This window comes from Mixophyes fleayi, chromosome 4 (genome assembly GCF_038048845.1).
Source record: "Mixophyes fleayi isolate aMixFle1 chromosome 4, aMixFle1.hap1, whole genome shotgun sequence".
Classification (NCBI taxonomy): domain Eukaryota; kingdom Metazoa; phylum Chordata; class Amphibia; order Anura; family Limnodynastidae; genus Mixophyes; species Mixophyes fleayi.
The window spans coordinates 328839543-328960250 of NC_134405.1; the positions used below are offsets into that span (position 1 = coordinate 328839543).

The following is a 120708-nucleotide window of genomic DNA, read 5'->3' on the forward strand; positions in this document are numbered from 1 at the left end:
TCCACTGATGATGATGACTGCTGCATTCCTGCACTAGATCCCTCTACATTCTGAAAATAGAGCTGCATAAATGTACAGATACATATTTATATCAGGCCCTAAGTATCCAACCAACACTTTGCCGAGTATCGGTTGTGGTAAATGGCTGCTCTCCACTGTGGATAGGTGAGCGTGTGTGGTGTAGAACGGACAACGTGCTTCATGTGAAACGCTATCTACTATACTTCTTATAAAGTTGCCTGAAGCAAGGTAACGCCGTCGGATTTTATGTTATATTCATGTTCTTTAATACAATAAAATGCAGAGTTCAATTATATTTACTTTATTACATTTACAAAAATATGACATTCAAAATATTTTTTTTTGGACTCATAAGCTACTTGTGTATTTTTTAGGCAAAAGTCCATTCACAAGGGGTAAATCGACCCCACAATGGAAGCATATATTCCGATATTAAAATACAAGTAGCTTCAGCGTCATTGATCGCTATAGTCACTGCATCTATTGGCTGATGCGATGACAACTGTGATCAATGATCCCGAGGCCACTTGTTCTTTAATATGTTGCCGGTCAATGGGCTGATGTAAAAATTAGCCTGGTGCTGCATACCATTTATTAAATACATGACATGATATTATCTCTGAATGACCATGTGGCGGCTGTCAGATATTACTGAAAACTCAGAGGAGTTAAAATAAACCACAAAAAAAAATGAAATTTTTCTCCAACAAAGGTAAAAAACAAAACAATCCAACAACCGTTAATCATAAAATAGTATCTGTTAGTGAAATTAGTGCATGGACTGATGATCACTCACTACAAATGTTTTTTTTTTTAAGACACATCATATTTGTAGATAGCTAATGAAAAATGTCATCAACTTGTTTTTTTTAATATCACGGAGCCAACAGTGTAGCAAGCCATATAATCCAACGAAGCGTTAGCTTCTATAACTAATTGCACCACACTAATCTAAGATAATATTTGATTGGCTGAAATGGATTGCATCAGCTTGCACAGCATAATAAATATGTCTTAATGGATTTATATAATGCATGGTTGATCTCAATATATGTTCCCATGTAGATAACAGTTTGGTGCTTTTATATGATTACAGCACTATGACTTCAAACATCCGTATAATCTACAGTAAGAAGTGCATTATTCTATATAGTAAACCCATTATCTCCCTTCTCTGTCTAAAGCAGGGAGGTTTCATATTTCATTGCAAAGGGCAAAACATATTTTATAAATACATGTCCATGGACCATATCCTATTAAAATAATGATGGTATACAATCAGGCCTCTATAGATAAACTGAGGGCCAGAAGAAACCCTTTGATGGCCATATCCAGCCCATGGGCCGACAGTAGGGCAACCCTGGACGGATATTTCGATCTTACCATTGAGAAAATTAGGCTTTAGTAAATTTGACAGATCAAAGTGATAGGACTGGTGACGATGCAAGATTTTGGTATATCGCATTACTTAAAACCAGAATTCTGAAACAAAAATGTGGACATTGACGATGTTTCGGTGAGACACCACTCCGCCCAGCACGTAGTTCATCTCCAGCTTCAGGATGGTGTAGGACGGGCCCACAATAGGCTTCATTTGTCGGACAACACCTGAGTAGAGAGGAACAGCCGTTATTGAGATAAAAAATGTTTAACTACCCAAGGGGTTCCAAAGTAAGGTAGTAACTACCGTTCCATAACAGACCAATTTTTAACCAGACAATCCCAATTTTGTCCAATAGATTGTAAGCCTGCGAGCAGGGCCTTCTCAGCTCTTTGTCTGTTTTACCCAGTTTGTTTATTAGTTTATTATGTTTGTCCCCAATTGTAAAGCGCTACGGAATATGTTAGCGCTATATAAATAAATGATGATGATGAACCAATAGGTAAAGACAGTTTTGATAAAGTGGTATTATTTTGATAGTAAGGTGAATCCACACCTACTTTTGAGAATTTGCATACAGTTTGTGAGTTGATGATGCTGAGTTGGGGTTACAAGTGGTGTTTTTTTATATAGAGTATAGGCATCTAACAACATATAAAAAAGTATTTTACTTTATTTCATCTATATATTTTTATACTACTCCTGCTTTTCTGGAAAACCCTGTATAAGGGTCAGTGGGTAGTCGGAACAATGCTCTACAAATCTCTAGATAGGCTTGTCAACTAACAGTATGCAAGTCACTAATACATGAAGCTAAGAGGACTAAGGAATTCTGACGTTCTGGACTACACAAGTTGATATAATGTAAGGAAACAAACCTACATGCACTAATGGTCACAATTTTCCAATAAATAACCTCACACTTTTACGATTCATTTGGAATCTTTATAAGGGTTTATTTATAATTATTCATAGGTCTTAAAGATGATTGGCAAGGTGTGTTACAACTTATTGCTCCACAACAGGTAGAATGCCAGAGGTTGTTTCAGACTGAGCTATACGATTACAGAGTCCTTCCATCAGTGATCACGCAACCACAGAATACAGCTTTCACTTTAATCACATTGGCACTTCCCAGTCTGCTAATTCACAGTGTCAGCCGTCCGTGCATATTTACATGCTGCTAATAATGCGTGGGTATTTTTCTTGTATATATAACACAACTTAAAGAAAACCTCAATGAATTTTAAGGTTTAGGCCAAACCCCATGCAGACATCCCTAAGTTCATAGGCAACACATTCAACGTGCAGGAGTTTGTTTTAAAGAAAAAAAAAAGTAGCTTAAATCTGAGTGAGGTTTGGGTCCATTACAAGCATTACGATCTGAATAAGGAGTAGCGCTAACCTCAGAGGGCGTATACGAATCTTTGGGGTTTTGGCATGTGTAAAATGGCTGCAGAATTCGCCTGCTTTTGGCCCTCAGGCAAACCCAAAGTTCTTTAAACTGACAAAAACGCAGCTATCTGGAATCATTCAATCTTAAATAGGTTTAACAATGTCTGGCATTAATGCTTTTGGAATCAAACATCTGGCTCCCCTTCCAAAGGAGTCTCAGCTCTGTGGAAAAGCCTCCTTTGCAGCTTTCCAGGCACTGTTTGATTAACGTCTATTTACCTTACAGGTCGCTAATAAGCTGCAATTAGATATAGGAGAGTCCACTAGGCAGAGTCCAGGCTGGTTTCACTATTTAGCTATGTCCTGCTGTCATTTATGGAAAACATTCCTATAAAATCACACATCTCTACTTCTTATATCTGCCCCCCAGGAGATGTGGAGGACAGGTACAAAAATAAGTAACTTGATGATGTTATTCGTGTGATCAAGTGGGCGGGACAAGGCGTTTGATAACATGATTAGTGTTATATGCCACGTATCCGCCCTTCCGTGAGCTTAGCTTGCTCCAACAGGCCTTCCAGTAATCTGTAAGTCTCCTGAACATTCCTGGAGAGTAGGTGAGGATACTGGGGTAATGTTTAGTCTTGTTCGCTCTATCAAGCGAATGGTTTGCCTGTAGGTCAGCCTTTTGTGAAGCCCCTGGCCTTCCTGGTATCTTGACATGGGTTAAATAAATCTCTCTCGCACTAGGCAAATAATGGGTGAAAGACACACCGTTTTATTATATATAAAAACACAAAATAATAGTGAATATGCAACAATACCAGAGGGTTCACCACACTGCAAATTACACACTCCTATATCCAACCAGCATCCTTGTCTCAGTCACTCTGATGTACAATCCTGGCTGCTGAGCCACACTCCTCACTCCTCTACCCACATAGCAGTGATTGAGCTAAATGTCCGTCTGCTTTTTGCAGGTCCATATAGAAAGCATAGCCCGGGGAGATACTGATGTCTACACAGGCATGATTCTAGACCAGTTTGACAGGAGCAGGGCCGGTGCTAGGGTCCACGGCGCCCTAGACATTTTTAAAAAAGCGGCGCCCCCCCGCAAAAATTGCCGCCCGCCCCCCGCAAAAATCGCCGCCCTCCTCTCCTTACCTTATCTCACCACCGCCACCTCTCTGCTCCGTCTCCTCCCCTCCACTCACTGACACTAGTAAGTGGAGGGGAGGAGACGGAGCAGAGAGGCGGCGGTGGTGACAAAATAGCCTCTTCCCCCCCTCCCCGTCCATCTGAATGCTGTGCGGCGGCCGTGACAGGTATGGTCAGCGGTCGCTGCACAGTTTTAAAGTATTTTAGAATACTGTGGCGCCCTCCAGAGCCCGGCGCCCTAGGCAAGTGCCTAACCTTGCCTAATGGGAGCGCCGGGCCTGGACAGGAGTAGTCAGCACTCCACTGCACCTTTTAAAACACCTCTCTCCAGCTGTTGTGTGTCTTCAGATAGATATTCCCTTAGCCCACACCCCCACCTGGGATAGGGGTTCTACTTACCAGGGGCTGCCCATGTACCTCCCCCAGTCCTCACCTCACTAGCAGGCACCCTTTGGTGTGGCTTTAGCACGTCTGCTATAGCAGGATTCCACTCAGTTGGACGCCTGTTTCTGGCATATAGATGCACGGCTAGGAGGCATATTACACAACTAACAGTATACAAACAAATGGCATATGTACACAATAGTAGCAGTGTGTGTAACCCCATGTGGTAACATTAAGAACTGTACAATGGACCTAACATAAATACACACAATACACACATGGCTAACCCAAAACAATCCAAGCAATGTAAACCACAGTTTGGACAATAAGGGGGGTCCAGCAAGATAAATCCCTAGTTTCAATGCCGTGACACCCCCATTGCAACACAGCAACTTGTATTGACATAATAGTTTGAAATCTTTCCCATTGCTAAAGTGCATTGTGGGTGAGGCGGTTTTCTCTTCCACTCCTCACTTCCTAATCATATAGGGTGGAGCTGTAGATATGGCTGAGAGCTTTCACAGTTTTGGAATTACATGAAGGGATGGTCTACCGTCAGGTGACTTTAATTTATGGCTTGTTCAAGGCCTTCTGCAATTTTTACTAAATGCACTGCTCTGTCTTTCGGGCATATTTGATATCCAGGTATTATGTCATCAGAGAAAGTTGTTTATTCTCCTTCCCCCTGTATACAGCAAAAATGCTGTGCTCCCAGCATTGTGTAGAAAGAAGCTTTTTGTTGTATGCCTTTAAAAAAACAAAACACTTCATATAAATAGATGACTTAAAAACATAGAAGGAAGTTTGAAAGAAGACACAATGGATTTGGTGTCAGGAGGGTGTGCGCTTACAAGTCTATAAATTAAATTCAACTGAAGGTGGATACAGCTTTTAGTTAAAATTATTATTGCAGGTTGCATCAAGACCCAGCATTGCTGTTTACAAATGCCGCCAAGAGGTTTTATTTTGTGACTAAGGTAAATTCCAGTTGCTGTCTTTGTGAGAGATTATAGGCAGCACAGTGGCTAAGTGGTTAGCACTTCTGCCTCACAGCACTGGGTTCATAAGTTCGATCCCCGATTATGGCTTTATCTGTGTGGAGTTTCTATGTTCTCCCCGTGTTTGTGTGGGTTTCTTCCGAGTGCTCCGGTTTCCTCCCACACTCCAAAAACATACTGGTAAGTTAATTGGCTGCTGTCAAATTGCCCTTAGTCTCTCCCGGTCTGTGTGTGTGTGTGTATGTGTGTATGTGTGAGCTCCAATATGACAGGGACTGATGTGAATGAGTTCTCTGTACAGTGCTGCGGAATTAGTGGCGCTATATAAATAAATAGATGATGATGATGATGAGAGATTGTCCAGATGTTTCAAAGAAGGGTGTCATTCAATGCCATAGAGGTCAGCATCTGATTGGTTGTGACAACCAGATTCCACAGCATACAACACTGAACATCCCCCACTCTTAGACTGATTACCAACCGGCGCTGTGTTAAACAGCAACGACACCACATTTCACATGCGTCTGACATGTGGTGGTAAACAAGGGATTGCATGTGCCGTCTGTCCTCTATTGACCCCAAGCATGCAAGTAAATAGAGTAGGCAGCACCAGAAAAACTCAAACACCTGCAACAGTAAGGGCAAATTCTAGTGGGTATAGGGTCATTGGAAAAAGCATGCACTTTGATTTCCAATGTGAGACAAGAGCGTAACTACCTGTGACCCTATAGCATTATATTTTTTGGGGGAGGAGGGTCTGGCATTGTGTATTTACGCACATTTCCGAAGGTCTCAGCTCTTCTGAGCATTCGCTGGGGTGGACTTATGCGTGGTGGAGCTCCATTTGGCTCTATGCTCATGTGCCCACCCCCGTCTATGCTCGGAAGAAGAGAACATGGGCCTTAGAACAGATCAACAAGCACCGTCGGCCCACCTTCACCGCCAGTCTTCATAATAGCCGCAGAGGCCGCCACGGTGGTAATTACAACTCTGCTGAGGGACAATTAATTGAAAAATGGTGCACAAGTAACTAGAACAATCAGACGTTTGCTTTCATTTTGTAAACAGTATAGGAACTGATAACAGAATCTGATTGGTTGCTGTGGTTTACGCTAATATTTTGCATAACTACCCGCCCACCAGTTTTCATGTATGACCCCTCCACCTATTTTTATATGCAATTTTTAAATATAATATTCACTTATAGGAAAGTAGATATATTTATTTAATTAATAGTAGTTAACTAGAAATACTTAAGAAGGAACATAATGATAAAAACAATGGGGATTATATTATAATTATATTGCACTTTGCTCCTAAACTTGACTGCATAGTCATCTTTAAGGGAAAACCAACTCCATACTGCAAAGTAAAATAATAATACTTCACAAATAAAACCAACAGCTAAAGCCTAAAGGTAAGCTATCAGCAACAACTGTTAGATCCATTCAAGAACTCTTAAATGCATGCCGCTTTTTATGGTACGATTATTTGAAGCACCATATGACATGAACTAGCTGCACTGCAGCAGAGGATTATGGGGGAAAGTACTGAAATGAAGCTATGAGAGTGCATGCTTGATGCCACCATTCATGGTGGTGATAATCTGAGATGTTTAGTAACATTCAGCTGTCAGCGCTTGTTACACTTGAAAGGCAGAAAGGTTGCCTTTGCTGAGAAGAAAGCCCATTTGTTCATCCTCTGTGTAGCCAAAACATTCACTTTACCCAGCGGAAACCATTAGGTCAGCTGCAGCCATTTGTATTTCTACCATCAGGCCTCTGTGAAGACAGATACGTCCCCTTGTGTGGGCTTCTCTGGGGGTAATAACAGTTACTGCGGGAGAATGGTGGAGGGCAAAGGTCTAGGAGCATATTAAGAAGGTTTTTACTAGCTGTCATAATATATGAGATAATGTACTGTAAATTATAAGTATATTAGAAGACACCAAGGAATTCCACAACCATATAAAGGCACGGGACCACAGGCCCAATGATTTTATACAGGTCGCAGAAAGTGATTTCTAAAATTGGTAGTACATTGGTAATAATCTACAGTTGTAATACACACATTTTCCTAATCACATCAGAACACATCAGTTCTAAGGGGTATATTTACTAAACTTCGGGTTTGAAAAGTGAAGATGTTGCCTATAGCAACCAATCAGATTCTAGTTATTTATTTAGTACATTATACAAAATGACAGCTAGAATCTGATTGGTTGCTATAGCCAACATCTCCACCTATTCAAACATGCAGTTTAGTAAATATACCCCTAAGAATTTAAAAAGTGACAGGTGATTCTTGATGTCACACGGGTGCCTTTGTACGTTTTCTTATTGCATTGCATGGTTCTGCATAACAAAACTGAGTCTTTAACTGGTAACACCTCCAAAAAATAGATGTTTCCATTGAGATTCGTGCAGCTCAGTATACCCCTGTATTTGTGAGGGGTATACCCCTGTAACCACGAGTGCGTTGTTTACCTAAAATGCATCCAGCTCTACTTGAGGTCCCGGGTGTTACTTATTGGCGTGCTATAACACTAGAGCTGCCAGTCTCCATAGCTGGTAATTGTTATTCCTTTTCCAAAATCCATCCTGCCTTCTTCTCTTTATTCCGAGTTCTAATGAGCCCTCCAATGACTTTCCTCCCAGTTGGTTCCATCTTTGCCTTATCATCATGATCATCATTATCATCACCATTTATTTATATACAGTAGCACCACCAAGTATGCAGCGCTGTACAGAGAGACTCTTTGTCACTCACATCAGTCCCTGCCACAGTGGAGCTTACAGTCTAAATTCCCTAAGACATACACATACAGACTAAGGTTAATTTTGTCAGCAGCCGATTAACCTACCAGTATGTTTTTGGAGTGTGGGAGGAAACCGGAGCACCCGGAGGAAACCCACTCAAACACTGGAGAACATACAAACTGCACACAGATAAGGCTGTGGTTGGGAATCAAACTCATGACCTCAGTGTTGTGAGGCAGAAGTGCTAACCACTGAGCCACCCTTCACCAAAATGGTAATATTCTGTGTGGCCGAAATGCTTTTCCATAAATTAAATGATTTCTATAAAGAGGCAATCGATGAGAAAGACTGCAGTATTTTAGAAGAAATGTGGAACAATGTATTCAATTGAGAGGAAAGGTATTAAAAGAGAAGAAGGTTGGATGTTTACACAGTGCACCTCCTAAACTTTTCTTCCCTCTGCACATCAAGGTACAATACTACTTTGTAGGAGGCTGCTTGTTAGGAAGAGAAGGGTGTACATGAGGTACGCTGGACAGCCCATCAAGAAGCACTGAAGTAATACCAAGTTGTTTTGTAATGTTCCTCAGGTGTGCTCCATAATTGCTCTATAATATATATCTCCTGCTCTAGGAGAAGTCTACTAATCACATTGCTCAGCCAGGACATCAGTTCAAGGACATTTGAAGTATGTTATCATATTGACAAAGGGGACCCAACCATAGCAGATTGGGGTCATGTCCAGACATACCAGGGGTTCACTACAATAATGACAGGACAGTAAGTGTAAAAACAGAACTTACCAACTATCATTCCATCCACATAACGTTTCTGGATGTCAAAGGATTCTCTCAGATTTCCCTCAGTTATATGAAATATAATGTCAGGTTGAGGGCCTGGTGAATATGCCGGAGTTATCGCACGGAGGAAGATAATTTCTGCGTGGAAAAAAACACCAAATAATGCATCTTATAGGTTGATTATGTTAATATTTTGTCAAGTATCTGCTTGCACAAATTCTTATGGTGGCACTTAGTAGGAATAGTGATGGGAGAGTGGGTTTGGGGGCACATGCATTCTGTGTAACAATTGTGAATGTTACAGTCATGAATAATGAGTCAGTGTCATGGAAAATGAGTGATGTAATATTGGGGAGCTGAGAGAGGTACTGGGGGGGACGGGACGTCAGGGCAGGAGAGACAAGATCAAACTATTACAAGTGATCTAATAATGTAGAACCAGGGAATGGCATGATAGGTTGTTGATTACTGTAGTTCGGGAATCCTACATTGATGATCCCCATAGAAAAATTTGGAAGGGCGCCGGAGATGCGATATGTCTTTCCGCACCTCCAGCTTTGCTCTGGTGAGCATGAGCGAGGGCCTTCTCTTGTGCAATTATGCCCCCTTTGGTCTTCACTGCGCATGCTCAGAGATACTAGCGGGTGCAGGCACTAAGAACTACCACTGTTGAAGAGTGTGTGGTGACTATGGACCTCTTAAGCGCTACAAACCTTGCATGGTGGTAGTTCCCGAATATACATCTGCCTATTACTTTGATCCTCTCACCACAACATCTTATCAGTCTTGGTTGTTTTATTTTATCAAAACCTTATTCTTGTTGTAGAAAATATCTATAAGTGTACAGAGGTATGCAATATATTTATGTGCCTGTGTCCAGCTTTACATGCAAAGATATTTTCTTTTCACCACTATTAGTACACAATATTTTTAGTGACAATTTATAATAGGAGAAACAAGAGCATTGCCCACCCTCTGGATTTTTACATTATTTGTTAGCTGGCATAGGGCGAGGGGCCTATTCTGACTGTCCGGATACACATGACAATGAGAGAATGTTGGGAGATCTTATGTTCCATGTTCTCCCCTAGTAACAATGAACCCCCTTCCTTTCTCACCCATACAATATGTGGCATAGGGAGGGGGGATTTGGTGCATAATGTGTGACAAAGGGAGCATAATGTTACCCAAAACCAGGAGAAAAATGGAACAAAATGTCCCTGTTTGCTCATTTATGACATGTTTGTTTTTGGGCGACTTCATTGTAATATTTGTACCTACAATTTCTGTAGTGCGTGCTTTGGTGACTCCTGTCCATTATACTGGAACCCCAGCTATTGAGAGACTGTTTAGGCAATCCCACTGCTGGCACCATGTAAAAATTCACAGACCGTAGTTTGTCTCTCTCAATTGAACATCTTTTAACCTATCTTCATTAAAACAGAGCTTTCTTGTCAGATATCCATAATGTAGCAATTCCTGGCCTAAAATTGTATTAAACCAATCTAAGTGGTATATCGCCAAGGCAGCTAAGTGTTACTCCACCACTGCACTGATACCTGACACTAATTAGCAGCTGCACAATATGAATTGATACATTTGACTTCAAACTATGATTTATCTACTATATAAATGCCTAGTGGCGTGTGTGAAAAAAAAAAACCAAGCTGCAGCGCCACCTGCTGGGCAGAGTTATACACTGACCTACCGGTATATATTTCTTGAAGGAGAAGTGACAGTTGGGAGTGGTTGGTGGTTGCCGGGGGTGACAGTGGGGAGTTTTTAACACCTTAAGTACCTTGATGAAGGATGTGGCGATGAAGATGAAGGATGAGGTGATGGAGAAAAATGATGAGGTGGTGACATGTGGACAAAACCACGTTAAAAAAGGGCGCTTGCGTCGGAAAGTAACGCTCTTCCCCTGAGGAGGTCTGGGATAGGCCCAAATGCATGACAAGAACCTTTTTAACACCTTAAGTAGCTTGATTTGACTAGAATGCATGAGTATCATGCACGGGTTAACTTGTATATATATATATATATATATATATATATATATATATATATATATATATATATATATATATATATAATTAACACACGTATGGGGGTAGGGGGGAATTCAATTGTCCGTGGAGTGCCTCCGCAGTGGTTGCAGGGGCCCTCTACAGCAATGTAACATTGCAGATTTATCTTTGAACCTCTATAGAGAAATCCACAATGTTGGGGTACCATAATGCCTGGAAAAGAAAACAGCCGTGATGTTCGGTGGAACATTGTGGCTAATTGGATTCCCCCATAGAATCAATCTTTATTTTACTGTATTCACAAAGCATACCTTCTGGCCGATTGAATTCCCGGAAGGTGGGCAGAGAGATGACTGTGTTTGATATTGTGTGGACAGGATCGCTCATGCAGTTTAAGTCGTTTGGCCGGCAGGACTTGATGCAGCGACTGGTGTCCGATCTTTCATATCTAAACATTGGACGGCAGAACAACAACAACAACGTCTTATAGGGATATATTATACAGAAACAGGACGTATTTTCCATCAGTATAAACTCTGCTATGCTCATCTTGTTGGATAAGGAATTAGATGTAAAAAGTCTAGTATTTTCAGTGCCACCCGGGCACTCTTCCACTGCAGTCTGTTCTATCAGAATTTTTATTAATAGTAACAATGCAAATATCATATGTATGTGCAGAATGACTTGTGTACATATGTTTTACCAAATAGGGAATATTTTCCAACTTCCTGATGAAGCTGAAGTCACACTCACTTTTCTACATGCCCTCTGTTTTATAAATGTAGAGAATGCTTCCAATAGGGATGTGTGGGGAGGCAATTCCCCCAAAAAAACTCCCAGTAAGAAAGACAATATGGAAAAATGTCCAAGGCGCAATATAAGAAAGACTAGTGTGTATGGTAAGTGGTAGGTATGTTTTAAACACTCTATACAGTGAATGTTAATTTAACATTTCTTTATGTGTTTTCCCTGTCTATATATGAAGTAATACATGTCTTCTGCTTACTCCTTCTTGGATTGGTTGGGAGGGCGATAGCATAGTTAATATTTTGCAAAACGTGTAAACCCCCCTCCCCCCCAAAAACCCCTCCCTTCAACTGGCACCATCACTATTTGTACACCAAGCATATGGTACAGCCGCAAATGTCCATCATATTATACAGCCCCAAGTCTAGTATAGAAATAATAAGGTTACAGATATAATACAGTAATAATACAGTGTATTATTAAAATAAAATAGTAGTTAAACAGTGTAATACACAGATATTAATAAAACAGTGTAATACAGTAAAAAATGCAGTCACACGCCCAGTATATTATACAGTATACAGGGCATTCTCAAATGACAACATATAATCCAGACCCATAGCTAGCAAATAAATCAACCAAATGCATTGTACATAGTACAGATCCTTTACTTGCTTCTCTGTCAGTGAAATACAATATATTGCTGGAGTTCAATGAATGAGAAGCCTCTGGAGTGTTATTATCCTATGACATTGCAGGATGCTTGCAGGTCTTAAGATGATTGGTTCCTTAGCTGTTAGTAGGTCTGTGTCCTATTTATGTAATGACGTATTACTATGTACTCCCCCATTGGTGACACGTGGGTGTGGTGCACTCCTTGGTGATGCATTTTTACACTGCAATTTAGAGTTCAGCTAGAACACACCCCCTCACAACTCTAAATTTGTTGCTCATTTTAAATCTGCTTTGCTTCTAACGCTACATTAGGACCTTTGCTGTTAGTAAACCTGCATCAGCATAGACATCCTGTCTGTGTTCACCCACAGGAGCCTGAGGTGGGAGAGGCTCCGCTACAGGTGGTTCGTTGGCTCTAGGGTACCACAAAGGTCAGTATGATGGAGACATGCACCTCCACTGCCATCCTCCAGGCAAACAGAGGGTTCCATTTACACCAGCACAAGGGGCTGGACCCCTGAGGCTTGGAAACCACGTAAATTAAGAGGAGACGCATCTTTTAGGCCTAAATACCGTTCTATGTTCACTGTGTATGTGACACTGCAATGTCCTGATTGGCTGGCTGCTTTCCACATAGGAAACCTTTCCCAGTAGGTAGAATGGGTGCTACAATATGGAATATCTGGTGACTTTCTTTTTCTTTCACCTGTTTCGTCTTTTGGAAGCAGCAACCACGTGGTAATAAAGCTACATTAATGCCCTTCTGTCTTTTATTACTGAGAAATACATTCTGCAAATATTGCCACTGGGTGACAGTGTTCTACTGGCACTTATAGATGAACCATTAAACTGACTCCAACCAGAGCATTCCTAGAAAGGATATAGTCAGAGAACATTGCTGGCTACCTCCACTTCCCATCAGTGACAACCATCTTCCCTCTCTGGTCTAGCTGAGCTCTGACCATCCATAACCTACCTCTTAGAGCTTCATCATGAGTGAAGTTCCAACACTTAGGCTAACAGCCTGAGCACTTTTGGTTTGTGCTCCTGGGCACTGAAGGTATCCGTCCTCCCAGGGCTTTGGTTACACCTTCCCTACGTTATTAAACCAAGAGCTGTGGTTGAGCAGTCATCAAAGCGCCATAAGGTGGACTGACGGCATCTGGCTAAGCATTAGGAGTTGGAATGTCAATGGCTAGCACTTGCAGTTTGTCTCCTGGCACAGGGGATTAGAGGTGGCAACATGCTGTGACGTTTTGCCACTTCTCCAAAAATGCCAACTGAGAGACTCACCTTAACTTTTGGCAGGCATGGATATGGCTCCCACTTTTATTAAATATTCAAAGATCGGAAATCCCCTCCTTCTTTTGCTGCAGTGAATGTATGACTGGTATTCTAAACAACTTGGCAAATCATTCCGCAAGACCTGGGAACCCTGGTTCCCATTCACTTGCCTTTGACCCTTTAAATTTAAATCACCACTCAGGAACTCAACAATTCATTATCCCCCCCAACTTTCCTTTAAACAAACAAAAAACCCTGGTTAATCCTTTTGTGAATTTTGTGTTTTCTTTTTTTTGTTACTGTATTTACCAGTTATGCTTGACTGTTTATGTGTATTTTATTTGTTCCAAGATTGTTTGACCAGCAGAGAAATAAGCTTTTCTACTAAAAGAATACAATGAGGATATATTATCAATGCAATAGAAATATAAGCTGTGTGTCAGTGAGAATTATTTAATAATAAAGACGTGAGTAGCTTTCATTAGTTTAGTCTAAGTAACACTACATTGAACAAAGCTAATATTGGTTTGGTGTGCTGTTTGTACCATGTATATATTTACTTGACCACTGGGGGCACTGTTCCATTGGAATCTGAGACTGTTATTTCATTTGATGTCAGCAGAAAAATCAATATGGCAGCTTATTTTTCTATTATTAAATGTAAATATGTAAAGAAATTAGGTTATATATTGGAATTTTCTTACCATGTGCAAAAGAAAAAAGTGAAAAAACATGCATGCCAATGTCAGAGATCCTTGTGGCTCTCCAGATGTATTTGAACTACATGTCCCAGCATACTCTCTAAGCGTCTCAATATAACACAAGTCAGAGGTAGGCAACAAGTCATTCACTAGCTGTAGGGGAACTACAAAATCCCAAAATGTACTGCCACCAAGAACAACTGGAGAGTCAGAGGTTGTTGTGATAGGAATTATATCATTAACATAAAATGTACAATTAAATCGAGATTAAACGTATTTATGCAACCTGATAAAAGTGATAATCTGTAACACAAGAGACTTTAATATATTTCTTGTCTACTGTGTATGTATCATGCTTTACCTAATAATTGCAGCTTTATTTATAATGAGGACATATATATATATATAAACACACACACACTGCTTTTATGAAACATTGTATGTATGAATTCATATATTGTCGCTGTCTGTATTGCATCTGTATGGATGAATTCACGTATTGTTCAGACTTGGTGACTCTAGAGCAGTGATGGGCAAACTTTTTCAGGAGCGGGCCAAATAAAAAAGAAAAACTTTAGGCGGGCCAATATAATTTATTAAAAAACTCAAATATCGAAATATATAATACAAATTTTTATAAAACTAATGGGATGAATGAAGCTGTAACTGCATTTCTGTAAGTTCCTCGTCTCTATTTTTTTAATTTAAATATAAAAACAAATAATTATATTTTAATAATTTTATGCATTTTTTAATGAATTTTTTTTAAATATTGGCGGGCCGGATAGAACCTCTAAGCGGGCCGGATCTGGCCCGCGGGCCATAGTTTGCCCATCACTACTCTAGAGTGACAAGATAAGTAGATGTTTGGTCATTCCTAGACATATGGTACATATACTAGATTAAAATAATATAAAACCACTTAAAAATAAACTGAAATAGGCTATGTATTGTTGTTTGCCCTAAAGTTAAATAATCAATATATAGCATTATAATGTAAGCCTTAGATGTAGTGGCTCAGGTCACAGCTTCTTCTACTTAGAGTACTACTGCCATCTACTGTCTAAAGTTAGTATTGTATCTGAAGTAATGTATATGAAACTTGGAAAGTTATATAAAAACTGCATATTTGGAAATTCATTAGAACATCTCTGGTGGACAAACAGACATCGTGTCCCAGTCTGCTCAAGTTGAGGATTACATTGAAAGTAAGACATATTCTAATTGTGGCTAGAATTGGAACTGGGATTCTTATGCTGTACCATGACGTTTGTGTGAAAATACAATAAACAGAAATTAAGTAAATCATTTTCCTATACATTTTTGTGCCAGTTTTTCATTCTTTATTTGTGCTTGTGTTTCATGATTGTAAACTTGATAACTTGTTACTGTTGCCTAACTTTAATTTAGACCAGATATTTCCTACTATATGAATAGCAATACTTTGACTAGAAATTACTAAGGAACAGTACCTGGTGGTATAGGCTGTTTGGTTGTCCAGTGCTATTAACATTTCTGAATATATAATATCCTGTATATCTAAATTACTTTATGGTGTACCAGCACCTGACATAACTCGCCTGTCACATGCAGACTTTGAAAACTTCTGTGACTCTACCAATGTCTTTCCCAGTAAGACTCTTTAGTAACTGATCAGTAACTCCAAACACTTTTCACACCTAGGATGCATATAGATGTAAAGTTAGTGATGAATCACAGCAGCCTATGAGCAATTAGGTGTTATCTGACTAGTGCAAGTTAAACAATGATATATTGTGTCTGATTGGACACTATGATTTATTGCACATAGATGCAGGGCCATCTTAACAACATTATGGACCCACGGGCAAAGCAGTGCACCGGGGCCCCTAGATATAGATATAGATATATAGATGTAAACAGATACAGATACAGATACAGATATAGATATATAGAGATAGAGATAGATAGATGTACTTGCTCAGTGACCCTTGTAGGTTTTTTTTTGCAGGTTTTTTTCTTTTGCAGGATTATTTATTCTCATTAAGAGCCGTGCCTATGGGGCCTCCGGGCAGCTGCCCATCATGCCCAATGGAAAAGATGGCCCTGCATAGATGCAATGTAAAGAGTCCTAGAGGCATTCAGTAATGTTGCTGCAAGATCCTTTGAGGCAAGTTGGTTGTTATAAAAAAAAATAAAAAATGAAAATGATTTTGATCAAAATGCTTCGAGTTCTACCCTCTCAGTCAGACAGAATGGCCAAGTGCCCCTCCGGACTTCCAATGCATCTACAACAATGCCATCCATTTCGCCATTGGTTATACGCTGTCAGGGGCAAACGCAGGATTTGCAGAGGGATTTTCCACACCACGCCACAAGTGGGCGTGACCAGCATGCATGTGGTCGTTTCTATAATTTTAGAGAGTGCTTGGCTGCTCTCCAACTCGCCCTATCCCCATAATATACATGGGCAATGCTGCGTGCTCTACTGTTAGGTGCACGCAGCTCTCTCTTTTCGAGCAGAGCCGTGTGAAGCGGGGGCAGGGTCCAGCCACCTCAATTATACAGTGCCCCAGGCTTGGAGGGAGGTTTCCAGGCACTAGAGAACCCCCCCCCCCCCCTCAGGTTACCTATGGCTGTATGCCCTTTTGTTTGGCAGATGTTACTGATAGATGTTGCCCTGAGAGTCATATCACTTTACAGGTGGCATTCCTCTAACAGAATGGGTATGTGAGCATTCTCCCTGATTGCAGGAGGCAGGAAAAGTGATTGGAGACAAATTCATGTCCTTTTTGTCACTTGTGTTGCGTTACGTACTGGTTTGTTGAAGCCAAAGTATTTCCCTGTTAATAGCGTAGATAGCGTTTCACACAGCGTAATCCTCCGTCTTGATATTTTGGTGATTCCTTTCTCTCTACACAGCTATGTAGGCGGCATATATATATATATATATATATTTATATCATGATTGACCAGGGCCCAACCGGAATCAGCCCCCATCCCTCCCTGAAACGCCCACTTCAGGCAAGTGCGCCCTGGCACATCCCGTGTTGTAATGTGCCCCCAGCATTCCCATCCTTTTTAATGTTTAGTTTAAACAGAGCTAAATTTTGATACTTGTGTCCTTTTTATTTACATCTTCAATAAGTAAATTGGCAGCTGCCTTATTTTGCCTGTGTTCTTTTTAATCATAAAGCCCCACACAGGCTCCTGGAAATAACACGCAATTTAAATGTAAGTAAAATAATTAAAGTCAAATACTGAAAATGAATTAAGCCTACTTCATGTTCACCACTATCATTTCCTATTAATAGTAATTCATGTTAGTAATTAAAGCCAAATAATTACAAGGCAATAATCGTATCATTCTTACATGGGACCAACTCCTGCAACGTCTCTGTCACAGGTAGTGTCTCTGTGGCATCTGACACACGTCAATAATGGAAACTGAGTTTTTGTGACATGACCATACTTGTCTACTCTCCCAGAATGCCCCGACAGGCTCAAGAACCTCAGGGAGGACTCACGGAGTATAAGGTCACCCTCCCGGATTCTCAAACTACTTTCTTTGGAAGTGGGTGGGTTCTTGATGACCTGATTTGGTGCAAATCATGTCCTCATTACCCTGCTCCCCTCTGCACTATGACGTATATCTTGTGGGTCGGGGAGGGAGGTGGGGGAGTGATGACACAAATCGCATTGTCGTGGTCCCCCGCATTTGTCTTTTGGAGGGTAGGTCCAAAAGGCTTTGTACATCACAGGCCCTACCCTCTGTGTATGAATAAGCCAATCGAAATTGCCAAGAGCAACTAGTAATATTCACAAATACATATGTGACAGCTTTAGGACCTTGATAGACCACAAAGTTCTTTTTTACACAGCTATTGTTGGACCTAACACTAAACCACTAAGACGTAAACACAGAAGAGCATAGGTCAATGCTTTCATTCAGTTGGCTAACACAAGTATGTATAGTTCCAAATACAATAGATTGCATTGTGATATAGGTACTTTCATCTACACACACACACATTTGTGATAACATGATTTTTCAGTTGAGTTAGACATGTTGTGGCCCTAACCAAAATATATGTGGGCAGCATGGTGGCTAAGTGGTTAGCACTTCTGCCTTACAGCACTGGGGAGTTCAATTCCTGACCATTACCTTATCTGTGTGGAGTTTGTAAACTTTGTATGTTCTCCCCTTGTTTGCTCCGGTTTCCTCCCACACTCCAAAAACATACTGGTAAGTTAGTTGGCTGCTATCAAATTGACCTTAGTCTGTCTGTGTGTGTGTGTGTTAGGGAATTTAGACTCTAAGCCCCAATGGAGCAGTGAATTTATAGGCTCCATTCTCATGGATATTGAGTCAGCTCACAAAATGGCTGCTCTCACTGCGCCCGTTCACACTGTGCATCCCTTCACACTGTGCGTCCCTTCATAACCATCAACATAATTAAATTTCCAGATATCCACCAACAGCGATATAATAACGCAGGGGGTGGAGCTGAACATTGGACCATGACGACAGTTGCTAAGGGACATTATAGCATTCAGCTAAAAGCCAAATAAATAGCCAGCTGGGTGAACATCCTCTTTAATTTTCATTTAACTATTGTTCAGAGCAGTGAAATAATGTACAATGTCACATAACATATAATATAATCATAGTGTTTAACTTGCTCTACATTCCATTGTAGTAATACATTCATCAGTTCTCCAACACAGCTGTCTGTGCCAGCATCTTCATGGGGCCATATTCAGGAGGCGTAGTACTATGTCACAGTATACAGCGGTACGCTGTAAATTAAGATTTATTTATGGCAAACGTACCTTTTACAATAGACAACGCAGAGGCATACAGGACAACTGCAACTATCAATTCTATCAAAATATAACGTTTCATCAAAGCATTTTACATAATGCACTTTACCACATATTCATTTCGATGAGGAAGAAAATAATTTTTTGTTTGTGCAATGAGCTTTGTTTACCCTTATAAATGGAAATACAGTAAAACAATAAATGGGTATTTAATTGTACTTTGCAAATATGCAGCTTCTCATAGATGCACTATTTGTAAATGTTATTTGTGTGCAGGTCACAGAGGCACCATTTTAGTGATCACCTCAGGCAGCACAATTTTGGAAATGAAGCTGAGAAGAGACCATTTTGAAAATTCTCAGACCTCAGTATATAAAGTTTCCACTTCTTAAATGTTGTTTAAAGAAGTAAAGTATCAATCTTTCTGTCAGGAAACAGATTTCATGTAATAGAATAAACATTTCATGTGAACTATTGTTCTGTTCATATGTTGCGCTGGATTCAATAAACCAGTTTAGCCAGACAAAATGGCTGCTGCTCAAAGGCTTGATTCGTGGTTGATATCCGCTATGCACATGAAGGGTTACAGTAGCGCTGAATATTACTAGTTAATTCACTTTGTCATTATTATCATAATATTTTTATGTATTTCTCCATTAAACAAAGTGCATGCAAGTGAACGGATTAAGATAACATTGAAAGCTACCCTTCCTGAATACCCAAAGCCACACAAAGAGCAGCATGCAACAAGGTAAACTTTATTCAATCTAAAAAACCCCACAAAAGAACAACAGTAATTGAAGATGAGCCCCAGAGCGCACATTGGATCAAAGCTCTGCTGTGACAAAGACGTGTAGTTTGGCTATAAACGTGTTCAAGGTCCCGTGTCGAATGAGATTCATCTGGATAGTAAGGAGGAAGTCCTGGGGTTCTGTGATTTGATGCTGGATGGCCACAAGGCCACTGTGAGAGTTCACGTTTTTGGTGACGAAATAACCTTTCTCGTTTCCGCTGGTGATGGACAGCTGAATATTATCGCCAGGAAGGGCATGGGACGGGCCCATGCGAAAAATGTCGGTGGGGACTGGGACGTTGGTAGGGAAAGATAGGTGGTGATAGGTTATTCTCAGGGGCTGGCTCTGGCACTCATTGTCAAAACAAGGCAAGCGCTCACAGCGGCTGCAAGAAAAGTGAGAGACAAGTCAACAGAAGAATTAGTGCGCGTGAAGCAAGCGTGCCAGCAGAGCAGGAGAGACTACAGGCCAAGGGTGCAGAGCACCAGCTTTCAAGGGCTATTACAGGAAAACTCCAGGCAATAGATTAATGTTTACCTGTGAATCCATCTACTCCCAACTAGTAGAACTGCAGAGTCCCACGTTTAATAAGACCTGGTGGCAGTGAATATCTCACCAGCCATCCTGTGCTTCTACTACATGGGCCGAATTATGTGTTTTCAGGAGTTCTCATCTAAACAGCACCTGTCACATACAGATTGCAGAAACAGCCATTTAGCGTCCTAAACAATGTTCATAAGACTGTAGCTTATCAATTCTCAAGGAACCAGTAACGTTTTGTAGGCTGAGGTAATATTTGCCAAGTGCCTGGACAATGTTACAGGCTACTAATGAATTGGCAAGCTGCAATCTAATGACTAGAGGTTCGGTCTACAGAATGGCTTCCTCCGCTCTGTGTAGGCAACAAGTGCTCTTTCCATCAGGTTTCTAGGGATATTTTTGCAGGAACACCAGACTAAAACATTGGTAGCTAGTAGTCCTTGAAAACCGGGATTGAAACACTTTGATATATATTTACAGGTGCAGCAACACACAAACTACAAAGCACATGGCCAACAAACAAAACATGTCAGTGCCAAAACCTAGTACAGAGATTAGCAGCCGTCTCTTTTCCCTGTGACCGCAACCATCCAGGACTGACAGAGAAAGGCTGAGGATTATAATAATTACACCAGTTCACTAACACCTGAAGTGCAATTTGTTAACTATATTACTATTAAGGGAAACCTGTGATTAAAGTTACCAGTAACAAATAAGGTGGAGGCAGCCATTGTATGGGCTGGACCAATAGTCAATCTCACTACTTCCTAGTCAACTGGTGGCTGTATGCTCAAGAACTTTGGTCCAGCTGACAAAATGGCTGCCTCCTCTGAGTGGAGACAACAGGTCCATATTAAATATGATTTCTAATTATTTTGTGACCCACACTCTATAAATTAACTTTGTAATTAATTTTATTATTAATTAAGTACATAGCTTTGATTATATTTTTGTATCCTAGTGAATTCACCAGCTGCCTTCTCGGGAATATTAGTATAACCCCAAAAATCGCTGTCTCCACAAACGGTTCATAAATGTGACTAGATCTTAACAAATCGATTTCATACATTATCATAAATGTTGGTTCAACTTTCAAAATGGCTGCCACCCTGCGCAGTGTTTTTGAGAAAACCTAAGCAAACAAAAAAAAGTGTACAAAAATCTCAAGTGACAGATAGACAAATGAGGGTTGTTTAACACATTTTTAAAGTGTAACACAGACTTAAGGGGCCTGATTCATTAAGGAAAGTAAGGCAAAAAAAAGGAGTAAGTTTTCTCCTGGACAAACCATATTACAACACAAGGGGTGCAAATTAGTTTATTATTTTGCACATAACTTAAATACTGGTTGATTATTCATCTAGCACACAAATACTTAATAGCTTTATGCTTGCACTGAAATTTAAAGTTGATCTAGGACATGCCCTACCCCAGCTATAAATCTGCCATCACATTTTAAGTTTACCTCCCCTCCAATGCAACATGGTTTTGTCCAGGTGCAAAGTTACTCCTTTTTTTTGGCTTTCCTTTCCTTAATGAATCAGGCCCAAGGTAAGACAAATGGAGGAGATAGGGGGTGGAGTATGAGAGACAAAAATGGATAACTTTTTTACATGATGCAAAACATATTTAAATAAATAAGCCAGTTTTGTGATTATGTATGCACCCTCCCTGAGTTAGTCATAACTGAAGTGTCACCAAACCACAGCCACCACAAGTGGAGCGGAATCACGAGAGTCAATCACCCAGGTTTCCATGGCAACCTTTTGTCTGGGAGTATCCTTCACTAAAGTGTGGAATCTCTGTCTCTACTGTGATTAGATTAAGTGAATCCTTAATCTAGGATCAGAAGAGTAAATACTCCACAGCCTAGAAGCAGGGTTTAGGTTCCATTGTGATGTAGGCCCTGGGTTTTTTATGTTGTATTTATTTTAATAACAAATGTTATTTACTGACATGTGGACGGCATGTATTAAATATTATCATTGATTTAATTCCCATTTAAACAATAAATATACCCTCCTTACTATAATTTTATTTCTGTAAATTTAACAGCATACTTACCAACCTTTGGTAAATCAATCCCGGGAGATCCCAGACAGGGGGGCGTGGTTGGAGGGAGGGAGGGGCAGAGTGCGGTAATTCTCATCATTTTGGACCGCCCCCGTGACTAAATGCCGTTTTTGTTGTGGGGCGGAGCCAAAATGACGCAATTCCCCGCAAATTGCGTCATTTTGAGGAGCAAGATGCCATATGCGGGATATTTGTCTGCTCTACCGGGAGCCCGGGAGACCTACCCGAATCTTGGGAGTCTCCCGGACATTCCCGGGAGAGTTGGCAAGTATGCTTAACAGTTAAACGGAGAATCTGATTTCTTAGCATATTTTCTTTTATAAAGTTTAGTGAAAAATTGCACACTGCTTTCTGATCTGTTACAGAGAAATATCAGCTGTGAGCTCCAATGGAACATCCCGGTTACAGCACTTTTTTTGGGCTGCACCCACTCTGTGGAATTCCCTCCCTCGCACAGTGAGACTTTCCGCTGGTCTTCATACCTTCAAGCACTCTCTGGAAATCCCAACTCTTCAGGCAACCTTATAATATTTATCAACCACCCTCCTAACCTCTCTAAGCCACCCTATTACCACCCTTTACACCAGGGTTTCCTAAACCCAGTCCTCAGGGCTCCCCAACAGTGCAGGTTTTCTGGATCACATGTGACATAATTAGTACCACCTGTGGATCTGTTACAATGTGTCAGTCAGTAATGAGTACACCTGTGCTCCAGCAGGGAGAAATGGAAAATCTGCACTGTTGGGGAGCCCTGAGGACTGGGTTTGGGAAACCCTGCTTTACACCGTTCACACAAGACAAAACCCCTTTGACCAGGATCGCTGTGTGACTGGATCATATGGCCCACTAAGCCTGTTTGACTTTTGCATTCTAGTTGGACCAATGTGCAGTATGATGTAGCACGTGCCCTTGTTTATCAAACTCCCACTGTCCTGTAGATTGTGAGCTTGCAAGCAGGGCTCTCTTAGCTCTATGTCTGTATTACCCAGTATTGGCTTATTACTGTGTTTGTTCAAAATTGTAAAGCGCTACGGAATATACTGGTTGCTATATAAATAAATGATGATGATGATTGGACGTCTTTGTCTGGCAGTTTTCCATCATTTAGTATAATAAATAATCAGGCCCTCTTTGACAATCTGTGGATCTCCAGCTGAAGTGGAGCAACAAGTCTCAATCCGGTACTTTATCATCATCATCATCACCATCTATTTATATAGCGCCACTGATTCCGCAGCGCTGTACAGAGAACTCATTCACAACAGTCCCTGCCCCATTGGAGCTTACAGTCTAAATTTCCTAACACACACACAGACAGAGAGACTAGGGTCAATTTTGTTAGCAGCCAGTTAACCTACCAATATGTTTTTGGAGTGTGGGAGGAAACCGGAGCACGCGGAGGAAACCCAGGCAAACACGGGAAGAACATACAAACTCTACACAGATAAGGCCACGGTCGGGAATTGAACTCATGACCTCAGTGCTGTGAGGCAGAAATGCTAACCACTGAGCCACCGTGCGACCCTACTTGGTAATTATTGTTTGATAATGCTGACACATCTAGATAAAGTCCATGTTTCTGCCATTCTAAGCAAAGTTTATTAATTAGGAATTAAATAAAAGTACTTCCATTACTAGGCATTGTTTTACACAACGGTTACTGCAAAAAGAATCCCCACTTCTTGGAAACAATCTGTAAAGTGACTTTTTATGCTCAAGGAGACCCTCTTGTTAAACATGGCCACTGCCACCAAAATTAAAATTTATATCTCATAGTTATAAAAAAAAGATAGTAATTATGATAAATAATGCGAACACAAGGTAGTAAAAGGCGAGAGGGGAGGGCCAATTGTGGCACTGAGTCCCGCCCACCTCTACAGGCACACTGTGTTTACAGAAGTGGGTGGGGCTTGGTGACGCAATTTACATTATGTACCTAATCACTTTGCGCTGGTAAATGGTCTTTCTGGAGTCCAGGATGTGTCTCCCTAACTGGGGAGTCCTGTAGGCATTTTATCTATGATATACTTCCAGGAAAACTGAATGTCTTATTTCATGTCATATTACTATCCATTTACTTATTAGCTGCTAATAACTCATGCATACTTCCCCAACATTTAAGGGGGGGACAAAACTGGGAGATAGTTTGCCTTCCACCTTTTCTGCCAAGGCCTCATTCCAGGGGGTAAATGTATCAAGCTGTGAGTTTCCCGTGTGTTTGAAAAGTGGAGATGTTGCCTATAGCAACCAATCAGATTCTAGTTATGATTTTGTAGAATGTACTAAATAAATGACAACTAGAATCTGATTGGCTGCTATAGACAACATCTCCAGTTTTCAAACCCGCCGGAATATCGCAGCTTGATACATATACTCCCCGGTCTTCCCAACCATACCATAATCTTACCAACGCCATACCCACAAATTGGTAGGCCTTTGGAAACTGGGACCGCCCCACAAAAACCAATTGGGTGGTAAGCTCAAGGTTCTCCAAGCTTACGTGGCACACTGAAGAATCACCCTGGCATTTGGGGATCTTAGGTTGGGCATGAGTAACACGTTACAATCAATGCTCTCAGCTAGGTCCCTCATTCACAAGTCATGTTCTTGTTTAGACATGAATATCACAGACACAGGGCAAGTAGGCTCAAAACCAGGTACGGCTCTTTAGAAGGTTTTTTGTAGCCCTTAGATTACTATCAAAAATATAAAGAGCAATACTATTCCTGGAATAACACATCGTTATAAAATAATCGCAAAGTGACTTAAATAGCTGTGCACGACAATGACAAGTGATATCCCATGAATTGTAATAGTGTATCGCACTCTCCATAATTTTACTATCTATTAAGGCAACATTACTGGGCAACTAATGGAACTAAGGGTAAAACAAATGCGCTTAAATAGATTAGGATAACACGCAGCCGTCAGTAAGGGAGTGTTACCCCAAAAACACTGAAACACAAGAATAGTACAAATAAAATAAATATAACAAAAATTAGAAGTAAATTCCTAATGGAGCCTCGATCATAAACAAGATATCAAGGTGTTTTTAGACAAAAGAAAATGGTTAATAAACCCTAAAAACAATGTATTATTCAACCTTGCAGGTTATTTAGGTCCAAAAATAATAACACTTGTAAAAACGGCAGAGATCATAATCTTTAAAACAGTCACAAACAAAGACTCCGTAAAATCCTAAAGTTCTGAGACACAGTGTTAATATCTGAAATGAACTATAACTCCCAGGATGGTTATCAGTACTGTGATACTAAGATAGTGCCCACCAGTCTCACAGTCTCCGGGCTTACCAGGATCCATCCCAGGCATTAAAACAACAGGTTTTCATTAGTCACATAAGCCAGATCTTTATGTGTAGAGTGATGTAATGCTCTCGTTAATGTGACCCAGCAACTTGGTGATAACTATTATTGTACTTTATTTATAACTTGTCTACATATTACGCAGCGTTGTACATTGAGGGGATCATGATACCATTAACTGAGAGACTAGTTACATAAAACAGAAGGTGAAGATTGTTACACAAGGTAGTGGGTCAACAATTGAAGCTGGTGGTGAAGTAATTGTTGTGGTGGCTACAGAAGCACCACCAGACACCAACATCAAAGCCATTGTTGTGTAGCCGCAGGTGGTGCGGCACGGCCAGAATGAGGAGAGACAGAGGAAGGTGGAGAGACAGAAGATAAATCGGTCACTGCAGAAATATCAACACAGTCATCTTCTGACAGCCATGACCGTCCTTCAGCAATGTTCTCAACTGGACCTCCTTCATCTTCTGACAGCCATGACCGTCCTTCAGCAATGTCCTCAACTGGACTTCCTTAATCTTCTGGCAGCCATGACCGTCCTTCACGAATGTTCTCAACGTGACTTCCTTCCTCTTCTGACAGCCATGACCGTCCTTCAGCAATGTTCTCAACTGGATCTCCTTCATCTTCTGACAGCCATGACCGTCCTTCGGCAATGTTCTCAACTGGATCTCCTTCATCTTCTGACAGCCATGACCGTCCTTCAGCAATGTCCTCAACTGGACTTCCTTAATCTTCTGGCAGCCATGACCGTCCTTCACGAATGTTCTCAACGTGACTTCCTTCATCTTCTGACAGCCATGACCGTCCTTCAGCAATGTTCTCAACTTGATCTCCTTCATCTTCTGACAGCCATGACCGTCCTTCAGCAATGTCCTCAACTGGATCTCCTTCATCTTCTGACAGCCATGACCGTCCTTCACCAATGTTCTCAACTGGACCTCCTTCATCTTCTGACAGCCATGACCGTCCTTCAGCAATGTTCTCAACTGGACCTCCTTCATCTTCTGACAGCCATGACCGTCCTTCAGCAATGTCCTCAACTGGATCTCCTTCATCTTCTGACAGCCATGACCGTCCTTCAGCAATGTCCTCAACTGGACTTCCTTAATCTTCTGGCAGCCATGACCGTCCTTCACGAATGTTCTCAACGTGACTTCCTTCATCTTCTGACAGCCATGACCGTCCTTCAGCAATGTTCTCAACTGGATCTCCTTCATCTTCTGACAGCCATGACCGTCCTTCAGCAATGTCCTCAACTGGATCTCCTTCATCTTCTGACAGCCATGACCGTCCTTCAGCAATGTCCTCAACTGGACTTCCTTAATCTTCTGGCAGCCATGACCGTCCTTCACCAATGTTCTCAACTGGATCTCCTTCATCTTCTGACAGCCATGACCGTCCTTCACCAATGTTCTCAACTGGACCTCCTTCATCTTCTGACAGCCATGACTGTCCTTCAGCAATGTTCTCAACTGGACCTCCTTCATCTTCTGACAGCCATGACCATCCTTCAGCAATGTCCTCAACTGGATCTCCTTCATCTTCTGACAGCCATGACCGTCCTTCAGCAATGTCCTCAACTGGACTTCCTTAATCTTCTGGCAGCCATGACCGTCCTTCACGAATGTTCTCAACGTGACTTCCTTCATCTTCTGACAGCCATGACCGTCCTTCAGCAATGTTCTCAACTGGATCTCCTTCATCTTCTGACAGCCATGACCGTCCTTCAGCAATGTCCTCAACTGGACTTCCTTAATCTTCTGGCAGCCATGACCGTCCTTCATGAATGTTCTCAACGTGACTTCCTTCATCTTCTGACAGCCATGACCGTCCTTCAGCAATGTTCTCAACTGGATCTCCTTCATCTTCTGACAGCCATGACCGTCCTTCAGCAATGTCCTCAACTGGATCTCCTTCATCTTCTGACAGCCATGACCATCCTTCAGCAATGTCCTCAACTGGACTTCCTTAATCTTCTGGCAGCCATGACCATCCTTCACCAATGTTCTCAACGTGACTTCCTTCATCTTCTGACAGCCATGACCGTCCTTCAGCAATGTTCTCAACTGGATCTCCTTCATCTTCTGACAGCCATGACCGTCCTTCAGCAATGTTCTCAACTGGATCTCCTTCATCTTCTGACAGCCATGACCGTCCTTCAGGAATGTCCTCAACTGGATCTCCTTCATCTTCTGACAGCCATGACCGTCCTTCACGAATGTCATCAACTGGACTTCCTTAATCTTCTGGCAGCCATGACTGTCCTTCACGAATGTTCTAAACTGGACTTACTTCATCTTCTGGCAGCCATGACTGTCCTTCACGAATGTTCTAAACTGGACTTACTTCATCTTCTGACAGCCATGATCGTCCTTCAGCAATGTCCTCAACTGGACGTCCTTCATCTTCTGGCAGCCATGACCGTTCTTCACCAATGTTCTCAACTGGACCTTCATCTTCTGCTTCTGGAGAAGGCTTTCACTTTTGTGCACCAGAGAGCACTCCTGTGGTCATCTGTCAGCTCGGAGTAGCAGTGTGCTGGGAACTCTTCTTATGTATCATGCTTGCTTGTAGTAATCAGTGTCCAAACAGTGTATAGTGTAGCTCCAGACTATGGTACCTGTGCAGGAAGTGGATGGGAAGCCTGGAAAGGTGTCCAATGTATGGACATTGCATCTCTTCATTCCCCCTTCATACTATTTGTTTCTCTGTACTCTTAGACTACTAGTCTGAGCTGCAATGTAGACTGTTTGGACAACCAAGTCCCTGGTTCACACTAACGAGGACATTACACCCTGGCGAGTCCTACATACAAGGATCTGACTGAGCTATTTCCAACCTGTGGTTTTAATAGCCGGGTTTCATCCTGGTGAGACTATTTTATTACTATAATACCTATAGTTATCCTAGGAATTATATTTCTACAAAGTATTAACACCGTGTTTTACAACTTGTTACATTGTAGCCACTTTAACCACTGGAGTGCAAGTGTGAGACACGATGTGAGGAATAGAGGCACAGTAAGGGAGTCAGAGGAGGGAGAAGACCCCCCCCTATAGAGGACAGAGTAGAAACCTCAGGCTTCGGTCACGAGGTTGAGGGAAGGTTGGGGTTGTGAAACACGCCACACCCATCCATCATGTATAATAATATTATAAAATTAGCACCAAAAAGGGACGGTAGTAGGTGCTGGGCACATATTATATGTGCAATGTGTGTCCTCTAACCTATCCAGACTTATACAGCTAGGGACAAATAAGAAATGGTGATTGTAGCCCGTTTTTGAGAGTCACTTTGCAAATAAAGGTCAGCAGTAAAAATGGACGCTTCATGCAGATCAAAAAGAAAAGGTAACACATTAAAATAATAAATAAAAGTAATCATTAAATGCAAATAAGGTGGATCAGAATTCACTTACGTTTCAGCTGCTTTGCGATAATTTTTGGGGCATTCGAATGAAAGGCATTTGAACCCTCCCTGGATGTTGAAGCAGGTCTCGGAGCCGCTACAGTTGTGTGTCCCCGTGACACATTCATCCACATCTGTGAAACAGACCAAACGTTACACGGCGGATCCTGCTCAGTGCAAGAAGATAATGGAAGTGTTTATTCGTTCTATATCACATCCAGGATACAGCATGATGCCCATCCTCTACATCTGTACATACAGTAGTCTTATGATTCATATGTTCAGGACTGTTTCCTGGGGGGCATGAGATAAAATATGGCATAGTGCGCTGCTCTCGCTCGTGGTGTACCCACCATTTCCTCAACATAGCAGAGACCTGGTATTTACTGTGACTGGGGTGAAGGATCAAGTGCAGCAACTATTTAGTCAGGAGACATCTGAACTGTGCCGTGGCTGTACTTATTACCACCAGCAATGTACTTGTGTGGGGTAAGGTAGAGTGTTACAAGAACCCTCTTCAAATCTGGAACCAAACTTTCAGTAGCATTTTTCCTATAATACACCCCCTACTCTAAAAAGGAGGATTTTTTTCTATCTAAGTGGTGCATTTTAATAACACAAATATTATTGGATACAAGTGGGTAAGGTGGAGGATATTATAAACTAACATATATATTATATAATATAGTTTTAATAAAAAACTAGACTGTGGTGAATTTCATCACCTCCTAGTAATATTACAGTAGTATTTCTTATTTTATTTATGTAGCAAATGATATGCCAAAATAAATACTGTATATAATTCTCAATGTCAGAGGATTTAGAGCTACAGCCAGCATGGATCACCAAAAACTGGTAGTTATATAGAAGGTTTTGGGAACATAATTAAGCTCTTTTGAACTTGGAATAACTTTGGGATTTATGACAGTGCAAAGTTTCAGAAAGCAGACTTTGCCCAATTTTTTTACTTTTCCCATAAAATTTAGCTAATGGAGTTACATAAATAAATACATGTATATAAAACTTGTACATAAAGGCTTTCTATACATCCGGTGACATTGCTACAAACACCCACTAAACAGTCAATTGGAATTACCACCATTTTCGTGCGGTCTTTCCAGATAGAACATAGGCAAACCGAGGGGGGTTTCTAGTGCCTGGAAACCCTACTCCAAGTCTGGGGCACTCTATAATTGAGGTGTCTGGACCCTGCCCCCGCTTCACACGGCTCTAAAGAGAGAGCTGCGTGCACCTAACAGTAGTGCATGCAGCATTGTCCATGTATATTATGGGGATAGGGGCACTGTCTAAAATTATAGCCACGCCCCCACGCATGCTGGTCACTCCCACTGGCATTGTGGTGTGGAATCCCCCTCTGCAAATCCTGCGTTTGTCCCTGGAGGACCTTCCATATTGTCAGGCGCCGTCCCCGCTGACGGGGACGGACGCCCGACTTCCGTCGAGCGGGTTGTTGCTTAGCAACAGACCCGCTCCGGCTTCCTGTCCCGGCCTGTCGGGCGCATGCGCCCTGCTCTTGTCCCGTTACGCTACTTTACCACCAGCGTGCCGCCCCCTGAGCCCTCCTATCAGCTGCAGCCTCTGCCTCTATTTAAACCTGTCTCTGGCGCCATTAGGGTGCCAGAGTAACAGGTTTCATTCCCTGAGTTCCTGGTTTTCCTTACTCCAGTTTACTATTGTGCTCCCAGCGTTCCCGCTTCCTCGGTGTGACCCGGCTTGTCGACCATCCCTCGTTCTGTGTGACCCATATTGCTCCGATAGGTACACTATGGGCCTGATTCATAAAGGAAAGCAAAAGAAAATGAGTAATTTTGCACCTTGGCAAGACCATGTCGATTTATAATCGGGGTAGGGCATGTCCTAGATCAACTATAAATTTCAGTATAAAAATAAAGCTATCAAGGATTTGTGTGCTACATGAAAAAACAGCCAGTATTTTCCTTATGTGCAAAATAATAAACTAATTTGCACCCCTTGCATTGTAACATGCATTGTTTTGACAAGGTTCAAAGTTACTCATTTTTTTGCTTTACTTTCCTTAATGAATCAGGCTCTATGTCTACAAATCAAAACATCGACATACAGCCATGTCGACTGGTACAAAATGTTGACAACAAATATGTTGACCTCTACACTACTAAATGTCGACATTCTGCCTTATTTCAGTCAACATTATTGTGTAGGCATTTTAAATGTCGACAATGTCATTGTAGGCCTTTTGAATATGTCCCGTCAGAACGATGGATGGTCCAACCACAGGCCCGTTGGGTAACGTGATTTCTCCTGTCTGACCGTAGAACCTCATATTTATATTATTGTGACTCCTTTATCCTTTTGGAAGAGGAGGCTGCCAGTGCTATAACAAAAAACAGCATTTACCTTGACAATTTCGGCCATTGGGGGCCAAGGTGTATCCGGTGAGGGGACAAGTGCACCGGAAGCTGCCGGGAACATTGTTGCACCGATAAGAACAAATGTGGCCACCGGTTGGCAAAGCGCATTCGTCGATGTCTATAATGACCAAGGAACAATGTATCAATACAAACTACACAATGACTGTCAGTGATTTGTGGTGAACAGATGCCTGTTACATGGAGCGTTATAATAAGAATTATTATATTTTTCGATTTAAATCCACTTTAAAAAAAAGAGACATATCTACAGCACTTTTGGCAAAGACATTCATAGGCTATTATATGAAGGATAAAATACACCCCTATTGTAAAGTATAAGGTTAACTGAGGCGTTTCCTGACCATATAAAGTTTAGGGCTGCAGGTTACGTTCTTTTATACAGGTCATAGTAGCAAAAGGTGACTTCTAATCTCCTTAATAATTTACATTACAGGTCTATTATACCTTATAATACACTACTTTCCCTAATCAACAATAGTGTGATAGCATCAGAATTCATTGTTTATACAGATAGTATTTACAGGGATTTATTTTATATATATATATTATCATCATGTATTATATAGGATAATCCTGGCTTTAACAAACTATAGATATAAACTTGTGAGCCGGACCCTCTTTTCTCAGTCTGTCTGCTAGATACCAGATTTGTTTTATTACGGTGTTTGTTCACAACTGTAAAGCGTTACAGGGCATGCTGGCGCCTTCTAAATACAAGTTTATTAAAATATATTAATAAATGAAGAATCCTGGAAGGCCAGCAGTTGCCTTCCTTATGGACGGAAAGCTTGATATTGGGAATTATAGTTTGGCAATAACCGGCGTGCTGGTTTTGCCTATTCATGTGATGTCATGTGCTAATAGTAACGAACAGAGTCCCGGTCTGGCAATTGTAAACTCTCTGGGCAAGGCTTTCATTTAGCACTATACTTCATACGTCCTTGTGCAGTTTATTAGTGCTGTAAACTGTGTGGATGGTACTAACCAGACTGCAGTTACCAGACCCAGACACTTCTCAGTCTACTGCAGAGTATTTTACCTTCGCAAGTGATTCCATCCACGTCACTCAGCTGGTAGCCACGGCGGCAGTAACACTGGTACGAGCCATAGACGTTGGCGCACTCCTGGCTGCAGGGATTGCTGTTGCATTCATCCACATCTAAACAGTAACCATCCACACGTTGCTGTTATTAATATTATCATGTTGTATCATATACAGATTAAGAGAATTATTTATAACATGAAGCAACATGCAGAAATATGCATTTTTTGTTTAGAATTTCATTGGACTTTAAACATTACAAAACACATAAACATGGATAATTAAAGATCACCGTCACCTAAGTAGACATCAGGATGTAGATGGAATGTAAACCAGGGCTGTTAGTATTCAGAAATATATATAAATATAGTATTAAAACTAGAAATGAATAAATTTGAGGTATGTTGGTGTTCGCAGTGGGATGTATCGGATACAGGTAATTTTCTTGGAGAACTCAGACATTTTACCTTCGCAGGTTCTGCCGTCCAAGGCCAACTTGAAGCCAGTGGTACAACTGCAGTAGAAGGAGCCGGCGGTATTTTCACACTTGTGGGCACAGACACGTCCTGAGTATCCTCGGCACTCATTAATGTCTGAAATAATAAAGATTTAAGAAATGTGATACACAGAACAGCGACGAACAGCTGAAAGTGAACAGGATTTACAGTGACCAGCCCCCCACCATATACAGCTAGCTGAGCGCAGATTAATCTATAAAAGTGCATTGATCATATTGTGGTCAGTAGTCCTCATCGCCAATACAGCATATCAGTATATCCTGATAATGGCACCCTACTTTGATTAAAAAAAAAAGACATGACTCCAATAAAGGAGATGATCGGCCAGAATACATCTTTAAATTACCTATAAGCTCACTCTCTCAAATCCAGAGGTTTAGAGGGTAGACGGTGGGGCTCACGTGTCCAGACTGTTTAAAATGTTTTTGGCAACAGCAATTTGACACAGGGGATTGATTAATCATTATGGCATGTATGTTTCCTGTTCCGGTATTGGTTCATGCACGGGTGCAGCGGCTTGAATGCTGTGGAGTTTGGAAGCAGTGTACCTGCATCCAGGAGAGAGGTTCTGAGATAGACAGATAAGAACCTGAGTAGTTACAGAGATCGAGCTGGAGATCCTGAATGGTCGGAGGAGGACGCCGCTCACCTGAGCGGCATGTGAGTCCGGTGTTTAGATGGTGAGTGCTCGCTCAGAAAGGCATCCTGGGTGATGTCATTACTGTATCCTAAGTGCGGTGGAGAACGAGTAAAGGAAAGTCAGGAAGAGTGAGCGTGCAAGCGCACTAATGTGACCCCTGCAGAGAGCAAGGAAGAGTCCAGCGCACCACAGTGTGTCAGCTCCTAAATCGAGTGAAGCACTACAACATGATCACACTATTACTCATACCTTGTATTGTGACCCAACCTAATATTTATTTAAAAATGTATTCAACTTTAATGTGTTTTAATGTGCACGTGCTGCGTATACAAACTGGTGCCTGTACTATATATAGTGCTGTAAGGATGAGGCAGCGCCTGGTCACATGGTCTCTACATGGATTGTAGCGGAGACGATGGCAGAAGGTATCCATTATTTGTTGTCCTCTTATCAGTAAAAGTATTTTTTTCACACCCGCAGTCTGCAGTACGATTTTCTCAGGTCGTGTAAATAAATATATCACAGCAAGTGGATCAAACTCACCAACGCACGTTCTGCTCAGCGGGTCGAAGTGATAACCAGCCCGGCACTCGCACCGATACGAGCCGGCTACGTTCAGACACATGTGACCGTCTCCGCAGGGGTTCTGGATGCTAGAACATTCGTTTAGATCTACAAAGTGAAAGAGAGATTTGTTTTTTTTTGGGTGTGTTTTATATTCATTTCCCCTTTCGACTTAAAATCAGTGAACGAAGTGGACATTTAGATGTGGCGGTACGGAAAATGTAAGTGCATTCTGATAGGTTTACCATGAAGGCAGTAGAAGTGGCGGTATGGCTTACCACCGTATACCAGCCCACTTCCACCACTACTTAAAATTACATTATTATTACGTTGTATATTCATAAACGGGGTGTGTAGTCTGGAGGGAGCTGTTTACATAAGTTACTGTCCGTTACAAAAAATCAGGTACGTCCTATTATCCTGAAAATCCAATAAATCATATTAATTTTAGCATTACTCTAGATCGCCTACCTTCACACTTTGTACCGTCAGCACTCAGGTGGTAGCCGCGGCCACAATTCACAACGTGCCGCTGACAAGTGTAGGAGCCTTCGGTGTTAATACAGGTCTGGCCCTGAGGACACGGAGCACTGACACTGAGACATTCATTGATATCTGAGAACAAAAGAGATCAGATCCCTACAGTAAATATTTTACAGGGAATTAACGTAAAATAGGAGTAATCATTACTTATGTTTTTTCTGGTTTAAATCACTTTCACTGTTAGCAAGTATTACAATGCCAAACTTAATAAAAACAAACAAACAAACAAAAAAAATAACTGTCTTCCTTCGGAACTCAGCGACTCTCGACTTTTTCAAATGGTCACAGTAATCTTTGTCGTTTTTTCCATTCAAATCAGAACTGTATAGCGGGTACGATCGAGCGCTACTGAGAATGAAGGGGGAGGGGCTGTCACCCCTGCGCCTGCCTGCAGCCTTAACTCTCGTACTCGCTTATACTCAAGCAACGGCCAAGGATGATTCACTGTCTTCGCTCTTTACCACAGGAATAGATCAAGAGTAAAACCATACTACATTTAACTCTCATGTTTTATTTTTATTTTGGAGAACAACTAGTCTCTTATATTATACAATTAATTTCCGTTAATACCTCGAACTGTCACAATTTCCCCATAACTGTTGGGAGGAATGTAGTAACCAATCGGTGGACTTGTAAGACCTCTTGATCAAAACTGGCGTCTGATCTTACCGATGCAATTGCCCAGAGCATCTTGTATGAACCCGCTGCTACACTGTAATTTAGGGCGGCAGCGGAAGGAGCCGGGGGTGTTCTGGCAGTTGAAGGTGGGGAGGCAGTTGTGAGTTCCTGTCGAGCACTCGTCAATATCTGTGGATCACAAAACATCACTAAATCACCACCTGGACACAACCAGATTGTCACCAGTATTTATATTACAAACACTGAAAAATAATTTACTTAAAATAACGTTTTTTTATCTCACACCGACCAGCATTTATCTTTGTTATGCATTTTAATTCACTTGGTATTTTCACTTTCACTTTACATACTCATTTGATGATAATACTTTAAAACTGAATGTAATATACATGATAGGTGTGAGCGGTGTGTCAGACTTCATCCACTAGGGGGCAGTGGAATACACACCTCTATCCCCGCTCAGGGGCAAACGGGGGATTTGTAGAGAGGGGTTTCCATGCTACGTCGCCAGTGGGCGTGATCAGCATGCATGGGGGCATGGCTATAATTTTTAGACAGTGCTTTGCTCTCTCCAACTCTTCCCATCCACTTCATATACACAGGCAATTTTTATCCCCATCATATGATAGTTTCGTTAGTGTCCTTCTGGCGTTCCGGATAGTACAAGAGTTCTCCGTACCTTTACAGCTGTTATCATCGGTGAGTTCGTAGCCGGTGCCGCAGTTGATCTCCCTCTGGCAGCGGAAGGATCCCAACTGATTGATACAGATCTGCCCCACTTTACAGTTGTGTGTTCCCGAGATACATTCATTTATATCTGGATAAAGACCAAGAAGCTTCTTATCATGGAGGAAAAACGGCTTTTAAAGTACTTTTCTCTTAAAAATTCTCAGCAGCCAATCAGAATCGATTTGCACGGCAGGGTGGTCTGACATTACTGGGACACACTGAAATTAGTAGTGTCTAAGTGACGATATTAGTCCTAGATCCTAGAGGTGAATGTTACACACCTCTGCTAGTTAAAGAGAAACAATTATTACATTGACAATACATCAGCTGAACACCTTGAATTTTCTGCCCTCCATTGTCTGTCCCGTCTCCCTGAGCTGGGTACCTACATCCGATCCTCTCCACCAAAATCTCTTCCTAGAGGGTCTGTGTTTATATCTTTTCAGATATGAAAGTGTTTTAAACCATGCAGCTAATCGTATATTGTATTCTCAATGTTGTGGTAGTTGCCCTTTCAAACATTACACAATAAAATAAAACATATGCAACAATTGATGATGCAATGAGATGATTTGCAAATTGTTTCTATTAACCTTTATTCTACACCCTAGTAGAACAAATAAGCACGTATTTAAGCTGCATCTAACCTATTTACTTGTTAGCTAAAGATTTCATCCTCTCTGTATAAAATAAGTTTAAAAAACGTAGTAGTGCGGGCTTTTCACATCGTCCTTCCTTCCCTATTCGCTACACTACAATCTGACGTGCAAACAGGATTACTGTCATTTGTTATTTTGTTGAAACAATGTTGTTGCTCTCTGCAGAACAGTTACCCTTTGTGCTGTGGAGATACTGATAAGTTTAAATGTTGTTTCTTAATAACAAAACGTCCTATAAATAAATAACTGTTTGCAAATAATCATACTTATATGGTTTATATGTTATATTATTGTATGTATTGTTTTCGTTTCCTGTGTCCCGGCTTAGACTGTTCATTGTAACTTCGCACCATGTACAGCGCATGGCTTAGTTTATAAGACCCCAATATTTGGTAATGGAATCTCGCCAATGTGTCCCGCAATATTCAGCCAGTTACCTTCACAGGTGAACCCATCGGGCTGCAGCTGGTAGCCGGCGTAGCAGGAGCAGACCACGCTGCTTCCGGTATCTCTGCATTGCTGAGTGCAGGGGCCGCCGCCTGCCAAGGGAAGAGCATAATACATCAGATTTTGTTATGGTATTTCACTCTTATAGTCAACATTTTGATACTGTAACTTTATTAGTGCTACACTGATACGTTTAACCATTCCACATGATACTTATTCCACATCCATCAGCCTATCATTGCCATATATTGCAAAGTGTCCTGTACCCTGAATCATCATCATCATCACCATTTATTTATATAGCGCCACTGATTCTGCAGCGCTGTACAGAGAACTCGCTCACATCAGTCCCTGCCCCATTGGGGCTTACAGTCTTAATTCCTTACCATACATACACACATAGACAGACAGACTAGGATCAATTTGTTAGCAGCCAATTAATCTACCTGTTTTAATCCACCTACTGCTCCTACTGCAACCAGTTGAAAGTTTTTAAGCTGTCCCAGGTATAGCTGGTGTAAATAGACTAAACCAGTGGTTCTCAAACTTTTGCAGTTCACGGCACCCTTAGAGTCTCCAAATTTTTTCAAGGCACCCCTCCAAAATAATTACTGAGCAGTCCTGTTTTAGAAGTAGTTGGGTCAAAAAATTGTAATAAGTATTTAGGTCACGACAAAAATACGTATTTAGTTGTATGCAAAAATGCCCCTCTGCATCCAGAGACACTGCCCCCTCTGCATCCAGACACTCTGCCCCCTCTGTATGCAGGCACTCTGCCCCCTCTGTATGCAGGCACTCTGCCCCCTCTGCATGCAGGCACTCTGCCCCCTCTGCATGCAGGCACTCTGCCCCCTCTGTCACGCTGTCCCCTCCTCTGCCCTCTGTCACGCTGTCCCCCCTCCTCTGCCCTCTCTCACGCTGCCCCCTCTGCCCTCTGTCACGCTGTCCTCCTCCTCTGCCCTCTGTCACGCTGTCCCCTCCTCTGCCACGCTGTCCCCCTCCTCTACCCCCAAGCACGCTGCCCCATCTGCAGCCCTCTGTCACGCTGCCCCATCTGCAGCCCTCTGTCACGCTGCCCCCCTCTGCTGCCCGCTGTCACGCTCCGCTGTCACACTGTCCCCCTCCGCTGTCACACTGTCCCCCTCCGCTGTCACACTGTCCCCCTCTGCTGCCCACTGTCGCCACACTTTCCCCCTCCGCTGCCCGCTGTTCTTCTCCGCTGTCACACTGTCCCCCTCTGCTGCCTGCTGTCCCCCTCCGCTGTCACACTGTCCCCCTGTGCTGCCACACTGTCCCCCTCCGCTGCCACACTGTCCCCCTCCGCTGCCACACTGCCCCCCTCCGCTGCCACACTGTCCCCCTCCGCTGCCACACTGTCCCCCTCCGCTGCCACACTGCCCCCCTCCGCTGCCACACTGTCCCCGTCCGCTGCCACCTGTCCCCCTCCGCTGTCCACACTGTCCCCCTCCGCTGCCACCTGTCCCCCTCCGCTGCCACCTGTCCCCCTCCGCTGCCACACTGTCCCCCTCCGCTGTAACCCTGTCACCCTCCGCTGTAACCCTGTCCCCCTCCGCTGTCCACACTGCCCCCCTCCGCTGCCACACTGTCCTCCTCCGCTGCCACACTGTCCCCCTCCGCTGTAACCCTGTCACCCTCCGCTGTAACCCTGTCCCCCTCTGCTGCCACACTGTCCCCCTCCGCTGCCACACTGTCCCCCTCCGCTGTCCACACTGTCCCCCTCCGCTGTAACACTGTCCCCCTCCGCTGTCCACACTGTCCCCCTCCGCTGCCACCTGTCCCCCTCCGCTGTCCACACTGCCCCCCTCCGCTGCCACACTGTCCCCCTCCGCTGCCACCTGTCCCCCTCCGCTGCCACCTGTCCCCCTCCGCTGCCACACTGTCCCCCTCCGCTGTAACCCTGTCACCCTCCGCTGTAACCCTGTCCCCCTCTGCTGCCACACTGTCCCCCTCCGCTGCCACACTGTCCCCCTCCGCTGTCCACACTGTCCCCCTCCGCTGTAACCCTGTCCCCCTCCGCTGTCCACACTGTCCCCCTCCGCTGCCACCTGTCCCCCTCCGCTGTCCACACTGTCCCCCTCCGCTGCCACCTGTCCCCCTCCGCTGCCACCTGTCCCCCTCCGCTGCCACACTGTCCCCCTCCGCTGTAACCCTGTCACCCTCCGCTGTAACCCTGTCCCCCTCCGCTGTCCACACTGCCCCCCTCCGCTGCCACACTGTCCCCCTCCGCTGCCACACTGTCCCCCTCCGCTGTAACCCTGTCACCCTCCGCTGTAACCCTGTCCCCCTCCGCTGTCCACACTGTCCCCCTCCGCTGCCACACTGTCCCCCTCCGCTGTAACCCTGTCACCCTCCGCTGCCACACTGTCCCCCTCTGCTGCCACACTGTCCCCCTCCGCTGCCACACTGTCCCCCTCCGCTGTCCACACTGTCCCCCTCCGCTGTAACCCTGTCCCCCTCCGCTGTCCACACTGTCCCCCTCCGCTGCCACCTGTCCCCCTCCGCTGCCACACTGTCCCCCTCCGCTGCCACACTGTCCCCCTCCGCTGTAACCCTGTCACCCTCCGCTGCCACACTGTCCCCCTCTGCTGCCACACTGTCCCCCTCCGCTGCCACACTGTCCCCCTCCGCTGTCCACACTGTCCCCCTCCGCTGTAACCCTGTCCCCCTCCGCTGTCCACACTGTCCCCCTCCGCTGCCACCTGTCCCCCTCCGCTGCCACACTGTCCCCCTCCGCTGCCACACTGCCCCCCTCCGCTGCCACACTGCCCCCCTCCGCTGCCACACTGTCCCCCTCCGCTGCCACCGCTCACCCTCCGCTGTAACCCTGTCCCCCTCCGCTGTCCACACTGTCCCCCTCCGCTGCCACCTGTCCCCCTCCGCTGCCACACTGTCCCCCTCCGCTGCCACCTGTCCCCCTCCGCTGCCACACTGTCCCCCTCCGCTGCCACACTGCCCCCCTCCGCTGCCACACTGTCCCCCTCCGCTGCCACACTGTCCCCCTCCGCTGCCACACTGTCCCCCTCCGCTGTCCACACTGTCCCCCTCCGCTGCCACCATCCTTTTCACTCTGCCCCACGCCAGACATAAAAAAAAGAGAAGACAGAAACTTACCAATCAGCGCGGCGCCGGGACCCAGCAGCCTCCTCTCTCCCGCAGCTGTCACTGAATATAGACGTCAGTGACAGCTGCTGCGTGAGAGAGGAGGCTGCTGGGTCCCGGCGCCGCGCTGATTGGTAAGTTTCTGTCTTCTCTTTTTTTTTATGTCTGGCTCGCGGCACCCCAGTGACAGCGCCGCGGCACCCCTGGGAGCCGCGGCGCACAGTTTGGGAACCGCCGGACTAAACCATATATATGATGTTACTCAGAGCACTGACCAATCACAGAAGTCAGTGTTGCTTAGTTCCCAAGGACACCAGAGCCATGCTAACAATGGGCCTTATGGAACTGTAGTTACAGGACTTTGTAGATAGATGGCGCTCTAGAGCCCGAATAGCAGCATAACTGTACTGAATTTACAATTATAACCAATTGCACATTTTATTAAATCACTCTAAAAAAAATACAAATATTTAAAGTTATCTTTGCGGTGGATATCTTTTTCCATTCAGATCTGAAACGAGCTATCTGAAAAGTGCTTAAAAGTTGGAGAGTTAAAATCACTAAAATTAACAGGGAACAAAGTGATCACTCCCTTAAATCGTGAGGTTACAAGTCACCAAAATATCTAGTGAAAAGGTTAAAGTGGAACTAAACATTACACATGAGATAAGGCACTCCCTACTGTAAATGATATGGATGTTAGAAGTCGCAGAGGGTTCTGTAACAAGATAAAGCACTCAGGCTAGATATAATGCTTTTATACAGATCACAGAAATCTAAGGTGACTTCCAATATCCTAATAACTTCCAGTAAGTGGCTGCGTTATGACTTATAATACACAAGTTGTCCTAATGAATTCTGAAGTGATCACATTGGAGCTCATTGATTACGAGTAATGTCAGTAGAATGCACTGGTTATATACATATTATTTACAGGAGTGTATGATTTTAGAAGGAAAAAGCCTGAATATTATATAAGAGTTCAGCACAGGACTTTTCCTACACCGGTTGGTACAACGTCATTGAGTCTTCCTCACTTACCTCTGCATCGGTCATTCAGGTAGAGGTGTTCATTATCAGAGTGGGGGATCGAAGGGTTGTTAGCTGCAGGGAAATAAAAGCACAACTTAAAAACAGTTTATTATTATTATTATTATAGATATGAAGGCGCCACAGTGCTCCACAGCGCTGTACAGTAGGGAAAACAGTACAAATATAAAACAGGACATACGTAAAACAGAACATATGTAAAACAGGACCAGACAAGGGAGACAAAATAAATGCAGTCATGAATACAAAGGGTATGGAGGACCCTGCTCATTAGAGAGCTTACATTCTAGGTGGGAGAGGGCACAGCTGAAACAAGCGGAGCGAGTGTGGCTCAGAGTGGATATTGGGATAGTTGTGAGGGTGCATTAGTGTGAATAGTGTTATCGAGGATAAGGTCACCTCTAATAAAGAGATGGGTTTTCAAAGAGCATCTAAAGATTTGAAGGCTGTGGGAAAGTCTGATTGAGCGTGGTAGGGAATTCCATAAGTGGGGAGCAGCACAGGAGAAGTCTTGTAGGCGGGAGTGAGAGGTGGTTACCAGAGACGAGACAAGGCGCAGGTCAGAGGTAGATCTAAGAGGGCGGGAGGAAGAGTATTTTGATATGAGATTTGAGATGTATAAAGGGGTGGTGTTGTTGAGGGCTTTGTAGGTAAGGGTGAGTAATTTGAATTTGATTCTGGAGGACACAGTTTAATTACTTCTGTCACCAACGTTGATGTGTACTGAGAAAACACTTGCTGAGCATTACATAATCTTCCCCATAAGCTTAACCGTAATGATTGGGTTCTAGAATCCTTCAAACCTGTATTGTCAGAAGGATATTACGTGTTTATTGATGAACACTATGCACGAACGTCCCACATTTCATTCAGCGTATTAGAGACCCACACACTTGCTTACAGTTGTACCATTTCTCTAAAAGGAGAATTAAAGAGAACAACTGCAAAGTCCGTTAGTGTCATTACTGATAGGAAGTCAGCTGTGCGTTGGAAAATATCTTCCCTCACAATCGCAACTTTACCTTATATATCTTCACTTGTGAAAAGCTCCTGAAACATTTACATGTATATTTGTGAAAGTTATTAGTAGCGCTTTTATATAAGCCAACTTCTATTTTAGGTTTAGCGAACCTTTATAATCTAATTTAGTAAAGAGTATTCATTATCAAAATCAAAAAAGTGGTGGCTAATAGTCACATACATTTTGTTTGCACCAAAATCGGCTAATAAAACACTCTGCATCCGAAGCAGTTGTTCACACATCAGTGTTATGAATAAATTCTAATAATTCCAACTCCAGCCACCAGAGGTCAACGCTGCTTATCTATGTTAACTACCCCAAATTAGGTGGGACAGTCTCGATTTTCAGCTCACCATGGACCTGCCACTGGTGCACGCTGCTAATTCAAAGGTTTTTTTGGGGGGGTGGGCTTAAGGTCAGCCTAGCAGGATGTAGCTTTGCCCACACTTTTTGCGTCCCGCCACTCACACTGTACAAACTACCCTTCAGAACAAGGTCAGGAGGTATAAAGTTGGTGTGACAGATTAGTGATTTTTTTTTGCATTTAAAAGCACTGGTATAAACTGCAACTGTGAATGAGGGCATGAGGTGGTCCAAGGCAAAATGGCAGCTCAGTTATCATTTTTGACGTCACCTCTCCCTGAACATCAATTATGAACAGCAGTTCTATGGAAGGAAGAGGGTGAGGTGGTGTTAATGTGGGGGTTTTTTTTTTGCATCTCTCTTAAAATGCCACCCAAGGCAAGGTATACACCTAACCTCACTGTTGGCATGACCCTGACCTGGCCATGTCGAAAATTAGTGGGTGTGGCTATCAACACATGCCCATACTGGTCTGTTGGTGGGAAGGCAACTTTATTGAGGTATTTTAAAAGGGATGACAAACTGAAGGCAAATCCCTTACACTACAGTAATCACCAGTCACTGGGACACAGTAATATATATCAAGGATGTGCGGGCTGTGGTGTGGGTGGAAGGCAGATAGTAAGATGAAGGTAGCATTAGACTGCTGCCAGAAATGCTTCTAACCCTAGTACTGCTTGCACTTTACACCATGTATTGTACCTTCGTCGTGGTTGGGGCTATCAGACCCCTCCTGTCCTTTCACACAGCAGGCTCTGAAGACAAGACTGCACTGGTAACCCAGAAACATACTCTGCTCGCAGCTCTGACCCTGGGCCTGGGCTGTCCGTCCCAGCAGGCAGCAGTTGCAGCATCGCTGTGCAAAGAGATGATGACAAGATTCATAAGCTCTGAAAAATAACGTATGTACAATACATTCTTATACAATATATTCTTATCTGGGGACATGCCCAATTGTTTCATGTTTCTGATACAGTTATGTAACAGCATTTGTAAAATATTTACTTTTAGAGTTTATTTTGTTTCTATGTATTTCCTTCCTTTTATTTACATACAAAACCTCATAATAAATAGAAGTATAGTATTTATAAATAGATTATAATTTTACTTCTGTACATTAATATGAATGATTTATTCCAATGAATTTGGAACCGTCATATTGATACAACTGATTGAATAACTGTTTGTTATTGTCACTGGTTCTCAGCAAAGCTAAAATGAGATAACGTCCATATACTGTATAGATCAGTGCAAAGAGAGCGACTGTTTTCTTGTTAATTAACTTTCTGTGAAACAATATTTATTTCAGCTTTTAGAATTTTAAACATCAGCTGTTTGTAAACTTGGACAAATGTAAAATTACTGGGAAGAGTTGTTCAGCCAAATTGGGACTATGGACTGTTACTTGGTAAATCCACTAGGGGGCACTAAAAACCTAACAATAATAATATTGTCTGTTTCATGAAATAGCGGAATGTTATCTAGTGCATTCTGTATAATAGGTTGTATACACCCATACCCAGGGTGCTCAGTCTGACCCCTGTTTGGGCCGGCCGCCCACAAACCCCCCCACCCCCGATGCGGCCGCGTCATCGCGTGTCATGTGATGCGGCCGCCTGTGCGCCCCCAGGGCTGAGATTTGCCAGCCCGCGCCTGCCCATACCTACATATTCATAGAACTACTGAGAAGCAGAAATCTATACTGGTGCCTTGGCAACCAAACTTTGGTTCTTGCAATTCACCGCCTCAATACCGTTAAAACTTTCGAAAGAAAATGTGACTTTCTGTGTCCCACTTGTTTGCTCTATTTCTAAAGCAGAAAACAAGCAAGATGGCATTGTAGATGTTTGCACTGGCTGATGGGAGGAGTTGGGAGACGTTTGCACAGTGGTCGATGGGAGGAATTGGGAGACGTTTGCACAGTGGTCGATGGGAGAAGTTGGGAGACGTTTGCACAGTGGTCGATGGGAGGAGTTGGGAGACGTTTGCACAGTGGTCAATGGGAGGAGTTGGGAGACGTTTGCACAGTGGTCGATGGGAGAAGTTGGGAGATGTTTGCACAGTGGTCGATGGGAAGAGTTGGGAGACGTTTGCACAGTGGTCGATGGGAGGAGTTGGGAGACCTTTGCACAGTGGTCGATGGGAAGAGTTGGGAGATGATTGCATAGTGGATGATGGCAGGATTACGGAGACGTTTGCACTGGGCGATGGGAGGAATTGGGAGACGTTTGCACTGGACGATGGGAGGAGTTGGGAGACGTTTGCACTGGACAATGGGAGGAGTTGGGAGACGTTTGCACTGGACGATAGGAGGAGTTGGGAGACAATTGCACTGGACAATGGGAGGAGTTGGGAGACGTTTGCACTGGACTATGGGAGGAGTTGGGAGACGTTTGCACTGGACTATGGGAGGAGTTGGGAGACGTTTGCACTGGACGATGGGAGGAGTTGGGAGACGTTTGCAATGGACGATGGGAGGAGTTGGGAGACGTTTGCACTGGACGATGGGAGAAGTTGGAAGACGTTTGCACTGGACGATGGCAGGATTACGGAGACGTTTGCACTGGACGATGGGAGGAGTTGGGAGACGTTTGCACTGGACGATGGGAGGAGTTGGGAGACGTTTGCACTGGACGATGGGAGGAGTTGGGAGACGTTTGCACTGGACGATGGGAGGAGTTGGGAGACGTTTGCACTGGACGATGGGAGGAGTTGGGAGACGTTTGCACTGGACGATGGGAGGAGTTGGGAGACGTTTGCACTGGACGATGGGAGGAGTTGGGAGACGTTTGCACTGGTGCATCCCCTAAATAAGGGATCTGACTTTTATAATTTATTGCAGAACTGCAGCTTAAAAAGTCCTCATGTGGGAGTGAAATAAATGTAATTTAAGCCACGCACCAATGCAGTAATCACTTAACCTATGGAAAGTAGAGATGTCACTATGTTGTTTAACAGCTCTACCTCAAAAGAGGTTCCTCAGCACCTGAGGGTGTCATGTTCTTACTTTCATCTAAACAACACTGTGGGTGGGTGGTGATCTCTTCTCCACAAACAGAAACAGGGGGGTATAATTACAATCGCAAGCAAAATAATATACTCTTGCTAGAGTAAACAAGACCTGTTAGGTGGTACTTAAGGAGGGCTAGTGCTTCCATTACGCAAACCTAGGTGGTCTCCTATGGTGACATGGTCTGGAAGGGAGGGGGGAGGTGGAATAATTGAACATTTCTTCCCAGACCACTATTAATGCTCCCAGCCAGGCATTAACCTACACAACTAGACTGTCATTGTGCAGATGTCCTGCCCCAAGAGACAGAATGGGAAATGTCATCTGTTAGAGGCTCATTCGTCTTCACATGCTCCACGTCTCCACCCCCAAAACGAAAGATAATTTTAAACCTTAAAGGGATAAAATAAAGAAACAGAAATATCAGCTGAAATTTAGCTCAATTTTGGAGTCCGTTGGGTCTATTTATGAGACTTTTCAGGTGTTTAAATATTTAATATTGTGGATTTTATGGAATTAATCTAACTTCCTTTTAATATTGTGGGGTTTTTTTTGTTTTGTGTTTTTATACTCTTTTGGTATAATGATGGGGACTTAGTAATCGGTGTCCATTATACCGGAACCACCGGGGTCCCAATTTTGTAGCTTATGAATACTTTTTAAATATAATCATTTCTACTTTTCAATTTAGTTATTTTTTAACGGTAAACATTTTGGAATATTAATTTTATCATGGTATGATAAAATAGCACCATTTTCCTAAAACTGCATGAAAAGATATAAGAAAGACAAAGAAAGGTACTACAAGATTGATAAACAAAAATATATAAATCATTCATAAAACTCAGTTGAAACCGGTACCTTTTTTTAAACAATAACCAAAGTAATATGTAACCACCACATTTTAGAAATAAGACTAATTTAATATCCTTTTGATGAAACGTTTCGATGACTGAATTTTACCCCAGGTATAGCTTGCTCCCACTGAACTTGCAAAAAAACATAGGTTGATTTAATAAACTAAAAAACTTCAGGACATTACTACAGGTTAGTGATTTATTGCACTTTTATGAAGAACAGGTGTGTTTAATTTATTCAAAATCTATAAAATGTATAAGTGATAGCCATAGGCTCAATAAACTACTGAGGAAACACACAGAACCTTTATTAAACAAAATGAGAAAACATAATTCCACTGCACTCATGACATGATTACTTAGCCAGCAGCTAGAGTATAGATATTAAATGGAGACACCATTTACCTATCTTGGTGAGGTGAAAGAGAGGTTCCTTAACAATGTGAGTGAGCCACTGAATTATGCAGTGATAATAACTAATCAGTACATTGGATAGTGTGTAGGGCTAAAACATTCCGTAGCCAGTCAGATCCTTGGACTATTCACAGGACTAGATCAACCTGTACCCAATCAGACCTTTAGAACATTCACAGGGCTAGACCGTCCTTCAGCCAATCAGATCATTGTAACATTCACAGGACTAGATCAACATGTAGCCAATCAGATCCTTGGACTATTCACAGGACTAGATCAACCTGCACCCAATCAGACCATTAGAACATTCACAGGGCTAGACCGTCCTTCAGCCAATCAGATCATTGTAACATTCACAGGACTAGATCAACATGTAGCCAATCAGATCCTTGGAATATTCACAGGACTAGATCAACCTGTACCCAATCAGACCGTTAGAACATTCACAGGGCTAGACCATCCTTCAGCCAATCAGATCATTGTAACATTCACAGGACTAGATCAACATGTAGCCAATCAGATCCTTGGACTATTCACAGGACTAGATCAACCTGCACCCAATCAGACCATTAGAACATTCACAGGGCTAGACCGTCCTTCAGCCAATCAGATCATTGTAACATTCACAGGACTAGATCAACATGTAGCCAATCAGATCCTTGGAATATTCACAGGACTAGATCAACCTGTACCCAATCAGACCGTTAGAACATTCACAAGGCTAGACCGTCCTTCAGCCAATCAGATCATTGTAACATTCACAGGACTAGATCAACATGTAGCCAATCAGATCCTTGGAATATTCACAGGACTAGATCAACCTGTACCCAATCAGACCGTTAGAACATTCACAGGGCTAGACCATCCTGCAGCCAATCAGACCATTGTAACATTCACAGGACTGGATCAACATGTAGCCAGATCATTAGAATATTCACAGAGCTATACAAAAATATATCCAGTCAGAGCATGAGAACATTTACAACGCAGAAATTGACATATCTAACTGCCAACTGCAAAAGAAACAGTAACAAGATATATGTGCGAAATGCACCTATATAAGAAAAGAAGTTTCATCCCACGTTTTAATTGCACTGTTAACAAACAAGTGGTAGCGTTAACCTAGCATACCCAACAACGATACCTCTGTGGACTCTACAGTAAAAGCAGACAGAGCTCTACTATAGACAGTAAAGTGACGAGCAAGGGCAGAAGAGGGGAGGAGCTTCTCTGTATCTACCTATCAGCTACAAGGTAGCTAGAGTCTGCAGGAGGAGGAAGTAGAGGACCTTCAGGAACAAGGGAACAGCAGGATTACAGCAGCTTCTGATATTTCAGGGGCTCTCAGTGATTACGGTCTTTATTAGTATCCTTCAGCTACTACTGCTTCCGCTTTCAGCCATCTTCCGTTGCAGGGAGAGAGGGCAGGACCAAGTGTATCAGGATGGGAGAGAGCTGACCAGGGAGCTGACAGGGGCTCAGGTAATGCACACACACACATTGCATGTTATAATATAATTACTCCTAGTCCGGCTCTACTCACCTTCACAAACCTGGCTTCACAGCTGTTCTCCTGGTCAGTGGCGTCACAGGTCTCTTTCTCATTGGCAATGGTGATGCCGATGGTACAGTGCAGTTCCTCCAGCTGGTTTATGCAGCATTGCTCTTGCGTTATCCTGGGGAAACGAACAACAAATTAACAGGAGTCAGATTTTTGATGGACAATTCCGCAGAGCAAGATGGTGTTAATCTTCAATACGGAGGTATAGTGCAAGTACAGTAACCCTTACAGCAGTGGTTCCCAAACCGTGGCTCCCCGGGGTGCCACGATGATCTCACTGGGTGCAGCAGCCAGGGACGGTGCCCAGCAAGGCAGGGGACTACTTGCCAATTATTTTGGCTTAGGGGTGCCTTAAAAAAATTATGGAGACCCTAAGGGTGCCTCAAACTGAGATATTTTGGGATCCACTGCCCTATGGTTATCTTCTTCAACTCATGAAACTAATGAACTTGCAACTTTCTCATGAACCAATTTCTTACGGTGTTTTCCTAACTAGTTCAGGCTGAGAAATGACATGACTATGTGTTCTACGTGGTCACCTCCCAACTGATCTGAGTGTTACCTCCTGGACTGTGATTATACTGCACAACCTCTAAATGCACAGAACCGTCCATGTGCATGGTCAAATTGGCCACAGGTTCCGTAATTTGGCAATTAGCCCAAATGACCAGATTACCCTTACACCTAAAATACAAGGTTCCTTGTGCAAAACAGCTAATAATAATAGTCACAGATATTTATACAAAGGTTTCCATACCATGACGGCACTTTGGACACTTGACAATGTATTTACTGCAAGTTATTGTTCTCTGTTATCAACCCTTCCTCCATTCACCCCTCCAGAAAAAAGAGGCTAAGGGGTATATTTACTAAACTGTGGGTTTGAAAAAGTGGAGATGTTGCCTATAGCAACCAGATTCTAGCTGTCATATTGTAGAATGCACTAAATAAATGACAGCTAGAATCTGATTGGTTGCTATAGGCAACATCTCCTCTTTTTCAAACCCGCAGTTTAGTAAATATACCCCTAAAAGTGATTGACTGCTGCATCGTTCAATGGACTGCTGGCAGGAAGTCTGCTGTGCGCACGAAAATATCTTCCCCACAATCCTCATCTACACTCTTAGATTAGACACAATCAGATTAAATGTTGCAAATATAATTATCAGCACTGTTATTAATATCTTTATTAGGTTTAATGGTCCATAAGTATCATAAACGCAGAGACACTGGGCCTATCTTGTGTGAAATCGCACCGTACATGCCCCGAAAGTGGACGCACGTATAAGCACGTATGCATGTGCCTGGAGAGGCGGGAGCGGGAAGAGGCGTTCTAACGCTGGCTGAGTACAGTGAGGCATGTCTGCACAAATACAGACCTGCAGAAACCGTAATATTACTATAGGGCCGGTGTAAGTAGACCGATGATGATGATGATGACTTGGCGTACACCGGGTGCCTATACTCAGTGCTCTTTTTTTTTAAGAGTAATTTACTCCCATTTTTCAGACCAACTTTGCATCAGCCCCACTGTCTCCCAGGTGTTGAGTGCTGAGTGTTGATACATTCTCTCTGAGATATCTTGCTTAAAAATGGCAGCACGGTGGCTCAGTGGTTAGCACTTCTGCCTTACAGCACTGGGGTAATGAGTTCAATTCCCGACCATGGCCTTATCTGTGTGGAGTTTGTTCTCCCCGTGTTTGCGTGGGTTTCCGCCGGGTGTTCCGGTTTCCTCCCACACTCCAAAAACATACTGGTAGCTTAATTGGCTGCTAACAAATTGACCCTAGTCTGTCTGTCTGTGTGTGTGTGTGTGTGTGTGTGTGTGTGTGTGTGTGTGTGTGTGTTAGGGAATTTAGACTGTAAGCCCCAATGGGGCAGGGACTGATGTAAATGAGTTCTCTGTACAGCGCTGCGGAATCAGTGGCGCTATATAAATAAATGGTGATGATGATGATGATTTTGAGTGGAAATTCAAACATCGAGTCCTGCTATATCCTATAAAAAAAACTGTGAACAAAGCTCAGGAACACTCAGTGGCTCAGAGAAGGGCATCGCAGAGCCCCCTCGTATTTATGAGGATGAGAGTGGGAGAGCAGATGAATGTATCTGGTTATCAGATGCCTGCTCTCTCCCACCACGGAATAACAAACACGTGATTTCTCCTCTAGGCCCCTTTCAAGTCTCTGACATTGCCTCCCAGGGGTGCACTAGAAAGGAAAAGACAATTTCCTAATTCACTTCTCTGCTAAGAAGCCTCCACTTCCTCTGTGTGTGCACAATAAAAGGTTGTTGTTTAGCTAAAGGCTCAGAAAGATTCTTTTTATTAAGTGCCAGAGCACCGAGAGCGATCTCAGAAATCTCCACTTAAAGTTTTGTTAGAACTCTGCTGTCTCTCTGCACTTTAAGAGTTGTGAGATATGTTCTAATCACATGTCTCCAGGATTTATGAGGATCAGGTCGTACATTTCAGGGGTGCAGATGCCTGTGAGCGTACTAGAAAAGTTCACTATTCAAGCAGATTTTCTTTGGTGTAATAAAGATCTCTGCATTCTTACGAGGAGCTGGAGCTGATTTCAGGCCTGTTCGATAATAATTCAACTTGTTTCCTGAGTATTGAAGCAGAGCCGGGCAGCTATCCAACTATAACTCAAGCCAAGCTAATACGTCCATCACTCATAATCAGACGCATACTTGGCAGAGTGCTGATAGATGAATTAAATATATAATAAAGTGTGTGTATAGAGCCTTGTTTTATTACTATGTTTGTTCCCAACTGTAAAGCGCTACGGAGTATGCTGGCGCTATATAAATAAATGTTAACTTGTGTGTATATATATATATATATATATATATATATATATATATATATATATATATATATATATATATATATATATATACACACACAAGTTAACCCGTGAATGATACTCATGCATTCTAGTCAAATCAAGCTACTTAAGGTGTTAAGAAGGTTCTTGTCATGCATTTGGGCCATAGCCCAGGCCTCCTCAGGGGAAGAGCGTTACTTCCCGACGCAAGCGCCCTTTTTTAACGTGTTTTTTTCAACATGTCACCATCTCATCATTTTTCTCCATTACCTCATCCTTCATCTTCATCGCCACATCCTTCATCAAGCTACTTAAGGTGTTAAAGACTCCCCACTGTCACCCCCGGCAACCACTCCCAACTGTCACTTCTCCTTCAAGAAATATATAGGTCAGTGTATAACTCTGCCCAGCAGGTGGCGCTGCAGCTTGGGTTTTTTTTTTCACACACGCCACTAGGCATTTATATAGTAGATATATATATATATATATATACACAGACTCTCCAGCAAGACCTTGTCAATTAAATGTTCTGCCCCTAGACGTCCCACTTAATTTACCATTGTAGATGCCTGTGCTGAATTAATCAGCTGATGTTTAGTGTTGTTTTTGGCAGAAAATTAATATTGTATTAATATGAAAATAGTGCACAGGTTACTGCAATAGTATATTAAGCGATAAGTTCAGGAGAAGAGCACTATGTACGGTGAAGAAAGGGTCACGTTAGTCCACAGCTTGCCCAAAGTACAGACGCAGCACTTGAAGGTATCTTTACTGCATGAAAACTCTCCTAGCCCTGTTTGTAATATGTATGAAAAGATTAACATAAGTGGATTTAAAAAAAAAAAAAAGAATTTTTTTTTAGATGTATTTGCTACATCAAACACTTCAAAACTTATTTGAACTTTAAAACTAACATAGTCTATGTCCAAAGCACCGTGAACTGTTTTCAGAAATAATTTCTTGCACAGCAAAATAAATCTTCAATCAGACACAAAGTGCAGCTAATAGACATACTTTGTGAAAGGCGCTGACTATTCTCAAATCTCAAGTTACACTTTTTGAAAGTGTTATTCTTATAACTTGGTGACAGATCTGGAGCCTGCACTAGTGCAGTTGTCATTTGATTTGATCGATTTCAAAGTTTTTAATCTACTTGGATGTTTGCAATCATCCATTTAAAACCCGACCACAGGAAATAGTAATGTTTACAGGACCCCCATGATTTGGAACATTGTTTTGTGTGGGGTTACTGGTGTGTAAATGTATGTGTGGTACCCCAAAGCCCTGTTGAACAGCACAGAGGAGTGCATAAACGCAGGGCTAAAAGGGGTTAATTGTGCTCCTGAAAACTTGTGCCCAGGAGTGATTGACAGGAGGAGGATGAAGGCCCTGATTGGCTGGGGGAGTAACAGGAAGAGGATGTGCAGGAAGGAGGAGAGAGAGAGCAGCATGGTAGAAGGAACAAGGGGGAGGACGCGCAGCCGAGCAGAGAGAAGATAAGCTGCTTCCAGAACTGTGACATTGCCAGCAAAGCGGACAGAGAACAGCTGGGGACACGCAGCGGGGCGCCAAAGACAGTCTCCATTAACTGCAGAACCGTCTCAAGGTAAAACCCTAGCCTGCAGTGTACTGCACACACCCCAGTGTCAGAGAGAAGAGTGATGAGAGAATCTATCCAAAACTGACATTGCATTCTTGTACAAGGAAGGATTGTGAGAGCTTTTCCCCAGATCATACCTTTACACAGGCTGCAAGGAACAATTAAGACTGTCGTTTCAGCTCTATCCTGTGTGTGTGCTGATATCTGGACACTATACCCTGTTGCAAAGCACATGTGTTTATAGAGATTCATTGACTGTTAAGAGAACAGCGCCATCTTGTGGCTGAAATGAGCAACAGCCCTGCTTTCTACTATAATACTTAACCCTTGATGGAAACCTCTGCAGGACATTGGAACACTACCAAATTCCTTTGCACAGGTCAGCCCAGGATTGAGTGGAAAATATGGTAACGTTACCAGGGATAATATTTGTGCATCAAATGTTTAGATGATGTTAATGTTCTGTGATTTACCTAAGAATTGATTTATTAATATTGAAGGTGTGACATTCAATGTTAGTGGTACCGCTGCAATTCAAGTTAACTCAGCAGTAGATGCTAAAAGTGGGGCGCCTGACCCATAGGGAATAGCACGGTACCCCAAACACCTGAATAAGAAGGAGCCCTCTAGTGGGCGTGGTAGTGACCGTAAGAGTCTTGATGGGTTATTACTGATGGTTCTTGCATAATCACCAGTCAGATATTGCTAACTTGAAAGTAGTAACTGTGATTACCAGTGTGCCTTATTAGACAATGTGCATTGAAGATGTTATCGTTATTCTGCCTTATACTCACCAGGTGTATGTCATATGTTAAATGCTATTGTGCTCTATGCTGATCAGACGCATTATTTTGTCATTACTATTGAGCTGAAGGGGTCAGTGGCGCGGTGTCTTACCGAAACTATCCTTACCGCATTCTCAATAAACCCAAGTTGTTTGACCAATCCTTGTCCCTTTCATTGAAGTATTTATCTCCTGACCACCGGATATCCGAACAGAAAAGAACCTGACTCGTGTCTGGAGAACAAGGTAAGGGAAGGATTCCCATCAGTACTCGACCACCACATATGTATGGTGGCCTGGGGACCTAGGTGCATACTGTAGTGGGTTCTGTGTACTTCATGGAACACTCTGTAATGTGCGTACTTCATGGAACACTCTGTAATGTGCGTACTGCATGGAACACTCTGTAATGTGTGTACTTCATGGACCACTCTGTAATGTGCATACTTCATGGAACACTCTGTAATCTGTGTACTGCATGGAACACTCTGTAATGTGCGTACTGCATGGAACACTCTGTAATGTGCGTACTGCATGGAACACTCTGTAATGTGCGTACTTCATGGAACACTCTGTAATGTGCGTACTTCATGGAACACTCTGTAATGTGCGTACTTCACGGAACACTCTGTAATGTGCGTACTTCATGGACCACTCTGTAATGTGCGTACTTCATGGAACACTCTGTAATGTGCGTACTGCATGGAACACTCTGTAATGTGCGTACTTCATGGAACACTCTGTAATGTGTGTACTGCATGGAACACTCTGTAATGTGCGTACTTCATGGAACACTCTGTAATGTGCGTACTTCATGGAACACTCTGTAATGTGCGTACTTCATGGAACACTCTGTAATGTGTGTACTTCATGGAACACTCTGTAATGTGCGTACTTCATGGAACACTCTGTAATGTGCGCACTTCATGGAACACTCTGTAATCTGTGTACTGCATGGAACACTCTGTAATGTGCGTACTGCATGGAACACTCTGTAATGTGCGTACTGCATGGAACACTCTGTAATGTGCGTACTGCATGGAACACTCTGTAATGTGCGTACTTCATGGAACACTCTGTAATGTGCGTACTTCATGGAACACTCTGTAATGTGCGTACTGCATGGAACACTCTGTAATGTGCGCACTTCAAGGAACACTCTGTAATGTGCGCACTTCAAGGAACACTCTGTAATGTGCGTACTGCATGGAACACTCTGTAATGTGCGTACTTCAAGGAACACTCTGTAATGTGCGCACTTCAAGGAACACTCTGTAATGTGCGCACTTCAAGGAACACTCTGTAATGTGTGTACTTCAAGGAACACTCTGTAATGTGCGCACTTCAAGGAACACTCTGTAATGTGCGCACTTCAAGGAACACTCTGTAATGTGCGCACTTCAAGGAACACTCTGTAATGTGCGCACTGCATGGAACACTCTGTAATGTGTGCACTGCATGGAACACTCTGTAATGTGTGCACTGCATGGAACACTCTGTAATGTGCGCACTGCATGGAACACTCTGTAATGTGCGTACTGCATGGAACACTCTGTAATGTGCGTACTGCATGGAACACTCTGTAATGTGCGCACTGCATGGAACACTCTGTAATGTGCGCACTGCATGGAACACTCTGTAATGTGCGCACTTCAAGGAACACTCTGTAATGTGCGCACTTCAAGGAACACTCTGTAATGTGCGCACTGCATGGAACACTCTGTAATGTGTGCACTGCATGGAACACTCTGTAATGTGTGTACTGCATGGAACACTCTGTAATGTGTGTACTTAATGGAACACTCTGTAATGTGTGTACTTAATGGAACACTCTGTAATGTGTGTACTGCACGGAACACTCTGTAATGTGTGCACTGCATGGAACACTCTGTAATGTGTGTACTGCATGGAACACTCTGTAATGTGTGTACTTAATGGAACACTCTGTAATGTGTGTACTTAATGGAACACTCTGTAATGTGTGTACTTCATGGAACACTCTGTAATGTGTGTACTTTCACACTAGACATCCAAGGTCTGTTCTGCTTTGTACATTTGACATCAAATGGGCTCTGAATTCTCCGCTGGTCATTAGAGTGCTTGGCATTGTAAACTAGATTTATTTAAGATAAAAAGAAGCGCATATCCCTCACCTATATTTCAAAACCAGACAACCAAATGATCATTTAAAAATGTATTTAATCACATCTAAAACTTACGCATGAAAAAATACTTTTACATATATCAAAAATCAATACAAAACATTAATCCACCAGGATTGTAAATTATTTATCTGACAATCCTGTCAGACTAATCATTTACTAAAGCTGTTCTGTATCAATGTGCTAATTGCCTCATGAACAACATTTTGAGAACTCCAATCAAAAAAAAACTTTACCTCATATCAATTGATCTGATGTTTTGAATTCTTACCTTCAATACCATCCATGTATAGCTGGTCTGGTGCCAGGTGTAACTTTTTTATTAACCTTTGAAGCGTAGTTCAAGCAGCTTTCATAAGTTCTACAGGCTGCTCTGACTCAAAAAACTACCTTCCCATCATGCCTTGCTCCAGTGTCTGGAGTTTTCTCTACCTAGGCATCCATCAAGTTCAATGTGTAGGAAGAAATAACAACTGTCTGTTTTCTGAAGGTAGTGAGGAGTTGTCTAAGCTGGAGTCTCTTAGCAGACAACAGAGGGCTTCAATAAAATGGTGCAGGAATAAATCGTAAATTAAGGTGAAAATGACTGTAATTCCAATGTACTCACTTGCACTGCTTGTTGTCTGAGATAACGGGGAGGCTGGTACACTCCTTCTTTTGTGATGCCCACTCATAGCCGCTGGTGCAGCATGCATCCACTGTTACTTGACCAGCAGCTGGGGAGAAAAGGCAGGGTTCCAGTTACAGACGTATGTTCAGGAAAAATACACATTATCGTGTGCCATGGTTACAATCCAGTACTTATTTTCACAAGACATTAATTTAATACTGACAAATTAGCGTGTGTTAAGGTACCTATACATGGGAAGATCTGATTGTGATCACTTGGCTGGGGAGCCATGTGGGTGACTAAATTGGACAGATTTGGTTGCTTGGATCTCAGGTTAAGCAATTAGATCACACATGGACCGTTTAGTGCAGAAGGATGATTTTCTGGCTGTCCTGATTAGTATCTGATAAATCCCAATCAGATGTTGATCCGGATTCCTGGATGTTTCGGGTATTCAGACACATGGGGGTATATTTAATAAGCTGTGGGTTTGAAAAAGTGGAGTTGTTGCCTATAGCAACCAATCAGATTTTAGCTGTTATTTTGTAGAATACAGTAAATAAATGATAACTAGAATCTGATTGGTTGCTATAGGCAACATCTCCACTTTTCAACCCCGCAGTTTAGCAAATATACCCCCTGGGATTATTTTGGTCTAAAACTACTAATTTGGCAATCCAAATTGCTGTGCATAAGGGCAGACAATCTTTCCTCAGTTATTTTTACATAGTGATTCTAGACAAAGAACCTGCATGATAAATATGTTTTTGTTTTGTTGGTTTTCTTTTAAATGATGCTATGAGCTTTTGTATTTGAGAAAACCAAGATTTTAAGTGGTTTAAAATGTGTTGGGTTTTTTTTTTTTAATCTGCGCTGCAAATCCTGAATGAATGATTCCAATGATTCTTCTGACAGTGGGAATTTATTTAATGAGCAGTAGAAGTTTCACAAGTCTACATTTACCAGTTCACAACAAGGCCAATTTCTGGGAAGTGAAGGAGCCATGAGAGGAACAATTAAAATTAACTAGGCCAGACAATTTATATGGGTTTATTTAATAGCATGGTTCAAAGAGCAGCAACGTCCTGTAACCCATAGCAACCAATCAGGTATAAGCTTGTAGCAGTCCATATGACTGAACGCAAAATTCTGATTGGTTCATACAGGTTAAAGCACATGTTCTACATTCACTATTTTATTAATAAGCCCCAGGACTATATCTAGGGCTGTGCGAGAGGGACGACCGGCTAGGGTCGCAGTGCTGAAGGGGGGCGCAGTTTATGAATGTTTTAGGTTAATTTGGTTAAAACTGAGGGCTACGGGTGCGGCAGTTTCCCTCCTTCCCCGGGTGCTAAAATTTTAAGCTATGGCTCTGATAAGTCATATAGTGTTTTACTGCATTCCCAATACCTGTCATACCTGGCTCTGTGACACCATAAGCTGCCATGGTATTTTATATGCTACTATATGATGAAGGAGTAGGCAGGGGCTCTGAGAGGGAGGGGGGCTGGAGGAGTCACAACCTGGTGTGACTCCACCCCTTTTGTTAGTTTATGGAAGGGGCCCCAAGAAGTTGCTATACCGGGGCCTGAAATTTCTGTTGGTGGCCCTGGGAGTAGGATGTAGGAGTTGAAGAAGTTTGGAGATGCATTTACAATGCCACCCAGAAAGGACAATTTTGATCAAACTTCAAAGTTTGGGAGACTTGTTCTTGTGAATTTCTACACACCAGTGAAGGAAAAATTAAAAACACAAACAAACCAAAAACAAATTCTATAACAATCTATATTGAAATACACAGGCAAAGCTACAGTCCCTCACAGAGAAAAAAACTTGACGGAAGCCAGAAAGATGAAGCGACCAAATTAAGTATTTTTGAACCCTGGCTCAGACAACCAGTTAAAGGAGTCTGCACTTAAATCACATGATGCGGAGTAGATTCCTGAACGCTGATTGGTTTTAGTGGGAAGGATACTGCTGGGAAGATTGCACTGTGCTCTGTATGAGGAGACCAATGGGAGATGATCTGTAACAGGGTTGGTGAGATGGTGAACCTTATGCAGCAAATAATAGTACAACTGAGAACGACGCCCATTCCATAGGCTTGCCACACCCCCTCCAAAATCAAGAAGTTTTAAACACCTTTCTAAAAATCCTACGCTCGCCCCTGTTGGCTCAGCTACTCACTTATATTTGTCCTTGCACTGGAGCTATGATATAACATGAAGTTTGAGTAAGTAAGAATGCAAGAGAGCAGGGGATACTGAAGGATGAAAGGGAAGTATGTGAGAGAGCAATTATATATTTGTTCCCAATAAAAATAAAATACATAAATAAATAAAATAACCTTTTACTACCAGCAGAGGGCGCACTCTGTGAATACCCTTGAGTAGGTCTGACTGTAAGTTCCCTTGAATGGAAAGGACTTTGTTCCCAAACTGTATTCTTACTGACAATATTGCAGTGTGCTGTTATCCCTCAGCCTTCCGTCTTAGTCATACTGTGGGACTTCATACCATGTAAAAACTTACTGGAATATTTTTTGTTTGAGCATCCTGTAATAATAGTCCAGATACTGTACGCAGAACCGTGTGCACAGAAGCGTGTGCACCGGATTCTGGATACCAGACGTTGCACTGACTTTATACGGCTATTTGGCAGGGAGAGCTAACACATAATCCATCATTTTTAAAAGCATCAAACGCCTATCCTGACTTTATATTGAAATGAAACATCTTGAGTTTACAGTAAAACACGCACTTACGATTAAGGAAAAAAGCTCCATTGTGAAATTTTTAAATATAATCTTCAGCTTTAAAAAAAAAAGCTATGAAATATTTTATATCGATTTTAAAGTTCCTTTCTGCAAAAAATATATATATATACCACATTCCTTGGAGTAACACGTCCATAAAAAGTAATCACCACTTTCCTTGTTATCTTCCTGATAACATAGTCTTCTATGGGGGGAATTCAATCAGTCGCGATGTTCTGCGGATCGGCGTACTTTTACCGTTGCTATGCTAGAAATATCCGCTAATTTTTCCTCGTACCTCTGTGAGGCAAATGGTCAGGGGTGGGGCTATGGCACAATGGGGTGTGGTCACATCCCAGGGGTGTGTCTAGTGTTTTGAATGCGCTAAGCTGTCCATTCTCTCCTCCCCTCCCCAACCTTCTTTACCCCGCATGCAGTGCAGCACTAAACACTCTATACCTCCCTAATCTCCCCACAATTAGGACAAATCTGTCCCAATCGGAATGGCGCGGGACAGAGCCCTGAAATCTTGGCGGTCCAGCCTAAATCAGGATGGTAGGGAGGTGTAGTTTAGAGTGGAGAAGGGTGGGAAGGAGAGGAAAGGGTGAGGAAACAAGAACACACTACATCACCTACTCTCCTGGGGGTAAATGGATCAACTTCCGGTTTTTGCAAGTCACCGTTATTCGGCGAGTCTGCAGTGAAAATTTAAAGCGGCAATGGCTTTAAAAGCAAAACAATGCCTTTTAAGCCATTGACGCTTTAAACTTTCACTGCAAAATCGCCGAATAACGGTGATTTGCAAACACCGGAAGTTAATCCATTTACCCCCTGGAATGTCTGGTAATCTCCAGAATGTTATTACAGATAGGCGTCTCTTTCTTTCATTCAATGTATTATTTAAACTTCTTACTGCAATTAAGGGTAATGTGCAGTCCTGTTGAAGGTTAGAGAGCCCCAAAGGGCACCAAAATGTATCAGGTTGCCCATCACTGATTCATCTAATACAATCTAGAAAATGATAGCGAGAAACTGTTTTTTTGCTATGGGTAATACCTCCGCTTTTGCTCTGTAGATAGTTTGAAAAAAATCTAAGCACCGTCTCCCCCAAAAATGTTGATATCCAAAGATAGAACATAAAAATAGACAATATTATCCCATTTATTATCCTGCACACAACATATATAAAGAAAGGAACATGTAGAGGTTAGTGTCTGTTTAAGCAGCATTGTCCCTATGATGCAATCAGCCACAGTCACTGGAGAGTTACATGAATTTGTGGCAAAGAGGGATATTTGCCACAGTTCCCTGTAAGGGAACAGGTAGGAAGGAACACAGTTAGTCTGCAGCAGCAGGCTGCAAAGAGGGTTAAGTTAGGTTCCTCCTTTAGCACACACACTGGTGTTCCACATGGGTGTAATCAGTTTGCTTTGCTGTGATTTGTTGTAGTGCTTGGGAGGAGGAAAAAGGCACTGTCTGCATGTGTGGGTGGGACCACCGATGCCAGTAAGTGGCCGGCTTGCAGACAGGGAAGTTATGTCTAGCCAGATGTAGGTGGTGGGGATTTTCGTGTACTGTTACTGGATATGATTGCTGTATCAGCATTGGAGCTGTTTTACCATCCTGACAACTGTTAATAAACAGCTAAATGGTTCAGCATACCTGTGTCCGATTCCTGTGAATGGTGTTCTTTCTCGCAGTATGTATGTATGTATGTATGTATATTTTTATTTAGCACCTTACAAGATTAGAAGACAAAACAGTAAAGAATGAGTGTAAAAGAGCAACATCAAAAACCTTTATTTAGAACTGGACGTTTGGTGTATTTCGGTAAAATGAACTACCAGACATGTAATCTAACGGAACACTCTCTCCAGTCATTAGGTCATTTTGGAAGATGGTAGAATTTGTACTTGTGAACAAACCCTCTGACAGAATCTGACTTGTTTTCTCAGCTAAATAGTCTCCATATATCAGATATTATTCCACAACAATGAATGTTTCAGTATAACGTCCCTTTAAAGTGTTATAAAATAGATATTCTTGTTTCCATTAAATGGATCCACATTGACAGAGGGTGGGAAGCCAAGATGACGACATCTGTGTGCCTCTGCCCAGATTCTCTGGCTAGAAGGTAAACACTGTCTCCGGCTGGGAAGTTTTACTAGATGTCACATCTTGGCGATATTTTTATATTATATGTGTGCTGTCATTTCTCTGCTTTGTGTCATGTGTTACCTGTTTCTCGACACCCTCAGACAACTTTTCTCAGCCAAACTCTCGCCTCTGCTTTTCTTGAGCCCTCAGCCCATATGAACTTCTTTAGTTAAGCCTCATGCCCAGCTGCCCGCAGATTTCTCTTCGCCTCCCCCATAGGGGTGAGAGGAGAAATCCGCGATATTGAGGTACCGTAGTACCCAAAAATGTGCGCAGACGCGATGTTCGGGGCAACATCACGGCTAATTGAATATGTCCCATAAACTTGTATGATCCAGAACTTCATATGTCTTATACACAGTTCATTTTACTAATTGTACAATAAATTTGTAGATTATTTTAGACTTTCTATAGACATTTGTAGCATATTGTTTTGTTCCAAGGACCACAACACGAATATATTGTATATTTTGCAGACCCTTTCAATGCTTAAGTCGTCTGAGCATCTAACAATTCTGATAGCCAATAAGGCCATTTTAAATCCAATTGTCTGCAAAGAATAACTTCGCCCCAAAAATAAAAATTCCGTTTCGGCTGGCATTTAATGAGTTAAACAATAATACAGAATATTTCCTACCTAGGGTGTATCATTCCTCCCAATACAGCAGGTGAATATATTGCCAGTTTGTCTACAAAATGCATTTTGGAGGTGAGGAGGGCCCTACGCCTGTATCTTGCCCAGAGATCAATGGGTTCTTAATCCAGTTCTGGGCCGGTCCCCTGATATCCATAACAAACCAGTCAGATTTTCATGACTTTCGGCTGAGACAGGCCAGTAAAATATAGGCATGCAGTAAAAAACACTCTGGGGGATACTCCACAATTCAAGGGGTACACAGGACCCCAGGCAAGTAGCATTATTAGCATTATTGTTAAACTTAATGAATTCCACACAAAGCTGAAGATGTATCCTTTAAGGGGGAGCAGTTCAGCTGCATGGAAAGTACTGCATCAATGTCATTTACTCTAGATGTTAATAATCTCCACAGTACACACAGTGGGCCTGATTCATTAAGGAATTTAGGCAAGAAGTTGAGTAGGTTTTCTTACTTAAGTTTTCTGGACAAAACCATATTACAATGCAAGGGGTGCATATTAGTTTATTATTTTGCACATAAGTTAAATACTGACTGTTTTTTCATGTAGCACACAAATACTTTGTAGCTTATTTGTACACTGAAATTTAAAGTTGATATTTGTGTGCTACATGAAAAAAACAGCCAGTATTTAACTTATGTGCAAAATAATAAACCATACTTGCCAACTCTCCCTGAATGTCAGGGAGACTCCCTGAAATATGGGTGCTCTCCCTCACTCCCTGAAGAGTCTAGCATTCTCCCTGATGCTGAGCCAGTACAAGCCGTGGTTGGCTTCGCCATCTGTGGCATGATGACACAGTTCAGAAATTGTGTCCTATGCCCATGCATTGATGCCTACAGAGGTGGCCATTTTCATGGAGACCAAGATTTAATCAAAGACTGACAGGTAAGACAACATGACTTCAGTAATGGAGACAGAAATGTAAAAGACACTTCAGTCTCTAGAGATTCATTAGTTGCTTTTCCTTAACACATAGTTGCCTACTCTCCCGGAATGTCCGGGAGACTCCCACATTTCTGGGAGACCTCCTGGGCTCCGGGGGAGAGCAGGCAACCTCCCGATTCTGGCCCTCGCAATAGATAAGTGTTGGGGGGCGGGACTTAATGACACAAATACTGCGTCATCTTAGTCGCAAATTGTGCCAATATTTTAGGGGCGGGGCCAAAATGATGCAGTTCCTCAAGCCCTGCATGCCCACCTCCCCCAGGATCTCCCTGAAGCCAACGATGAAAAGTTGGCAAGTATGTAATAAACTAATTTACACCCCTTGTATTGTAACATGGTTTTGTCCAGAAAACTTAAGTAAGAAAACTTACTCAACTTCTTGCCTAAGATCCTTAATGAATCAGGCCCAGTGTATTAGTGAGCCCTAGAATGAATGATGGCCTGACTGCAACTTGCTCTGTTTTGTGGCAATTATGATACATCCAGTGCTCACTGTGAAATCTCTACTGTGGATGTGTTCCCCATAGGGATTAATGATACTTATTCCAGATTAGGTCTATGATGTGTTCACCATGCAGCTGTAAGCATTTTAAGATTAACGAAGCACAGGAACACTGCAAGCCCCATGTGTACACAGCCTGTTGACCCAACCACTGAGCATCAAGATTAATGTCCAGTTTGTCACATGTGGGTAGCCATCTGGACAAGATCTTAATCTGGGGTCCTGTTAATGTAATTGCAAAGTGACTACACACATGAGGGTAGACCTACTAAAGCAGTGGGTCTCCATGTGTTGTGAAACTACAACTCCCAGCATGCCCTGCAAGCTATTAGCTGGCTAGCTATTGGCAAAGCATTCTGGGGTTTGTAGTTTCACAACACCTGGAGAGCCACAGGTTGGCCAGGCCTGCACTAAAGCTTCTAAAGAGGAGAGGTGGAGGTGTTGCCCATAGCAACCAATCAGATTCTAGCTATTGTTTATCTAGTACATTCTTGAAAATGATAGCTGGAATCTGACTGGTTGCTATGGGCAACGCCTTCACTTTTCCTTGTTAGACGCTTTAGTAAATCTAGCCCATTGGCTAATAATAGTGATCATGATTTCCATGATTTGACCAACGTGCTGCGATATCAGACGACCGGCCCGACGTCATTGCGAATACTGTAGAGTTTGGCCCTCTTTACACCCTTTTAATGAAAATTCCTCCAATACTTCAATTTAATAACACCAGTGCCATTGCTGCTAGTATTTTTTAATAATCAACACAATACACATGGTTCTAGTTATCAGCTGCAGCAGAGCCGAAATCCGCACACAAAATCCCCAAACTGATAAAACCGTCCAGACAGAAGAAAAACTCTCTTCTCAATCCAGACACATAAAATAAATACATGTTGTAGCTGTTTTCAGTCAAGGAATCAATCAGACACGGAGAATAACAATACTTTATAATCACAGTCAGACACTGAGCCAAACACATAGTCACTGAGCTGCGAGAATGTATTCCACATTTCTTATCCCCGCCAAATCCCCTTCCCTTCTAAATGAAGCATCTTAAAACCAGATTTCAGAAACCAATCAAGTCTTCTTGAAAATAAACAACTGTTTGGGTGAACCCAATGTGTCAGCCAATTTTTCAGATTAACGATACATATTAACTTTTGTACACTATAATTTTCAATTCTGAACCAAATATCAAACTTGATTATACAGCACAGCAGTGATGGACAACGTAGAATGGCGGGACGGCTCCATGCGCGGCCCTGAGGGGCCGCAGAGAGCGTGAAGGAAGAGCACAGCGCACTCCCCCCTCCTCCGGCTTGCCGTGTGACCTCCCTGCGCAGTGCAGGGAAGTTTGCTGCCCCCCGTTCTGATAAGATCGGGAGCAGCCGGCTGTGGGGGAGGACTGCAGGTAAAGGCTCGATCCTGTTGCCTTCCATTGTAGTATTGTGTGCAATATCCACCCTGTCCTCTCATTGTATAAATTATCTGTAAACAACATTCAAAAATATTAGAACCAATATGGGAGACGCATATAAAAACTGTACTGGCCATAGCAACCAATCACATTCCAGCTGTTATTTTTTGAATACTGTGTAGAAAATGAAAGCAAATTCCTGATTGGCTGTTATGGGCAACGCCTCTATTTCTACACAGTTACCTGTAGGACAGTTTTCATAAATGTCCCCATGATGGCTTCTTGTATAGGATGCTCTTTTATTGTGGTTGAAGCTGCTTTAACATCCAGTGAACTGGAAAGCCCTGTGACGTTATCATCATGGGGTGACCACAGTAACTCCTTGAAAAATTTGGCAGTGTATTACACGGACTTGTAAGAGGTATGGAGCCCTCAGCAGGAGACAGTGATTATTATGATATTCAACACCTACCACAAGCCACGATTCCTCTCAAAACATACCTCCCAATATTCTCAGTTTCCCATATTTGTAGAGACTATGAAAAGCTGGCTAGGTGTAAATAACATAGATAATACTGGCCTGTCAAAGGCACTCCAGTCCCCCTAACTAATGCACATAAACCCTTTCTTCAATCAACTAGTAAAAACCACAGTAAGACGCTACTTGTCCCGACACCTGATGCTGTGACACTTAACTTGACATGACCCCCTGACCAAGCTCAGCTCACTTTGAAAATACTTCTGGGCAGCACCCCCGTTTATACATAGGTACCCACAGAATTGTTTTCCGTAATGTCTACTATTAAGTTGAAGCACTTGTTCATTGTCTCATATGAAAAAAAATAATTCTCAGCTAGGATTCCGGCAATACTGCTGGTTGGAGATAGGAAATTTTAGGTACACTTTATAGACTGATTTTCTACTTTAACGTCCACTATCAGTCAGTGCATGAGGGAGAGAGGCCTCACACGTATACATAAACTTAATCATACATGCCAACCACATTCCGGGAGACTCCTGAATTTCGGGTAGGTCTCCCAGAATCCCTGAAGAGCTGGCGATTCTCCCGCATCTGCCCGCTTCACTAAATTAGAGCCGGCATGTACGGACGAAGGGGGCGGGGCTTCGCAATTCTCGTCATTTTTGGCACCCCAGTGATGTAATGCTTGTTTGGGGTCTTTTAACCACTGTAAAAAGACCCACAACAGGCATTACGTCACTGGGACGGGGCCAAAATGATGCATTTCTCAAAGCCCCGCCCCCTACGCCCATACACCCCTCGTGCCCTTCAGAATTTCCCGGACTCGGCCAACATAAGGTTGGCAAGTATGAACTTAATTAGGACTCCCATAAAACGACCAAAAACCTCTAATAAGGTGAATATATCTGCTATATTCATGAACACTACAATGCGCAGTCCCAATGTGATTGTATATTTCTGGGGCTGCACTAACAGTGAGAAAACAAGAGCAGAATTTTGTGCGAATGTCAGTTTTTTTTCCTATGACATCCAATTACAATGAAGACATGTACGATCCAATATACGACCAAAAGAAAGTCCTATTCATAATGGAGGAACAATGAATATTCACACAGTTCTGACTACTAAAGTATAAAGCACCAAAGTCATCAATATGTAGAGAACAAGGTGATATTGCTGCTGAAGGCTCCATAATGTAAATCCTTTTATGATCTGTTTGTTAAAGAATTATTCCACCCAATTGTTTAATAGACACCACTTCTCTACTCAACTAGCAGAAACGGGGGCTGGGACCCCTGCAAGCCAACTGCTGCTTTCCGCTGCCAGCATCATAAGGAGAGGCACAAACAGCGCTGTGTTCATTCCTGCTCAGTTAGCGTCTGTCTATAAAACCAACACAGCGCAGTTTGCTTTTAAATCCTCCCATGATGTCTATGCTGGAACAAACAGCGTTTGGAGCACTGACGGGAAGGAGTTTTCCTGTGTGTGTCCGCAGCAGTTCTGATTGTTTGTAAGTGGTGAGAAAGTTTTAAAAGTAAGAGAAAAAAAGAAACTTCACTGTCTATTCATCTGTTCTATCCAAAATGCAGCATTAAACCCATCTATTATCATGGCTTTGCTGGTTTGACGACCTGCTCCCAGCCCTACTAATCAACTTTCCTGAATCACAGCAGCTTATTGAGACCTCACCAGACCAATTTTCGTCTTTGATCACAAGTTTCAAAACCTCCACTTGTCCCAAACCTCCACCATTACTAAAGATTACAGGACAAGTGATCCTTTCATTCCAAATTCAGGGATAACAAGTCCTTAACACCTAAGTAACAATTACTGCTTCAGTGACTCAGTCCTGACTCAAGAGTAAACGTTGGACAATCTTCAAAGAGGCCACAATGGGCAAATTACAGAATTTCCACCACTCACAAAGCATCCTTCAAAATAAGCGCTCTTTATCTATTACCCTGTGTGGAGATGACTAACAAAGTGGACGTTTCTTAGGCTGGGTGCACACTACAGGTTTTTCAGCTGATTATCGGGCCAATCACATGATAAATGACCAATCAGGCCCGATATCGCATTAGTTTGTATGTTCCAACGATGAACAATTATGGTTCCAAAGCTCATAGTATTGTTTCATTTTTAAACCAAACTAAAAATCTCGTTCAACGATGGAACAATGTCATTCCAATCCTGCAGTGTGTATGCACTCTGGACCAGCAGTGTCCATAGATCTCTATGGAGTGTGCAGAGTCACCATCTCTTCAGCCGATGGTTATGACAGATGAAGAGCACAGATCTGACGGTAGATCTTGTAAAACGTGTATAGTGTGTACGCATGAGTCGGCTGCTGATTGAGACTTTTAGTTGTTGATAAAAATCGTTAACGATATCACATCGGGAGAAATTTTCTGTAGTGTGTACCCAGCCTAATGAAATTATGAAAAAAATGACATTTCTCTGAAATAATTATATAACTACAGATAAGAAAACTCACAGAACCTAAAGGCAGGGACAGAATTCCATAATTCATTACATAAAAGTCGTCCTATGACCACGTAATTATAAAACACATGGAATCCTCTTAAGGTATTTTGACAGGTTGGTTTCAGACTGTAAATCGTGACAAATCTTTGCAAAATATGAATAAAATTGTTACTCTACCCTATGGAATAAAGAACTGACAAAGTGCTTTATCGGTAGACTTTTGCACATATGCACTGTGTTTGCTATATGAACACTACGGAACATATTTGATTAAATGGTGCTATATGCATAAATGGTAAATCTAAATGAACCAATCATTTGACTTGTGATAATTGCAAACATTAGAACAAGATAGGCTCCAAAAACTAGAGCACAAAAGGAAAGCAACACAAGTAAATACGCCATTGGTATGGTAAAGCAAATGATTTGTTGCTGAGGCACATTTGTTTATCTAACACCACATTGGAGCACTCTAACCTCTTATATCTTATTTGGTGAATTGTACAGGAGAATGCACAGCTTAGAAACAGATGTATGTAATTGTGGGCAGCAAGGTGGCTCAGTGGTTAGCACTTCTGCCTCTCAGCGCTGGGGTCATGACTTAATTTCCCAACCATGGCCTTATCTGTGTGGAGTTTGTATGTTCTCCCTGTGTTTGCGTGGGTTTTCTCCGGGTGCTCCAATTTCCTCCCACACTCCAAAAACATACTGGTAGGTTAATTGGCTGCTATTAAAATTAACCCTAGTTTCTCTCAGTGTATGTTAGGGAATTTAGACGGTAAGCCCCAATGGGGCAGGGACTGATGTGAGTGAGTTCTCTGTACAGCGCTGCAGAATTAGTGGCGCTATATAAATAGCTGATGATAATGATGCAATTCTGGACATACGGACTATGAGCAAGCTTAGTGAGTTGTGGTTGCCAGCTTTGACTATACTCTATCATATTTTTGGGATCTCTGGATCCTGACAACTCCCCCAAATGATGTCACACCCAAACATGTTATAGCCAGCCCTTACCATGAATCCATGTCCCCCAAGCTATTGTATTGTTAGAGGATTATCACACATAATCAAAATTGACACAAGTGCGATAAAATTGATTATGGGGAAGAGGTACAAACAATGGCAAATGTACTAAATAGTGAGCTCTGCAAGCAGACTTGCTAGAACCATAGAAACTAGATAAAGTCCTATAACAAAAATATGTTTATACAAGTGTGCCTTAATATTTATATTAGACAAAGGCAGTGGTGAGATAAATAGACAATGTAAATGTCAACTCAAGTATAATCTGTTGAAATATTCCACAAAAGAGATGATTACTACGGAACCTGACGGCGCATAACGTAATATGTACTCAATCAGATCATGAACTTTGGATACCACCTAAATAGAGAAAGCTGATGTTTTCATATTGATATTATGTCATCATGTCAAGCTGTCGGAAGATCTGGGATAGTAATCTTGTTTCTGGCTGAATTACAGTTTGTCCTCAATCCAAAAACCCTCCTGAACGGTTTTCAGATATTATCAGTCTTGCTGTGGTGGATAATAGTGTGCAGGGAACACGTACATAGATAGTTATTTAGCTTCGAGTAACAGGCCCTTCTGGAAACAAAGGGGGAGATGGTTATACTGAGTAATTGTCAATTTCAATATAAATATTTTTGTGGAATCCAGGATCCAGCTATTTAGAAACAGAGAAATGCTGAGTGGCTACATTATAATTCATGTGTAGAAGTGGCAGGTGTGTAGCATGCAATATTGTCATGTGGGCACTGAAAATCAAGTTATAAATGTCCATATATGATATAATAGAGGTAAACACATTATCCAGTCTTAGTCCTGCAACTCACAACAGCTTTTGCTAAAAAGCAAACGTGTGATTGAGCAATTGCTTCCACCTCCATTAAAGACATCTAAAGTCATATTGCACTAACAGGATCTGATAGAAAACAGGTGTCAAGAGTCACCCAGAAAACTTTTCTGGATTCACCTGAAAGTCCAATGTGGCTCTACCTGTTGAGGCGCAGAGTCTAACGAAGAGTAGGTGTTCACCAGGGACCCCCGCATGGAGCTTTGGGCTTTGCTGTCATACCTTCATAGGTCAGGGTCCTCCAAGGACATGACCGCAAGGTGGTAGAGGACCAGTGGAAATATATGGAACTCATTGACAAAGATGGTATTACCAGGGCACACTGGTGTAGATGTAACAATCAGGACACAATGTAAAGGAACAGAGATAATGGAAGACAATGGACACGAGGGAACCAAGAATAGTTAGTCTTAACAAGACTTATAAAATGGTGCTTTAGATACCCTAAATGAGGAAGGGGACAGGAAGAGCATTGTCCAATAGGACAAGCCACAAAACATACATATTGGGCACATCCATGGGATCCAAGTTGGCGCCTATCATAGCGACATCGGCAGCACTGGAAAGGAAGAAGATCCCAGACAACTTCTGGACAGAGGGGGCCAACACAACAGACCCCGGTGAGGAAGGTAAGGGGTCCAGTGCAAGAAAGTTGCAATGCAAATTAATGTAACTGTGTGTGAATCCACTAAGCTGCAGCCTGAAAATAACTTTTTACCTAGGAGGCTTGCTAGCCAATCAAAAAATAACTTTTGCACTACTGAGAGAAATAGAAGGACCACCCACCTAAATAATATCTGCTTTCTATGAAATATATAATTTGAAAACATGGAATAAAGCTTGCCTCTCATAGGTCAATCCTGTCACTTGATCGAGCGACAGGGTTATCATTCAATTCCAACACTCAAATCACTGGCTAAATGAAAATAGATCTAGGCCAAGTGTCTGCATCACTTCTAGCTGTACTGCATCATATCAGTGCAATCAGAAGATGACCAAACACACAGGACAATGGTGGTCATTATGCCAGATGATGATCCTGTGTCGGCAACTTTAGGTCTTCCGGGTTCAGTGTTCTTTAGTTTTGGACTATAACTCCTGAGACCTCAGGGACAACAAGGAGCCGATCACAGAGGCTGCAGAAGAATATAAGATTTTACAAATAATCTGATTCTACCAAGCAGCAGAAATTCTGAATTCCTGCAGATGTTTTGAACAAGCTACACCCAACTTTCCGAGGAACGGCAATGGAAAATACATTTCAATAATGAATAATAAAAACTATACATATTATTCTAATCTGAGGTATTTAAGTATTAGTTGATTTATCGTTGCTACTAGTGACTTTTCTATAAATCAGAGACTGCCTAAACGTTTTAAAATATGAATAAGTATATAAAAGAATGTTTATTATAAAACAGAATTAACCTGTTACTGCCCAAAAAAATAAGGGGATTCCCAAGAAACAGTTCGCTCACAAAAGCATTGATACCACAAAGCTTGCGTTGGACTGAACCATGTTAATAATATTTTTGTTTGGATGACACTGTAATTTTGGGTTCCACACATTCTCCCCAGGACTCCTGTAAATAATGAATCCCGTGGCACAATCAGTGTGCTACTGGGTATAACACTGTTTGTCCCCAATTGGAAAGTGCCACGGAATCTGCTGGCGCAATATAAATAAATGTTGATGATGATAGTGCAGCCGCACACTGCATGCCTCCGGGTCCAATCCCACAGAATAGCTACTGTAGCACAAATTGCTGAAAAAGCTAATGCTGCCTAAGACAGAAAGGTGTCAGAACAGACAGTGCATCAGTTTGCTGCGTATGGGTCTGCGTAACTACAGACCAATCAAAGTGCCCATGCCGACCCCTGTCCAACGCCTACAATGGCAGGTGAGCGTCACAACTGGACCATGGTGCAATGGAAGAAGGTGGCCTGGTCTGATGAATCACGTTTTCTTTTGCATCATATTGACGGTTGGGTGCGTCGTATACTTGGGGAAGAGATGGCACCAGGATGCACTATGGGAAGAAGGAAAGTCAGCGGAGGCACTGTGATGCTCTAGGCAATGTTTTGCTGGGTATCCTTGGGTCCTGGCATTCATGTGGGTGTTACTTTGATACGTACCACCTACTGAAACATTGCTGCAGACCAAGTACACCCCTTCATGGCAACAATATTCCCTGATGGCAGTGGCCTCTTTCAGCAGCATAATGCACACTGCCACACTGCAAAATTTGTTCAAGAATGGTTGAAGAACATGACAAAGAGTTCAAGGTGTTGACTTGGCCTAGTAATTCCCCAGATATCATTCCGATTGAGCATCTGTGGGGTGTGCTAGAAACACAAGTCCGAGCCATGGAGGTCCCATCTCGCATCATACTTACAGGACTTACAGAATCTGCTGCTAACGTCTTGGTGCCAGATACCACAGGACACCTTCAGAGGTCTTGTGGAGTCCAAGCCTCAAGGGTCAGAGCTGTTTTACCGGCACAAGGGGGACCTACACAATATTTGGCAGGTGATTTTAAGGTTGTGGCTGATCGATGTAAGTGCCGAAGATATTTATAAAACATATGTAGCTTCTGAACCTATTAATAAGTTATTGCTAAATTGTACTGGCTGCTAAGATGTAAGAACTAAGATGCGTTTCCATTGCCTTATAAAATACGCCTGTTAACGTCAAAGATTCTTCAAGAACACATAATCAACACCCCATAGCAACGTTTGTGGAGGCTGGTGATCCTTCCTGAGACACATGCTCAGTGTACATCGAGGGACCTACTTCCATCTTCCATACCAGCTGCATGGGCTGTTCCAGCGGTGGATCCGCCACTGACCGCCCTGTTTCACCCGTCTGAAGAATCAGTAAAAGTTGCAGAAGATATTCCACTTAATGTATATATATTGTAACATTATGAGGTCTATTTACTAAGCTGCGATGAACCAAAAATCTGGAGAAAACAGCTGTGGCTATACCAGCCCTTCTCTTAATTTATCAAGGAGGTTAATATCAGAGATTTCTACTGCCTTAACCTGTTCAACGCTTAGGTCTGCATAGACTTCTACTGGGGCTGCGATGTGACCCAGACCTTTAAAAACTAACGTCATTTCAAGATGGCGTTAGCTTACCTTTCTAATGGAATCCATAGTACAACATTGCCGCAGGAGAAGATCTCCATCTGTCCGTTCATGCACAATAGTCATGAAAGGGTCAGAGCCTCTATTCACCAACAGCGTTAGGCTGCCGGTGAAGGAGAGTATAATCAGTTTTGAAATGCCCCCCCGCCCTCCCCGCTTGATAAATTCACAAGCGGGGGGACATTATATGCAGTGATATAAGATTAATCATATAATCATATTGCTGCCCACTAGCCACCAGTGCTAGCTAAAGACTGGACAGCATGGTGGCTAAGTGGTTAGCACTTCTGGCTTACAGCACTGAGGTCATGAGTTCAATTACCGACCATGGCCTTATCTGTGTGGAGTTTGTATGATCTCCCCGTGTTTGCGTGGGTTTCCTCCGGGTGCTCCGTTTCCTCCCACACTCCAAAAACATACTGGTAGGTTAATTGGCTGTTAACAAATTGACCCTAGTCTGTGTGTGTGTGTGTGTTAGGGAATTTAGACTGTAAGCCCCAATGGGGCAGGGACTGATGTGAGTGAGTTCTCTGTACAGCGCTCCGGAATCAGTGGCGCTATATAAATAAATGATGATGATGATGATGAAAGACCTCTATTTCTTTATCATTCTACTCATACACATTGAGGGACATTTCTCAAAGTTGTCCTATTTTTTTAATTGCCAACTGTGCTTTCCTTTTCAACAAAACGAAAACAACTTTTACTCATAGAGAACATATTATAGCAGGAAGAGATATAATAATTTACTAGGTATCATGTACATATTTACAATAAAAAAAAAATCTTACCAACCCAACTATACCTATCAGTCATTTAACACTAGAAAAAAATCCAACATGATCTATCTAACCCCGGGGCTCTGTTTTGATAGTCACAGACCTTTTTGTGTACTAGAAAGGCTATAATCGCTGATGACAGGCAAGCGCTTGAAGCGTGGATGTAGAATTGTAATAAACCGCTTTAGGAAAGCAGCTTATAATCACTACCTGAGGGCTCGGTACTCCCTAAATCTGACTTTCTTTGAAGATAAAGTAACTTCAGATGTAACTTTTTGATGAAGTCTTTTGGTGCCAGAGGGACAAGCAAAATGTGTAACAAAGACCCAACTGAGCTCTTCGTTTTTTTACACACTCTTTAAAGGGGGCTTTGATGTGAGAACAGGATGTAAACAGACACTTAACCCTGCCTTTAATTTTCACTCAGATGACCCTATTTCAACATCCATGTCAGTCAGCAGGGGACACTTATCGCACATCATCCCTCCCCCAGAATACATAGTGACTAATTGCAATTATATGGAGACAGAGACAGAATATGATCAAGGGAAGAAAAATATTAAATTAAGCATTATTATAAGTAAACGTGCCCTCTTACCTGTAAGTGTTTGTTTTTGATGTGTGTAATCGGTGTGACTAGATCACAAGACATGCTCACAAAATTTAGAAGTAAGCCACTCCAAAGGGAGAACAGCCTTCTGGGTAATGTGCAAACGTTTGTATACGTTTATTTCCCAGGCTAAACAAATAGTTCTGCCTTTAAAGCTGGGTACACACTGAAGCAATTACCGTGAAGAGCACAGGATTCACGACCATTTGATCAGAGTGTGTACATGCCCTCCTACCAAAACACATGGCGTCTGTTGACTCGCTTTTTTAAACTTCCTAAAAATCACGATCAACGATGGAACGATGTCACACAAAAGTGTGTACGCACTCACGGCCAGCAGCGTGGGCAGATATCTATGGTGTGTACAGAGTCACGACCTTTTCAGCAGATGGTTATGAGAGATGAAGATCACAGATCTGAAGCGAAGTCACCACAGTCACCTATGGGGACTGCATTTTCGATCGTAGATGCTGGGACCGTAGCAGATATCAGCGATGTATTTATATTCTGTCCCATTTAACATTGCCTCCATAATACAATTTCTTTCTATACATTTACTGTTCTTAAAGGTGTCTTATACATACTTTAAGAACCATCCAATGTGCTTGCCTGAGCTGTGTATCTGTATGAACTTAATATATATATAAAGTGGTCACTGAAAGCAAAACATACAACCACACATACAGTAATCTCCATGACTATAATAAGATGAGATGAGCAAGTACCGGCAGCTTGACAGATTGGTGGCAGCATGGTGGCTCAGTGGTTAGCACTTCTGTCTCACAGCACTGGGGTCATGAGTTCAATTTCCCACTATGGCCTTATCTGTGAGGAGTTTGTATGTTCTCCCCGTGTTTGCGTAGGTTCCCTCCGGGTGCTCCAGTTTCCTCCCACACTCCAAAAACATACTAGTAGGTGAATTGTCTGCTAACAAATTGACCCTAGGCTGTGTTAGGGAATTTAGACTGTAAGGCCCAATGGGGCAGGGACTGATGTGAGCAAGATCTCTGTACAGCGCTGCGGAATTAGTGGTGCTATATAAATAACTGATGATGATGATTTACTAAGTTACCTTAATATTTTAAAGGAAAAAAAGAGGCAGCCATAGATATTGTAAGGATAGATTACCAGTAGAGCTTGCAGTCTAAATTCTTGTATGAGTCCTGAGCATGATTAAAGGGGGTTTCTACCTTTAGTCCCATTTTTTTACCTGCTGTCTTTTGTAAATGTTCCTAAATAAACTGCTCTGATTTAAGTTTTCTTCTGTGTTTTCCTACAAAGCCTTTACACCACCTAAGCAGAGCTGTTCAGTTTTCTTTCCCTTGGATACGACAGAAAACTGCTCTGCGGATGCGATTACATCCAATGAAGGAGCTGCGACAAATATAAATAAATCTGATTAGATGATGTAAAAGGTTTGGTGAAAAAAACAGAATGAAGGTTAGAATGCCCATCTTCAAGTGGACGGGGCAGGGAGGGCAAAGTCACCAATATCATCATCAAGCTCGTGCCCACATAGCGTTCACTGGGATGGGCGGGGCTTGATGACTCTAATCGTGTCATTGCTTCACTTCCCAGGTAAGCGAGTTTCCAGGAGAATTGCCGGCTCTTCCGGGAGTCTGGGAGGTCTCACCCCAATCAGGGAGTCTCCTGGACATTTTGGGAGTGTATATCCCAAAACATTACAAAAATAGCGTTTAATGGAAAGAGTGACACAAGATATTACATTATATGGCATATATAGCATATCTTATCACAGCAGCAGGTACAGCTGAATATAACAAGGCAGAAAATACGTTCCTGCTGGTGTTTATAATGTAACGTCTGTAACACACGCCCCAAGTGACATTCATTACCATTATCAGGATTGCCCTAGGTCCTAGGACTGGAAACAGTCAGAAATACTCCTTTTTTGGACCCGCACTATTGATGTAGTATGTAAAATTTAGTTTGTCACATTTTTATATTTTTTCTTAATGAAAAGCAAAAAGTTTACTATTTTTTTTTTTTTTGTTACTAAATTTAATGAGGTTTGGCAGCTTCAGTCACTAAAGTCATAGAACTGTACAAAATGACAAGGAAACAAATTATCACGCGCTCGTGGGTACAGTAAATCCTCCAAGCAGCGTGTCCACATATTCCAGGTTTTTTTTCTAGGGATTATCATGCTAAGGAAACCTGTGGATTCCAGCCTGTTGTGGAGCCATTTGGAAGTTGGAAGGACATTCTGAGACTTGTAGTCCTACAACACAGGTCGTGTAAGACTGGGTATCAGATGACATACCAGGTAATATTCAGATTATGAACTCTTAGGGACGGCCGCTTCCAATTTACTTTCCCTTCATCTATAGCCAAGTGTGGGGAAGGAATTGTCCCCAAGAGTTTACAATCTAAAGAATATTACCTGATGCATCACTTTATACCCAATCTTAGGCGATCTGTGGATCTCCATGTGGGGAAGAACTATAAATCTCAGCATGTCTTGCCAGCTGCCAAGTTTCCTTATCCAGATAATCCCTTTTGTCTACCGTTCCTTAACATACAGGGATGGCTTAAAAAGCCACTGAGATAACTGAACACACAGCTTTTGCAAAACTCTCCTACTAACACATAACTATTTGAAATTCCCTCCCTATGATTGAGGCAGAGCCACAGCAACAAATGGTCAAACTACAAGTAAACTGATGCAGTCTTCAGTGTGCCATTTAAATGCATTTCCAAGCAGCCAGCAAAAGAATTCACACTGCTGTGTGACTTGTAACACAAGAGAATCTCTAACGTTATTCAAAATATTATGTTGCAGCCTGCAGCGCAATGAATAAAATCCCAAATGCTGTCTCCCACCAGGGGCAACCCCCCCTCCAGTCCTCTCTTCCTGCCACATTTGCCCCCCTGGACTCACCTCTGGTAAAGAGAAGGGGCAGCAGACTCAGTAGCAGCATCCTTGCTGGAAGACTCATTGTAAGACACAGTGCTGGGGACCTGAGGCAGAGATCCGTCTGTGCTCAGCTGTGGGTGGGTAGGAGGGGCTGAAGCCATGAGCCCAGAGGAAGGGACTGCCCTTCTCTCCAAAATTCTCTTTCTTCCCTGCATGCAGACAGGAGGGGTGTGGATGGGGGACAGAGCTGGATTGTACCTGATTTGGTTTTGTCTCTCAGGGTTTGTCAGATCAGTTCATTTTTCTCCTCTAGCAAAAAATAATAATAATAATAATAATAATAATAATAATAATACAATTAAATAAAAACTAGAGTCACAGTCTGAACTGTGCTGAGTATCTGGTGTTCTAGAACCTTTGTCTCACCTACAGCTTTGGCAAGAACTTTTGGGAGAGTTTTCAGTGTTTTCCTGTCAGTTTTACCCAGGGCTGCCATACGTTTGAAGTTAAAAACAGGGACAATCGTGTGGCTTGAAGTTTGCTGGCCCATAACCCCCACCTCCTAATATTCTTTGTAGGTCTGTAAAAAAAAAAAAAATAAGAGTTATAGAAATCTATTCCAATGTAACCTGTAAATTTGAGTTCAACGGAAGTTTAACTGTTTTGGAAAATAATTGCTGTGATTTTGGGTAGAAGAAAAGGGACTATGGGCTGGATTCATTAAGGATCTTAAATGAAGAGGATTCTTATTTCAGTCTCCTGGACAAAACCATGTTACATTGCAAGGGGTGCAAATGAGTGTTCTGTTTTGCACATGTTAAATGCTGACTGTTTTTTCATGTAGCACACAAATATCAACTTTAAATTTGAGTGTACAAATAAGCTATCAAGTATTTGTGTGTTACATGAAAAAACAGTCAGTATTTAACTTATGTGCAAGACAGAATGCTAATTTGCACCCTTTGCATTGTAACATGGTTTTGTCCAGGAGACTGAAATAAGAATCCTCTTCATTTTAGATCCTTAATGAATCAGGCCCTATGTTTGGAAAACTATGACACACAGGAACCACAGTTTTTTGGGTTTTTTTATTGAAGCTCGAGGTGCGTGCTCCAATCACCCAGTGCCGTGCAAAAACAGTGCTGGGGGCTTTGGACTTTAGACCCTTCCCAAAAAGGAAAGGGCCCCATTGCTCCCTATCCCCCGAGGCTAAAAGGCTCCTTAGGGGAACAGAGATCCTCGGACACCCCTTCGCCAAAGCTAGGGGGTGCCCCTTTACATCCTCATCTCTCGGAGCCAAAAGGCCCCTTTGGGAGCAAGGGTCTTTAGGGCTGCCTCCGCGCAAGGCTCGGGCAGCCCCCTTTAACCCAGGGTCGGCCAAAGCTTTTCCCGGGGGCTTGGTTCTTCAAGTCTCCCCATAAGGAGAGAGTCTCAGTTGACTGAGGGAGAGGGGTTCCCATTAGGGTCAAACCCAAAAACGTGCAAACGAAAATCAAACCAACTTAAATCCGTGCAAAAAAAGTGCTAAATGTGCATAAGTGCTACATATTCAATAAATAAGTGCCCATAAGCCCCAGTCTGATGGCCGGAGGGTGTAAAAAATTTTCTGGCCCAGCCATAAGGCCGGGACCAAGAAAGTAACTAGTGGTGTAGGATTCGCTCTCAGTGTATTGTGCTCTGTGCCTTACTCTTTACAGGTGATCGTGGGGCCACCACCACCCGTGCATTTTCAGGTCACCTCCGGGCCCTGTCCCCCGGAGGCACAGACACCTCGAGCCGCCAAGTCACCACCGGCCTTCTGGCATCAGACCAAGGAGACCCATCCCTTCCAGGGCGGCCCTGACCCACCCCTTCTAGGGCAGATACTACACTTGATCTTAGCCAAAAGGCCGAGAAACGAGATGATCTAGGAGTTCTTGCTATGGTTGACATGGATGGGTTGACTGCAAACTGAATGCCAGATGCTCAGCCTAGGATTTGATGTACAGGAATTGCCAGCAGATCTGTAGGAGTCTATTTAAGAAGCGGTGAAGATACAAAATGCTCTCTCCTCTCTGTTCCTTATTTAGCAAAGGGTTAACGCTGGAGAAATGAGAATTTTTTCAGGCCCGAACTTACTTACTAGCGCTTACCATGATACCACCGATACACCTTTAGGGAGAAAGTAGTATAAGGCGAAAAGCAATCTCAGAATGGCGTTACTTGCTTTTAACACAGGATCCAGCTGAAGCCTCTCCAGCAATGCGTTTCACTGCTTTGTAAATCACTATTTTCACAGCCCCATAGAGTTCTATGGGCATAGGTGAACGAGGGTGGTTTTCTAGTGCCTGGAAACCCCCCTCCAAGTCTGGGGCACTATATAATTGAGATGGCTGGACCCTGCCCCCGCTTCACACGGCTCTGCTTGAAAAGGGAGAGCTGCATGCCCAGTGCACGCAGCATTGCCCATGTATATTATGGGGATAGGAAGAGTTGGAAAGCAGCCAAGCACTATCTAAAATTATAGCCACACCCCCATACATGCTGGTCACGCCTACTGGCGGCGATGTGTGGAAACCCCCCTCTGCAAATCCTGTGTTTACCCCTGATGGGCAAAAAGTAGGTTAAGGCAGGAGAAATCTCTGATTTCTTCTGCCTTAGTCCATTTCGTAAATTGAGAAGATTGATGCACCAGCCATTCTCCAGAGAAACCAGATGTCTTCTCCGGCTTATCTCACCGTTGTCAATAGACCCCTATAATTGCTATATTAATGTCAAATCCCAAAATAGTGCATTTAGGGGCAGCTGAGTGTGATACAGGTTTAGGTTTACTGCTCTTTGGCAGACTTTTTATCCAGGACCGGCCGTGATGAAGCAACAAGTAAGGCGGTGAAAGCATGCTTGTCCACTCTTTTGGATTTCTGGAGTCTCCCGGATTCCTCGGAGAGATGGCCAACCTCCCGCATGCTGCCCACTTGATAGTAAAGAGGGCTGGATGGGGTCTTCCATGGCGCGATTTGTGGCGAATCGCTTAATTTTGGCCCTGCCGCCTGTAGCAAAATGATTTGATTGGATCATTGCACCATGGGGGTACTGTTAGGAACCCCTCCAGTCGGTACAAAACAACCCAGAATCTACTCTGCCAGTCAGGTGTTTACTGGAGCCCCTAGTGGTGGGGACAGACTGGGCTGCAGACTGACACAGGGTCGTGAAGTGTGTACCGGCTGGGGAGAACCCAGGTAAACAAAGTGAAGTCCAAGCAAAGGTCAAGGGCCGGCAGCAGATAGCAATTCCAATACACAAGCCGAGGTCAAGGGTCACGAGCAGACAGGAAGGTCAGTAAACACGCCAGAGGTCAGGGTCACGAGATACACAGGCAAGGTCCAAATCCAGGCAAAGGGTCATACACGGGTAATCAACAGAATATTCAACGGGCAGGAACAAGGCACAGAGCAGGTCAGCAGACTGGAAACAGAAGCTATAACCGCTGGTGAGGCTGCAGACCTCACTGCCTTAAATACACAGATGGCCCAATCAGGGCTTGTATGAACCCCTGCAGACTAATCAGCAGTACAGAGCCAGACCAATCAGGGCTAGTCCCTGACACACACACAGTTGCAGGCTAATGCCTGTAATTTCAGCCCCCTGTATTAATTAGCCCACAGGCTGTGCCTGTTTTCGCGCATGCGCCCGGCTTCCAGCACTGCCGGGACGCAGCGCTATGTGAGAGGCAACGGCCGGGCAGGAAGGGGAAATGACGTCCCGGTCGTCCCGGCGCCAGGGGGAGCCAGAAGCGAGCCGCGGCGGCTGTGAGTATCGCCGCGGCTCGTGACAGGTACAGCCAAAATGATGAAATTTTCCTTGCTCCCCTCCACCGTCGTACTTCCCCTCCCCTAACTCAAAAGTCTGCAAGTATGGGTGAAAGGGTGGTGAAACAGTAAATAAGGTAATATTAATGTGTTCATACAAATATACAGATGTATGGGTGAGTATACCCTGGTATTTCAAGGAAGTTTTTTATTTTTAATGTAACGAATAAGGTGGTGGCTAGGTGTGTAGGTGAGTGGCAGTGTATTAAGCCGGGTACACAATATAGAGTTTTCCACCAACTTTTTATGCCGATCGATTTTACATGCGATCGATGGTCCGATCGCTCGGTCCATGGACTGCATACACACTAGCCTTGTTTTAGACGATAAAGGGAAGAGCGGACGTCCCGTTAGCGACTTTTTACAGCCATGTTGTCGTGAGAAATGATTGTAATTTCGTACTCACTTAAGCAACATCGGTCGGAAACTTATACAAACTACACAACAGAAAGGAGATTGGAACGAAAATATTGAACGGTACGACCAACCAAATGAGGCGACAATCGTCCACTTGGGCAGACTTTCGACCATCGTGTCACTACACACACTGACCCGACTTTCGAACGAGCGGCCGTATGTCGGCTGGTTGAGCCGATTATTGTACAAAAATCATGTAGTGTGTACCCAGCTTTACTCTTGCCAAAAGGATGAAACAGATACCAAATGGACGATTAACATCAAAGTAATTAACACCCAGTGCAGAGCAAGGATTATTTTGGCAGGTACTAAATAATTCAAAACCTGTAATGATATCCCCCACTACCACCACCATAGTGGTGCTGTGAATTATTTTGATTTCAATCCTGTCTCCATGTGGAAAACATAATACATTATCGAAATTTCTTGGTCAGAAATTTTGTGAACATCAGCTCACAAAATGGCCGCCTGTATTGTGTATATGTGACAGGACCACTGTAAGATGGAGTATTTTAAATGTGACTGACCGCCAAAGATTGAACTTGAGAACCTTTGCTGCAGAGCACATTTTCTATGCTTTATTACGTTTCTGTAAGTCTGACATCAGCCTTTCTCACAGATAAATGTTTTGTTGGGGGGGGGGGGCATCTTTTAACTCTTTCTCCCCACAAGTGACTGCAGAACTAAATGATTCTAAGTCTAAACCCCAATTAGCCTCAGATTTGTTGCTTTTGTCTCCCCAGGTAGTTGCTACATCTGTGCTCTCAGTGAACCTGAAAGGAAATGTAGATGACTACTGTGTGCAGACTGAATGTGCAAATAGTCAGGCTCCTGGCTTGAGAGCAAGATTTAATTCACTCAAGCTGTTTCCATGTGGTGTGTGGGTGACATCAGCCATGCCCTCAGCTGAAAAGCAGCATGGAATTTACTACCCATTAGCCTGAATTGATTTGTATGTGCGTTTACTAGACATGATGGTCTTATTATTCTGGAGTCCGAGCACTGAGTAAGAGGTAGATGTATCAAACTTTCTAAAAGGGAAGAGTGGAGGTGTTGCCCGTAGCAACCAATCAGATGCTAGCTATAATTTTTTAGAATGTACCAGATAAATGATAGCTAGAATCTGATTGGTTGCTATGGCCAACCCCTCCACTTTTCCGTTTTATACGGTTAATTGCATGTACCCCTAGATCTGGTTTTCACTTCCCACCAAGCTCCAGCTTTTCTGACAACAGACTTCTTCTAGTCTCTCCTTAGGCTAGCTTGGCACCCAAGCAGGGCACAGAGCCATAGTTAGGGTACAGCGGTCAAGGATTAAAGATTAAAACTAGGGTATCCCATGCAAAGTACTTTAGTATAGATAATTTATTTAATAAGACTTGTTATTACTGGAAATGGAAGTATTGGAAATGTCAAGGATGTCAATCATTGCCTTTACCTACAAAACCCAGGTTACACCATATTTAAACATCATGAAAGTCATGAAAGTAAAGCATAGAAAATGAGTAATTTTGCGCCTAGGAAAAACCATGTTGCATTGGAGGGGGAGGTAAATTTAAAATGAGGGGACAGATTTATAGTTGGGGTAGGGTATGTCCTAGATCAAATTTAAATTTCAGTGTTACAATACAGCTATTATTTGTGTGCTAGATGAAAAAACAGCCCATATTTAACTTATGTGCAAAATAATAAACTAATTTGCACCCCTTACATTGTATCGTGGTTTTTCCCGGAGAACCCTTACTCTTTTTTGCCTTACTTTCCATAATGACTCAGGCCCTTTGTGTCTGGCTTGTTCGCTTTCGTTCTCAAGCAGAACCTTTTATAATCATTGTTATGGATTTTGTACATGTATGTTTGGGAGAATACAAGTACACTTTATGTGCAAAACTATTTGGCCACACCTGTTAATTATTCAATTGCGGTGTTTTAATCAGACCCGTTGCCAGAGCTGTATAAAATCAAGCCCCTAGCCATGCAGTCTCCATTTGCAAATATTTGTGATACAAAATGGGACGTTCTGAAGATTTCAGTGACTTCAAGCGTGGTACTGTGATAGGATGCCACCTTTGCAATAAAACGGTTCATAAAATTTCATCCCTGCTGGATATTCCATGGTCAGCTGTAATTGATATTATTAGAAAGTGGAAGTGCTTAGGAACAACAACAACTCAGATGCAAAGCGGAAGACCGAGTAAAATCACAGAGTGGGGTCAACAACTGCTAAGGCGCATGGTGTGTAAAAGTTGCCAATGCTCTGCTGATTCCATAGCTGAAGAGTTCCGAACTTCCACTGGCATTAATGTAAGCACAAAAACTGTGCGGCGGAAGATTAATGGAATGTGTTTCCATGGCCGAGCAGCTGCAGGGAAGCCTCACATCACCAAGACCAATGCCAAGCGTCGGATTGAGTGGTGTAAAGCACACCGACACTGGACTGTGGAGCAGTGGAAACGTGTTCTGTGGAGTGACGAATCACACTTCTCTGTTTGGCAGTGAGATGGGTGAGTCTGGGTTTGGCGGATGGTGGGAAAACGTTACCTGCCTGACTGCATTATGCCAACTGTGAAGTTTGGTGGAGGAGGGATAATGGTATGGGGCTGTATTTCAGGGTTTGGGCTAGGCTCCTTATCTCCAGTGAAGGGCAATCTAAATTTAGCATACCAAGTCATTTTGGACAATGCTATGCTTCTAACAACAGTTTGGGGAAGGCCCTTTTATATTCCAACATGACTTTGCCCCAGTGCACAAAGCAAGGACTACAAAGACATGGTTTGATGAGTTCAGTGTGGAAGAACATGACTGGCCCACACAGAGCCCAGACTTCAACCCCATCAAACACCTTTGGAATGAACTGGAATGGAGATTGTGAGCCAGGCCTTCTCGTCCAACATCAGTGTCTGACCTCATAAATGCTCTACAGAGTGAATGGGCACAAATTCCAACAGAAACACTCCAACATCTTGTGGAAATCCTTCCAAGAAGAATGGAAGCTGTTATCACTGCAAAAGGGGGAACCAACTCCATATTAAAGTATATGTATTTGAATTAGAGATGGTCACTGACCCCCGTGTTTTGGTTTTGGATTCGGTTTTGGATCTGGATTACCGTCGTGTTTTGGTTTTGGTTTTGGTTTTGCAAAACCGCCATTGCGTGTTTTGGTTTTGGTTTTGGTTTTGTTTGGTTTTGTTTTGCTATTTTTTGGGAAAATCCATGTTTTTGGGCCTAAATTAACCCAATTTAGTGCTCCAACTGTTTTAGAGACAAGTAATCTAATTGTTGAGGTAATAAATCATCCAAAAAAACAGTTTAATTCTTCGTTGGTAGGCCTATTCTACACACAAAACAGATTGTCTTCCTCTCCATCTATGCATATTGGCAATGCAGCCATCGTCTTTGAATGTATATTACACCCTACACTTATAGTTAAATATGTAAAGAAATGGAAAAAGCCAGTTTGCTTTCTGTCTCTCAAGGCCCCCCTCCACTTGTATAAAATAGCAAAAAATTCAGCCATTATAGACTGTACAATATTAATTGACATGGAGAAAGCCAGTTTGGTTTCTGTCTCTCTAGGCCCCCCTCCACTTGTATAAAATACTAAAAAATTCAGCCATTATAGACTGTACAATATTAATTGACATGGAGAAAGACAGTTTGGGGTCACTCTGTCTCTCTAGGCCCCCCTCCACTTGTATAAAATACCAAAAAATTCAGCCATTATAGACTGTACAATATTAATTGACATGGAGAAAGCCAGTTTGGTTTCTGTCTCTCTAGGCCCCCCTCCACTTGTATAAAATACTAAAAAATTCAGCCATTATAGACTGTACAATATTATGAAAAATGGACAAAGCCAGTTTAGGGTCACTCTGTCTATGACACCCTACCCTTAAGGATAAATTGCCCTAACAGCAGCCTTTCAAGATGGTATGTGATATGGAAATGCCACAAGTCCCTTTCCTCTTTGGGGGTAGATTGCACCCTACACTTACATAGAAAGTTTTAAAAAGATGTTATCGGCATCATCTTCAGCTTCATCCTCACCCTCATCAGTGTGTACGTCATCATCACAGACTATCAATTCATCGCCGCTTGAATCCGCCATTAGAGAACAGTCAGTGCTTGGATGTCTTGGATGGTGAAGGCCTTCCTCGTGGAAGATGTAGTTCATTTTTATAAACATCATTTTCTCCACATTTTTGGGAAGTAACCTTCTACGGCGATCACTGACTAAGTTCCCTGCTGTGCTGAACACTCGTTCAGAGTACACACTGGAGGGTGGGCAGCTTAGGTATTGCAAAGCAAGTTTGTACATGGGTTTCCAAATGGCTTGCTTTTCTTCCCAGTAAGGAAAGGGACTGTCTGACATTTCCATATCAACTACCTCTTGAAAGTAATCCTCCACCATCCTTTGCATGTTTATACTCATATTGGATGGACTTATGGGCAAAGTGACACTTTTTTTTGAAAAATCCTTCAAACCAGCCCAGATGTTAAATTGTTCTCGTCTGCCCCCTGTGTCTTCCCTGCTTCTTTTTTGGAAATTTAATTTTTTACGAGCAACAGCTTGAGAAAGTGAAGGAGGACACGTCGTCAAGCCGAGGCCCAGTTCAGCGGCCAACTTGCTGAGCAATAGCTCCTTGCAAAAGTTCACATCTCGCTCATTTACAAGTAAAGACTCAATGTAGGTTTTAAACCTTGGATCAAGCACAGTGGCCAAAACGTACTGATCCGAGTTCAAGATCTTAATAACTCGAGGATCATTGTGAAGCGAATTAAGTACTTGATCGACAAGGCCAACATACTTTGCTGAATTGCTTGCTTTCAGCTCCTCCTTCATTTTCTCAAGCTGCTTTTCCAATAGTCTAATTAAAGGAATGACTTGGCTCAAACTAGCAGAGTCTGCACTGACCTCACATGTCACAACTTCAAATGGTTTCAGCACCTTGCACAGCACTGAAAGGATTCCCCACTGTGCAAGAGTGAAATACATCCCCCCTCCTTTCCCAATGTCATGACTTGTGCAATATGCTTGGATGGCTTTGCGCTGTTCCTCCATCCTCTGAAGCATGTACAGGGTGGAATTCCACCGAGTTACCACCTCTTGCTTAAGTTGGTGGCAGGGCAAGTTAAACTGCTCTTGGAGCTGCTGTAATCTCCTACATGCTGTGGCTGAATGCCTGAAATGGCCTGAAATTTTACGGGCCACCGAAAGCATCTCCTGCACCTCACGGTTATTTCGTAGGAAGCTCTGCACCACCAAGTTGATGGTGTGAGCAAAACAGGGAATATGTTGGAAATCACCCAGCTGTAATGCTCGCACTATATTGTTGGCGTTATCTGAAATGACATACCCTGGGGAGAGTCCGAGTGGTATAAGCCATGCATCAATCACATCTCTCAGTTTGCGTAACAAATTGTCAGCCGTATGCCTGTTAGTGAAGCCGGTGATACAAAGAGTGGCCTGCCTGTGACAAATGTTACGTAGTGGTGTACATGCTGCTGCTGTTCCTGCTGGTGAAGGTGAATGACCAACCCAGTGGGCTGTCACAGTCATATAGTCTTTGGTTTGGCCACTTCCACTTGTCCACATATCTGTGGTTAAGTGAACAGTGGGCAGAATGGCATTTTTCAGCGCAATCTCTACATTTTTACACACTTTTTGGTATAGTTGTGGAATAGCTTTACGGGAGAAATGGTGTCGCGATGGAATTCTGTAACGCGGACACAAAACCTCAATTAACTGTGAAAAACCAGCTGCGTTTATTGTGGAGATTGGACGCAGATCTAACACTAACATTGCAGCCATGGCGTCTGTGATTCGCTTGGCGACTGGGTGACTGCTGTCATATTTGCTTCCCCTCGCAAATGATTGTTTCACAGTTAATTGCTGAAATGTAGGACTGCTCATTTTATTCACCTGCCTCTGGGATGACGATTCACCCCCAGCAGCAGCAACAGCAGCAGCAGGACTAACGCTTTCTTCAGAGGAATCAATAATAGTGCCGGAGTCATCCAGCCTTAAGTGGGATGCCGGGCTAACTCCGAGCGCTACTGAGGATATTGATGAGGATGGTGTGGTGGGTGTATTTTGTAGCCGTCGGTATGTCGGTGAGCGGAGGGTCTTAGCTGATGAGGGAGTGCTTGTATTCTTTTGGGAAGAACTTTCAGCTTTTCCCAACACTTTGCCATGAACTCTCGTTAAATGGCGTAACATAGACGAGGTTCCAAGATGGTTAAGGTCCCTCCCTCGACTGACTGTGGCTTCACATACACTACAAATGGCTATACAATTGTTGTCTGGATTTGGGTAGAAATAATTCCACACATAAGAAGTGGATTTTTTTGTTTTATGCCCAGGCATGACAATGGCCTTTTTCTTGTCACGTGCCAGAACTGCTGCCACTGGTGCAGGACTTACACAAACAACCTCATCCTCATCAACATCCTCATTAGCGCCCTCGTCGCCTACACAAATCTCCCCCTCATCCTCTTCTAATTCCAAAGTGGCATCCTCAATTTGGGTATCACCGGCTACACTCGGGCTATTAAGGCACACATCAGCAGAATGCTCACGATTAGACATCCCACTGTTGGATGGACTCTCCACAGGGATTGTTGTCATTTGTGAATCAGAGCAAATATTCTCCTGTAATGCCTCACTGGTATCTTGCAGCTCAGCTTTGACGCGTAACAGTAGTTGTGCACCAATTGTAGCCTGGGTAACTTTTTGGGATCTGCCACTAATAGCCAAAGGTGAAGGCCTCATTCTCTCTTTGCCACTGCGTGTGTAGAATGGCATGCTTGCAATTTTTTTTTTATCGTCACTTAACTTTTGCTCAGTTACACTTCTTTTTCGCTTCAATACAGTAAATTTTTTTTTGGTTTTTGTTTTTTGCACTAATTTGAAAACACTCTGTTGTTTGACATCGCCTTGGCCAGATGACGTACTGGGAACACTAACATCAGGACTGGTGACAGAACCTGGTTGCTCATTTAGATCATATGTGGACTGCTTTGAATCCATTCTGAGCGCAAACCACTGAGGAGTGCTAAAAATTATTGAGTAGATACTGCTGACAGATATGACTTTTGACAGCCAGAAATATTAATGCACAATTAGGGAGGACACCCCAAAAACACTGAGGAGTGCTACAAATTATTGAGTAGATACTGCTGACAGATATGACTTTTGACAGCCAGAAATATTAATGCACAATTAGGGAGGACACCCCAAAAACACTGAGGAGTGCTAAAAATTATTGAGTAGATACTGCTGACAGATATGACTTTTGACAGCCAGAAATATTAATGCACAATTAGGGAGGACACCCCAAAAACACTGAGGAGTGCTACAAATTATTGAGTAGATACTGCTGACAGATATGACTTTTGACAGCCAGAAATATTAATGCACAATTAGGGAGGACACCCCAAAAACACTGAGGAGTGCTAAAAATTATTGAGTAGATACTGCTGACAGATATGACTTTTGACAGCCAGAAATATTAATGCACAATTAGGGAGGACACCCCAAAAACACTGAGGAGTGCTACAAATTATTGAGTAGATACTGCTGACAGATATGACTTTTGACAGCCAGAAATATTAATGCACAATTAGGGAGGACACCCCAAAAACACTGAGGAGTGCTAAAAATTATTGAGTAGATACTGCTGACAGATATGACTTTTGACAGCCAGAAATATTAATGCACAATTAGGGAGGACACCCCAAAAACACTGAGGAGTGCTACAAATTATTGAGTAGATACTGCTGACAGATATGACTTTTGACAGCCAGAAATATTAATGCACAATTAGGGAGGACACCCCAAAAACACTGAGGAGTGCTAAAAATTATTGAGTAGATACTGCTGACAGATATGACTTTTGACAGCCAGAAATATTAATGCACAATTAGGGAGGACACCCCAAAAACACTGAGGAGTGCTAAAAATTATTGAGTAGATACTGCTGACAGATATGACTTTTGACAGCCAGAAATATTAATGCACAATTAGGGAGGACACCCCAAAAACACTGAGGAGTGCTAAAAATTATTGAGTAGATACTGCTGACAGATATGACTTTTGACAGCCAGAAATATTAATGCACAATTAGGGAGGACACCCCAAAAACACTGAGGAGTGCTAAAAATTATTGAGTAGATACTGCTGACAGATATGACTTTTGACAGCCAGAAATATTAATGCACAATTAGGGAGGACACCCCAAAAACACTGAGGTGTGCTACAAATTATTTAGTAGATACTGCTGACAGATATGACTTTTGACAGCCAGAAATATTAATGCACAATTATGGGGGACACCCCAAAAGCGCTGGGGAGTGCCAAATATGAAGAAAAAATAATAAACCTCTATCCTCCTCTCTGCACTAGCGATTTTGGTTAGAGCAATTGCAAGAACAATATGGTATTCTCTGTCCCTGCTCTAATTAGCCTATGACTACACCCTGCTCTCTCCCTCTGTCAAATGGCGATGGATTGCTGTGGAGGCGTGTATTTATAAAGTTGAAGTATCGCGAGAACCGAGTCCCGAGATCCGACGACGTCACAATGACGTTCGGCCTCGATTTGGATTCGGAATGGGCGGGAGAGTACCGAGCTGCTCAGCTCGGTACTCGGATACCCAAAGTTCGGGTGGGTTCGGTTCTCGGAGAACCGGACCCGCCCATCTCTAATTTGAATACATGTCATTACAGTCCCTGTTGGTGTAATGGTCAAGCGTCTGAATACTTTTGTCCATATAGTGTATGTGGTTCACAAATCTACACAGCCATTTAAACATTAATGACTTCCATACCATTCAACAGCCTTGTTTTTTTGCTGGATATTTACTATTTTTAGAGATTAAATGAATGTGGTCTCTCATAATGGGCACAGTAAATTGAGGCGTGGTTGGGTAAATCGGGGATGCAGTTTGTTCCTTTTAGGTATGAGGTCAATTTTGTCCAATTTTTTAAATTAAAATGTCAAGAGATATAGTCCTGTCTATATAATATTGTAATGACAAAAGAATGTCACGTTTTTACTGATGGAATGGAAATGTTACCGATTCACTCTCTGTCAATTTAACACCATAATATCCTGCTCTATGCCTAATTAGTTTAGACAAACCTTATTCTTCACTTTGTTCATGTGATTAATATATTTCGAGCTAACTGAATACAGTAATTGCTGATAACTCTTTTGTCCGTCTACAGTTTTCAGAGAAATGTTGAAGCTGATATACAAGTTGAACGGTATTTCCAATAATCAACACTTATATGCATATGCCTACACATATATTATTTATTTAAAATTTGCTGTGTGATTTTGTACAGAGTAATTCCAGCGTGTAGCGGCTAATAGAAAGGATGGATGAAGGCAGTTACTGGCACATCACCAGGATGAATCAGCATTGCTCAGGCAGGTATAAAGACAGACAGAGTCAGCTGCAAGCAATTAACTAACACTCACTGGTAGTGGTTATACTCATAGTAACACAGAGAGCATATTAACCCGTCACATGCTCAGCAATAATGCGATATGCAATAATGCAATGCGATATCATTAATAAGTTTACCCATACTTACCAACTTTAAAATGTTGCTTTCCGAGAGCCTGTGGGGGAGGTGGGCGTGATGAGGGGGGGGGGCTCCAAAATGTGCGTCATTTTGGGGCACTTCCTAGTAAAGTGGGCAGATCCGGGAGATTGCCACACTCTCCCGGGAGTCCGTGAGACTCTCGCAAAATGCGGGAATCTCCCGGACATTCCGGGAGAGTTGGCAAGTATGAGTTTACCAAAGACTTAAAATCCCGATTAGCATGCCTATTCATGTGTACACACTGTACATGTTTTTAAAAGATCGTGACTTTGTAAACTCTATGGAGATCCGCGTACACTGGTTGTGAGTGCGCACACACTTCAGAATTTGCACGACATGGTTCCATCATTTATAAAGATTTTTAGTCTGTTTATAAAATCAAATCAAACGATATGATGAGCTTTGGAGCGATAAAACATGATCTTTGGCGAGTACACACTAAAGCGATATCAGATCTAACGGTCGTTTATCGTGCAATTAGCCAGATAATCGGGAAAAAACCTGTAGTGTGTATCCGGCCTAATACATAGTACCTGTATATCTAATGGAACAGTATATTCAGTTATAAGTTCTACATATTGTGTAGATCTAAATAGGTGCATTTTAGATGTACAGTTATAATGTATTATTGTGTATGATGGATAGAGAAGCACAGAAAATAAGGCTGAAAGCCTTATTTTCTGAATTAAATTGGATTATTGTGTAAAATGGTATAGTCGTTCCAAGACATTTTCCAGAACATTTTCAGATTGCTCCAGTTTTATAGAATATCTCTCATGGTGATCCCAATGGGGGGATATTCCTGGCATTTTGACATGCAAAATCAGGAGAAAATCAATCGATTCACCCAAACTCTGCCGATCTTCCATGAAACGCCCCCACTTTTGGACAAAACTCTGCCCACTTTCGTGTAAACTCCAAGATCTGTGAATTGGGACAGTTGGGAGGTATGGGTTACTTATGAAAGAGTAGAGAGTTGAAGCTAGGTTTAAATGTCCTGATATTGAAGGTGTAGTGTAGGTGACATCTGATTGGACAGAAGTCATGTGACACACACCCTAGCCTTCTGTACTTTAATAACCTTTTCCCTGCTGTGATATAAGATAGGGCACAGGTAGCAAGGGGGGAACCCCTATTGGAGGACTTTTCTCTTTAGTTTGAGTACAGGTCAACTCAGTCAAAATAAGGTGGGAAATAGTTTGCTTTTTCGTGGACAATAGGGCTTTTTCTCACTCAGAAAAATTGCCCCTGTGGCCAGACCCTGGCTCCTCCCCATCCCCCAAGCATGCTCCAGTGCCTTATGAGTTAATTATAAATGAAATTTTAGCGCTATGCACTTTGAGAAAATATAATGTGGTAGATGTTTTATATACATGTATTTAAGATGTATTAAAAAAAAAAGGTTCAAAACTTACCCTGGTGTTTCAGTAGGGATCAGGGTGCTTGCAACGGCATCATGCTGCCATTACAGCTCAAAGGAGGCAAAGTGCCACACTGGACTCCACAGTTTCTGGATCTCTGGAGCCAATTTCATCTTGGAGGGGACTACGCAGCAGATCTCCTGGAAGATTCTCTGAGTGGGAGATTTAAAGATAAATCTCTTGGCCTAGACTTAGTGGAGCCAGGGTGGAAAGGGGGCTGAGTTCCCCTTACCCTGGCAGTGCAGGAACAGGAGGGTCCTCCTACACTGCCACTGATTGCAATGTCTGTAACCTTTGTATATTATTTATTGTGAATGTTCATATGAAATATGCCCAAAAGAGATGACTCTGTGAAGCCTTCCTGGTTAAAACCATCCTTGTGTTCCTCCCTGCACCAGGAATGATGAACCCTTCACCTGATAGCCTGGTGAGCTTCCAGCTCAGCGAAGGTGAGTGTCCAGGCCACAGGAAGCCACAAGTCATTTTGGAGTCTTGACTCTTCTAAAATACAGTTCGGGGTTAAACTATTTACAAGCCTTTACCCCACCCCACTGTCCTACCCCACTGTGTGAGCCCATTATCTCACAATTCTCAGAGCCAAGAGCAGGAGGAATTCTGGGTAAAAAAAATGGCAGAGCCCCTGTCCCAAAACAGCTCTATGAGAAAAGTTCCAGTAATTCAAAATAACTGTTGACTACTCAGTCTCTGTATCCAGAACACTCCAGTGTGGTGTTACGAGCCGCGGCGGTGCCTCAAGCCACCGGCACTCACTGTGCCCGCAGACGCGTCCTGGCCGTCTCAATGACGACCGGGATGTCACTTCCTGTTTTCGCCCCGGCCGTTGGTAAGGCAACAGTCGGGACGCTGTCTTGTCTAACGCCGCATCCCGGCATTAGGAGCAAACGAGTGCATGCGCAACTAATCAGAATTAATTAAACAGCCCCTGAGGCTGATTATTACCTCCCGGGCTTCCCTGCTTCTATTGGCCAGTCTGTGTATTTAAGGCAGGAAGGGCTTAGTCTCCCTGCCGGATATAGCGTTCAGGTTCTGCCTGTTTGCCTGCTCCAGCTCCTGCTACCTTGCTAACTCTGGATTGATTCTTCGTTTTTGACTCTCTGCCTGTTTCTTGGACTTTGATACCGTGCTTATTGCCCTGACCCATGCTTGGTTACCTGGACTCCCTTTGTTTGCTGCCAGCCCCGACCACTTGCCTGTACCTGACCTTACCTGCCTCAGACCTAGACCTCGGCCTACCTCTGACCACGCTTTGCCTACCATCTTCCGCTACCCTGTGTTGCGGTATAATCATAAGCTCGTACTACACTGAGTATAAGACCTGGGGGCATCTGAGTACCTGTGAGCATTACCAGCTCTACGGGAAAGGCGACTGCTATAGGTGAAGACCTCTACAATCCTGTTCTACAAGCTTATAACAGTAACCATAGCCGTAAGTGGTATTTTTAGCAGTCATATGAGCTGAAGTCCAGAGGATGAGGGAGAGATCTGAAGGCAGGACTGAAAAGGGATTACAGTTCCCTCTGGGCTGTTTCAGAGTGATAGATTGGAATAGACGAACTCTGCCTAACTCTGAAAACCAAGGAAAGCCTATAGATGATCTGCCAGTCAAAAGCAGGATTACATCTTGGTTGGTCTACTGCATTGCTGACGTTAGGGTGGAAAGGGATCCATGGATCCAGCGATCTGTACCTGATCTATGTACCCAACGTCTTCCAGAGTTTATTGTGAGTTTATTGTGAGGCCTGTCTAAAAAACTGATGAATAGGGAGATTGCATACACCACCATTGAAAAAGCGTATCTTCCCATAGTATTGTCGTTAAGAAAACTTAATTTATCTCTCAACGGATAAACATTTTTGGTTACCACCAACCATAACCCCCTGGCTACAGTGGACTGGGGGCAGCACGGTGGCTGAGTGGTTAGTACTTCTGCCTCTCAGCACTGGGGTCATGAGTTTGATTCCTGACCATGACCTTATCTGTGTGGAGTTTGTATGTTCTCCCCATGTTTGTGTGGGTGTCCTACCACACTCCAAAAACATTGACCTTAGTCTGTGTGTCTGTCTGTGTCTGTGTGTGTGTGTAAGGGAATTTAGACTGTAAGCTCCAATGGGGCAGGGACTGATGTGAGTGAGTTCTCTGTACAGCGCTGTTGAATTAGTGGCACTATATAAATAAATAAATGATGATGATGACTGCTGTGGATAATGGGATACTGCTTATATGGAACTTGGCCTTACAATATTTTAACTTTATTGTCTCCAGCGAAAAAGGGCAAGGAACATACGAAGGCCAATTGGATTATTCAGGCAGGAAGAACTGGATCCACCACTGAGAACCAGCCACCTGCTTACCAGAGCAAAGGTAAGGAAGCTTTGTGATGGGATTAAAGAACTGGGATGATTGTGAAAAGAACAGGTTTCCAGATTTTATCTGATTAAGGTTAAGCCAGCTGAGACACCCTGTCATCAGGAACATGCTGTTGGTAGTTGATGGGAAATACAGCCAAAAGAGATAAAATTCAGCTCCTTCATCAAATGTACTAAAACACTTCTTGTGTTCCTCCCTACACCAGGAGCGTTGTAGTCTTCACCTTCAGCCTGGTGAGCATTCAACTCAGCCAAGGTGAGCTGCCAGTCCACAGAAAGCATTCAGTCAGTTTTGAGCCTTGCTCATGGTAAAATACAGTAAGGGGTTACCGTATCAACCTTTGTTTCCCTTTGTTTCAGTCCTACCACATTGTGTGAGTCCCTTATCTCCCGACTTAACAAAGCTAAGATGAGCAGGGAGTCTGGGTAAGAATCCGGCAGAGAATCATGCCCATACCATGCCTTAGAGATAAGAGCCACTTTTCCAAGTGACTAACTCCCTCCCTGTACACAGAACACTCCAGTCTGGGAACCTAATCAGGTAATGGAACCAATTCCCAGAGGATCAGGGAAAGATCCGAAGGCAAGACTGACTGGGAATTACAGGTTTGTTGCTGCACAGGAGATCCAAAGGAGAGTGTAGGCAGCAGGGGCGCAAGCAGGGGGGATTTCTGGGTCTCCAGAAACCCCTCCCCTCCGCTAAAGAAGTGCCCCTACATAGCGGCACTGTACTATATAGCAGCTGCGGCGCTGTCAAAGAAGCGTCTTTGACAGCGCCGCGGCTGCTGTATAGTACAGTGCTGCCGAAACGGAGCTGCTGCGGGCTCTCTTCCTTTTTTTTTTTTGGGGTGGTGGGGAAGCCCCCCCCCCCCCCTTAAAGATCCTGAGTGCGCCCCTGGGCAGCATGGTGGCTTAGTGGTTAGCACTTCTGCCTCACAGGACTAGGGTCATGAGTTTGATTCCCGACCATGGCCTTATCTGTGTGGAGTTTGTATGTTCTCCCCGTGTTTGCGTGGGTTTCCTCAGGGTGCTCCGATATCCTCCCAAAACATACTAGTAGATTAATTGTCTGCTATTAAACCGAGCTTTGTGAGTCTGTGTGTGTATGACCTTACTCTCGGTCTGTGTATGTTAGGGAATTTAGACTGTAAGCCCCAATGGGGCAGGGACTGATGTAAGTGAGTTCTCTGTACAGCACTGCAGAATTCTGGGTAAACGCCCACATTTAAGAGTTCCTCATTGAATGCTGCCATATTTCTGTCCAACACCACAAGTCCCTCGTGTCAGTCATTAAACTGCACTTTTTTTTTAAATTCCATTACCTACGTATATATCACACTTTTAAAAATATGGACAATCAGAGCAAAGCATTTCTATTATTTTAGACTTTGTTCTTGGTATATACTGCTTAGCTCCACCCACTTTTAGTAGCATCATCTTGACTCCCGCCCAAGTAGCAAAAGCCGATGTAATAAACTGACGTCAGTCATTATATACAGCTGTACTCATTCATCACTTTCCCATGTACGAGTAGGTACCTATTACATGACGTTTTAAAATAAGCGTTTTTATTTTTGGATGTTACTTCCACTTTAAGTAAACTTGGTTGCTTTAGATAATTTGCTGCAGTAATGCTATTATCACCCATTCCCCATACATACACCATGGTCCACAGCCAATGAATTGCCTGCAGACATGAAAGGGTTTAGGACTGTACAGGGCTAGGAAAGGGCCTTTGGTTTATGAAAACAATCAACACTCGCTTGCCATTGCACAATCTGGCAGCAGTTTAATCCACAAGCCATCCACCTGGTAACACTTAAATGATGAAAACAGACTGTGAGTCCAGTTATTGTAACTGAGATATTTACTGCTTTATCTTGGTGATCTACACTTTTCTTTCAGCGTTGTAAAGAAACTCCAGAACTTTCATAGTGCAAACCTGGGGATAATCATGACATCTGAAGGGGAACCGTGTAATAAATCTCAAAGTGACAATCATCTATTCCGCAATGGAAGAGCCAACAGATTTCTGGCTGTTTGGGGTTGTCCTGGAATGGACACTTATTTGGATTGTTGTCTGTTAGCTGAGTGATATCACTGACTTTTGATATTTAAAAATAAAATTACCTGCTCAAGGACTTATTTTCACTTTATCTTTCGGTTTATATTCAGACTGGTGTATTATTATTACCATTTATTTATATAGCGCCACTAATTCCGCTGCGCTGTACAGAGAACTCACTCACATCAGTCCCTGCCACATTGGAGCTTACAGTCTAAATTCCCTAACACACACACACACACACACACACACACGGGTCAATTTATTAGCAGCCAATTAACCTACTAGTATGTTTTTGGAGTGTGGGAGGAAACCGGAGCACCCGGAGGAAACCCACACAAACACGGGGAGAACATACAAACTCCACACAGATAAGGCCATGGTCGGGAATTGAACTCATGACCCCAGTGCTGTAAGGCAGAAGTGCTAATCACTGTGCTGCCCCAATATTAATATTAATATTGATATTAACTTGGGCCCTGCTGAAAAGTTGAGCTGGGTCTCTTATCCTCTACTCATTTCCCATTTTAGGCAGACAGAGGGATATCACAAAATAAAATATAGAAATAGGTGTGGTCAGTGGTGCCCCAGCTTGACACTCATAATATTGTATGAGGCCCTGTAGTTCTGCCTCTCAGGTGGAGTGGCATCACTGAGGCACTGTCATTACCGCCAGAAGATGATGGCACACTCTTGCTGATAGTGGTCATCTGCTGCCCACATTTCACTAAAGCGCCCAAAAATGACCCTATCGATTTTGATTGAATTATTATACTCATTGTATTCACTTTGGGGCGTCACAAGCTGCAATATTATTCCAAGTGCCCATCATCGGCTGTGGCATGGCAGCGTGTATTACTGTCGCTATTCTTCTCCTTGTTCTAGTGAGGCTACAAAAATCCAAATCTAGTAGAACAATATGTTGCCCATAATGAACCTTTGTGATGTTCCTCAGATACGTAATTACTTACAATAGATTTGCACCCAAAACTTTAATTTTTAGTTTTGGGTGGGGGTTCACAACTTTGAATGGGCAGATCACTTTTTGTACAACCCCATCTCAAAAGGATGTTATCCTTCTTCTTCAGAAGCTGAAGGGGGTCCCCACTGCTGGGAGCCCACTCTGTTATCTGATACTGAGAGCTAGCCAAGGTTCTGTTGGACTTAGTCTATCAATAGCTCTCAATGGAGCTTAAGGGTTCAGCTGGGTTTGGACACAGAACCTCTACACTTCCGTACCTGCTCCTCAGCCTCTAGTCTGTTGGAGCAGGTGGTTAAATATATCTCTTTCCATGTTTTCTTGTTGTGTGTATGATTTCTCCATTCAGTATCTACCTTCTCCAACCAGCAACCTCTAGGTGTTTAGAAGGCCTGTTAGTACACTGGAGGTTGCTGGAGCATTTTCTGGTTTATTTCTGTATCCAGTTCTGCTTTTTAGCTTTACATGTATACCAGTGTAAGTCTGGGACCTTGCTCCACCAGTTCCGGTGCCTTGTGTATTCTGTTTTCACTGTCTCATTGTTTAGACTGTGTCTGCCTTGTTCTGGTAGTGTTGCTACCAACACTGGGCTCTCTGTTCTGGTCCTGTTACCCCTCCAGCTTCCCCACCTGTAGTCCCAAAGTTCTGCATTCCAAGTCATGGGAACGTCCAATTCCCAAGGGCAGTCCCAATGGGAAAGGCGGCTTCTATAGTCCGAATAGCACATTGAGTCCAGTAACTCTGTTCTCCAGTACTGACAGGCTTTCTCCCTTCTGAATTCTTGTGTCTTTCCTGTCTTAGGCTAGGTACACACTGGAGAATTTTCTGACCAATCTGTTATCTAAAACAATTGTACCTATGACTGAAGGTCCGACCAGTGGGGCGATTCATGCATATACTGTCATGAATCAGGGTTTTAGTCCTGTTTACGCCACTCGGTGGTATCATATCACCCTGCATCTCCCATCTGTCAGAATGCAGCATTCTAAGTCCTGGGACAAAGCGTGACTTCTGTCTGCTGTACTGGAGGCTGCCATCTTGGGTGAGACATTTGCTAAACATCCTGCAGTCAGAACAGCTGATCTCATCCACCAATTAACTTCCTGGGCAGACTATAAGAGTTTCCTCCTATACTCAAAAACTAAAGAAAAATACAGAAGAGCACTGGTTATGGTGAAAAGATTATTAACTCTCGTATTTATTATTTATTAATTTATGTATTTCTTAAGAATAAGCAATTTATAAAATATGTATATATAAATCTCACAAAAATTATATAATAAAATATACACACTGGCTATGGCAAATTAAAAAAAGCAGTTATAGACAAATCCAGACTCCTATTTCAACACTATTATTTGCTGGTTCCAATTGATTAATAACTCCTATATGCACATATATATGTAGCCCCAGGTATTCAATACGTGGTTCAAAAAGTTCTGTAAGAGTTACTATTTATGTAACCAGGACAATATAGTCCTCTAATTAGTTGTGTTGTTAAGAGGCATTGTCCAAAAACAAATCCACATAAACAATCCAGTAATTATTAGGAGTATCCGTTTGATTGATCAATCGATATTTAATTACCAGTCAACTGCTCTTATCTTAGATGAAAAAAATCCCATAAATTGAAAAAATATGACATAATCCATCAATTAGGCAACAATTCGAAGCCCAAAAAAATTCACTGCACTTGATTGGACACCAGTGCTAGCTGGTTCATTAGAGATACTGTGCTGGATGGATGTGGTCTCTATATTTTCTTATCTTGCTACCCAGTAACATGTTGCCCTGATTTCTTGATGCTCATATTTCTTCTAAATGATGCTCCCATTTTATTGACATTACTGAGTTCCCCAACGATTCTTGCTGAGTGTGTGGCAAGCCTGTTATTAAAGGTCTATCAAGAATTTTAATTCAGTATTCCAATTTCATAATTATTACTTTATTTATATACTGCTGTACAGAGAATATTTTATCATTCACACCAGTCCCTGCCCCAGTTGAGCTTACAGTCTAAATTCCCTACACACAAGGGTCCATTTTTTCAGAAGTCAATTGACCAACCAGTATGTTTTTGGAAACTGGAGCACCCAGAGGAAACACACGCAAACAATAGGAGAACGTACAAACTCCACACAGATATTGCCCTGGTCAGTGGTCGGAAGCAGCAATGTTGACCAATTTGTCACTGTGAATTTACAAAAACCAAGACTGTTGAAGAAATGCGTGGGATCCTTTTACATCGCTACGATCAACTATTTAGAATTAAACGTGCAGTTATCCCCCACTCTTGCTGTGTTTAGTATGACTTTTCCAGATAAGACAAAGGTCAGAATAAGCTATAACTGAAGAGATTTCATCACTAGCTAAACAAGTGCTGCTCAGGATGGGGCCCAGCCGCATAGCAGAGCTACAAATGTGTGTCTGAAACATTAACCAGAAAGATGAGTGTTCTTCAGCCGCTTGTGGTTTGATAAGTTCCGAGCAGCTCCAGGGAATTTTGTGACATGCTCTATTAAGTGTTTCATAAGATTTCTGGATTACCTGTGGTTTATTTGCAGGCTCGGTCCGCTCTACCTCGATGATCATAAAGATGATTATATCAGCAGATGGCTCCAATTTGCCAGAACCCTTACCACCGCCCCTCACCCCCCTCCTCCTCCATTTCTGTCAAAAGGATATTTTGAACAAGTTAAATCTGCAGCTTATTTGTATCCCGCAGAAAATAACTTTATTCTAGAAATTTCTTTGGCTTACAGATATGATTCAGTCTAGCCTGTGTTTACATCTCTTATAAATCAACAGCAAGTCAACGACCAGGTTCCCTTCCAAAGATTGTGTAATATGAAATCCCAGCTTGAAATGCTCAATGAAAATATACAACCGCAAATCATTGTTGTGCGTTTGGTACAAGCATGATTGGAAACCGTCAAATTTGACACTTGTTAAAGGACAAGTATAAGCTAAAAATGTTATTAATCTGATATATGTTTGATGTATGAGGTGTGCTAGACACCCCAATTTTCCTGCAACAGTTTAGCTGTTTGTTCACATCATTACTCTGTTCTGTTGTTAAGGCTTAGATCAGTGACAGGCAACCTGATACACTCCAGGAGCCACATTGTCGGTTCTCTAACCTTCAAAAGGGCCACTTATATTACCCTTAATCTGTATAATAAGTTAAAATAATACATTTAACCAAAGAAAGAGGCAGCTATCTGTCATAAATATCAGCATTTTAAACAAGGGTTAGATACTATAATATGCACATTCTACATCTTGACATCTTTGATAATAAGCAGGAAGGAGCTGGGGACCGCAGGTAACGACCCAGAGGGCCGCATGTTGTTTATCACTGGTTTAAATGCTCAGATTGGCTACAAGTTGTTTTAGCCCCTCCCACTGTAAACAAGCCTATACATATTGTGACGAAGGGAGTGATTTGCCACAGGCAAGTAAAAGAGGAAGTAGATATTCCGCTGACAATCTACAGAGCAAGGCTGCAGACATTACACACTTATACAGCAATGTACCTAGTACAAAGATAAACAGGTGGAGGACATACGTGTGACAAAATAATAATATAGCGTGTAATTTAAGTTACATGTTTTGAAGTGGTTTGAAAGTGTCTTTTTTCACAGTTAACAGCAAAGCTGACAAGGTGTGTCTGCAGTGAACAGCAATTACAGACCACCTTCAGAGAACTCCTTTTTAAAGGCAAGGTGGGAATGTCGCCTGTCCACCAAGCTAGGGCTATGGGAGGAGTGTCAAATATAAATACCTGTCCTTTCCATTGTTGAGGGCGACTGATGTCAGATAGCGGCCGGTGTCTAGACAGAAAGACTGTGTCTAGTCAATGTTAGGTTGCCTGGTGTCATCCTGACAGAAGCATATGGTGTTGTGACAGCACAGTAAAAGTACCGAGTATACAGCAAGAAGTTGTTCATGTATGCATCACCAGAGGGACACTCGTGTCTCAATATGGACACACGATCAACCCCTTTCCTAAATTTATCAGTCAGTATAAGGAAGTAATGGAGGTAGAGTTGCCAACAGGACGTCCTCTGGAGCCATCTGATTTTTGTTTTTAAATAACAGTTATTAGAAGCATCCATAAATGCAAACATATATTAAATATAGTGAGGTATTAAAAATTGCACACCCTACACAACCCCATTTTATCAAGTCTTACTTTAATTGAACTTCTGGTTGATTTTAATTAATAAAGCAGCCCCCGTCTATGTTTCCCTTTGTCGTTTTTTTCCGTGTGCCTGGAATTGTATCTTATGTTCAAGATGCAGTCTAACAAATGACTGAAAAAATAGCAAATTTCCCTCCACTTCTTGTGCATCTAATCCGTTTTATACATTGCAAGATTTTATTGGCTCTTGAGGCATCTGCCTGACACTGTGTGCTGCTGATCAGCTTATTCTTTACTAGTATACCTAATTCCTTTTCCATCTCAGATCTACTCAATTGTATCCCGTGTAAGGTATAGGTATCAAGCTCCCCCGCTCCATCAGAACTTCCCCTAATCTGTCCTCTTTCAAACGAACATTAAAAACCCACCTTTTCCTTAAAGCCTTCCAGTCTCATGCCTAAACTCCCATCGGTCGGCTACCTCTCTTTCTCATCCCTTCTTCCCTTCTCCCCCTTCCTCGACTCCGTCTCCGTTTCTCCCGTCTCTCCGTCTCATCCATGTGTCTGTCTGTCTTCCCCTCCCCTTAGATTGTTCGCTCCTTTGAGCAGGGCTCTCCTACCTCCTGTTTCCATCACTTTTAACTGCGCTCTCCAGCTACTCAGCTCACCTCCTCTCGGTCCCTCTGCCCTCTGTCTCCTCTCGCTTCTCTCCGCTCCCCTCAGTGACTCTCAACCTGTCATCCGTGCCCACCCTCTTGGGCCATAGTTACCTGCCTATACTCACTTTTCCCCTCCCTCCCTCTCTTTCATGCTGTGCCTGAGCCCCCAGAGTTATAGTGCTTACTGTTACTTGTACTATGCTGTTTCACCTTGTACTGTGCCATTGTTTGTCCTTGTACGGCGCTACGGATACTTTGTGGCGCCCTATAAATAAAAATTAATAATAATAATAATAATAATAATATCACATTTATTACCATGTCATAAATGTGTTACTTTACATTTTTCTTCGTCGATCCCCATACCTGTTTACATGTAGGTGAGCAATTAGGGGGGTTTCCAATTGACCGGAAACCACCCTTGTGCTCGACTCATTCAGTGAGGAGGCAATGGCCATGCAGCATATTACTATAGCACGGCTGCCCTCTAATAAGCCACGTGCAGGATCCCCCTTCCTCTTCATCATGGGCCATCCGCTGCCTATTGCCACAGAGAAGGCAGCGCAACGCCAGTTTGCAAGCATGGATCCTGCTCCAGCTTCTGCACAGGTGATTGGCACCCGAGCATTTCTCCCCCCCCCCTTCCCTATTTCTTCTTGTGAGAAAACTGGGGCTGGCACTGAAGCTCACTAGATACCCGTTCCTCTAGGTTCAAATGTCAGACAGGTAAGGAGACAGGAAAGAGATATTAATCCCTTTTATTAAACAATATGCACACACTTAGTAAAATCCAATAGTGCTCCCCAAGGAGAAACGTGTCTCCCCATCAAAATTAGTGTCAAACTATCTCCATTGCAAGTAAATTCCCCAGCAAATTTCCCAGCAGGTTACCTCCCCAGCACAGAGTCCACATAAGATAGTCCAAGTAGGCAAGGGGTTCTGGTCTGTAGGTAGGTCCATATAACTTGAGGATCCCGGCTGCTTGGCCAACCCTGCACCAGCTTGGTGGGACCCCAATGCAGGCTCACTAATTCTCCAGAATTTACAAGTGTCTCCCGATGGAGCGGTGGTGACAGAATCAGTCCTAGAGGTGCACTCCGCTCTGTCTGAAGAAGCTCCTGCTATAGAAATCCTTTCTGGCCCTGAGAGAAAATGGTTATTCTCAATAAGTTCAATTCCTTGCTCTCCCAAGAGTCTCCAACAACAACCTCCCCCCCTCCATTTTGTCCCTTCTCAAAAGACACCCAATTCTGGCCCTGTCCCTGGTTCAACTTGTGGTTTATTGTTCGCTTGTGATTGGTGGTGTGAAGAGATTGGGTGGTAACAGGGGTGGAGGTAGAGCATGGCATCAGTGGTCTGTCTCCTGCTGTGACCATACCATTCAGTCAAAGTTGAAGAGTTGCTGAAACAATAATTAGCAAACAGACAGAGTCCACCTCCTGATTTTAGATAGAGTCCTGACCCTCCTCTTTTCAACCCCTTCCACTCGTATTTGATGTCACAGGGTCAACAGATGTCTCACACTTCCTGTGAGCTGCCTCCCCCTCCCTCTCTGTACACCACGGCAATAACAGATCTGGCCACTGGGCAGCATCTAATAATAAAGTGAGTCGTGGTTGTTCAATTAGCCCACTGATAACAGACTGGGTTGGCACGATATTCCCAATGTAAGGCCCGGGTCTGCAAAACTTCTTTTCCTCTTACCCTATCTTCGCCCATGTATAACCATGAGACATTTATTTAATTCAGGTTCACTTATCCTAAAGCACAAATGTTTGTGGGGGTTCATAACTTGGAGGAGTCAATTTACAGGGTTCTTTGAGTGGACACTTTTTTTGTTTAACCTAACAACAGTACTGATTTTCTTTTACAAAGGACGTTGGCATATCAAGAAACTCCAAAGCTCCAAACATAGCTAGCACAGTGGAGTTGGAGGACAAGAATAGGTAGAGAGACAGGAGGGAAGAGTCCTCTGCTCGACTCGTAAGAGCTTACATCCTAAAGGGAGGGCAAACAGACAGGAGTCACAAAGAGAGTCAGAGGGGGGGATCAAGTGCAAGAGGAGCGAGTAGCGGGACAGAGTAAGAGAGAGATGAGGAGATTGACCATGGAGAGCAGGCTAGGTGGATAGCTTGTAGGCTTTGAGGAACAGATGAGTTTTGAGTGCCTGTTTGAAGGTGTACAAATTAGGGGACAGTCAGATGGAGCATAGGAGGTGGAGAGGGGAAGCCCGGGAGAAATCTTGGATTCTGGATTGGGATGAGGAGATCAGGGTTGGGGAGAGGCAATGGTCATTGACCGATCGCAGAGTATGGGAGGGAGTGTGAATGGAGAGGTTTTGGAGATGTATGGGGCATTGGAGTGGGAGAGGGCCTTATAGATGAGAGTGAAGAGTTTGAATAGATTCTGTAGGTTAATGGATATTGCGGAATAACAACATTGACTATGTTTGGGTATGAATGGATTCTGTTCTGAAAGAGATGTTCTGGGTTATGAGTTACTAAATCATCATCATCATCTCCATCATTTATTGTTATAGTTAATAGTATTTTAATACATTACTCTATTTTCAGGAATATATTTCCTTCAAATAGTTTTTAGTCCCCCACAGATATCAGGGTCATGTGTAACCTACGTGGTCTGATTTTGCTTCTTTTTTTAAATATTGGGACCACATCTGCCATGGCCCATTCTTGTGGCAATGATCCTGTTATGTAGGAGCCCATAAATATAAGAAATAATGGTTTATCTGTCACTCCTAGCTCCTTCTGCATATGTAGTTGGCCGCCATCTGGAGATCATTTACAGCTAATCTTGTTTAGTTGCAAATGTACTTTCTCCTGACGTAGGGCAATAATATCTAATGGTGTGGATGGGTTATTGCTGCAGTTTTCCTGGTATTGTTTCCTCTTTAGCAAACACTTATGAAAATAACATATTTAATGAGTCTGCTTTATCTCCTCCAATCAGCTTCCCTAGATCATTTTTTAGTGGCCCAATGGTCCCAGCTGTTGTTGCATTCCTCATATTTTCGTAGTGACCTCTCTGCACCCTTTACTTTTAACAACTTAAATGCTTTCTCCTTTTCCTATATAATCTTTATTACTACAATATGTAAACGTTAGGCATATGTGTTAGTATGTGTCACAAGTGGCATTAGCCAATGTGTCCACAAGCTAATAATGTTTTAATACATTATTATGTTTTTTAGAGTGTCGAAGTCAAATAATTAGATGTAGTCGTTTCAAATTAATATCCATCAATTTGGTTATCTTTGTCTGAAAATACGGCGTGGAAGGGCGCATTTAACCACAACACGTGCGAACACTTCAACACACATTTACACTTACAAATTCACTTGGAAATAGTTCACCTTAAAATAGTTCCAACACACAGTCATTTATAATCATATTTAATATAGTTAATAGTTAAATATAATAATGTTAAAAGCACTTTATTGAGATCTAAGGTTCAGGATACAGGAAACATATCATGTCTAGTATCATTCTAATCCCCCATTTATCCTCAGAGATCCGTTTCTATCGGCTAAGACATCGCACCTTGCGTATGCTAGTTATGGATGATAGGGAATTAATGATCAGAATGGTATTGTGTGTGTAATGCAAATAGACCAGTTTGAACCAGCTTTTCGGCGGGAAGATACGTATGCAGCTGTTGGAGAGTTGACCCCCACCCTTGGAGGGCATTGTTTGAACTGACCTATGGCCTGTATTATACCCAGGGCCGGATTAACCATAGGGCTAACTGGGCTACAGCCCAGGGGCCTATGACATCCAGGGGGCCCTTGAAAGTGCTCAGCAGCAGTATTGATAGGTCGGGGGCGATCAGTGCTGCTGAGCACTTTCACTGCAGTACTTCCCCGGCGCACTGTATTCTCCTTACTGAGGAGATCTCGTGAGTCTCACTCTCACAAAATCTCCTCAGTAAAGAGCGTATAGCGCGCTGCAGAAGGAGGTTAGTGCAGGGGGGGTGCGGGCAGCTTGGATCATGGGGGGGGGGCGGGCTGCTCGGGCCATGGGGGTGGGGGGGCGGGAGCGGGCTGCTCGGACCACGGGGGGGGGGGAGTCCCCTTAGCCCAGGGGCCTCCATTCCCTTAATTTGGCACTGATTATACCGGACTGTCCTGAAGCCTGAACCAATGGAAACATGCCAAGTCATCTATACTGTTTTCAATGTAACACCAACTGTGTATAAACTGGGCTCTGGGACTATCATACAGTCTTCTTGACCACAGACTTCAGGATTGAATGACTGTATGCTGGATCCAGAGCGCCTGCGTATGTAATCGGCTGTACTTATTTTATTAATTGTTACTCTTTTGCTTCTTGCTATTAAATTACTTTGTGTGTTGGAACCACACTATTCGAAGTGGACAATTTTCATTGAATAGCGACTAGACGAACATAACAAGAGATAGGGTAGTGTGGTCAGATACACAGAGAGCATAATGTCTTATTAATAAAAGTGACATTCATCATATATATATAAAAAAAAAAATAATACACATCCACCTCCATTGTGTTTCCCTTTAAAAATATTTAAAAACATTTATTACAATCAACAAAAACAGAATTGCACGTACATCAGTGTAAATATCATATAAGATTTAGCTGACAGTTTTCTTTGGTGTAAAAATGATATCAGGTCCTTACTCTTAATCCATTCAGTGTAGAGATGAGAAGATAGGAGATAAACCCAACGTGTTTTTGAAATTATGCGCTATGTGGGCGACCTATATTTATTGTTTTTATTGAGAGGTATGAGACCCATGAAGATGAGATATAGAAGATCTCTAAAGTTGACATAAGCGGTTCAATATATAATTGTTGGTACGTAGACATTTTTATATAGTGTTACTGGTAGTTGTTTATACACTACAGCAGTGGTTCCCAAACTGGGTGCCGTGGCTCCCTGGGGTGCCACAGCGACCTCCCTGGGGTGCCGTGGCCAGGGCTGGTGGTAAGCAAGGTGGGTGACTACTTGGTAAATATTTTGGCTTGGGGGTGCCTTGAAAAAATTATGGAGACCCTAAAGGTGCCTTGAACCAAGAAAGTTTGGAATCCACTGCACTACAGTGTTTTTGGAATTACCTTTTCATGGGAGTCTAGCTACCATTGGGCAGATCACTTCAGGGTGTGTGTATACACGGGTGTACATTGTGTGACAATACTGCACTTGTTCTTTCATTCATTTCATTACTATATCTGGACATGTGGAGCTGATAGCTGTTTGAAGGTTCTCCGAGATTCAAGATTTACAGATAAGCTTTTCACTTTCTTTCTAGGTGGTACAAATTTTATACACTTGTGTGAGAGATCACTTCTTACAATTACTGCACTTGGAGGAAACTTTTATTTTTCTTTTTAGATTTCTTAGTTTCCTGGTTGAACAAACAGGGCTTTAAAGAGTGGTGGAAATCCAGTTTTAAGGGAATGTTTTTCAGAGAGATAAGGACTTAAGTAAGGATTATTTTTTTAAAAAAAGGATCAGTTCCTTTCAGGACTTTCTGACATTGCTTAAGGTATCCAAGCGTCAGATAGTACCCATCTATTGTATTCAGCCCTAATAATTTATTTAATAAAATTAAGTCAAATATAATTCCCCCTCTAGTTGATTCTTCCCCAACTTTCCCACTTGTCTTTTTAAGTTAATAAAAACCATTATATTCAGCATCCAAACTTATACCTGGATAGCTAGAATTACCCATAAATATAATAGGATATGCTTGATGACTCATAAGAAACTCCAATCAGTGGGCCTGATTCATTAAGGATCTTAAATGAAGAGGATCCTTATTTTAGTCTCCTGGACAAAACCATGTTACAATGGAAGGGGTGCAAATGTGTGCTCTGTTTTGCACATAAGTTAAATACTGATTGTTTTTTTCATGTAACACACATATCAACTTTAAATTTCAGTGTACAAATAAGCTATCAAGTTTTTGTGTTTTACATGAAAAAACAGTTAATGTTTAACCCTTGTGCAAAAAAGAACACATATTTGCACCCCTTCCATTGTAACATGGTTTTGTCCAGGAGACTGAAATAAGGATCCTCTTCATTTAAGATCCTTAATGAATCAGGCCCAGTGTCTTTGTGGCTGCAAATATATATCCATAAGTCCTCTGCTTCATAACGTTCCCCAGATATATCTTCCTGCAAGAAGAACCCCATCCTTGTCTATCTTTTCTGTACTTCTTAAGAATCCTATAGCCTTGCAGATACACTGCCAGACCAGTTATGAGTAATATCCAACCATGTTTCAGTTATGGCAAAATCTTCCTTCAGTATTATTCATTTTAGTTCATATATTTTGTTTGGAAGGTACCTAACATTTGTTACCATATATTTGATTTCTTGTTCCACTTTCTATTTTATTTAGCAATCATGGATTACGAACAGGAATGAAATACAAGTACATCAGTCATATTGACAATGCAAAACCACATTATATAAAACAAACAGATATACAGACCGAAACATGAAAAAATATAAATATTATATATTAGGAGGGTAAAAGGTGACTGGGGGAGAGGGCAGGAGGGGGGGGGGCATCATCACAGGGAGCAATGATCATTATAATTTTCAGGTGCGATAAAAGAAAGAGGGTATAACTCAATGTATACAGTGAGGGGTGAAGGGGAGAAAACTACATGTATAACCAGGGGACCTGAAATCTTATTTTCCATACAAGCAGTAAGCCAAATGTGAGATTTCAGTGAAGAGACAAGCAGAGGCTCATCCTGTTTCCACAACTTGACAACCAGACGGCCAAGGCATGACTTTGCTGAGCGAGTGTGGATATCAGGGATATGGCAGCAGAGGAGGAAAAAAGAGGTCTGAGAAGAGGACCTAGACATTTTACAAAGGCGGTTCTCTAGAGCTGTGATAAGCACCAGATGTAATAGAGTGTCGACAAGTTGAGATAATTGGACTATGTCCGCCAAGGAGAGAGAGGTCCATTGAGCTGCCCACTAGTAGGCTTTGAGGATGGGAAACCCTCTTCCCCTTTGAATTTTGGGTTTCATGAGGAGCGCCAACTTGACTCTTGGTTGACTGTTGTTCCAAGCAGATTTAGATAAATGTTTTTCCAATTCTAACAGTTCTAACTCCCCTTCTTTACTGGAGCAATCATTCCCCTAGCTGTTCAAGGAAGTACTTTGTTCCAGTAAAGCTACTCCTGAACTGCCATCCCCAGTATCAGCCATATTTATTGTGGTGTGTCAAAGCCTCCCTGATGCTCATTAATACAGCCCTTCTTCTTACTGTTATCCAGCTGTCTAATTTGGTATCTTGCTCTCCACTCCTGACTTCATTGTCCTGAACCAGTGCCTGCTCACTGAGCAGCAAATGTCTCTCCATGTTGTCCATGGACCCCAGCTTTGCTTGATGCTTATTTAGGCCCAGACTTTTGACTTCCAAACGGGCAACTCCCAACTCACTCATATTTCAAAGCAGTATTCGAACAGTTAGAGAAAATTGGTTTTATTGCTAAGCATGAAAAACATACTGTTAATTACTATATGGGAAGTAACACAAATATAGAATATAATATGCTTTATAATTTCTGGTGTGGAATTGCCCACAGATGACTCTGTCATTCAAAAATGATTCAGTACTATTTTAATCACTTGATATTTTAACCACTAAATGAGTGGTCACATATGGAGAAAGTGCTGATCTGCTGATATCTGTTGGTGGGGTCAGAAGATGACTGCACACATGGACTGATAATGGTCATATTCCAACCACTTTATACCAACATGCCCAGTAATGATTCCTTTAATCTTGATAGCATCACTAACAAGCATCTCCTTTTTGGGCCACACCTTCTACAATATTGGGCTAATTACCCTAACATCCCTGCAGATATTGCAGTGTATATCCAACAAAAGTCTGGTCTTGAAAGGGGGCTTTGGGTATCTGTGAACCTCCCTGGGATTGCCTATCGAGATAGGTAAGAAACAACTTCAATACATGCTTATTTTGGCACAAGAAGTCAACATAGATGTTAGAAACAATATTTTGCAAATCATTATATTGGGGTATATTAATATTATCGTAGTTTTGTAAGGTGGCACAGTGCTCCGCAGCACCGTACAGTAAAAAAACAGGACATACATAAAACAGGGACATCCAAGGTAGACAAAATAATTACAGACATGAAAACAAAGGGTATGGAGAACACTGCTCATTAGAGAGTTTACATTCTAAGTGGAAGAGGGCACAGTTGAAACAAGAGGAGCAAATGTGGCTTAGAGTGGGGATTAGGATAGTTTTGAGGGTGCATTAGTGTGAATAGCATTATTGTGGATCAGGTAAGCTTTAAAAAAGAGATGGGTTTTCAGAGAGCATCTAAAGATTTGAAGGCTGTGGGAAACTTTGATTGGGCGTGGTAGGGAATTCCAAGAGTGAAGTTCAGCACAGGAGAAGTCTTGTAGATGAGAGTGAGATCTGGTCACCAGAGATGAGACAAGGCGCAGGTCAGAGGTAAATCTAAGAGGGCGGGAGTTAGAGTATTTTGAGATGTATGAAAGGGTGGTGTTGTTGAGGGCTTTGTAGGTAAGGGTGATTAATTTAAATTGTATTCTGAAGGACACAGGGAGCCAGTGTAGCGATCTACAAAGTGGTGCAGCAGATGTGGAGCGGTGAGAAAGGAAGACAAGTCTTAAAGCAGCATTTAGGATGGATTGAAGTGTGTTGTATGAATATTCCCCAAAAATGTACAGACTTAAGTTATGACATTGATTCCTTTTATAGCACTGTAGTAATTTTTTATGTTGCCTTTCACAACTAAAGATCAAGATACGGGAATTGGCTCATGTAGAATATTTTTGGATATTTGAAAGATTCCAACTGGGGCCTTTGATGTCTCAGTTACTGCGTGTGTCCCATCTTACAAAGCAACCAATGCAACCACAATGGGATAGTCAGTTCCAAGAAATAATGAAATACTCAGTAAAGCATCTTCACCTTCTGAAACCTTGCCCACCCCCTTAAACCCCGTTACATAACTTGTACCACCAAGTTCTAAGAAACAGGGATGTAATGAATAATAAAAAGACCTCTCGACCCCAAGTTCCAGCAAACGTCTCTTAACACGGCAGGCGAGTCTAATCTCCTTGCTTAATATTTATCTTGGACAAGTGTTGATGTTAACGGCTCTTGTCTGGGGATCCGATTTCATGGTAATTTTGGCTGGCTGTGGAATAAATCAACAATGAATTTCACAACTGTGTGGGATCAAGTAATTTGAGCTGGGTTAAGCCAATGTTTAAGTCCCAGCAGAAGTTTACAATCTCCTTAAGCATTATATTAATGATCTGTGGTTAAGTTATTAAATGACCTGTTTAACCAGAGGAAAGTTAGTTGTAGTTGTCATGGGAAGAGAAGTTGTATGTGTGCTCACAGTAACTGCAGCTTGGGTACTGAGAAAGTTAGGTCTGTTGAGTGGATTAGTTCTGTTGACTGAGCCAAATGTTCCCTCTAATGTCATGTAAAGTCTATAGCTTGTAGATACGGAAGCTTTACTTTAATCACAGCCTTAGTGAGTGCTTAGTGGTTCATAGAGCCGACACATGTTTAACACCACTTGGTTCACAAAAACTATGATAGTAAATGAGTTCTTCACTATGAATCAAGTTGTAATACACTCTTAAGTTTGATTTCAAGACTCTGACATCTTGTTGATGGTGACTACTCCAATCCCGACATTTAAAGATTCGGGAATCCCAACCAGAATGAGAACCCAAAGAAACAGGATTGTCTCTTAGTAATAACTTTTATTATGGGGAGAAAGGGAGAAGAATTGGGAAGTGCCACGCCAAAATATTATCAAATAAAATATGTAGCACTCTACTGTATTTACAATATGATTAGCTTGATGCAATTGCTATCTGGAATCAAGGAAAATCAAGATGTATTGCACTTGAAAGTTCTATATTTCATTGTAAAATATAAAATAAATTAATAAATATATTTGGTTCTATTATAATAAATACAATATAATCTGTTATATATACAAAAGCATGCAATTTTTGTTTACTGACAATAGGTGTTTTAGAATTAATAACTTGCCAATAACTATTTTAATGTCAGTTTTGATGTTAGCATCTACTGTTACTACTATTAGATATACATTTTTATCTATATTGATTCTTAGTCTGTCTTTATTTACTGTTGCCTAAGTGTCTGTAGGTACGGTTTGTAGTTTTGGTGGAATTCACCTGGCCAGGACTTTTTTGTTATTACAATTTTTGGTGAATTTATTTAGTAAGTCATGGAGTGTTACCACTTATCTGTTACTGATGAGTTCGGAATTAGTGGAATGAAGCTGTTGGTTGTTGTCCTCCTGGTCCTGGTAGATTTGTTTCTGAAGAGTTGCAGTTAAGCGGACTTGACTTCCTTCTTGGACACAAGATTGGTTGTAGCCAAAGACCTTCCTGTACTGTTTGTGGATTTCTCTGTTTATGCTCCTTGATCTCCCTACTGTAATCTCTTCTCTTACCTGCTCCCTATTACCTGTACCTTCTGTCATGGCTCTCAGGTCCTATTACTTACACCTTTGCTGTCTAAGCTGTCCCTGAGGTCCACAGGCTCTGCTGGTCTCAGATCTCTGTGCAGGATTTTGCCCAGTCTGTCTCCACTCCAGAGAATCCTACAAAACCAGTACATGGGCGCTGCCATCTTGGATTCAGTCACCTGCTCTCCACCAACCAATCAAAAAATTGCTTCAGCTCAGCTGACTGCAGCTTCCAAACAGGGTATAGCAGAATCTACTGCAGAGTTCCCTCCAAAACCAGTTCCTGGGCGCTGCCATCTTGGATCAAGTCACCTGATCCATCTCAGCCAGAGTGCTTCATCACCCCAGCTGACCGCAGTCTACAATCAGCTTGCATTCCAGTTCCATTGCGGGTACAGCATCCTGGTTCCAGTTCCAGCATTCCGGTTCCAGTCTGGTCCAGCATTCCAGTTCCAATCTGGTTCCAGTCCAGTCCACCACTCTGGTTCTAGTAGGGTCCAGCACTGCGGTTCCAACCTGGTCTCCTTTACTTAATCTGATCCCCGTATTGCCATTCCTGACTTCTTGCCAGTCTCCAGTGCCATTCATATTCAGTAGCCTCCTGAACTCTCAGCAACCACCACCTGCACCTGTTCTTTCCCTCTTGCGAAGGAACAGTACACAGCTTTGTTCGTAGCCACCAGTACAGCTCCAGAGACACAACCCAATCCAGGTACAGAAATATCAATGCCAAATAAAACAATGGTAGAATCACACTGGTCTCAACCTTGGCTTCACGCAGGGATGTCTTGGTTAGAGGAAACAATATATGGTATACATGGATGTGCAATAGCTCAATACCACCTGAGAAGGGGACGGGCTCTGCTAAACAACAGGTTAAACCTTTAGTGTCAAATGCATCCAAACAGACACCTAAACCACTGAGACCAGGCAGAATAGGGATAGATAAATTATGTACAGAGACACAGACAAGGGCACTACAACCGATCAGTAATACAAAAAAAGCAGTGAGACATAAAGAGAAAATACAAAGCATAATATAACGGGGAGCTTGCCCACATGGGAACTAAGAATAACAGTCATATCATCATCATCAGCTATTTATATACTAATTCCGCAGCGCTGTACATAGGGCTCACATTGCCCATTGGAGCTTACAGTCTAAATTCCCTAACACACACACACACCGACAGAGACTAAGGTCAATTTGATACTACCCAATCAACCTAATAGTATGTACTGTACAGGCACTAGGTGAAAAGGACCCCCAGGTGGCATAAACCTTATCGATGCCCTGTACCCACTTTTTGCCACACTCTATCAGAATATGTGTTTTCTTTACTTTACCAATCAACTATACTAGAAAGTGATTTTAATTGGTTGCTGTGGGTTTCAGGAGTCTTTTTCCAATTAATTTTAAACAATTGGAGTCCAGCTACTGCTATTTATGCCTCTGAAAGTCAGTATTGAGCGAGTCACGTACATCTGTGGTGACATTCAGAAAACTATCCTTTACGCCGTGCCAAGAATGAGAACATCTTTCTGGGCTGAAGACGGACTGACGTCATGGTCCAGCCATAGCATCTCCATTTATAGTAGTAAAATAGTCAGCAATAAAAACAAATAAGAGCACATAATTGAAGGAAAATCACTTTTAAGCCAATGCTCTATCTGATCGAACATTTTACTGGTATTTGCTATGTTTCATTTAAATAATCAAATCTTGCGCTTTCCCGGAATGTTTATTGCTTTTATCTGACTATTTTTTAAGGTGTCTGATATACTGAATTATTTATTACAGGGTATATTATAATTGATGCCAGATGTTAGCTCAGTTGGATGTATAAATTTTGGTCTTTCTGTTTGACGACTATAGATGGTAGTTTCACTGCTCTGTGCTGTTTAGCTGCTCGAATTGGCTACAGGTCATCCAAGCCCCTCCCACTTCTAATTACACATGGACGCTGAAATAGTATGTTCTGTTGTTAACAATCTAGTGATCTGATTGGTTACAGGTTGTTCTAAACCCACTAACTTCATTTCTTGCTCATCCATGTCTACCTAGGTTTGAAAGTTGATTGCAATAGTTGCTCTGACCCTAGTTAAAAAATTGCTCGTGTGCGAATGTCATTTGCAGTCTGCGCCAAAACGGTACTGTAAATGCCCGATATTGCTGGATGTAACATAATACTTGCGACTCTCATTTCAAAATACTTGGTAATCTCCCAGACTCCCTAGAGAGTCTGATAGTCAACTGAAGACAGGCCAGACACAAAAGTGGTGGACGCAATGTGATTATGCACTAAGTCTTGCCTGTCCCCAACTTCGATTATATACATCTTTTAAGCAACCTGTTGCTCTCCAACTGTTGTAGAGCTGCAAGTATCAGTCAACTTGAGCAGGGCCGGATTTACCGCTAGGCAACCTAGGCACCTGCCTAGGGCCTAGCGGCTCTCGGGGGGCCCAGCAGCGGGGGACAAGAGAAAAAAAAATTCGGCCCCTCCCCTGACTCGGGCCCCCTGGGGTCGTGGCGCAAGTCGGGGGAGGGGGGGTCGGGTGCCGGGAGACGGGGGAGGGACTAGTGTGGTGGCTGGTCTCCTCCCTCCCTTCTGTGTGTGGCCTAGGGTAGTATATTAATAGTTTGCGTGTGTGTATTATGTGTATGTGAGGGGCCACTGTCTGTGTGTATTATGTGTGTGTGAGGGACCACTGTCTGTGTGTATTATGTGTGTGTGAGAGGCCACTGTCTGTGTGTATTATGTGTGTGTGTGAGCGTCCACTGTGTGTATTATGTGTGTGTGAGAGGCCACTGTCTGTGTGTATTATGTGTGTGTGTGAGCGTCCACTGTGTGTATTATGTGGGTGTGAGGGGCCACTGTCTGTGTGTATTATGTGTGTGTGTGAGGGGCCAGTGTATTTATATTATGTGTGTGAGGGGCCACTGTCTGTGTGTATTATGTGTGTGAGGGGCCACTGTCTGTGTGTATTATGTGTGTGTGAGGGGCCACTGTCTGTGTGTATTAAGTGTGTGTGAGGGGCCACTGTCTGTGTGTATTATGTGTGTGTGAGAGGCCACTGTCTGTGTGTATTATGTGTGTGTGAGAGGCCACTGTCTGTGTGCATTATGTGTGTGTGAGGGGCCACTGTCTGTGTGTATTATGTGTGTGTGAGGGGCCACTGTCTGTGTGTATTATGTGTGTGAGGGGCCACTGTCTGTGTGTATTATGTGTGTGAGGGGCCACTGTCTGTGTGTATTATGTGTGTGTGAGGGGCCACTGTCTGTGTGCATTATGTGTGTGTGAGGGGCCACTGTCTGTGTGTACTATGTGTGAGTGAGGGGCCACTGTCAGTGTGTATTATGTGTGTGTGAGGGGCCATTGTGTGTGTGTATTGTTTGTGTGTGTGTGTGTGTGTGTGTGTGTGTGTGTGAGAGGGGCCAGTTTATTTATATTATGTGTGTGTGATGGGCTGTTTGTGGGAGGGAAATAGGTTTATTTTTTAAGTGGTAACACTATTAATTTAATGTTTTGGTTGGAGGTAGGCCTACTTATAAAATGTGGGTGCTGCATTGATTTAACACTAGGGCTGGTTGGAGTTCACTAAATTTCATGTACCCATTTTTTTTTCCAAATAGGGTCTCCAACATTCCAGGATCCAGACAAGTTGCAACTGATCTAAAGACACAGCAGCCACAAGTGTTGAAAGTGGCAAGAACAGGTAGGAGAGAGCAGCACAGTCTGCCAACTATCCTGAATCTGGTGGGATTTATATTATGAGGAAGTCTGACTTGTTTAAATGTTGCACTATGGGATTCATGCAGAAGACTGACATATTAACATGATTATTACATTCCAGCACTTTTTCATGTATCTGTAGGTAGAGGGTTTCAGTCAGTAACTGTAGTGGCGGACGGTCTGTGACGTGGTAGTGATAGGAGACTGCTGTTTTTTCATTACTGGGCTTGCTAACCATGAACTGCAGTTTATTGACATGTTAATTAAGATTAATACCTAAGTTTAGTTAAAGATAAAGTACAATTTGTGTGAATTGAAAGGTAAGCTGTGGTGGAAGTGGGGTGTATATGGTAGTATGCCATACCGCTACTTCTCATACTGCCTTCATTGTAAAATAATAAAATTGCATTCACTTGTTTACATTCCCATTACATTTTTCATACCGCCACTTCTAAACTTCCACTTCGACCACTGAGCTTAATATTCATCGTATGGAGTATATGATTAGTATAATTCAACTTCTGCTAGATCCTTTGACAAAATATCGGGTCCATGGACACTATTTTTTTTTATTTTTTTTTATAATTTTTTATTTTCAGTGGTCAATCAAGAAAATACAGACAGCAAAATGATAACACTGTGTAGCATACACAGTAAAATCACAACAGTTATTGTGGTGTATCGCATATTAGGAAACCTTTAGACAAAAATGACCGGTTTTTACATTTCTAAAGAGTAATATAAAATGGGTGTAGGAACAAAAGGGATTGTGGGGGGGGGATGAGGGGGGTAGGACCACAAAGATAAGCACTGTAAGTATTTAGAGGATAACTAGGGTGTGTTGAGCCGATAGCAGAGGGGGAGATATGTGTCGGGAAGAGTTAGGGTCATCGCACATGGGTCAGGTCGGAGGAAGCGGAGCGTTGAGGGGGGAAGGTGAGTTCCACGGCTAGCCATGGAGCCCAGACTTGACTGAAGACGTGGCCTCTATCGTGGAGGTAGTACGTAATCTCCTCCATAGCGGCCATGTGCCAAATCTGCTTCTTGAGAGCCAAAAGGGATGGAGGTGAGGTCTTTTTCCAATTAAGGGCTATGAGTGATTGGGCTGCTGTCAGGATGTGAGCAGTTAATTTCTTGGAGAATTTGTCCAGGTCTTGGGGAGGGTAACATAAAAGAAATATCCAGGGATCTTTCGGGATGGGGGCTTCAAAAAGGGTATTTAGGAAACTATGGACTGAATCCCAGAAGGTGGTGATAATCAGGCAAGACCACCAAATATGAAACATCGTACCCCTTTGGCCACAGTCCCGCCAACAGCAGGGCGAGGAAGAGGGAAACATTCTATGGAGTCTTGTTTGAGTGTAATACCAACGGTAATACATTTTGTAAGAAGTTTCCTTGAGTTTAGTTGATATAGAGCATTTAGCTATCCCCAGTCTCATGTCCTCCCAAGCCTCTTCATCCGGGGGAGGACCAAGGTCCTTTTCCCACTCGTCTTCATGAGGGTTTGGAGAGGGAAGGGCAGAAGTGAGAAGAATGCTATATATTTGAGAAATCATGCCCTTGTCCAAGGGATGTTTTCTACAAAGAGATTCAAATGGAGTAAGGTCCCTAAGAACATAGGTTGGTGGCAGGGATCGCAAGAAATGATTAATTTAGAAGAATTCAAAGGGGCTGAGGATTTGGGATGGGGATTGGGGTTGGAGATCCGCTAGCGAAAGCCAGCGGCCCTGTTTGGAAAAATCTACTGGAAATTTAAGCCCTGCACGAGACCAGTTACGGTGGATCGTAGAGGCAGATCCGGGAGGGAACACCGGGTTATGCCAGATGGGGGTTAAAGGAGATATTGCAGTTGAAAGTTTTAGTTTGAAGGAGTTGGAGTCCCAGAGCATAGCATCAAATTTGATAGAAGGCAGTGCTCTAACAGCAGGGGGGCGACGGGCGGGAGATACGCCCCAGAGAGAGGAGAGATCGGGCAGGGTTAGATGGGCCGATTCTATATCAAGCCATGCAGTGGAGCCAGAGGGAGCGTAGGAGGCAACGATTTGCGAAAGGTGGGATGCCAAATAGTATAATTTGATGTCGGGAAGGCCTCTTCCTCCTCCAGGGATTGGTCGTTTTAAGATATTGGATGAGACTCTAGGAGGTCTATGGTTCCAAATAAAGTGGGTGAGTGCCGTCTGGATGTTGGCAAGGAAAGAGGCAGGGACAGCTCCTGGAAGGGTTTGGAAGAGGGGACATTATTTTTTAACTGCTGGGACCACAGTGTGACATAGTGTAATGATAAATGAGGGCACAGTGTGATGAGAGGGACAGTAATGAGGGGCAGCAGTGTGATGTAGTGTAATCATAAAGGAGAGCACAGTGTGATGAGAGGGACAGTAATGAAGGACCACAGTGTAATGATAAAGGAGAGCACAGTGTGATGAGGGACAGTAATGAGGGACCACAGTGTGATGCGGTGTAATGATAAAGGAGGGCACAGTGTGATGAGAGGGACAGTAATGAGGGGCTGCAGTGTGATACAGTGTAATGATAAAGGAGAGCACAGTGTGATGAGAGGGACAGTAATGAGGGGCCGCAGTGTGATGCAGTGTAATGATAAAGGAGAGCACAGTGTGATGAAAGGGACAGTAATGAGGGGCCGCAGTGTAATGATAAAGGAGGGCACAGTGTGATGAGAGGGACAGTAATGAGGGGCCGCAGTGTGATGCAGTGTAATGATAAAGGAGAGCACAGTGTGATGAGAGGGACAGTAATGAGGGGGCCACAGTGTAATGATAAAGGAGGGCACAGTGTGATGAGAGGGACAGTAATGAGGGGCCGCAGTGTGATGCAGTGTAATGATAAAGGAGAGCACAGTGTGATGAGAGGGACAGTAATGAGGGGCCGCAGTGTGATGCAGTGTAATGATAAAGGAGAGCACAGTGTGATGAAAGGGACAGTAATGAGGGGCCGCAGTGTAATGATAAAGGAGGGCACAGTGTGATGAGAGGGACAGTAATGAGGGGCCACAGTGTGATGATAAAGGAGGGCACAGTGTGATGAGGGACAGTAATGAGGAGCCGCAGTGTGATGTATTGTAATGATAAAGGAGAGCACAGTGTGATGAGAGGGACAGTAATGAGGGGCCGCTGTGTGATGTAGTGTAATGATAAAGGAGAGCACAGTGTGATGAGGGACAGTAATGAGGGACCACAGTGTGATGTAGTGTATTGATGAAGGAGAGCACAGTGTGATGAGAGGGACAGTAATGAGGGGCTGCAGTGTGATGCAGTGTAATGATAAAGGAGAGCACAGTGTGATGAGAGGAACAGTAATGAGGGGCCGC

The 120708-nt window shown here is 42.7% G+C and overlaps 1 protein-coding gene across 2 annotated transcripts; it reads right to left on the reverse strand.

Moving 5' to 3' along the window:
* Positions 1-306: 306 nt before the first annotated feature.
* On the reverse strand, positions 307-77738 carry FBLN1 (fibulin 1). Of its 2 annotated transcripts, XM_075210345.1 has the most exons (17): positions 77595-77738; positions 56874-56982; positions 48872-49004; positions 43750-43903; positions 41655-41717; positions 37484-37585; positions 36338-36475; positions 35689-35826; positions 34948-35091; positions 34456-34584; positions 33222-33347; positions 32752-32871; positions 31678-31809; positions 29291-29414; positions 11235-11371; positions 8900-9034; positions 307-1629 (listed from the first exon to the last, which is right to left on the reverse strand). In XM_075210345.1, the coding sequence occupies exons 1-17, from the start codon at positions 77650-77652 to the stop codon at positions 1490-1492; spliced, it is 2082 nt and encodes a 693-aa protein (XP_075066446.1). In that variant the 5' UTR covers positions 77653-77738; the 3' UTR covers positions 307-1489. The 2 variants fall into 2 exon arrangements, with proteins under 2 accessions (XP_075066446.1, XP_075066447.1); XM_075210346.1 differs by lacking the exons at positions 307-1629; positions 8900-9034; positions 11235-11371 and adding an exon at positions 18891-20312.
* Between the last annotated feature and the right edge of the window lie 42970 nt (positions 77739-120708).

Excerpts from the sequence above, each read along its gene's own strand:
- FBLN1 (XM_075210345.1), bottom strand. The coding sequence starts at position 77,652 with ATGAGTCTTCCAGCAAGGATGCTGCTACTGAGTCTGCTGCCCCTTCTC. Across the intron at positions 43,904-48,871 it reads GTGAAGCCAGGTTTGTGAAG|CGATGCTGCAACTGCTGCCT; the intron begins GTGAGTAGAGCC and ends CTCTTTGCACAG. Across the intron at positions 35,827-36,337 it reads CGATGATAACAGCTGTAAAG|ATATTGACGAGTGCTCGACA; the intron begins GTACGGAGAACT and ends TGTGATCCACAG.